General features: G+C 35.7%; 1 protein-coding gene across 1 annotated transcript; it reads left to right on the top strand.

Annotated features, from left to right (window-relative positions):
• The first annotated feature begins 56,558 nt into the window (after positions 1 to 56,558).
• On the top strand, positions 56,559 to 141,841 carry LOC131155793 (uncharacterized). The gene is made up of 32 exons (XM_058109204.1): positions 56,559 to 56,842; positions 56,942 to 57,115; positions 57,758 to 57,853; positions 57,983 to 58,052; positions 61,632 to 61,765; positions 65,889 to 66,029; positions 66,110 to 66,267; positions 69,949 to 70,117; positions 70,227 to 70,325; positions 70,595 to 70,672; positions 70,749 to 70,808; positions 70,915 to 71,072; positions 71,986 to 72,187; positions 81,601 to 81,720; positions 92,222 to 92,307; positions 92,420 to 92,530; positions 95,901 to 95,999; positions 96,994 to 97,082; positions 113,705 to 113,853; positions 115,689 to 115,832; positions 115,920 to 116,027; positions 120,766 to 120,876; positions 121,808 to 121,915; positions 122,260 to 122,370; positions 122,979 to 123,157; positions 123,301 to 123,775; positions 124,273 to 124,380; positions 124,536 to 124,594; positions 133,277 to 133,661; positions 139,441 to 140,988; positions 141,241 to 141,448; positions 141,532 to 141,841. The coding sequence occupies exons 1-32, from the start codon at positions 56,735 to 56,737 to the stop codon at positions 141,645 to 141,647; spliced, it is 5,961 nt and encodes a 1,986-aa protein (XP_057965187.1). The 5' UTR covers positions 56,559 to 56,734; the 3' UTR covers positions 141,648 to 141,841.
• The last annotated feature ends 2,338 nt before the right edge of the window (positions 141,842 to 144,179 follow it).

Below are 144,179 nucleotides of genomic sequence, written 5' to 3'. Positions count from 1 at the left end.
ATATCCCCAAAAGTCATCATACATCCTAGGGATTATACAAAACATATCTCCCAACTTAAATACTTACCATGAATTTAAGACTGTACCAATACCTCCTTCTTGAAGCTCACTCCGCTCATCTGCCTGGATCTCCTAAAATGTTTGAACTCTTGGGGTGAGACACCTATTGTTGACCCCATGGGTCATACCCTATTTTGATTATGACAAATACTCCGGTATTTAATGTTTGCCAAGTTTGTGTGTAGGACCATATTAGGAAGATCATATTGATGGCACATGGCAACTTGAGGAAAATGAAGACCCGGAATATTTTTAATTGTTATAATCTATATTTCATTTCGTTGGGTCTGTAATAATAATCATCCAAGATCTGTAATAATCTACATATCATGTATATAGGGCTATAAGCTCAAGACCTTAGAGAGACCTTAGGGATTCGGTCGACCGACGCCGAATTTTTTCAGTAGGATAGAAAGACCTTAGGTCCCTAAACAAATGCACAAACAGTGCCCATATCACCTACATAATCAGGGGAATCAATTGGTTTAAAATTGGAGTTAAAGGATCAAAATCATGAGGATTCAGGCAACCGAACCCTTGGTGTCCAAAACACCTCAGGCGCCTGAATCACTAGGAAGTCAGTGAGTTAACCTGGTTTCGGGCGACCGAACTAATAATGAACGTATCTCCCTCGGTTGACCAAACCTGCGTCAGGGTACTTTTCACCAACCTGGGCGATTGAACTTTATAATTCAAAATGACCTTGGGTGACCAAACTTGTGAGTTCGGTTAACCGAATGTTGGACAGGGCACCCGAACCACGGACAATAGCAAAATCGCCTTGGTTCAACCAACCAAACCTAGACTCAGGTACCCAAATGTTCAAAAATTGATTTTTTAACTGAGTCTATTCGGGTGACCGAACCTTGGTTCAGCTACTCGAAACCTCTTAGGTTGCTTATTTTTCACCGGGGTTAAAAGTAAACAAACAGGATTAATTTTCTTAATGGGTTTTAAAACAAATTTAATAATACCCTTGGTGTCCCCAACGGTCATATTTTGGCCTCTCTCTCTATACATAGGGGCTCATTTGCTTATATTAGTGGTGATTAGCAAATAGGATTAGCCAAAAACTCTTTCAAATTTTCTAAACCCTATTTGTTCATTCCAACCTTATACACTCATAATACTTCCATTCCTTTGAGAAATATTGCCTTGTGAGTGTTTAGTGTTTGTTATATTGTGTTAGAAACCCTCACTTGTATATTACACATTTGATTTTCATATTGAGGGTTGAGCTAGATTTTTCCCCCGATTTCATTTGATAAATCTTTGGTTGGGAAAAATCATATAGCTAGGTAAGCTTGCATTATCATTGCAATACTCATTTGGGCTTATACTTTTGTGTGCAAAAATATTTTACAAAGTTAGATTTCAAACAATTCTTGTGCTAGATACATTTTAGAAAATATTTTTGAGTTCATTTGAATATTATTGCTAGCATCTTTGAAACACTAATCTGATATTGAGATTTGATATACTTTGCTTTCAAAGATTAGCTTGTTAGAACACTTTGCGCATATATCTTACTGAGTGTTGATTGCACACATAGAGCACCGAGCTTATAGTTCATACATTCTTGAGGTGCATTGATTATATTGTGCGTAGTGGTACATATCTGCTTATGTAAGAAGCATTTGCTTGTACGCATATTTTTTTTATATCTGTTGTATTCCAGGTGCGGGCTTGAAGAGGGAGACTAGCCCTGTTAAATAGTCTCGGATTGGTTTAGACCCAGTTAGGAAAGCTAGGTGCACCATCCTAGTAAGGTGTAGGTTGAGGTCAGCCCTACTAATTAACCTAGTTGTAAAGGTTGAGATTAGCCTTGTGCTAATTGACCTGATTGTAATCGGTGCCGTTCCACCCGTTAAGTGAGCATTAGTGGAATCCTCGGGCTTGTGAGCTAGAGGCAGGGACGTAGGCAGTATTGGTTAAACCCCGATAACATATCGTGAGTGTACTTTCTATTTTTGCAGTTCATATTCCGCACTTTCATTTTCAGCACATGTATGTATTTTGTTACCTTACATGTTGTACATGTGTTAATTGGGTTTATGATTAAATAGAAAGACCCTAAGTTTGTGTAATACTGCTGCTAAATTGGTTGACCTAGGGATAAATTTTTTAAATACCCAATTCACCCGCCTCTTGGGAATACACCAAAGCTATCACCTATCAGTAAGTGGGAATAGGTTATTATCAATGTGTGGCAGCTGAGTTTTACATAATCAAAACATAGCTATTAATTCAGCTATAACTAAAAAGGCATCTCTGTATATATATCATAACTCGCACTTATATCATATAAGATACATATTTTCTATTTCAACATACTTTTAATTATGATAAATAATTCTGCTTTTGTAAATCTATGTACATATATAATTATGAAAACTTCCCTGGATGGATAATTGTAATCATCATGAATTAACCCCGCATGATCGGGTTGTGCGGCCCGTAGGCTAGACTTAACCATGGCTGGCCTACCAGGTTAAGTCAAATTGTATCTGTATCTATATCTGTAACTGTGAGTACGATTGGCCTACCGAGCCTAGTTCGGACTCCATGGGATCCTCTACTCTCCTCTGGCCCAATCGACCGATTTACCAACACTTTATCTAAAAGTGTGGCTGCACTACTATAACTATATAGCAACGGTACCATGCTCTCTATAAATCTATGGTCCATCAAGGTTCTGATACTATATAATACTATTTATAAATATTACTATGTTACCATGATTCTATATAAAACTGTAATACCATGATTCTGTATAAACTGTGATACCATGATTTTGTATAAACAATAATACCATGATTCTGTATAAATCTGTAATATAATGGTTCTATATAAATCTGCAATATCATGGTTCTGTATAAAACTACATTACTATGAATATGTATAAAATTGTAATACTATGACTCTATATAAAACTATAATACTATGACTCTGTATAAATTGTACATCATGGTTCTGAATAAACTATAATTTCATGGCTCTGTAAAATACTGTATATGAACTCTGTATTAAAAACTATCATTTCTCCTGCCACACAATTTGAGTAATATTCATAATATAATAATCTGTATGGGAAAACTGTATTTCCCTACTGCATGGGATAAACTATAACTCTCTATTTTAAAATAATAATATACTCTTCTCTAAGGTTTATCTGAATCCCAAATACCAGACTTTTCCCAAAAATACATATATAATACGTAAAACTATAAATTCCATACTCATAACTTTCATACTCTGCATCATCCAGAAAATCTGTGATCGCATGTTATATTTTAATCGGTACAATTTTCTAAAATAACTTACATAACTTATTCCCCTCACCTGTTTCCTGGAGCTATGCCTACAGGGATCCCAAAAATGCGCCTGCGACGTTCGCATAAACCCTGTTTCCATATATCCTAGCTCAATCAGCTCAACCCAGAATGTTTACCATTTTAATACTCCTAAGCCCATACTTTTACATTAGCTAATTAAACTGGAAAAACAACTTCCTTACCCTAGTTTTGGAGTGGTGCCTGGAATCCTCAACCAACTAATCTGCCTTGATTAAATTGCAGAGAACATCACCAGGTTCCCGAAACAATGTTCCTCCTTCAATTAGGGCTGAAATTGGGCCAGAAATCGAAGAGAGAGAGTAGAGAGGCCATAGCCCTAGGTGTGTGTGTGTGTGTGTGTGTGTGTGTGAGAGAGAGAGAGAGAGAGAGAGAGATTTAATTTTCTTTAAGAAAATGAGTTGCATAATCCTTATATATAAGCTACTTCCAGACGAAACCATCGACGGTTTCTTGAAATCGTCGATGGTTTGGTTTTTAACCAAACCCCTTTTCACTATTTTACCTTTACCTAACCATGGTAACTCCAAACCGTTGATGATTTTCTGAGCTCGCCTAAAACCGTCGACAGTTTGGCCTGTGCCAAACCAACTATTCTCCTTTCTTTATTATTTCAATACTTACTATTTTTCGGGTCTCGACATGAGCAAGCATTAGCTTTTGCCGAGAGCCAAGAATTAGTGAGGCATCTCACAAATGAAGATCCAAAAAATACATCATACCAAATCCAAGCAATCCCACAATGCTGACGACACCACTCCTTAATTAATAGATGCTTTCATACCATGGCGAAATTCTAACTGTCTCCTTCGAGGGTGGATCATTGGGACAGTTTCTGAGGAGACTCTCGAACTTGTCGATTGCCTTGACACAGCTCATGTAGTGTGGGAGGCTCTTAAGAATGCATATGCCCAAGATTCACAAGAACGTGAATTTTCTTTATGTCAACATGTTACCTAACTTCGAAAATAAGATCGCACAAAATCACTGACCACATTCGCACTTTGAAAGGTCTTTGTGACAATTTAGTAGCAATTAGGAAGCCCGTTCCAAACCAAGAAAAGGTATTTTGTCTCCTCACTAGTCTTGGTCCACAATATGAAGTCTTCACAACAATTATGTTGAAGCCCTCAAGACCATCCTATCCTAAGTTGGTCTCTCAACACCAACCTAATATAAGACCCAATTGGTTCTCTAGCCACACAGATGTTCAAACTTCACCCTTCACTCATCAAGTGGCATTTTATGGACAAAAATAGCGACGTCCCCAATCAAAATCTTCAAGCTATTGTGGACCAACACAAAAATTCATGTCAACTGGACATGGATTCCAAGCACAACAAAACAAGGACTCAAGGCAAACCTACACAAATAATACCTCTCTTGCAAATAAACAGTGTCGTCCTCCACCACTAGGTGAACGCCACATGATACCTATCGAGAGGCACAAGTATCGTGACTAACAATGTCAATATTGTGGTATGATAGGCTACATTGATAAGATGTATTGGTGGGTACCAAAGAAATCAGCTCCTCAAGATGACATTCCACAAGCACTTGCAACACTAATGTTGGACAACGCCATTGCAAACACATAATGGACAACAGACACTGAGGCTTCCAATCACATAACTAAGAAGCCAAGTGTGTTAACTAACCTTCAAAAATATTCTAGTTCCGACTCAGTGCTAATTGGAGATGGATCTTCCATGCAAATTCATGCAATTAGAGACTCTTATATAAAACAGAAAAAAAATTGCCTTACCTTTAAATGATGTGTTATTTGTTCTAAACGTAACAAAGAACTTACTCTATGTAAGTCAGTTAACTACTCAATTTCCTATTAATTGTGAATTTTCTAATGTTGATTTTTGTAGTAAGGAAAGGGAAACAGGACAAGCAATGATGATAGGGAAACACAAAGGTGATCTCTATGTCGTACCCACTTCACCAGAACTATATTTCTCTCATCGGTTCAAATCTGGCACTATAGAAGTTTGGCATCAACGCCTCGGCCACTCCCAAAATTCAGCTTCGTAATCGCTAAAAAATAAGGGATTAATTGATGTTGTAGGGACAAAAAAATCTCAACATCTTTGTGATAGTTGTCAACTAGGAAAACTTAGTCATTTACCTTTATCTTGTTTAGAACACTCAAGTACTAGTATCTTTGAAAAAATTCATTGTGATTTTTGGGGACTTGCTCCTGTTTTTTCTATTGAAAAATTCATATATTATGCTTGTTTGGTTTATGATTTCTCTAAGTATACAAGGTTTATTCCTTTACGTCAAAAATATGTTTTTTTCAATGCATATCTAGCCTTTGAAAAATATGTTGTTTGACAATTCAACAAGAAAATAAAAATCTTTCATTCAGATGGAGGCGGTGAGTTCATCAATTCCAAATTGTCAACTCACTTACTTTCCACAGGCTTTGTTCATCAAGTATCAACACTGTATACTCCCAAGCAAATTGGTATAGTTGAAAGATGCCATAGGACCATAAGAGAACTAGGTATGACAATGTTATTTCACTTTGGTGCTTCTTTATTTTTATGGGTAGAAGCTTTCACTACAACTATTTATCTTATGAATCAGGTACCCTCATCAGCTCTCAATTTTGAAACCCCATATTTTGCCTTACATGGAACCCATCTGGTTTACTCCTCACTTCAAGCCTTTGGGTGTGACATCCTGATTTTTCAACCATTTTATATATATATATATATAACCATACATCTCTAATACCATAATATCATCATCAAAGTCAATGCAGCGGAAAAACATAATACTTCTAATCCTTATGTACAATACCAAAGTTCTCGAGTCTCCACAGAAACACATATAACTCCCAAAAATTTAACTGATATCCCAAGGATTATACAACATATCCCCACTCCCAAAAATAAAAACACATACCCTGAACTATAGAAACTATGTCTCCTCTATCTCAGAGCTCGCTCCACCTGGCTGCCGGAATTTTTGGAAATGTTTAAGATCTTTGGGGTGAGACACCTCTCAATAAGTGGGGATAAACTATTATCGGTGTGTGGTTAATGAGATTTAGTGTATCATAACATGTTCATATAAATATTAATTTAACTGAGAAATCATGGTAACTGCATTGTGATACCCCATGAATGAAAAACTTAAAAGATTAAATGTTACTAACCATATCAATAAGGTGCACCTTTCTTTTCGGGAACTTTCCCATAAGAACTCCAAGATTAAGCATGCTTACCTTGGAGCAATATTGGGATGGGTGACCTCCTGGGAAGTTTTCTCAGGAAGTGTGTGAGTGAGGACAAAACACACTGAAAATGACACGTGTTGATCTATGGGGCCAGTTATTAGTCCGATAAGGCTCGCCCCCTTGTTGTATGGTCCAGGTGGAAGAGGAGAGACGCAGTGCTCTCTGACAGACCTAGGTTGGGGCGTTACAGATGGTATCAGAGCAATGTCCAGTCGGAAGTGTGATTAATTTCACATCGCCTGAATATGGAAATGTTAGAGTATTAGGTTAGGGATGATTTATACCAGAATATAGGAAACAATTAAGATAAGGATCCTAAATGGATAGGTCAGGTTAGGTGCTGAGAAGTAGGTATGGTGTAGGGAAGTATAGGATGTTGTCTTATAGCTTGGAGACAAAAATCTTTTGGCGGACTTATGTGATTTTCTGATTCAGTCAATGGTTTCAAAAAACCACGGTAAATCCATCAATGGTAATGTTTCTTAGCCGTGGGACTGGTCCTTATATGGAGAACTTGGATGTGTATTGGATTTAAAGTATATAATTGTATTGTTGAAATTATGGTGTGGGATATAATAAATCGTAAAATTATGGAAATGAAAGACCAGGTAACAAATTTCGAGGATGAAATTTCTTAAGGAGGGGAGAATGTAAAGACCCGAAAAATTAAAATGGTTGAAATAAAAAAAATAGATAAATAAAAAATAAATAAATAAAAGAAATGGCATGGGAAAAAGAAAAAAAATTATTAAAATTAAAGAAATTAAATTAAATTAAGATAAATTAAATAATTAAATAATTAGTTATTAAATTAAACATTTTATATTGGATTTATAAAAAAAAAACTAATTGAAATAAGAGAAATATATATATATATATATATATATATATATATAGTAAGTTATTATAATATATAAATATATATATAATAAGTATAAGTTAAAGTTATATATATATATATAAAGTAACTGAACAAGAAGAAAGAAGAAGAAGAAGAAGAAGAAGAAGAATTATAGAAGGAAGACACCCCCCCCCCTGAATTTTATTTCCTACGCTCCGTCTCCGTCTCTCTCTCTCTCTCTCTCTCTCTCTCTCTCTCTCTCTCAATTTCTTGATGAGTTTGTGGCGGATCGAAAAACAGAAGGTGCCGTTGGATTCCTGGTTTCGCTGCCGACATTTCTATTGGAACAGATTTGTTGTGGGAACGACTTAGTCACTACTCCTGGGAAAAGGTAATTTTTTCCTATATTCCTAATTTTTTTGTAAATATACAGTTAAATCAACGATCAAACACCACCACAGGATCCTAGTCGTCATCATCGTCATTTTGGCGTAGGTAATTTTTCAATTGGGGTTTTCTAGACCCTACTCCAAAGCGAGAGTGGGATTTGAAATTTTTGACAATTTGGATATATTTGCAGATATTACTATTTATTTGGGAATTATGACCCTAGAAGATATTTAAATAGTATTTTATTTAGGAATAATTTAAATGAAATTAGGATTTTTGATTCAGGATCCGAGTGAGCGCCGCAGGGATTTTTGAAAGTCCCTGTTGGCGTAGTTCAAGAAATCATGTAAAGGGAAATTATATATTAAATCAGATTTTAAGAAATTAAAGGTAATAATTTATGTTATATTATATGTATGTTTTGGTGTGAATTATTAAAATGTCAACCGTGTAAAACTATGATTTCTGAGCCTAGGACCACTTATTTAGTTATGTATTTGTGGAAATAAACTGAACAAAGTGGAAGGAATTTTCTGGATAATTATATAAGAAATGGAAATTGTATTTTCAATAATTAAATGTTAAATGTGGTTTTACCTATTTTACAAGAATATGTATGAATTTTACTGTTAAATTGTGTGGCATGAGACTCTGTGCAAATATATGCTAAATGTATAAGATGCAAGTTAAGTAAATAAAATAATGAGAATAAAATATGATATGGACAATGTTGCCTATGTATGTTAAATGCAATCATGTAAAGGTACGATAGCTGAAAGTCATGTTAGCAGATTCTAGCGCATTTCTATGTGGACTAACTGTAGCAGATTCTAGCGCATTTCTATGTGGACTAACAAATGACGGCTAAAAAGCGACTGTAATACAAAGGAATGAAATGAAAATGTTATGAAATGAAATGACAAGGAATGACAATGCAATAAAATGAAATGTGAAACATGAACGATATGAATAGGAAAGAGTCACTTAAAGTGAAATGAAATGCAAAGTTAAGTTATGAACAGGAATGAATGTGCATGAATGTATAATGACAGAAAAGAATGATGTATTACGATATTAGAAGTATCTATGTAGGTAAAATATGTTACGATTGGGTGAGGCATACTCTTCGCCTGAGGGCTTGCTGAGTAAGGCGAGTGCACTAGTAGCTTCAGATGTGGCAGTAGCTGCATAACGCACTAGGACAAAGGGAACCTACTTGTATGAGTGGGTAGAATTCCCTATCCTTAGGGCCTTTTCCGATAAACTGTTGTTGAATGCGTGAGTACGAGATCAAGTTAACACTTGAGGGCTTACTGAGTAAGGTGAGTGCTCTGGTATGCTTCAGTAGCGACCTTCGGGTTACCTAAGTATCAGAGCAGAGGAGTGCTACTTGTATGGGTGGGTAATCACCCCTATCCTTGGGTAATCTCGTGGATAAACATTTGCATGTGATTGTTAGGTTCAGAAAATGACTTTCAGTATTATGTTAATGATTTGCTAATATTATAAAATAATATGTATAATCTCATGATAGTCACACGCTGAGTTTAATATATTATTTCTTCCCTTACCGAGATGTGTCTTACCCGAATATGAATTTATTTTTTTTCAGGATTTCCTCGAGATCGAGCTTTGAGAGCTCGAGGGCTTTTAGCCTTTTGAGGATTGTATAAAGAAAAGGGTATATTTCTATATTAGTTTTGGGAATGTAAATGTTTATGTTTTACGTCCTTATGTTTTAAGTTTGTGGAGAAAAGAATGTTTGTAAACATACTGAATTGTTTTGGGAGTTATGTAGATTTATGGAAATGCAGGTGATGGATGATTTATTATAGATTATAGTTAGAATTAGTAAACTCTGGTATTATGTTATATGGAGATTATGTTTATGTTTTTCGTTGTGTATATATTGGTTTATGGATTATCAGGGATTTTATCAGGTATAACGCGATAGACCCGAGATTAAGGGTTCGGAGCGTTACATTATGACGCCCCAAACCCACCAAGTGGGACCTGGGTGCCACTTGTTCCAATCACTTGTATCTAATACCATAATTAATATGCACGCAGCGGAACATAAATAAATAACCTCAAATAAATACCAGAGTTTTATATGGCAACCCAAAAACAAACACTACAACATCTAGATATTTATATCCAAAACCAGTATTTAAAACATAATCTTATACAAATATATCTATACATATATTAGTATCTCACAATACCCTAAAAAGAAACCAGCAAAAACAGTCCCAACCTAGGCCTTTAAACTCGATCTCCAAAAGAACCTAAAAAGTTGTTAATCCACTAGGGTGAGACACTTCTCAGTAAGGGTGGAATAAATTATAATAATATGTGACAAATGAGTTTTAATATTTACATATCAAAATAAACTGCTTCTCACATAATATCAATAACAACTGAGAAAATGTACCATTAATAGCATTCCTGACATCTAATGTCATACACACATCCAATATGCACAAGTACATAATTTTTATGCAGACGAAAGTCTCCAAGGATAGGGAAGATTACTCGCCCATACAAGTAGCTTCCCTCTGCTCTGGTACTAAAAACTACCTACCAGAGCACTCACCTTACTCAGTAAGCCCTCAGGTGAAGAATTACCTCGCCGCTAGTATACACATCTTCATTATTTTAAAGGCAAAGGTTTCCGAGGATCGAGATGTCTACCCGTGTAACACCCTCAAAATTCATACCATTTTATATATATATCTGTGTATACATATCCATACCTAAGCAGCGGGAACGCATATCGTATAACCATTACATATATACTATACAATACCAGAATCCAATATATGTATATACAGACCATAGCCATACAAAAATACCCCTCCAGCATCATCTACCCAAAAATATACACAACTCTGTCTAAAACTCACCCTATAACCAGGGTAATCAACACTCTCTCTATCCGCGAGCCTAATCTGCTCGCCTAACTGGCTCACCTGAAAAATGTTAAAGATAAGGGGTGAGTCGACGCTCAATAAGTGGAAACATGCTATTACTAGTGTGTGACAACTAAGTAAAGAGTACTTTTAAATAGTAACTGAACTGTAATGAAATAAATAATCTATAAAGCATATCTGTCTTTCACAATTTAAAATATAATGTATCATCTGTATTTTCTACTTTTCATACTGATAATACCATACCATACTTATTATATACTGTAAAACCGTATATATATACATAACTGTGCTTTATCCTTGGGACTCTATACGTCATGATTTGACCCCTCATAATAGGGTTGTGCGGCCCGTAGATGGGACTTAACCTAGTCGGCCCTCCAGGTAAGTCATCATACTCTACACTACTCCAACCCGGCCAAATTGCATACTCTCCTAAGCTCGGGACTGCATGCTACCTCGTCAAACCGGCCCCCTCCACCCAGAGAACTGGGCAGCTGCATACTCTCCGAGCACGGTCGACGGTACCCACATACTATCTGAGATATGTGGTTGCACTCTATCTGTATCTAGCAATGGAACTATGCTCTGTACACTGTATCTGTCTGTAATTTTTCCACAGGAATCTGATACTATATACATATATACATATATACTCTTTTACTGTTTTCATCATGTTCCCCAAAATTACCATAATGTTATCTTTATGTACTATAAATACTGTAATCTTTGTATACTGTATTTGGAGCATCTTGATGCTACCTGTGTATATCTATCTGTATATTCTGTCTATATACTCTGTATATTATGGTAATAGGAAAACATGACATGCTATAACATTGTACATACTATTCTATATAAAATTGTAATATATATACTGATCTGAGTAAAACTGTATACATGTGTATGTATGTGTGTGTGTGTGTGTATATATATATATATATATATATATATATATATCTGTATCATGAAACTATTCGTATAAAAGCTATATGAATTCTTTATCACGTGAAAATCTACTCAGGTCACACAAGCATTTAAATTCATATTCTGTAAATACTATATATAATAAACTGGTATAAATATGTGTCCATGAAATCTCTAATAACATTATGAAAACTCCTAACATAGTATATTTCTCTTACCTTATCTCTGATAAGCCTCTATTGTACTCTAGCCTGATACCCGCAGGGCTCCCTACATAACACTCTGAAAACACAATTCCCTAAAATAAAATATCAGTATTTTCTTACCTACAACATTTCTTATAATTGTCATAAGGCCAAAAATGGGCTAAAAGGCCTTACCCTGAATTTGGGATGAAATTTAACTTTGTTTTCCCAATGATCAACTCTGGCAAACTTGTAGAGAACTTCGCTGGGAGCGTCGTGGTGGCCTCAAATCTTTGATCCGGTGAGGAACAGGCCCAGAAACAAAGAGAGAAGTGAGAGAGGAGCGTTGAAAGTGGGTAAAAATTCGGGTTTTTCATTATTTATACTGTCAAATTCGTCGACGAGACACGTCACCTCATCAACGAGTCCTTCATTAAATTCGTCGACGAAACCCTATATTTGTCGATGAAATTTAGAGTAGCCCATATCTGTCTCTCGGTATTTTCTCGTCGACGAAACCTTGTATTCGTCGACGAATTTCCTTATGCACTCGTCGACGAAACTCTGTATTCGTTGACGAATTTCCTGGCAATTCTTTGAAATTATTACTATTATTATTATCTCCAAAATGCAATGTCGTTGACGAAGGCAAACCTATTGCCTCCTTCTGTTCCTGTTCCCATTTTCCTCTCTCTTTAATATTTGAATATTAGTATTTTCCGGGTCGTTACAACTCGCCCATACAAGTAGCATCCCTTTGCACTAATACTAAGAAACTACCTAGTAGAGCACTCACCTTTCTCAGCAAGCCCCCGGAGGTATGTTTACCTCGCCGCATGCACACACATGCATTCACAATATGCTATATTATTATTATCATGCTATAATTAAATTCACATTCGCACAACACATCCACACAGGAATCACGCATCTTATACTTCATCTTCCAATAACCTCAGTACTTGACCCACACAGAGCAACTGCGTACATATCACTACGTGGCCCACACAGGCACCTACATACTTCTTATCTACACGTGGCCCACATAGGCACCACTTCCCACACAAGGTACATAACATGGCCCACACAGGCGTTATTATCCACACAGGATATAACGTGGCCCACACAGGCACACAACCCACACAGGGTACATAACATGGCCCACACAGGCGCCATTATCCACACAGGATATAACTTGGCCCATGCAAGCACCACTACCCACACAGGGTACATAACATAACCCACACAGGCGCCATTATCCACACAGGGTACATAACATAGCCCACACAGGCCCCATTATCCACACAGGATATAACATGGCCCACACAAGCACCACTTTAGCTTTCGCAACACGTGACCCACACAGGCACCACTATTCACCAGTATCCAATCCCCATGACCTACCCATCATACATCACTAGAACAAGCTCCTCGACCTACCAATGTCCTACCCTATATAAATTACAGTATGACGAGCTCCTCAACCTGCCAACGTCATATCATGATTTATATCTAGGCAATATAACAACCTCCTCATGCCAACGTTATATTGAAATGCATATAAATAACCACACCAGTTAGTTTACACATATGCATCAATGCATTTCCACACAGGAATCCAACAGATCAATTCATTTCCCACACAGTATCTCAACAGATCAATACATTTCCACACAGGAGTCAAACATAACAATTTATTCATCATATCATAATCATTCCAAACACCCCCACATGCAAACCCAAATACCACAGTAATTCATATTCAATTTATTAGGAAAAATTACTCCCATGTCACATGAATTTAATATCATATGCAATTATCCCAAATATAAATCTTAAACAAAAATCATCATTTTTCCAGTAATCGAGCTATTCTAAAAATCATATAGATAAATAATAAATTTCATATGCTCGTAAATAACTGGTTCACCTTAATAAAATACTATATAATTTTATTCCCCCTTACCTGATTTTCTGAATCACGCCTGTAGGGCTCCCAAACTTATACCCACAGCGCTCACCCGAACCTTGATTCAATCATATCAACCCGAATAAAATATTATTTTAACATTTCATAATTTACAATAATTAAATAATAATTAATTTTTAAATAACTCATTTATCCTAATTTTGGGTTATTTCTACAACGATCCCATGAGAAATTTGCTCCGCTAGATTTGTAGAGAATCATCCCTAGATTCTCGTGGCGGTGTCTGATTGCCCATTTGGCTTAAAATTTTGAAAAAATTGAGACAAGAATGAGAATTTGGCTTACCCCAGGAGATATGCCCACGTTATCCCTACGACAAATCCACTTTGGTAGATATGTCGGTGGCAGAGAATGGAGTTCGGTGGTATTTTTGAATTTTCAATTGGGCGAGAATCCACCACGAAATCGTAGAAAGAAAAGGAGTGGAGAACGTGAGCTGAGAGAATTTTTTTTTCCTTTCTTTCCCTACTATTCTACGTGAATCCCCTTTTCTTTTTCTTTCTTCTCCTCTTCCTACTTGCAGTAGGAAACTAAAGAATTAAGTTTTCCTTTTTTTTTTTTTTTTTCTTTCTTTCCTTTATCCTTTAAATTTTATTGTATATTGTGTTCTATAAATGGGGGAGAATGTGATACCCCATGGATGAAAGACTTAAAAGATTAGATGTTACTACCCATATCAACAAGGTGCACCTTTCTTTTCGGGAACTTTGCCATAAGAACTCCACAGTTAAGCGTGCTTGCCTTGGAGCAATATTGGGATGGATGACCTCCTGGGAAGTTTTCTTAAGAAGTGTGTGAGTGAGGACAAAACACACTGAAAAGGACACATGTTGATCTGTGGGGCCAGTCATTAGTCCGATAAGGCCCGCCCCCCTGTTGTCTGGTCCAGGTCGAGGAGGAGAGACGCAGTGCTCCTTGGTGGACCCAGGTTGGGGTGTTACATGTACTATATATATATATATATATATATATATATATATATATATATATTTGCAACTATATACTTTTCTCGAAAATATGATCATGCTTAGTAAATATTTTTGTGTACTAAACAACTTATGTAATGACCCGAAGAATAATGGTATTTAAATAATAAAGAGGGAGGGAAATGGAAACAAAAACAGAATGAGGCAGCAGGCTTCGTTCGTCGACGACGTTGCACTTTGGATATAATAACCCGAAAGATTTACACAGGGCCTCGTCGACGAGCACAGGGAGTTCATTGACGAGCACGTAAGGAGGCTTTGTCGATGAAGCTACGCCTCGTCAATGAGAAGATACCGAGAGGGGTTTTTAGGCAGTCTAAAATTCATCGACGAGAAAGGAGGGTTCGTCGATGAAATTCTTTAAGAACTCGTCAATGAGATAACATGTCTCGTCGACGAATCTGGCCCTATAAATAGTTGAAACCCGAATTTTTTTATGAAAATTCAGCGCAAACCCTCTCTCTCTTTCTCTCTCTCTCTCTCTCTCTCTCTCTCTTTCTAAAACGCACCTCTTACCTTCTCTATTTGATACTGGCCCCATTTCTCGCCGGATTGAAGATCTAAGGCCACCACGACGCTGCTAGCGAAGGTCTCTGCCAAACTGCTGGAGCTAATCGTTGGTGGAAGCAGTTTGAAATTCATCCTAAATTCAAGGTAAGGTGTTTTATTCAGAATATGATTTCCCTACAGTTATAAGAAATGTTGTATGCAAGAAAATACTGATGTTTTGTTCTGGGGGATGTCGTTTTTAGGGTGTTGAGTGGAGAACCCTACGAGTGTAGGGCCAGAGTTCAGTGAGGGCTTTTCAGGAACTAAGTAAGGGAAATATGCTATGCTAGGAGATTTGATTATATGAACAGAAATTTTACAGTTGCATATATACCAATTATTATATAGTTTTTATAGAATATGAGATTATAAAGTATGTGTGTCCTGAGTAGATATTATATATATATACATACACAGATGTTTATTTAGATCAGTATATATAGTATTTACAGAATGTTATGTCTTTCTAAATGCCATAACACTCAGAGTATACAAACAGATTATATAGATAGAAAATATAGACAGATTATACAGATAGAAAATATAGACAGATTATACAATTATAGTATCAAGATGTTACAGATATTATAGTGTTTACAGTACAAATTATTAGTGTTATGGTTATTTTGGAAACATAATGAAAACAGTAAAAAGAGTATACATATAGTATCATATCCCTATGGAAAGATTACATACAGATACAGTTTATAGAGCACGATACCGTTGCTAATACAGATAGAGTGCAACCACATATCTCAAATAGTGTGTGGGTACCGTCAAACTGTGTTTGAAGAGGATGCAGCTCGCCGGTACGCTGGGTTGAGGGGCCTAGTTTGATGAGGTAGCAGTCAGTCCGGAGCTTAGGAGTTGTTGCAATTTGGCCGGGCTGAGGTAGTGTAGAATATAATGACTTATCGGGAGGGCCGACCAGGTTAAGTCCCACCTACGGGTCGCACAACCCTGTCATAAGAGGTCAAATCATGACATACAGAGTCCCAGGGAAAGAGCACGGTTATTTATATGTATATGTATAAAGTTTTACAGCTTTTGTCGTATATAGTATGATATAGCAGTATGAATGATAAAAAGTTCAGATGATACAAATGTTTTAAGCTACTATTTATGTGTTCTACAGATTTTCCAGATAATGCAGTTTTAAATATTATTATTATAATTTTACGACTTGGTCGCCACACACTAGTAATAGCATATTTCCACTAACTGAGCGTAGCTCGCCCTATTACTTTACCACTTTTCAAGTGAGCCAGCTATGCGAGCAGATCAGGCTTGCGGATAGAGAGTTGTCTTGATTACCCTGGTTGTAGGGTAAGTTTGTGACAGGGTTTTGGAGTTTTGGGGTAGATGATACTAGAGGGAATTATTGTATATGGCTATGGTCTGAATGTACTGAATTCTGATATTATTAAGTACATATGGTTGTATGACTTGTATATCCGTTGTGTAGATATGGTTATATATATATAAAGGTGTGAATTTTGAGGGCATTACAACATATCTGTTAAAATACAATCATATGAGTGTATCGCATCTGTAATGAGGAACCCATTCATATCATTGTCATGTAATAACCCTATATGACCAAGTTGTGCGATCCGAAGGCAAGACTTAACCATGGCTGGCCTACCAGGTTAAGTCAAAATACCTCGTCTGTAGTACGATTGGCCCACCACAGCCTGGTCCGGACCCAGGGGCGGTCAACATCTCTCCGCAGGCTCAATCGACTTCCATTACCAACACTCACCTCTAGCTGTGTGGTTGTACTAACTCAATCTCTAGTAACAGTACCGTGCTTTTATATATATCAATAACCAATCGGGTTCTCATTTCCACCACTCAATACATATAATAATATATTTCCAAAAGCTTTCATTTCCCATAAACATGCGAGCTCATGATTACCCACGTGTATGTAACACATCTTGTATGTAACTCATAGCTGTTCTTCATATTTGCTAGCATAAAACCATCGCGTTTGTGCATATCACATATCATCATATATGATAAAAACATGTCTGTATAAATCTCATTTCATCACATCTGTTTAAAACATATATATAAAGCTCATATCATCATATTTGTGTAAAACATATCTGTGTATACATCATATCATCATTTCTGTATAAATCATATCTGTATAAAACATATATCTCAACATAAATCACATTTCATCATATAATATTTTTCACATATTTATTTTACAATAATCAAAACCCTTTCTCACGCCACATAGATTTCTAGTAATATTTTACAATATAATAATTGTCCAATAAAACATAGGATAGTCCAAAGCTACTATTTTCAAATGCCTGATAAGTAAAAAAAAATCATAGATAATATTTTCATTTCATACTTTAATTTAATCGATTAATTTCCAAAAGATCCTAACATAATTTATTCCCTTTACCTGATTCCTAGAGAAATGCCCGCAGGGATCCTAAAGCAATGCCTGCAGTGTTCGCACAAATCTCTGTATTCACACACCATAGTTTAATTAGATCAACCTCAGAATAATTACTATCCTAACATTCCTAGACTCATACGCTCCCGTTAATTGATTAAATTCTAAAGAAAACACGGGTATGATCCACTTTCTATATTTAAATTTAATTTCCAACATATTTAAAAACATCACTATGATCAAATCCCCGCAGTTTAATTTAATTCCAAAAATATTCTTAGAAATATAATTTAATCAAATCCCTACAATTTAACTTAATTCCAAAATAATCCCCAAAAATTCTATTTAATCAAATCCCTACAGTTTAACTTAATCTCAGGAATATTTCCAAAAATATAATATAATCAAAGACTACAATCTAATAATTAAATACTACAATTTAATCGGTTAAATTTTTAAAACAACAAACATAATTTACACTCCTTACCTTAACCTTGGAGTGGTGCCTAGGATCCTTAAATCAAAAATCTGTTTCGATTAACTTGCTCATAATCGAAGCTGAAACCTCGTAGGGTTGTTTATTTCTTGATTCGGCTTACAGATGAAGAAAAAATCTAGAGAAAGAGAGAGGGGGGGAGGGGACGGAGGACCGAGAGAGGGAGAGCATGAATGGGGGGGGGTGTTCTCTGTTTGCAATTTTGGAATTGGGATTGAACTTCTTCTGGAAGATTCAATCCCTTTATGTATATATATAACATATAATCATATTATTAATATTATATTTAATTATATTAAATATATATATATCTCATATTTTTTATTTAATGAATTCAATTTAATAATATTTAATTAATTAAATAATTAATATTTTTTATATTTTATTTATTTATTTATTTTTTACACTTTCATGCATATTATTTTCGGGGGCGTTACATTCTCTCCTCTTTATAAAAATTTCGTTCTTGAAATTTGCTAACTTACACTTATCACAACCTCCTCAGAAAATCCCTGAAATGTTTATCAGACTCTAGGAAGAGCAGCGGCCACCCACATAGCGGCCCCAATATTTGTCGTTCGCCAACCTCGTCCTAATATATTGGAAATCGGTATCTTCGCTCAAACAATACTTCTTTTGGTGTCATCCCGATGCTGGTCTGATAGCTATTGTTACAAGAAAACTCGACTAACAACAAATATTGAATCCAACTACAGCTAAGATCCAGCAAACATGCCTGCAACATGTGCTCCAATATCTGGATTATTCTTTCTGATTGTCCATTAGTTTGGGGGTGAAATTTCGTATTGAATGTCAGCTAAGATCCCAAGGCTCTCTGTAAGCTTTTCCAAAACTGAGACGTGAACCATGGGTCTCGATCTGACACGATGGACACTGGTACGCCATGGAGTCTAACTATCTCCTGCACATACAACTCTATCAACTTATTCATAGAATAACTTACTCTAATCGGAATGAAATGTACAGTCTTCATTAGACGATCAACAACTACCCAAATGGCATTTTGCCCATGTAGTACTGAGGGTAACCTTGTAACCAAATCCATGAAAATATGTTCCCACTTCCATTCGAGAATGTGAAGTGGTTGCAACGGTCCTGCCGATCTCTAATGCTAAGCTTTACTTATTGACATGTCAGGCACTACTCCATGTATCAGGCAATTTCTCTCTTCATATTATTCCACCAGAAGGATTCCCACAAATCCCTATACATTTTAGTGCTTTCTGAATGCACTGTATACAGATAACGATGTGCCTATTCTAGAATATTTCTTTTAATCTCAACATTATCAGGTACACATAACCTGGTACAAAACCTCGAAACTCCATTATCTGAGATATTAAAATTTGTCTTCTATCCACCCTGCACTTTATCCATAATCTTTACTAGCTCTATATCTTTCATCTGAACAATCGTCATCCTTTTAAAACTCCTAGCATAGAATTCCACTAGAAAGTCCCCAACAACACCCTTATCCCATAATAGCCAAGATGGATTCAAATTTTAAAATAAATCCCTATATTATTTGTGAAGACTATAGGGAATCATCACCGTAATCACCACCAAAAATTTGATTATATATATCAAAATAATGTACTCCCGCATGCACTCCGCATATGAATCCAATCATAAATCAAATAAAATTCAATCCACAATAAAGCATGAATGTTCCCATTTATTTCTATGCACATGCATCTTTGATCTTACTTCCCACTGACATATATCACTAAAATCTCATTACCTAGTAAGTAATAAAATACCCAGGTTTGTTCAACCTTTTCTTGACCAACAATCTCAAAATGTCAAGAAAGTAATGCAACATACCCCAGTCCTTGATTCTACTTGACTACGAAAAACCAAATAAAGGGTCACCCTACCAAATCTGTCAAGCCAAGATAAATCTTAAATAGCCCAATGTAACTTACATAGCTTACCATCCACCCTTTGAACAACATACCCATGCGATTGCTCCATATATTGCTATTCCTGCAAACATTCATTCAAGAATGCCTACAAGGCATTTTCACATCTAATTAATATAAGCCCCGAATCAAAATTAGCTACCAACAAGATTAACATGAATGGATTATCAAATCTTAGTTAAGCAACAGGGACGTTGGAAAAATAATCATCTACATGTAATAACCCCAAAAAGGGATATAGAATATTAGTGGAGTGATTCCAAAAAAAAAAAAATAATAATAATAATAATAATAATAATAATAATAATAATAATAAATTAATTGGAATTATAAAAAAGAAAAGAAAAAAACAATATTAATAATTTTATTTTATTTTTATTTTTATTAATACAATATATTATTATTAATATTAATTAAATATATTATTATTATTATTATTAAACCATCCTCCTAAAGCTTCTTAAGCTTTAGGAGGCATCTGCATAACCCCTCTCCCCTTTCTTTCTTTCTTTCTTTTTTCATTCTTTTGCGCAGGCGTTTCGCGTTCTCTCTCTCTCCTCTCATTCTCTCTCCCTCTCTCCTCAGTTTCATGACGGATTTTCGCCCGATCAAAAATTGGAAGATACCGCTAGACTCCATTCTCTGCTGCCGTCATTTCTACTAGCGCAGATCGGTGGTAGAAGTGGCGTAGACGTATCTCCTGGGGTAAGCCAATTTCCTATTTTTCTTTTAATCTCTTGCAAATTATAAGCCAGATTGACAAACGAACACCACCACGAGAATCTAGGGATAATTCTCTACAAGTCTAGAGGGACAGAATTCTCGTGGGGTCGTTGTGGGCAAAACCTCAAATTTGGGGTACGAAGGTTATTAAGGAGTTTATTTTTAATTAATTAGGATTAATTTAGAAATGTTAAAATGTTGAGCATCTAGAGTTGAAGTAGAATTTTTGCAATTTAGGGTCCGAATGAGGGCCGCGGGGGTAATTTTGGGACCCACGGGCAAAATTCAGAAAATTAAGTGGGGGTGTCAAATACTGGTTTAAATGTTAATTTGGAGTACATGGGGCTTAGGGAAGGCTAGATGGCTAGTATTTTGGGGAAATAAATTAATTAATCTAGGGAAAATGTAAATTGCAGGAGTTAAGTTTCGGGCGCCAAGGGCGTAGGATCTAGGTGTTAACAAGACTCTCAGTAAGCCAAGTAAGTAGAATAAATTATAACAGTAATTTTAGAATTAACGTTTGAATTAATATATAAAAATGAGCATATTGTATTTTTCCTGAAAAATAATATGATATAAATATCAGATAAATTGTGTGGCATTTGAGTAATATTAATTTGTGATGCTTTGGAGTCTAAAATTAATATATTATGAATATTAGATGAAAACTGTGTGGCACATGACATGTGTTGAAAAATGTGAAATACAACGATGGGTATTTTCTGAGAAAATATTGAAATGAAAATGATTGATGTGATTAGTAAAAAATAATGAAATGTGGTATTTATATGTGAGTGGAAATTATTTGCATGAGAATGAGTTTGTACAAATTACTGATATGAGTATTTCAGGAAAATGTGAAAATACGTGAAATATGATATATATTATTACGAGATGATGAAATGCGCATAAAAAATGATGAGAATATTTATATTGATCTGAATTGTGATATACTGAAAAATGATTGATGAAATGTCAATACCGCATAATGATTGCGGGTATGTGGTAATAAACCCTGATGGATGGTTATGATATTGAGCATAGTACTGTTGCTAGTGGTGTTAGTGTAATCAAACGGACTATTGGAGTGTGTGGCGTGACAGTCGACTAAGCCATTTTGTAGGGTTGTTAAGCCCCCTGAGTCTGAATCAGGGTTATAGGTCGGTCAATCGTACTACAGATGCAATATGTGATATAATATTTGATATAACCGGGATGGCCAACCGCGGTAAGATCCAGCCTTCGAGCCGCACAACCTTGACCATGGGGGGAAGCATGGTGTGGATAGAAAGATCCTCAGGATGGCCATGAGTTACAGACACGATGTTGGTATTTGATACCAAGGATACTCATGAGCCAGAAAGTAAAATGGAAACGGAAAGTGAAAGAATGATAAAATTGGCTAAAATGAAAAATGAAAGAAAGAATGGAAATTGATAAATAAAGAATGATAAAATTGAGAAATGGAACTGTATGAGTTAATAATATAAATAATTGAGGCAAAGTGAAGCTCTCTGCCTGAGGGCTTACTGAGTAAGGTGAGTGCCCTAACAGGTATCAGATGTGGCCATTCCCGGCTGCATAACATGTTAGGGCAGAGGGAAGCTACCTGTATGGGCGGGTAACCTTCCATATTCTCAAGAATTTCGCAAGTAAAAATGTGTTGGAATGATTGATTTTGAGAAATGATTTTTTAAGCTTATAAAAGCTTGTGTTGTATATCTATATGACTATAAGAATATATTTGTCAGTGTATTTTATCAGGTAAAATGTGATTTTGAAAAGTAAAGCATGTTATAACTGAACTCATATGGCCACACACTACAAATAATTTATTCTTTCTTATTAAAATGTGTCTCACCCATATTATCTAAATTTTTTAGGGGACAGAGATAGGCCAGGCGATAGAACTCCGTGATCATAGGGAGTTAGGACCCTGACACATAGGGTGACTTTTGTGGACTAGGGGAGGTGTAATTCCCCTAGAGTTGTGTTGTTTTTAGGTTGTGATGGTAGTGTATATATTTGTTTGTATGTTGATACTCTGGGTATTGTATTTTGGTAGTTAAGTATGTATTAACTTCCGCTGTTAGGTTATATAAATAAAATAACTTTTTACCCGGTATCCAATGCGGGTCGGGTCGTATGAATGATAGTAGGATTATTGACGTGACCGATTTGTGGATGTTATTGATGATGTGTAAATTATTTATTATTATTAGGGGAAAATTGTACAAAAATTGGGGCGTCACAAACACACATTTGGATAAACTTCTTGGCAATCTATCCATATGTTCTTCATTTCATAAAGAATTGTTGGAAAGATATGTGATGGTGTAGATTTAATGACTCTAACAATCTCCTTGTAAGGCAGCAAAATCAGTCACACTAGAAGGGATCTTTGGAATCAAAAATCATAATAGTGAAAAGAAAAAGGAAAACAAGGCAACATTGATGGTTGTGCTATCTGTGCCAACTTCTTGTCATTCGAACACCCTCAATTATTTCTCTCTATTCGTAACTTAGGGATTTGGAATAAAAGCAAAAGCTTCCTTCAAAGGACTAAAGGTAATTACTCAAGGATCAACACACATGGGAGGTACCAAAATTCATTAATTACTATGTCAGAGTACTAGCTTTCCATAAGAATACACAAGTACATCCCAGTATCATTATTACATATATATATATATATATACACATCTCTAAGTTACACAAATACTCATTGCAACTATACTATCTAAGTTTTGCCCCGAAGTGCTAAGCTCAATCGTCTGAAGGTTCTAGAATGTAAGAATATTTTTTGGGGTGCCTGATTGTTTACCTGGTAACGGTTTGGAGTGGTTGCATTATCCAACGGCCTATGACATTTTTGTACAAAGTGGTCGTTCTTACCACGCTGGTAGTAGATAACTCCTCCAATCCGGCATTCACCCCAATGTCTCATATTCAACTCCTTATGTGTGAAGAAGTACTTCTGGCTTTTGTGATTTGTGAATATCTCACATCTTTCACCATATAAGTAGTGCCTTCAAATTTTCAACGCAAAAACCATCACAGCCAACTCCAAATCATGCGTAGGGTATTTCTTCGCATGCTCCTTGAGTTGCTGAGAAGCATAAGCCACAACCTTCCCTTGTTGCATCAATACACACTCAAGTCCTCTCAAAGATGCGTCATTGTAGATCATAAATCCACCAACTCCTGATGGAATAGTCAAAACTGGTGCAATGACGAGTCGTTGTCTCAATTCTCGGAAGCCATGCTCATAATCATCATTCCACTCAAACTTTACATTCTTCCTCGTCAACCATGTCAGAGGATGTTGACTTTGGTGCAATCCCAAGAGGGGGGTGAATTGGAGATTAAAAATTTCTTCTTAGGTTCAACTAATCCAACAGCAGTATTACTCAAGCTAGGGGTAGTCTAAGTATGTATCAAATTGCAGATATGATATATTAAACAATTTTCAGTACATGCACCACAATTGCAGTATTTCTCAACTAGATACAATACCATGTCAACAAGATATGCAGTATATTCAGCAAGGAATCTAAACCAAGCACAAAGCAGAATATAAACCAAAGAAAATAAAGATGACACCAAACATGTTATCGGGGTTCAGCCAATACTGCTTATGTCCCCGCTTTGGCTCACAATCACAAGGATTTCACTATGGCTCACTTAACGGGTGGAGCGGCACCGTTTACAACACCTTACCAAGATGGTGCGCCTAACTTTCTTAACCGGGTCAAAGCCAATCAGGGAATTTTCACATGGCAAGTCTCTCTCTTCCGAACACACGTTGGGAATACAATTAATCAAATAAATTTTTGCGTACAAAAAAATGTGCTTCTACACAAGCAGATATGTACCACAATATAGTCCAAATAAATATACACTCACAGATGCTAGTAACTATGCTCAGTGCCAATAAAGTGTGCTAACACTCATTCTAGTGTAAATATGCAAGTCCTATAGTGTATTTTCAAAACAATCTTTGAAACAAAGTATCAATATTAATTAATCACCATAAGTTTCAAAGAGTTCCAATATAGAGTATTCAAAATATCTCAAAGATAATTTTCTCAAAATATTTGCTCTAGAGATATTTTAATGAGTCTTGCAACAATGATACGAAGACTTACTAGCTACAAAGGATTTCCCACACAAAGATTTACTATATAAAATCGGGGGGAAAACCTTAGCTAAAACTCTCAATAAAAAATAATCAACCAACTAAAGCAAAGAGAGTTTAAGCAAATGAAATCAAAATGAAATCACTCAAGGGCACTCTTTAGAAACTTGATCTATCGAGGGAATAGTAAAAGAAGAGTGTATTTGGGTTTGTATATGAAAGATGAGCTCTCAAAATTTCAGAGAAATTTTCTCTTAATGATAATGCTAATCACCCATTAATTGTGCAAATGAACCAATATATATAGAGGATTCCAAAATTATAACCGTTGGGGACACATAGGAAATTATTAAAATTGTTTAAAATGGTTTAAGAAAATTAAACCTGTTTAACCCCAATTAATCGTGGTAAAAATTTGGCCAACTTGAGAGTTTCGGTCGACCAAGCCATAGGTTCGGTCGTCTGAATAGACACAACAGAGAAAGTAAATTTTGAACTTCAGGTTCCTGAATAAGGGTTTGGTTTGCTGACCAAGGCGATTTTTCAATCTATCCGAGGTTTGGTCGCCTGGTGTCAAGTTCGATCTGCTGAACTTGAACATTCGGTCGCCTCGGGTTATTTTGAATGTGAATTTCTATAAGGACCTGCTAAATTTCCATAATTTTTTTTCATAATATAATAAAAACATAATCCACCTAAACCCGTGGGTACCAGGGATATAACAGAAATACAAAACGGAAGCATGCGCAGCAGGAAACATAAAATCACAATATCATAAACACAAAACCATCCATCACAATACTAGAGTTACTACATCCATTGTTATTATATTTACAACCCAAAAGGAGACCTAAGGTCATTCCCACAAAAATCATCTGACCCTATCACAAAATACATACCCTTCAGAAATGGCAGGTCAATCGTATCTACCTCAACGGAGCTTTATCAGCTCTCCTATCAAAGGCTCCTGAAAAGTTCATGAAATTTTGGGGTGAGACACCATCAATAAGGGAAATAAACTAACACTGGTGTGTGGCAACATGAGCACTTATGCAATATATATATAATCATAAACATAACTAGTGAAACTGTATATATATTTCTCGGAAAAAACATGCATAATCATAACATGACAGAACATACTGTATTCTCGTAGCATAACTCATCTCATATAATAGTAATACAAAAACAATCCTGATAGGTTAGTTGGCTGTTGTCATGTATTACCTCCACATGACTGGGTTGTGTGGCCCGTAGGTGAGACCTGATAATGGTTGGCCGACCACTGCCAAGTCAAAAGTACAGTTTATAAGTTCGATGGGTCTGCTAGACCTGGTCCGTACACCAGGGGCGCTCACACTTCTTAAAACCACATTGATCATCTAACCTCATGTCACTCCATACAGCAGTGATAACACAAATATCATGATAAATCATGAACACATAGCATCGGTACAGTGCAAGTACTTGCCTAAACCAAGCCAACCAGGGTCTGATAATATATATCATATAATGAAACTGTGATACATGAATATTTCATACCATTAATTACCAAATCAATATCATCATATCATTTTTCATATATACGTATATCATGAAAATCATCGGCCCGTATACCGGTATTTCATATTTTACCATAACTCGGCCCGTACGCTAGCAAATCATATCCATAGCTCGTCCCGTACGCCGACAAACATATCCATAGCTCAACCCGTACGCCGGCAAACATATCCATAGCTCGACCTGTACGCCGGCAAACATATAAAAATCTTGGCCCGTACGCCGGTTTTTCACATTATAAAAATCCATATCTTTATCATATTCCTATAAAACAATATTTCATTATAATTACTACTTGTTGGCCTAATAAGGCTTACAATTCTTATTTTGATAATAAAAAATCATAATGTGTTTAATATGATTCAAAGTGAAAGTTTTTTAGGAAAAATGCAAAGCTTAAAGGAAGTGACAAAGCTTAAGAGCATAAGGAAGCCTATGGATTAAAAAGAAATCTTGAAGAGCATAATAAAACTTATGGATTACAAAGAGATCTTAAAGAGCATGAGGATTAAAGATATACTGGTGAAAGCTCAAAGAAAAGATCAAATACTCAAAGATGATGGAAGAACAAGATTGAAGATCAAAGGATCATTTTTTTTAAGAATGTTCTAAATATTAGTACTTCAAGTCAATTTCAAATATAAATTGAATTGAAGCTCTCAAAATATTCAAAAATATATTTTTATACTCTAAAGAACAATTCTTATAATCAATAAAAAGAAAGGGCTTTTTTTAAAAAAAAAAAACTTTTGAATTAAAGAAGGGTCAGGCGACTACCATATTAAGTAAGGGGTTTTTCAAAGAGACAGTAGCAAGAAAGGCGACTACCTAAACATGTCAGGTGCCTACGTGAACATGCCAAGCAACTGCCTTGGTTCTGGTAGGTGACTACCAGTGTTCTGTGTTGTGACTTTGTTCTATGGCAGGCGACTGCCACTTGAACGTTGGCTTAAAAACTCTTAAGGGGAAGATTTTTTAAACAAAGTTTTTGGACACAATTATTTTAAAAAACTTGGAAACTATTTCAAGGAAACTTTGGGGGTAAGGAATTGCTTATAAACATCTATAAATAGCCTCAATCTTCAAAAGTTTGAGACACCAAGCAATTTTCAAGCAATCAAAGTTCTCAAAGGCTCTCAAACTCTCTTGTGTTCAACTACTGAATTGCTACTGATTCAAACTCCGAAGCAACGCTTTCAAAGTCGGAATCTTTCATATTTTTTAAGATATTTGGTGATTCATACTAAGTATTGAGCTTCAAATTCTTTTATATTTGAATTACTTTGAAGTATTATTGTGCTGATTGTTGTACTAACCTACTCTGCTGTGAGAGTGTTTTCTTGTACACAAAATCTCTTTATCTTGATTCTTATTCATAGACGATTCAAGGTTGTAGAATCGTTGGACCAAACGAAGGTATATCGTTTGGAGAGGCGAGCTCTAGCCTAACGGAAGGAGTGTTTGTAATCGGTATTGTTCCACCCGTCAACGGAACTAAACTAGTGAATCCTTTGGTGGTTTGCCAAAGGCGAGGACGTAAGCTGGGTATAAGCCGAACCTCGTAAAATCTTGTGTCTCTCTTCTTCCTTACTCTTTACTTTTTCAGCAAAAACTTATAATCTGCATGTATGCTTTTAATTGATTAATTATGAGTGTTTAGTTGTTAAATAAACTAGAGGATAATTTGTTTTTGGTTTGATCAGCATTGATTGCGGAAATCGAAAGGGACTACGTTGGTTGATCAACCTAAACTTATTAATCTAAAAGTTTGTTTAAAAACTAAACATAAAGAAGACTTGCGAGTTTGGAATAAACACAGGGCTTACACAAATTCAGCAATTTATTACAGGGCTATTGAGATAAAGATTGAGTTTTTGATTATCTTGATTGGTTGTGGTTGAATTGTTTTTTTATTTACTTGTTGTGATTGATTGATAATTAAGAATTAAAATTAAAATAATTTTAAAAATTCCAATTCACCCCCCCCCCCCTCTTGAGAAGCTATCCTAATTTCACTACTCATGCCACACGAAATAGGTTTCATACATATTTAAACATACCATCTTTTACAGCAGTATTTCCAAAACATAAAGCATATATAAATGTATTTATTTTCCTGGAATCGGATGCTGTAATAATATACATACTTTTTCATAAAATACTAGTTTAGTTTATCCCCTTACTTGATTCTTGAAAAGCCTCTAAGAGAAACACTCCTACACCCACAGGATTCCCCGCTCAATACCCTGAAAATGATATTCCCCAAAACTAAACTTCAGTATTTCTACGCATACTACGCTTTCTACAACTAACAAGAAGTCAAATATTGAGTAGAAAGCCTTACCCTAGATCTCGTATGAATTCCGAACTTGATCCACCAACGATCCATTCCAACAAATATGTAGAGAATTTCCACAAGAGTTTCGTGGGGGCTTCAGATTGTTGATCCGGTGAAGAATGGACCCAGAAAACTAGAGAGAAGGTTGGGGAACCAAAGGGAGAGAGAAGGGAGGATTCTGCGCAGAAATTCTATCAAAAAATCAGGTTTAGAACTATTTATACTGCGGCCTTCATCGACGAGTCACGTCACCTCGTCGACGAGGTTATGAAGGAAGTTCGTCGATGAACTCTGTTTCTCATCGACGAAATTCAGAAATGAGAGGATTGCTCTTCGATATTTTCTTATCGACAAAACGTACACTCGTCAATGAGGCCTGCTGCCTCTTTCTTTATCCCTTCCAATTTCTATTTCCTCCTTATCTAATATTATTTAAATATTATAATTATTCGGGTCACTACAATTTCGGGCGCCCGAGTTATTGGAAAAAGTTAGAGCTTGAGTTCGGTCGACCGTGGACACTCAGTTCATTTGAGTTTGGTCGCCCGAAATTAGGTCAACTTTTTTACCATTCCACAGTTCGGTCGAACGAGGCAATTTGACTTATTTGGTTCGATCGCCCGAAGCCCTCATGATTTAAGCCTAAGTTCCATTCTTTAATTTAAATTTTACCCCTGATAAGATATGAGTGTAGTGAGGTCCTGTGCATTAAGTGTATAGGAACCTAAGGTCAATCTAGGGCAACCTGAGCATAAAGTCCTATCATGCATGATTCAATTATTACAGACCATATTGAATTACAAACCAAAATGAAGAATGCAAAAATACAAATACAAATTAAGCACAATATTATTCAGTCTTCTTTGGAGGTCACCATACGTCATCATGATATAGAAATCTGTTCAACTTCATGCGTAGAGTGGACCTGCATGCAAGCTTGGGGCAAACATCGGTACCAAGGTATTTGTCATTATCAAAACGGGATATGACCGATTAGGTCAACAATCTACCACTTTTTTATGATGAAAAATACTTTATGCAAAAGTGGCTACAACCAAGAGAGGCTCCCCCTAACAATATACATAAAGAGATTTAAAAGTTCAATTATTACAAAAGTACCCAATTTTGCCTCTTCTCCCCCTTTTGGTAACAGAAAAAAGGGCCAAGATAAAAAAATTAGAGCGCATAGGCAAGCAATGAGTAATAATCATTTAGATACAAGATATAATTTTGGAAGATTTTTAAAAATTTTGGCAGCATGCCGTTTGAAAAAAAAAACATTTTCCCAACAAAAAAAAAATGTATCTAAGTGACCTATTTGAGTTCAACAATTAATTTGCAGTAATTTACATCAAAAAACTCAAACAGTCTAGTATGGATAAACTCAAATTGTCAAGTCAAAAAGATAATGTACTCGTGCAGCACATAATAAATGAAAGATATTCTCACAAGACATAGAGTGTAGCAATGAATGATGTGAGATAGCATTTAATTTTTCAGAGCCGTATTTTTCTAAATGAAGTGGCTCCCCCTAAGATTATGCATTCTATCTATTCTTACAACTTGAGCATAAGACACAAGTATTTTAACAATTTATAAATATTTAGCATGACAAAAGATTATCATTTGGGATCATTTCATACAATTTTGTCTTTAAAAGAATTCCCCCTTTAGAGATAATCAACAAGTGTTTTGGAGATGAAGTTTGCCACAAAATATTGAATTTAAGTCCAGCATGATGATTGAAATTAACTAGAACAAATCATATTTAGAATAATCATGATGCACAAAAAATGTTCTAGAAGCACAAACTCAAATCAAGATGTTAATATTTTATACAACATGGAATGTGTGCAATGAATTTGGGAAAAATTTGACAGCATTTTATCTAAAAATGTAACTTTCCCATGGAAACCTGCTTACAAAATTGGTTTTTATCACATGAATCTCAATAATTTTGCATCAATCATATGCCATTCAAGTCCAATGATTAGTAAAAAGGTTTAAACACATGCACAATTTTTAGATGTTTCAAGTTAATTTGAGCTAAAAGCAAGTAATTTGAATTCAAGCTAAATTATCCATGCACATCCAACAATACTTTAGCAAAATTCTGAATGTTTTGGGAAATGTCAAACAAAAATTCGACAGTATGTCGTCTATAAATAGGACATTTCCCATAAAAATTTGCATTAAAAAGATTCAAGCAGACATCATTCAGTTTGAGCATGCGAGAACCTAACATTTCTACCGGTAGGCAATTCTCATCAACTGCATCAGCCATGCAGGAGGCATCAATTAGGCAAATAAAATAATCACAGAAATTTAAAGTATGCAAGCCATCATATATAAACTAAAGTCAACCACCACAAAAAGAAACAATAAATATTTGTGTGTGTATGTGAGTGTGGTGGGTGGAAATGTATAATAGAAAAGCAAAAATAAAAGATGTATAGTCATTACAGACCCAAATGTATATATAAAAGATGAAATATATGAGCTGAACTGTATGAGCTACAGATCCTAAGGCATCCTCTAAGCCTCACCATCATCAGGCTCTTCCTTGTTGCTGCTCACGTCCATCTGCTTCTCACCATCATCCTCCTCATTCATCTCCCTTAAACGCTCACCGAGGATGTGGAAGTTCGCCTTTACGACCTACTGAAACTTTGAGAACTCAGCATGCTTGGCTTGAGATGAGGAATTCTGCTCCCTGATCTTGCTCTGGATAGACATCTTAAAGTCATCAAAGGACGCAGTGAGACCAATGATGGCATCCATAATCTCAGCATTAGATGGCACGTGAGGCTGCTCCTAAGGAACCTCCTGTGCCCCTGGTCCTCTCGCGGGTATGATTGGCAACCATATGTTACCGATCAACTCATAACCCATCAATTTCAGGGTAGTGGAGGAGAAGGTATCTATGTTCTTTATCTTCTTCAGTACTGCATACGGAGTCCTGGTAACTCTCTCTTTGACAAAAACCATAGTCAGAATGCCCCCGTATGGTAGAATGATCCTTTTGCCTACCGTTTTCATGAACATCCACTTCAATCAATCTCGGTAAGTCAAGCTTCTTCCTCGAAAAGAGGCACCACATCATGAAGTAGTTTAGGTATAAAACATGATCCCTAGACCTAAATTTCGGCAGAATATTATAGGAGATCAGGTGGTGCACAAATTTAGCCTCGAGTGTCAGAGACCTGTAGTTGGGAGTGTGACTAAGATCAACCATACGATTAGTCATAACCAGATTTACAAAAGTACTCACAGTGAAATTCTGCTCGTTAATCCAAGTCGAGACCGAGTCAAGGCAGTCAAAATCTCCTCTTTGAATATTGAGGGTCTCGGCCAGATAACCGTCATCAAAACGCGGATCGATTTTAAAGATCCGGGAGTAGCAACCCTAGTTATCCTGTCCTAGGTTGGCATAAAATAATCTAACAAGGATGGGATACATCCCTCTGGACTGAAAGCTAATGAACTCGTACCATCCTTGATATTGAAATAAGTCTAGCACATTATTAAAATGAGTCTGCATGAATTCTACATCGAGAACTTTACCTAAGTTAGGATCCTTGAGCCCGAAGGCCATCTCATATTTAATCCTCCTCTCCAACAAGATTAACCATTGCTTGAAAGCAATGTCGGATTCAGCTCGTACACGATCCCTAGACATGGCTAGAATTAGTTTTCCAAGGAAAACTAAGCTTGGAATAGGTGTAGGGAACAGCAAGAAAGGGAGAAAACTGAGGAGCTCTAAAGAAGGATGAAAAAATGAACCTATTCACACGGCCAAATATATATATATATATATATATATATATATATAAATTGCGGTTCGGTTGCCTGAACAAGTCTTCATGGCACAGAGTACCTTCTGCTCATCTGTGCATCGCAATGATTACGCGTGCAAACTGCGTAATTGGGTACTTTAACCCGGTCTTTACGGCGTATATTTTTAATTAAATGTCCAAGTTTTTCTAATATTTTAATAAAGTGCCAAAATTATCATTCTTGAGTTTTATTGTGCATTTTACGAGTTTTTGATAATTTTTTATCCTAGGAAAAGTCCCGAGAACCAAAATTGACACCTGTTCGTATTTCATGCATAACTTTTCCGTCCGAATTCCGATCGAGGCAATTCAAATTTCTGGAGAAATAGAAAAGGATTATCTACAACTTTTGTGTTTTGATTTTTATGAGAAACTAGCTTTAGAAGGGTCAAATATTGCGGTGAATAGAGAGCAAAAATGTGACCCGACCATGCAAGCCGGGTCGGGTCAAGTTGTCGGGTCGAGTTGGCTAAAGCGGGTCTAGGGCTTCCCCCTATCTCTTTTAAATTCTTCTTCTTCTCCCCCTTCTTTCCTAGGCAGCCCGAGGGCTTTCCTCCTCTTCTCCCTTCTTCCAATTCTCTTTCTCTTTATCTTTTTCTTCTTCTTGATTTTCTTCTTGTCCTTCTGTTCTCGCTCTCTTTTTCTCTTTTCTCTATTCTCTGCTCCAGCCACAACACTGCCTCATCCTCTGCAAAACACCAGCAGCTCCAACCACCTCTGCAACCTCCAAGACCTCCAGGCCACCAGAAGATTTTGTGGTCTTCTACAACTCTCCTGCACGGCCACCACCACAGCAGCAGTCCTTCCATGTTCTCCATACTAGCAGCCGTGTGACAGCCGAGCAGAGCACCTCTACTGCTACAACCACAACACCTTTGGCCAGCCTTCTACCTCTCCAGAATTTCCCAGCAACAGCAGCTTGCTGCCCCTACCAGCCTGCAATTCAGAGGCCATCTCATGGCTTTGTTTTATCCCTCTCTCTCTCTATCTCTCTCTCTCTATTTTTTCTATTTCTTTCTTTTATTTATTTATTTATTTACTTTTTTGTATTGAAAGTTGAACATGGTTAAATTAGTATTAAGGTTTATTTTAGATTTTAAATAATTGTTAAGTTGTTTTTGTCTTTGGAAAATTAAATTAGTTGTGTTTTTTTTTGTTCAAGATTTATTTTTATTTTTTTGTTGAAACTCAATTTAGATTAGGTTCGGTTTTATCAAAGTTTGTATTTTTCTTATGATTTTTCGTTTTATTGATGCATTGAGCCACCGTGGAATTAATTTGACCCAAAAAGTGTGTATTGTTAGCATGAGTGGCTAAGTTCGGTAACTCGGGTTATGGGTCGATGTTGTTTGCTTTCTATGGTTTATTAGTTCTCCTAAGAAATTATTGATAAACTTTTGTTTGGTTGAACCCGTAAATTTAAGGTATCGTTGATAAATCGTTAGCTCTTATTTCTTGTTTTGTTGTTGACATTAGGCACATCAAAACCTTGATTTAATCTATGATTTTCATCAACTAGTTTACATGACATTCGATTGATGCTTAATGAGAGTGTTTATTTTCTTCCGTTTGGATGTGGCCAATTTACTCGATCTTTAGTGATAAAATTTCATCTTATTAATGCCTTGATTGGATTAACAAGAAGAGGAGTAAGGCCTAGGAAATTAGTAAACGGTAGAAGCAAACAAATGTTGAACCCGTAACCCGAGTGTTTGGTAAAATTGTTTCAGTTAATCTATTTAGTTTTGGTTGCGTTATTAGATTTACATTTTTGGAAAATTGATAAAATTTCAGTCTCATTTTGATAGTTTACTCAAGCATCTTTCTCTTTGTTTACTGTTTTTAAAATCATAAAAGACCAAAAAGATTTTCAAACCCCATTTTTCAGCAACAGGATTTCACTAAACTTGCATAAATACTTTGATACTCAGTGGTCCCTGTGGAATACGATCTCGGACTCATCCTTGATACAACTTGACACTTCTGCACTTGGAAGCACAACTCAGAACGAGTCACGCAGCACGACCAAGATCTTTTCGATTTCTTGAACCCAATTCTTGACAAGGATTGGGTCAGTACTTCCCACGAAGGTAGGAGGTTTCAGGAGAGTGAACTACTTTATAAAACATCCCAGCTCAGTAGTGGGACAATCCTACCCTCGAGAACTCCACATGACCTCAGCCATAAACTGTTGGGCAAAACCCTGAAACGCCACTGTAGAATCACTACCACCTTGTTAGAACTGGTGTATTCCTAAGAGGGGGGGTGAATTGTAATTTTAAAATTTATCTCCTAGGTTAAATGAAATACACGCATAATATAACCTGGGGTCTTTCCATGCAATTCCAAATGCGCCAATAAATATAGTGTGCGGAAATTTAAACAAAACACACGATATGTTATCAGGGTTTGACCAACTGTGCCTACGTCCCCGCCTCTAGCTCGCAAGCCCGAGGATTCCACTAAAGGCTCACTTAACGGATGGAGCGGCACCGATTACAACCAGGTCAATTAGCACAGGGCTAACCTCAACCTTTACAACCAGGTCAATCAGTGGGGCTGACTTCAACCAACACGCCTTAATAGGATGGTGCACCTAATTTTTCTAACCGGGTCTTAACTAATCTGGGACTATTTCAAAGGGCCAGTCTCCCTCTTCAAGCTCGTGCCTGGAAATACAGTAGTATGTTCATAATTAGTGAAATGGTATAGTGATTATGTTTTCATGTAAAGCAGATGTGTACCCAGTTACGCGCAATCACATACACCACTAATAAGATATAATAAGTAATCTTAGTATGGTTTACAATATGTCAACTCTCAAATAAATATTTGCTATCTGTGTAATCAGTACGTAAGAGTGCAAACCAGTATGTTCTTTATTTCACAAGATATTCAAATAATGTGCTCAAACAAAGATATTAATCAAGTCTCAAATATACTAATCAGCAAGATGTCTCAATGAGGTCTCAGTCATGTAAATATCAAATAATGTATATGTTTTGGTTTGCAAAAGATATTTAATCTTTGTATTCAGTAAGATGATATGTAAGTCAATGAACATTGCAACAAAGATTGATCTCACATAAACAAATATCATTCCAACAATATATCAAAATAAATCACCCAAGATATTTGAGAATGTTTTTGAAAAAGTTTTTGCAATCCAAAAACAAATACAAACTTCCTAAGTTATTGCAACCAGTATGCAAAACTCGGAAGTTTTATACAAGTCTTCTTAGGAGAGACTTATTAATAAAGTCCCATAAGAACACTTTGGTTTTGCTCTCTATAAAATTGAATCAATCAATAAAGAGAGGAGAGCAAACCTACTGAAGCAAACACTCAATCAACCTATAGAGGATTTAAGCAATCGAAGAGGGTAGGTATGAGTGATTTGGAGTAAGAAAATGAGTAGTAGGAAATTTTGGCTTGAGAGAGAATTTTTAATTTTGTTTTTCTAATCTTCTACTAATTTTTCCAAATGAAGGGGTATTTATAGACACCCCATGAATTATGACCGTTGGGGACAAGCATGGTATTATTAGAAAAGATTAATGATGTTTTAATTATTTTAACCTTGTTAAAAATATTTAACCATGGTAAAAAATACAAGGCAACCCGAGAGACCTGGTTGACCAGAAGACTTTCGGTCGATCAAAGTTTATATGGCTCGGTCGACCGGGCCAATTTTGAACTTCAGGGTCGGTCGACCAGGAAGGGCGATTTTTTCAAAATGGCGGGATTCGATCGACCAAGGTGAAAATAAACTATCTGGTCGTAGACTAGACCATTGGGTTCCCACACGTGGGAACTTGGTCGACCAGGTTGGTGTAGTTCAAAAGGGTCTCGGTCGACCAAGAGGTCAAATTGTTGACTTCAAGGTGTTTCGGTCGACCAGGGTCAAATGAACCGTCATGGCTCGGTCGATTGAACTGTGGTCAACCGGTTGACCTAGACCGGATTCGATCTACCGGGGGCAAAATGACCTATGTAGGTCGGTCGACCGAAAGTGCATAACTTGTGCATTTCGGTCCTGTTTCATTCCACAATCACCCTATTCAAGTGTCTAACATATATAAGTGCAATGGTGAGTGTCTTAAGGTCATTTTAGGCCTTTTTGAGTGCACCAAAAAAATCCAGTGTTCCCTAAAGTCTTTTTATGGTCATTTTGATTTTGAGCTTACCTATCGTATCATGCAGGTGATGCATGCAATTATTACAATCAAAGCCCTATTTACTATTATAGACACTTTACATAAATGAAATACATTACAACACATATATTGGGTCTTCAACTTCAATTTCTTCTTCGTGTCATCATTATGATCTGTCAATTTAAACCTGCACATGAACTAGATAGCCATTAAATGACTGAGTATTTGTCATAATCAAAACAGGGTATGACCCATAAGGTCAACACACCCTCATGAGTAGCCCCCTCACTGTTACTCCCTTTAGCATTAGCGTTATTGTCCCTAGGATCCATCCTGAAGATATAATCAAAATGAATTTAGAATTCTAATATCCTAACATGTCCGGTGCAATTATAACACTAAAAGACCCCGTTAATATTTTTCAAACACCGGCCTAAATCGTCTCACTTAAATTATGACATACTCTTCCAATTTAATATTCTCGTTATAGTTTTCAAGTTCCTGTCCCTCTTCTCGGAAACAAAATCATCGATGGATTGCTGTGGTTTTCTAAACTCGTCGACTGATTCAGAAAGTCACAAAAGTCCGTCAAGGGATTTTTGCTTCCAGACTTGCGAAACAAAATTCAAAATTCCTACTAGTATCCTATTCTACCCATTCCTATCCTTGTCCCAATTCAAACCTATACTCTGGTAAGATCATCTGACATAGTCTGCAGAACCTAACAACATGAGCTCTGATACTACTTGTAACACCTCGAACCCGAGAGTGAGGCCTAGGGTGTTAGTTAAAATAAAAACTCTCTGATACCATAATTAATGCAACGCGCCCTAACTAGAGAATCCCGGGTGCACCTATCATTATTGATAATAAAACCATATAGCGAAAGAAAAAAACCTCCATCACATTACTAGAGTTCTAATTTTCCTCAAATACATATATAAAACTACCTGTCAATATAATACAACCCAAAAATAACAAAACACAACAATTGGTGGCTCACCAGCTCTGTCTATCACCCCCAAAAGTCTAGTTCCAGGCCCATAGTAAGCTAGGCACAGTTCCCTATAAGACTTGAAAAATAAGATGGATAATGAGGTGAGACATTTCTCAGTAAGATGGATTAACTTATTATCAGTGTGTGGCTAGCATGAGTTTCATGTGAACAGAGTATTTTCATTATTTAACTGCATCTAAAATGGCATTTTAAAACTGTACTGAACTGTATATCTGAAAATACATATGATTCATGAATAATATACTGTCGGCTCATTATAGCCCATTAATAGTAAATTTGTCCATATATGCATAAAAGAAACAACTTGTACTGCTGAAGTAGCATCGTCATACTTTCCCAACGACATGCTTCCCCCCATAACGAGTTGTGCGACTCGAAGGCTGGACTTAGCATATGGCCGGCTGACCATAGCTAAGTTAGAAAAAGGTAGTAAGTACGATTGCGCCTACCCTATACCCATAACTGCATCGTGAGGGGTCCCTCGGAACTACATCAGAAGTAGTACTGTAGCCAAGCCACAAATCGACTATCCCACATCATACTTTCATCCTAGTGTGATTGCACTCACTACCAAAACATAGCTACAGTACCGTGCCCATAACATAATATCTTATTTCTCGAAATTCTTAAATCATATATGGCAACTTACATAATAAAACTGTAATCATGTATTTACTTTCACAAATCTGTACAAAACATAAATTGTTCGTTATTATGTAAAATAGCTGTCATATTCTGTCTCGATATAAAATCGACTTTTCATAGCTCGACATTTAGCCATCATAACAAATCTTAATTCATAGCCGCCATATCACATCTCGGCTTATAGCCATCATATCACATCTCGACTTATAGTCGTCATATCATATTGTATCATAATATAAACATTCAGTTCATTTATGCCATTTTAAATTGTTCTCATGCTACACAATTTTTATCTGTTAAATCATAAATGTAAATAACCATATGGGAAACGTACAAGTTACTTAAAATAGAGGTATGAGCATCTCCAGGGTTTAATTTAACTCAATACTTTACTGAAAATAGGAGATGTTCAACCCATTCACGTTAGTTTTCCCAAAAAACGTATAAAAGTCAAAACAACCATTTTCATATGCCTAATTCGTTCAGAAAATCATATGTACTGTTTTTGTAAATACATACTTCAAATTAATCAGTACATTTTTCAAAAATATATCACATAACCTAATCCTCTTACCTGTTCCTGAAGAAACTACCTAAAACCTTCGAAACCACGAAAACCTAGCTGCTCGAATCTGCCAAAGATTGATGACCTACATGTCAGGAGGAGGGAGAGAGGATCGGGGAGCACTCGTGAGTGATCCGGGAGGCTTAGGAGAGAGAAAGGGGTGAGAGAGAGAGAAAGGGGTGAGAGAGAGATAAAGAGACTCTCCAAAAACCCTAATTAGAGAGAAATAAAATGTGAGAATTATGAAATAAAAATATGTTACCTAGCTTGAAAGTAACTCAGCCCACAGGAAAATAATCGACGGTTTTTCTAGACTTCACGAAACCGTCGATGGTTTGACACTTAAATTGCTCTCGGTAGTTGTAACCATCGATGATTTTTCTGAGACTCTTTAAAACCGTCTACGGTTTGGTCCTGTGCCAAACCAATTTCTTTCTTTCCTTTTCTTTTATTTATTTTCCTTTATTTTTTGAGTTTGGGTCTTTACATTTGTAGTATGATTTGCCTACTGCAACCTGGTCTAGACCCAGGAGCGGTTAACATCTCTTCATAGGCCAAATCGACTTCCGTTACCAACACTCTTTCTGAGTAATGTGGTTGCACTGACTATCATAATAGCTACAATACTGTGCTCTCAATCTGACCATATAATACATTTCATATAGTCAAACTGTAACATTATCACATTTTCTTAAATTTGTATAGAATCGGATATAATCACAATTCTGTATAAAATCTATCATTTTATATCTCTTTATAAAACCATTATTTCATAACTCTACACACAACCATCTATAATCGGCACACAGCCATCTGTAATCGGCACACAGTCATCTGTAATCGGCATACAACCATCTGTACTCGGCACATAGCCGTCTATAGTGATATCATAATTCCATAATTTTTACAACATTTTCTAAAATCAGTATATACTCATGCCACACAATTTGAGTGATAATTCATAATTTAATAACTGCTTGGAAATATATATATTTTGCTGATAATTGAAAGAATCATCATCTTCTAGGATTTAATCAACTCAATATACCCGTTTCCCCAAAAATATATACCTATAGTAATCATAATTTAAAATCCTCATTTTTATATACGAGAATATCCAGAAAACATATATATATATATATATATTTCCTGTAATCTCATATTACAATTTAATCGGTTAAATGTTTAAAAAAAAATACCTGACATAATCTATTCCCCTTACCTTTTCACTGGAGTGGTGCCTAAGATCCCCAAACAACAAAATGGCTCTACTTAAACTGTTAAGAATCGTCGCTAAGATCCCGGTATGATGTTTATCAGTCGATTCGGGCAAAAATTAGGTGAGAAAATAAGGAGAGAGAGTGGGAGAGCTACAAGTAGGGAGAGAAGAAGAGAGAGAGAGAGAGTTTGGTTTTTCCTAAAAAAATAACTTGGAAACCTTTTATAGGCTACTATCCCTAGTGGAAATCATCGATGGTTTTAGGCCAAACCTCTTTTTACTATTTTACCTTTAATGAGCCACGGTAACTCAAACCGTCGACGGTTTTCCCGAGCTCCATAAAACCATTGACGGTTTGGTCTGCACCAAACCAAGTTCCTTATTTTTATTGCTATTTTTATTATTATTGTTATTCTGGGTCTCTACACTTCACAAAAGGCATGGATATAATTTTTGAAAACAAAAGACCAAGTATTTGACAACTTTAAGATGTTTCAAGCCATCGTGGAAAGAGAGACAGGAAAGAAGTTGAAGTGTCTTCAATCAAACAACGGAGGCGAGTATATTCCTAGAGAGTCAAAGCATACTGTGTTGTTTACGGTATTCGACATGAGAAGTTGGTCCCATGAACCCCACAACAAAATGATGTAGCCGAGAGAATGAACTGACCATCATGGAAAGAGTCAGAAGCATACTTAGTTTCACTAAACTGCCTAATTCACTATGGGGTGAAGTAGTTCGTGCCGCCTGCTACCTCATCAACAGATCACCTTCTATTCCACTGTAGTTTGAAATTCTAGATAAAGTGTGGTCTGGCAAGGAACCTTCATACTCTCATTTGGGAGTATTTGGGTGCAAAGCATTTGCACATGTATCCAAGAAGGAAAGACAAAAACTTGACGTGAAGTCAACTCCATGCATCTTTGTTGGTTATGGAGATGAAGAGTTATAATACATGCTATGGGATCCAGTAGCAAAGAAGCTGATAAGAAGTAGAGATGTTATTTTTCAAGAAAATCGTATATATGATGTAACGACCTGAAGAATAATGGTATTTAAATAATAAAAAGGGAGGAAAATGGAAATAGTAACAGAAGGAGTCAGCCGACTTCGTCGAGGACATTGCACTTTGGATATAATAACCCAAGGAATTTTCTTATGGCCTCGTTGACGAACACAAGGGTTTCATCAACGAGGGTATAAGAGGGTCTTGTCGATGAGGACATGTTTCATTGACGAGAAGATACTGAGAGGATGTTTTGGCGGATTCTGAATTTCGTCGACGAAGGGGAGAGCTCGTCAACAAATTTCTTCTTAGACTCGTTGACGAGATGACGTGGCTCGTCGACGAAAGCTGTAGTATAAATAGTGTAAACCTCAGATTTTTACGCATAATTTTCAACAGAAACTTTCTCTCTCTCTCTCTCTCTCTCTCTCTCTCTCTCTCTCTCTCTCTCTCTCTCTCTCTCCTACGGTCTCTCCTCCATCTCTCTTCAATTTCGGCCCCGTCGTTCGTCGGATCGATGATCTAAGGCCACCACGATGCTCTTGGTGAAGTTCTCTTCAAGTCTGTTGGGGTGGATCGAGTCGAATTTCTCCCCAAAATAAGGGTAAGGCCTTTTATTTGAAATTAAGCTTTCCAGCAGTTGTAGGAAATGAAGTAGACAAAGAAATAATGATGTTTTTTTTCTAATGAATGTTGTTTTCAGGGAGTTGAGTGGGAAACCCTGCGAGTGTAGGACATATATTCAGTAGGTGCTTTCCAATAGTCAGGAAAGGGAAATATGCTATGCTAGGAAACGCTTTTACAATTTCAGTACGAACTATATGTTTTTATCAAATTATTATTTAGATTATATATATATATATACATATATATATATATATATATATATATATTTACAGTTTCCAGAACCTGATAATATTAATATTTATTTGTGTGGCTTGAGTTGATAACAGACCAGTACTATATTTATAGAATTTGTGAATACCATGTTTATAGTTATTAACAGAAATACCATGATATTTGCATATTTATAGAATGACAAATTTTTCAGTGTACAGTATACTCAAAAATATGCATTTTCAATAATTTCAAAATAACATGTTTATCAATACCATAATGCCCCAATATACAAATATTCAAACAGCAGTTCAGTTATACAAAAACTAAATTTTCAGTCAGTTTATTTAGAATTTCAGATAAATTCTATGAGGTTATGGTTATGTTAGAAACCACAGTTGTCTGGTCCAGGTGGAGGAGAAGAGATGCAGTGCTCCCTGGAAGACCTAGGTTGGGGCGTTACAAATGGTATCAGAGCCAACACCCAGCCGAAAGTGTGATGAGATCCACATCGCTTGGGTTTGGAAATGTGGGTTCACAACGAGGACGTTGCATTCTATAAGTGGGGTAGAATGTGATACCCCATGGATGAAAAAACTTAAAAAGATTAGATGTTACTACTCATATCAACAAGGTGCACCTTTCTTTTCGGGAGCTTTCCCACAAGAACTCCATAATTAAGCGTGCTTGGCTTGGAGCAATCTTGGGATGAGTGACCACCTGGGAAGTTTTCTCAAGAAGTGTGTGAGTGAGGACAAAACACACTGAAAAGGACACGTGTTAGTCTTTAGGGTCAGTCATTAGTGTGATAAAGCCCGCCCCCCTGTTGTCTGGTCCAGGTGGAGGAGGAGAGATGTAGTGCTCCCTAGCAGACCCAAGTTGGGGCGTTACATTACAGATATCAGTTACCTATATAGTATCAGACCTTGATGGATCAGATAGCAGAGTACGGTACCGTAGCTACAGATATTCAGTTCAAAGTGCAACCACTTTACTCAGACAGTAAGTGGTATGAGGTCGATCGTGCCCACGTCAGGACAGGCTCTCCATCAGATATGGATTGAGGGGGGCTAATCAGACTGTCGGAGTTCAGTTGACTTACCCTGGTTGGCCAGCCAGGATAGGTCCCGCCTTCGGGCCACACAACCCTATCATGAGGGGTTAAATCATGACATATAGCCATCCAAGGAAATATTCTTAGATATTATAAGTATAAGTAGATTTTCAGAAATAGTAGTAGTATTATAAAAAGTAAATTTATATAGTTTTAATATATGTTATTTATACCAGCATTTACAATTTCAGTTATCCATGATATTATTTTTAAATCAGATTATTAATACAGAAATATAACTCAGTAGTTACACACTAGTAATAGCATGTTTCGTCTTACTGAGCGTTGGCTCATTCGAGTGTTGAATTGTTTTTCAAGTGAACCAGCAAGGCGAGCGGAGTGGGCTCGCATGTAGAGGGGCTATTGTACTGCCCTTTTTAAGAGTGAGTATTTTTGGGTGGCATGTTTTTGTAAACCCTTGGTATTAGTAAGGGTAGTTTCGAGAGAACAGTGAGGATTGTATATCGTGGGTTGATTTGACACTCTGGTATTGTATTATGTGTGAATTTATTTTATATGATTGGCCTTCCGCTATTTAGGTTAATGATTGAATTTAAAACTAGGAAAAAATATTTTATTTTAGCAATTCATTTCAATTTGCTATCAGAACCTAGGTTGCTAGGTTTTGTAGACTTTAGAGTATAGCGGAAGCAATACCAGAGTGTAGGGCAAAATTTGAGGTTTTTTCTGTGGTCTGGTACAGGATTTTTCATGGTGATTTCTGTGTTTTTTCTGGGGTGATGATTTTAGAAAAATCATAGTAAACTATCGTCGGGTCGTGTGTCTAGGTGGCAGAACTGGATTTTGAGTTAAGATTGGGGAGGGTAGTTAATTATAAATATAGGATTTTAGTAGAATAAAATGGATTAGGTCTGTGCGGGAGATAAGGTTCTTAAGTATGTTCTTGTTTTTCAAGATGGATCTAGGAAGTAGCTGTATGAACGCTGGGAGGGATGGAGTAGGTCCTTCCAGTATGAGAGGTGTTGATACTAATGTCGTTTTGCGCAGCGTCACCCAGCAGGTGATGGATGAGATGGCCAGGAGCTCTGGGGAGTGTATCTATTCGATCGAGCTGTTTACGCGGATGAAGCCCCCATCCTTTGCTGGAGGAGATGACCCGATTGTAGCTGAAAATTAGGTCTAGGACATTGAAGAGATGTTGGCGGTGCTTCCTTGTTTGGATGAGCAGAAGGTAGTATTTGCAGCGTTTAAACTGACAGGGGAGGCAAAGTGCTGGTGGAGATCAGCCCGACTGATAGAGGAACAAAGGCTGGTTCCAGTGCCAGTGACTTGGGATCGATTCAAGGAGCTGTTCTTCGAGCGATATTTTCCTTCTGTCATTCGAAGCGCAAAGGCAGCAGAGTTTTTGCATCTGGTACAGGGGCAGATAACCGTATCCCAGTACGCAGCTCGATTTATCGAGTTGTCACATTTTGCTCCACATCTAGCACCTAATGAAGAGAAAAGTCCAGGAAGTTTGAAGAGGGGTTGAGGCAAAACTTGTTTGAGTAGGTGATTGACTTTAGAGTTAAGACATTTACAGAGGTTTTAGACAGAGCTGCAATCATTGAGAGTGGTATTCATAGGGGTTTAGCAACTCAGGGTCAGAGGAAAAGGTCGACGCCTCAGGGTTACCAGGTTGGCTCCAGTAGGGGTCCATGGAGAGGAGGCCATAAAAGAGGAGATCAGAGGCAGATGACAGGACCTCGGGAGTACCAGGGTATACATACCTTCCCAGTGTGCCAGACATGCGAGAGAAGTCATTCGGGGGAGTGCCTGGCAGGGAGAGGTGTATGTTACCATTGTGGGAGACCCGACCATATGACACGTGCATATCCAGGGCCGTAGGACCAGGTTCCAACTCCCAGGCCCTATCGGGGAGGATATCAGGCGCCTCGTAGAGACCAACAGAGGAATGTAGCCCCAGCGCGAGTTTACACTCTAACACCAGGTGATGCTGAAACGGCTGCAGATGTGGTGACAAGTACATTTACTATTTTATCATATCCAGTTATTGTTCTATTTGACTAAGGTACCACTCATTCCTTTGTCTCTGCATCTTACATTAAATTATCTGGAAGTGAGAACCAATTGTTAGATATAGCAGTGTCTGTAGCTACACCATCAGGGTCAATGATAAGATGTCAAAGGGTACTTAGAAGCCATCTAATAGAAATTTAGGGGAGAGTGCTGCCAACAGATCTGATTGTATTTAACATGTGTGGGTTTGATGTAATACTGGGTATGGACTGGTTGGCTGCTAAACATGCTAGCATTGATTGTTGTAAGAAAGAAGTAATTTTCAGACCCCCTAGTGAGCAGGATTTCAGATTCGTTGGTTCACGGGTACGTACTCCATTGCAGCTGGTGTCAGCTATACAGGCAAGCTGATTACTCCGAAACGGAAGTCAGGGATTCATGGCTTTTATAAAGGAAGCATTAGAAAATGAATCAAAGCTCGATAGTACCCCAGTCATGTGGGAATTTCCAGATGTTTTTCCTAAGGAACTACCAGGATTGCCTCCCAAACGCGAGGTGGATTTTCCTATAGATTTGCTTCTAGGGATAGCGCCGGTCTCTAAGGTTCCCTACCGTATGACTCCAACTAAATTGGGAGAATTAAAGGAGCAGTTGCAGGACTTGCTGAACAAGGGGTTTATACGACCTAGTGTATCGCCATAGGGAGCTCCAGTGCTGTTTGTAAAGAAGAAAGATGGGTCTTTGAGAATGTGTATTGATTACAGAGAAATCAACAAGGTTACTATCAAGAATAAATATCCTCTACCTCGTATAGACGATTTGTTTGATCAGCTCTAGGATACACAGGTATATTCCAAGATTGACCTCGGATCAGGGTATCATCAGGTAAGAGTAAAGGCAGAGGACGTTGCAAAGACAGCCTTCGGGACCAGATATGGGCACTACGAATTCCTCGTTATGTCGTTTGGTCTGACGAATGCCCTAGTTGTGTTCATGGATTTAATGAATAGAGTTTTTCACCAGTATCTAGATCAGTTTGTGATGGTTTTTATTGATGATATACTGGTGTACTCGAAGAAATTTGAGGATCATGAGGTGCATTTGAGACAGGTACTGCAGACACTCAAAGAGGAAAATTTTTATGCTAAGTTTAGTAAGTGCGAGTTCTAGCTCGAGCAAGTTGCATTTTTAGGTCATGTGATCTCAGGAGACGATATATCAGTGGATCCCAGTAAGATTGATGTAGTGGCGAGTTGGGCCAGGTCGAAGAACGTGCAGGAAGTCAGAAATTTTTTGGGAATCGCAGGTTATTACTATCGATTTGTGGAAGGATTCTCAGCCCTATCAGGACCTTTCACACGTTTAATCAGGAAAAATGCTAGATTTGTGTGGGATGAAGAATGCAAGCAAAGATTTACATACAAGATATTGTTCGACCCTATGGAGTGCCGGTATCCATAGTCTTGGACTGTGATCCACGTTTTACATCGCGGTTCTAGAGGAGCTTGCAGGAGGCCTTGGGGACTCAGTTAGCATTCAGCACCGCTTTTCATCCTTAGACAGATAGTCAGACAGAGAGAACAATTCAAATACTTGAGTATATGCTGCGAGTGTGTGTACTGGATTTTGGGGGTAGCTGGACTCAATTTTTACTACTAGTTGAATTTTCTTATAATAACAGTTATCGGGCTAGCATCGGCATGGCACCATACGAGGCGTTATATGGTAGAAGATGCCGATCTTCTCTTTTTTGGGATGAAGTCGGTGAGAGGTGAGTTTTGGGTCTAGAGATGGTTCAGCAGGCGTGCGATAAAGTTCGACTCATTCGAGATAGAATTAGTGCAACACAAAGTCGGCAGAAAAGCTACGCGGATACTCACTACCGGGAACTGGAATTTGAAGTGGGTGATTATGTATTTTGGAAGATAGCACCACTAAAGGGTATCATGAGATTTGGGAAGAAGGGTAAGTTGAGCCCTAGGTTTATTGGCCCCTTTGAGATACTTGAGAAAATCGGGTCAGTGGCCTATCAGCTAGCTCTACCACCATCTTTATTCAGGATTCACGATGTGTTTCATGTCTCTATGTTAAGGAAGTACGTCCCACATCCTTCACATATCATTAGCTATGCAGAATTGGAACTCAGTGGTGATCTAGCATACGAAGAAGCTCTGGTGCAGATCCTAGATAGAAAAGAACAGGTATTGTGCAACAAAAGAATACCGTTAGTGAAAGTCTTCTGGATGAATCACGTGATAGAGGAAGCTTCATGGGAACTTGAAGATGAAATCAAACAGAAATATCCCCACTTATTCGATGCATTATAGTAGTAATGTATATGTTTAAGGTAGTAATTTTATTTTGTTTATCATAATGTAATTGTAATGTTGTGTATAGGATAGGTAGTATTTTGGTTTTGGGGGAATTTTCTTTCATAATTGTAATCTCCCAGAACTACCCATGTAACCACGGTATTCCTCCACCATAAGTGAGGGCAGGTAATAAAATAAGTAGACAGTTTTGCCTTTAAAGGATAATGAGTTATATGAATAGTAAATTTGGAGAATGAAATTTTATAAGGAGGGGAGAATGTAACAATCCAAAGAATAATGGTATTTAAATAATAAAGTAGGAGGGAAAGGAAACAGTAACAGAAGGAGGTAGCCAAAGCGTTCGTCGACGACATTGCACTTTCAATATAATAACCTAAGGAATTTTCTCATGGCCTCGTCGATGAACACAGGGGATTCGTCGACGAGGGTACAAGAGGATATCGTCGACGAGGGCATGTTTCGTCGACAAGAAAATATCAAGAGGATGTTTTGGGCAATTTTGAATTTCGTCGACGAAAGGGAGAGCTTGTCGACGAATTCCTTCTTAAACTCGTCAACGAGATGACGTGGCTCATCGACGAATGTTGCAGTATAAATAGTGTAAACCTCGGATTTTTACGCAAAATTTTCAACAGAAACTTTTTTTCTCTCTCTCTCTCTCTCCTACGGTCTCTCCTCCATCTCTCTTTGATTTTAGCCCCATCGTTCGCCGGATCGATGATTTGAGGCCACCACAACGCTCCTGGTGGAGTTCTCTTCAAGTCTGCTAGGGTGGATCGTTGGTGGGATCGAGTCGAATTTCTCCCCAGAATAAGGGTAAGGTCTTTTATTCAAAATTAGGTTTTCCAGTAGTTGTAGGAAATGAAGTAGACAAAGAAATAATGATGTTTTTTTCTGATGAATGTTGTTTTCAGTGAGTTGAGTGGGAAACCTCGCAGGCGTAGGACATATATTCAGTAGGGGCTTTCCAGTAGTTAGGTAAGGAAAATATGCTATGCTAGGAAACCCTTTTACAATTTCAGTACAAACTATATGTTTTTATCAAATTATTATTCAGAATATATATATATATATATATATATATATATATCTACAGTTTTCAGAACCTGATAATATTAATATTTATTTGTGTGGCTTGAGTTGATTACAGAACAATACTATATTTATAGAATTTGTGAATACCATGTTTATAGTTATTAACAGAAATACCATGATATTTGCATGTTCATAGAATGACGAATTTTTTAGTGTACAGTATACTCTAAAATATGCATTTTTAGTAATTTCAGAATAACATGTTTATCAGTACCATAACACCCTAATATACACATATTCAAACAGCAGTTCAGTTATACAAAAACTAAATTTTCAGTCAGTTTATTTAGAATTTCAGATAAATTCTATAGGGTTATGGTTATTTTAGAAACCACAGTAAAAACAATATATTATAGATATCAGTTACCTATATAGTATCAGACCCTGATGGATCAGACAGTAGAGCACGGTATGGTAGCTACATATATTCAGTTCAGATTGCAACCACTTTACTTAGACAGTAAGTGATATGAGGTCGATCATTCCCACGTCGGGACAAGCTCTCCATCAGATATGGATTGAGGGGGGCCGATCAGACTGTCGAAGTTCAATTGACTTACCCTAGTCGGCTAGGCAGGATGGGTCCCGCCTTCGGGTCGCACAACCTGTCATGAGGGGTTAAATCATGACATACAACCATCCAGGGAAATTTTCTCAAATATTATAAGTATAAGTAGACTTCCAGAAATAGTAGTAGTATTTTGAAAAGTAAATTTATATAGTTTTAATATATGTTATTTATACCAGCATTTACAATTTTAGTTATCCATGATATTATTTTTAAATCAGATTATTAATACAGAAATATAACTCAGTAGCCACACACTAGTAATAGCATGTTTCGTCTTATTGAGCGTTGGCTCATCCCAGTGTTGAATTGCTTTTCAAGTGAACCAGCAAGGCGAGCGGAGTGGGCTCGATTGTAGAAGGGCTATTGTACTGCCCTTTTTGAGAGTGAGTATTTTTGGGTGACATGTTTTTGTAAACCCTTGGTATTAGTAAGGGTAGTTTCGAGAGAATAGTGAGGATTGTATATCGTGGGTTGATTTGACACTCTGGTATTGTATTATGTGTGGATTTATTTTATATGATTGGCCTTCTGCTGTTTTGGTTAATGATTGAATTTAAAATTAGGGAAAAAGATTTTATTTTAGCAGGTCGTTTCATATAAAGATTTTGGAAAGTCCACATAGCCTACTAATTCTAGTTCCAGTGTTCATAATTTCATTATTGTTCCAGCACCAGTACAGTTGCCCACAGACAATGAAGATTTGCAAGATGAAATTTCGAAAATAGAAGAGGAAGTAGATACTAAGGGTGTTGAGCAAGGGGAGCAACAATCCCCTCCGCCAAAAGCTACATAACCAAAAGTAGTTCTTGAGCGGGGGGGGGGGGGGAGTAACAATCCCCTTTACCAGAAGCTGCAGAACCAGAAATAGCTCCACTAGTTGAAGAGCCTCAGCCAAGACGATCTTAGAGAATTTGCATAGTGATTCCATCAAAGAAATATCCATAGTTTGAGTATATTCTCCTTACTAATGAGGGAGAGCCTGAGAGTTTTCAAGAAACTCAAAATCATCTAGAAATGGTTGTAGACTATGCATAAAGAGATGAGCTCTTTACAAAAGAACTAGACATATAAATTGGTAATACTTCCTAAAGGAAATAAAGTACTAAGAAATAAATGGGTGTACAAGTTGAAAAAAGATGGCAATGGAAAGATCATTAAAAATAAAGCTCGGTTGGTCGTCAAAGGTTTTCAGCAAAAGAAAGGTATCGACTTTGATGAGATTTTCTCACAAATGGTGAAGATGACTTCAATACAAGTGATACTCAGATTGACAGCACGTTTGAACTTAGAGCTTGAATAGTTGGATATTAAGGCAACCTTTCTCCATAAAGATGTACAGGAAGAAATCTACATAGAACAACATGAAGGTTTTGAAGTTTCAGGGAAGGAGCATATGGTTTGCAAGTTGGAAAATAGTCTATATGGCCTCAAGCAAGCCCCGAGATAGTGGTATAAAAAGTTTGACTCATTCATGGCGGGTCATGATTACAAGAGAACTGTAGCGGATCAATGCATCTACATTCAAAAATTCTTTTATGGTAATTTCATTATATTGACGCTTTATGTTGATGACATGTTGATTGTTGGACAGGATGCAGATATGATTTCCAAACTAAAGTAAGAATTGTCCAAGTTATTTGACATGAAGGACCTAGGCAATGACGCACCGATTTTTGTACCAATTTTTTTTTGTTTTTACAATAATAAATATTCACACATCATCAACAATATTCACAAATCGATCACATCAACAACCCGATTACCACCCATATGACCCGACCCGCATTGGGTATCGGGTAAATAGTCATTTCATTTATATAACCTAACAGCGAAAGACGGTATATACATAACAACCAAAATACAGTACTTAGAGTATCAACATACATATACACACACACACACACATTACCATCCCATACTAAAAAACAACTCAACTTTAGGGGAATTACACCTCCCCTAGTCTAAAACTCACCCTGTGTGTGATACCCCATGGATGAAAAGACTTAAAAAGGATTAGATGTTACTACCCATATCAACAAGGTGCACCTTTCTTTTCGGGAGCTTTCTTATAAGAACTCCATAGTTAAGTGTGCTTGGCTTGGAGAAATCTTGGGATGGGTGACCACCTGGGAAGTTTTCTCAAGAAGTGTGTGAGTGAGGACAAAACACTCTGAAAAGGACACGTGTTGGTTTGTGGGGTCAGTCATTAGTCTAATAAAACTCACCCTCTGTTGTCTGATCCAAGTGGAGGAGGAGAGACGCAGTGCTCCCTGGCAGACCCAAGTTGGGGCGTTATAAATGGTATCAGAGCCAACACCTAGCCGGAAGTGTGATGAGATTCACATCGCCTGGGTTTGGAAATGTGGGTTTGCACCGAGGACGTTGCGTTCTATAAGTGGGGAAGAATGTGATATCCCATGGATGAAAAGACTTAAAAAGGATTAGATGTTACTACCCATATCAACATGGTGCACCTTTCTTTTTGGGAGCTTTCCCGTAAGAACTCCATAGTTAAGCATGCTTGGCTTTGAGCAATCTTGGGATACCTGGGAAATTTTCTCAAGAAGTGTGTGAGTGAGGACAAAACACACTAAAAAAGACACGTGTTGGTTTGTGGGGCCAGTCATTAGTCTGATAAGGCTCGCCCACTGTTGTTTGGTTCAGGTGGAGAAGGAGAGACGCAGTGCTCCCTGGCAGACTTAGGTTGGGGCGTTACACTATGTGTCAGGGTCTTAGCTCCCTATGGTCTCGGAGCTTTATCACCTGGCCAATCCCTGTTCCCTAAAAAATTTAGATAATTTGGGTGAGACACATCTCAGTAAGAAGAAATAAATTATTTACAGTGTGTGGTCATATGAGTTCAGTTATAACACACTTTACTTTTCAAATCAACATTTCATCTGAGAAAAATATACTGATAAACATATTCTCATAATCATATAGATATACATCACAATCTTTTATAAGCTTTAAAACCACTTCTCAAATTCAATCATTTCTAACACATATTTACCTGTGAAGTTCCTGAGAATATGAAAGACTACCCGCCCATACAGGTAACTTCCCTTTACCCTAACACGTTATGCAGTCAAGTATGGTCACATCTAATACCTATCAGGGCACTCACCTTACTCAGTAAGTCCTCAGGTGGAGAGTTTCACTTCCCTTCAATTATTTATATTATTAACTCACTCAGATCCATTTCTCAATTTTATCATTCTTTATTTCTCATTTTTCATTATTTATTTCACTTCTCATTTTAGCCCATTTCTATCATTCTTTCACTTTCAGTTTCCATTTCACTATCCAACTTATGAGTATCCTTGGTATCTAGTACCAACATCGCGTTTGTAACCCTTGGCTACCATGAGGATCTTTCTTTCCACGCCATGCTTCCCCCCATGGTCAAGGTTGTGTGGCCCGAAGGTTGGATCTAACCGCGGTTGGCCGACCCGGTTAGATCAAAATTTCATATCATATATTTCGCATCTCTAGTATGATTGGCCGGCCTATAGCCCTGATCCGGACTCAGGGGGTACAACAACTCTACTAGACAACTCAATCGACTGTCACGCTGCACGCTCCAAGAGTCCATGTGGTTGCACTACACCACTAGCAACGGTACCATGTTCAATATCTCAACCCATCATTAGGGTTTCCACGACCATCCATCAGGGTTCACTACCACATACCCATAATCATTATGTGATATTGGCATTTCATCAATCATATTTCAATTATCCCTTTGCAGCAGTTGCAATTTGCAACGTTCACATTTTCCCAATATTCACTGTCAGTATACCCAATTCCATAATTACATTTCAACTCAATATTCATAATGCCATATTTACATTTCAGTATACCCATTTCAATATTCATGTTTCAACTATTCATATTTTAGCATTTACATTACAATATTCATATTTCTCATTTTCACATTTCTGTATTTATGTTGCAGAATTCTCAATACAATTTTCACATTTCCAATATTCACAATTTCAGAATCCTCATCTCAATATACACATTTCAATCTCAAATTAATATATATATATATATATATATATATATATATATATATAACCCATTTCGTAAATTTCCACACTTTTCAATAATACAAATCATATTCTCATATTTTCCCATTTATTATAGACAATATTTCTATAATCATATTTCATATTCCAAAATATCACAATTTAATATTATTCAAATGCCACACAATTTATCTGATATTTATATCATAATAATTTCCAGACAAAATACCATATGCTCATTTTCACATATCAATTGAAACAGTAGTTCTAAAAATACTACTATAATTTATTCCCTTTACCTGACTTACTGAGAGTCTCGTTAAAATCCAAATCGTACGCACTTGGCGCCCGAAACTCAAATCCTGCAATTCGCATTTTCCCCATATTAATTAACTCATTTCCCAAAAATAATACCCATATATCCTTCCCTATGCTCCACATACTCTTAAGTTAACATTTAAACTAATATTTAACACCCTCACTTGATTTTTTGAATTATGTCTGTGGGGTCTCGAAATTACACCTGCGATGCTCACCCGGGCCCTAAATTTCAAAAATCCTACTTCAATCTCAGATGCTCAATATTCTAGCATTTCTAAATCAACACTAATTAAATAAAAATTTGCCCCTTAATAACCCCCTAATCCCAAATTTGGGGTTATGCCTACGGCGACCCCACGAGAAATCTGCTCTACTAGACTTATAGAGAATTATCCTTAGATTCTCGTGGTGATGTCCGATCATTAATTGGGCTTAAAATTTACAAGAAATTGAGGTAAAAGGGGAAATTTAGCTTTTACTCTAGGAGTTACGCATATGTCACTCTCACAACCAATCCGCTCTAGTAGAAATGACAGCAGCGGAAAATAGAGTCTAGCGGCATCTTCTGATTTTTGATCGGGCGAGTAACCATCAAGAAAATGAGGAGAGAGGGAGAGAGAATGAGGATGAGCAGCAGAGGAATTAGGGGGCTCCTGCGCAGCCTCTCTGAATTTTCAAACTAATTTTAAAGCTTCTTTAGATTTATATATAATAATAATAATAATAATAATAATAATAATAATAATAATAATAATAATAATAATAAATTTAATTAATATTAATAATAATATATTTTATTAATAAAAATAAAAATAAAAATAAATTTTAATTTTTGTATAAATTTAATTAATTAATTAATTAATTTATTTATTTATTTTTAAAATTTAATTTAATTTAATTTAATTTTTTTTTGAATCACCCTATTAATCTTGTATAACAATTTTTGAGGTTATTACATAGGCCCAACTCAACAAATATCATGCATGGAAATTGTTCGTGACAGCAAAGCCAATAAATTGTGGTTATCATAGGAAAATTATGTTGAACAGGTGTTTGAAAAGTTCCACATGAAGAATGCAAAGTCAATCACTATTCTATTGGCAAATCACTTCAATTTGAGTAAAAGATCATGTCCTTCTTCGAGGAAAGAAGTGGAAAAAGTGGAATCAACTCCATAGTTGTCAGTAGTTGGTAGTCTGATGTATGCAATGGTTTGCACAAGGCCAGATATTTCTCACTCGGTAGGTGTTGTGAGCAGGTTTATTTCAAATTTAGGCAAAGACCATTGGGAAGCAGTTAATTGGATTTTTTGGGTACTTGAAGTATACATCAAAGATGTGCTTGTGTTTTAGAGGAGCTGAACCAGTCTTTGAAGGATATACTGATTTCGATATGACAGGTGATATTGATAGTAGGAAATCTATATCAGAATTTATTTTCACTTTTGTAGGGGGATCAGTCTTATGGCAATCCAAGTTGCAAAAGTGTGTTACTTTATCTACAATAGAAGTAGAGTACATTGTCGCAATAGAAGCTAGTAAAGAAATGTTGTGGCTGAAGCGGTTTATCTAAGAAGTGAGTGTCATACAAAAAGAGTACAAAGTATATTGTGATAGTTAGAGTGCTTTGGACTTGAGTAAGAATTCAATGTATCATTCCCGAATGAAGCATATCGACATTCACTATTATTGGACATGTGAAGTGATGAAACAACAACTGTTAAAACTAGTGAAGATTCACATAGAGAAGAACCCCGCAGACATGTTGGCAAAAGCAGTCACTCATGAGAAGTTTGAGTTACGCAGAGATATAGTCAAGATGGATACTAATTTAAGAATGGTTGTATGCATTCTCTTCTAATGGGTATGGAGGGGGAGAATTGATAGGTACAAACCCTAATTAAAGCAGGAATTAAGGTGAGAATTATTTAGGTGACAATTGAATTTCCATTACTCACTGTGGGTAGTTCTCCACAAAATCAGGAGAAAAATTTAAATGTGATTGTGATAGTTTTCTTGAGTGTTTAATCATCTTCTTTGTATAAATATATGTGTGTTGTAAATGAAAATATCATAAAAAAATATCAGAGTTGAGAGAAATGAGTTGGAAGTCAGAGAGAGCTATGAGTGTTAAGAGAGTTTTGAGTGAAAATTTTATCTCCTCCTCCTCCTCCCTTATATTTTTAAGAAAATACATACTTAGCTATCTCTTCCATCGACATAGGCTGAAATTAGTAGAACCATGTATATTTTAGTGTAATTGTGCGTGTGTTTTTTATCCATGTTTTTGTCCAAGTTTCAGCAAAAATAGTAGAAATATTTGTGATTGATTTTTTTTTTTGAAATTTATATATATTTAATTTTAATTATATTTAAATTCATATGTTAATTTTATTTTAATTTAAAAGTGTATAAAATAAATGGTTTAATTTAAAAGAAATATTTTTGAATATTAAAATCTTGGACAAAAAAGATCACCAAAATAATTGAAAATCATGAAATCTAGTTTTTTATTTTTTATAGTAAAAGTAAAAAATGGGCAACAAAAAAAAAAACGTTTTTATTAACAATAAAATAGAAAATTAACAACATTTACCAAAAGTTTCATAATTGATTTTTTCAGTGCTGCGAAACCAAAATAGAAAACCGGAACGACACTAAACTCACGGACGAAAACGTTTCGAAACGGCCTATGGACGTTTCTGGAAAAACCCCCTTAAAACCCCAGCGGCGCACGTTTTCTCCTTGCGCTTGGCCGTGGGTTTGAGATCGGACTAAGCTCAGCTTCAACTTCGAAGAACAACAAAAAGCGCGGGATCAAATCAAATGCGGCCTCCATTTCCATAGCTTCAACCTTCCCTGCTAGGGTTTCGATTCTACCAGATCCTCTCCTCGACCGAGCCTCTTCACAGCTCCTCCTCCAATGGTGACCGCTGCCTCCGTCGACTCCTCTCTGTGGTGGGACTCCTTCGTTCTTCTCATAACCGACCTCGAAAATGCTTCTCTCTCCTCTGACCTCCCACCGCATCTGGTATGCCCACTCTGCTTCTCTCTCGCTCTCTGGAAATTGGAATTGCACATTGTTCTTTCTTGGGAATTGAAGTATAATTAAGCACTTAATTGTGTTTAGGTTAAGAAGTTGAACGACAATCGCGTCTGGTTCGTGGACCTCGTGTCCCTCTTCAAGCCGCCGAATCAGAAATCTAGGGACGCTTTGAATTTGCAGCAAGTTAATGTTGGCTCGCATCAGTTGAAGATACGGTCTCAATTGAAGGATGCTGCTCTTCAAATTAGTTCCCGTTTGGTACTTCTTTTGAACGTTGGTTTTATGCTGCATTATCACAAAGACAATGCAGAGTTAAATGCTCAGTTGGTTACTCAATTATTTAAAATTTTTCTGATTCCACGTTTTGTTAAATCGAGAGTTTGATGCATTATCACTGGATTTCAAAGTGATTAATATAGAACATTTTGAAAATTTCAGTGACCAGCTCAGACTTTGTACATCTGGTCTTAAGTAGATTTGGTGCTTTCTTTTCCTTTTGTTATTGCGGAAATTTTTCTGTCCTATGTGAAGGAAATGCTCTGTGAATATCATTGGCATTCAGTTTGTCTGAAAAATTCAGGGCCTTATTGGGTTCAGCATTTAAGTTTGTCAAAAAAATCAGCAATGCAAGCACGGTACTTGTTTTAGGCAAATGATTTCTGTAAATCATCAGATGGATATTGTACGATCGCAATACTGATATCCCTTAAGATAATGATGGCCCCATTTAAGATAATGATGTCCATATGTACGATTCAATGCAAACAAAAATAGCTATTTTCTTTTTATGGGCTGCCCAAGCATGCTTGTGAAACACACCCCTTAGTCAACTATTCCTCTTTTGTTAAAAGAAAGAAGGAAAAAAGCAGTAATGCTCATGATTTCTCAAATTCCTTTCAGTGTTTAGATGAGGTACAATCATACATACTTGTTGACAGATTTGTGGATCAGAACAATGTTGATGCTGATTTTTCAGTACAGGAATTTCTTCATGCGGTAAGTAGTTTGTGTAAAGTTCAGTTGGATTGGACATCATTTATAAACTGAGGCATTTATCTGCTGCTAGAAACCCCCTATCTGACCCCCTTTTTCTCCTGTTTTATTTTTGTTTTTCTTCTTGTGAAGATATTGATTCAGTACTACATTGATCGGCAATGCTTGCTGAAATGCACCAGGCAGATTCTTATGCATGCTTGTGAGTCCATTTTCACTATGAGTTTTTATAATTTCTTGTTATTCTGTCTGTTTGTCTGTCTCTCTGTTTCACACACATACACACATACGCCGTGCGCCCTCCTATTTATATTCCAGACTCCAAGGCAAGTTCTCCCTATCTTCCCGGGGAAAAGGCTGGGGAGCCCCTGTTTTATTCCAGAAGAAGCAGGAGCCTTGTGTATTGATTATTAGGTACTCAACAAGGCAACTAACCATCAAGAACAAGTATCCACTTGATTGCAGACTTCTTCACCCTAATCAATAAGTGCGAGATACTTCTCAAAGTTTGATCTACAGTCGGGCTACGACCAAGTGCATGTTGCGGAAGGGAGACGAGCCAAAGTTAGAATAATGCTGCTCTCCAATCCATTTGAAGGTTGGACAGCGACTACCCCCCAAACAACCCAAACTAGTGATCCCAAAACGAAGCAAAAACATGAATCTGTCCCACAACAAAAAAGGATATGTTGTAAGTGCCATTTTTTTCATCAATGATATTTCATTGGAAGACCACCAAGGGGTGCTGCTCATGTACAAACAAGAAAAAGAGAGATGGAAAAAAAGATGGATCAACATCGTAATTGTGTATCCAAGGCATAAAAAATTAAATGTGTTTCCAGCATGCACTGCATGCTGAACCAGCTTGAAAGAGTAGTAAACCATCCATCCTTGAGGATGATGGGAGGGGTAGATGTTCCTTCAAAAGCTCTAGTATTTCTCTGGCCTTTGCCCTATCTCTATTTGTAGAAATACCCTTCCCAGCCTATATTTGCTTCCCCAAAGATTCAGCAGCGACCCACTGCTGTCCTGAAAGAGCAGCAGCCATATTCCAAAAAAATTTAGTCCATTCAGTTAAAAAAATTCTGGTCCATGGGCAGTGGAGCAATAAGTGGTCCAGAGTCTCAGCATCTTCTTTGAAAAGAAATCATCTACTGAGTACTGACCAAGGTGAAACCCTTTCAAAATTATTGTATTCCTGTCAACCCAAAGGTTCATAGAATGATAAAAACTGCACTACTCCATAAAGCTCTTCCTTTCTACACTTTTTAAAACCCCAACATCTCACTTGAAAGAACTTGCCACAACCCAAGGCACCACCCATGCTTCACCGAAACAAGAAAAAAGCGCATGCTAGACAATTAGCCACTTGGCAATGAAGAAAAAGGCGTGCAATTAGTTTCATTAAACTCAAGGCACATCATGCACATATTGAGACTTAGGGCCTTATGGGGTCTTCTAACTTGTAACAAATCATGTTATTGATCTTGTTGAGAACTATAGTCCAAAATTCTGAATCTTAAAAGGAATGGTCGTATAATATGGCTATACGGAGAATGATTGGGGGAAGGAGTTTCTGAGAGGTGAAGGAAAAAATGATTTAGAAGAAAAAGAGGTTGAAGAATACACCACCGAAACTCTCTCATCACCCCTATTGAAGTGAACAAAATGATTTAGAACATTAAGCAAGGTAATGAGCTTGTCAATCTCTTTGTCATTGAGATTTCTTAAAAAAATGGAAATTCCGAGAAGTAGAAACCCTCTCAAAAGAAGTGAAAGAGCTGATTGGTGCATCAGGAAGAGAAGGAAGCATAAAAAGATGAGGCAACAAAAACTCCAATGAAACCTCACCCACCCAAACATCCTCCCTAAACTAAACCTTGTTGTTATTCCCATTATGAAATGTGTGAGAGGAAAGAACAAACAAGCAACTTGGGAAACAATCTTTGAGGGGCTTTCGCACGAGCACCATACACCCTTCCTCTAGTATACCACCCATTTTGATGAATCTCATACTATTTTTAATCATCATGAGCCAAGGGAATTATCTCCTAAAGGGGATGTCTACAACCATTTTCCAACTAGCGAGATGTTTTTATAGACCGCATTATCAAGCTCTAGTCCCCCATTGGGAAGGGAAGCATTAATGAGTGTAATATGAACCCAAGAGATAAGTATGCTCTCTTCCACCCTCCCAACCTCCTATCTTTAGGTTCCAAAAAATCACAGAAGTAGGATTTCCCTAAGAGGGAACCTAAATAGGATTGGCCAATCTAAAGAAACGCTGCTGACCAAAGCCTTAAACTGCTCTAAATTACTATCACCCAAAATTAATGAAGCTCCCACCCCAAATTTCTTGGACACGTTGATTTTTAATTCCTAAATCTTTTTGAGAACTTTCATCAGAATAATTACCTTTAGAAATTTCACAACATATCCTTGAGAAAAAAATGTAGTGTCATTGGCAAATAGAAGATGTAACACTTGGACCCACTACACTGCTAGGATATTGTCCACTTTGGGGCTGTTAAAGCTTGATATACATTGTTGGCCCATAACCTAAGAGCTTAAGCTTTGAGGTAAAGTGGTAATCTAAGATGGCGTTTGAGCTGATTACCCGAGGTCTCGGGTTCGAGTTTTGTTGCCCGCATTTATTATGTGGTTATTGAAAAATTATTATATTCCCTGTAATGGGTTGTATCTATCGTGTGTGTATCTCTCCATGTTGTGTTGGGCCACTCGTGTGGGGGAGTGTTAAAGCTTGATATACATTGTTGGCCCACAACCTAAGAGCTTAAGCTTTTAGGTAAAGTGGTAATCCAGTAGGGGCAAACCTCTCATGGTTATTAAATTTTTTTGTGACAGGTGGAGGCCGCAAACCCATATATAGCTGTGCCCTTCTCCTCTTTGAGCAATGTGCAACCCCTCCCCAACCCAAGAACCTCAATTTTGGGCTGTCTCATGCCCCTATAAGGCAAGGATAGTGGGTACCACCCACCTTATTGGGACATGCCGTCCCTGGTTCGTGTTGTCACCGCACTTCTGGCTGGGATCCAGCTCTGACACCATACTGTAACACCTGGACCCATTGCCATGATATTGTCTACTTTGAGGTTCTTGGGCACCAAATTGAGGTGATGCCTCTACCTCCTCCCTCATAAACCCCCAGAATCTGGGCATGCAAGATCATCCAACTTAAAGCATCAACCACGAGGGTAAACAAAATTAATGTCTTTTGACAACTGGTTCTGTTGCCTGGGGCCCTGAGAACCCCTAAAACACTCACTAGGCTGATAATTAAGAATAACTGACATATTACATGATTCATAGTCCCATATATGTTTCTCTCTCACAATCATTAACTATTCTACTTGTTTCGTGGATAAAGACTTTAAAGAAAAGATAAATTTATATTATTTACAGGGAGATATATGTCCAACTTGAGTCAACATAAGAATTGAAAAGATAAATAAAAGTAGACTGTGGCATGTAATGTAATTCTGCTTAAATGTAATGCACTATGATTTTCATGGATTTCTATCAATATATGTGACAATTGGAACGTCTCTTATTTGCAGATTTTGCTCTTAAACATGAACTATGATATTATTCAAACATGTGATACATAATAAATTAACTAAATTTTATTGTTAATGAAGACAAGTCATAATAAACCTTTAAATTTTTGGATTTCAAATTAAATATTTTGTATATTCTTTTAAATTCTTAACTGATTATATTATTATTTTCTACACTGCTAATGTAAATGCTATTGATGCAGTATATCATGGAATTTGCTCCAAAGAAAACAGTGCTATTAAAGAGGAGGTACTGAGTCTGGTTTCTGATGGATTGGAAGGCAACTTGTTATCTGTTCTCCAGAACCTTCTATCTTCTAGCCATCCTGAGCATATGGTATGTTTAACTGTGGAGAATACTGCTTCCATCAAATTCATGCCCTCTACACTTTATTCCGTAGGATTATTATTGCTGGCAGTTTATGGTTCAACTGTCTGTCTGCAGGTTAGGTAGATTGAATTTTGGGTTAAGGCCAAGCCAGTTCCCAACTCTAGTGGTGGGGGAATTTGATTTTAGTGTGCTTATACAAGTTAGGCTTCTTTGGGGCCAACTTGTTAGGTGGGGTTGATTGGCTTTTTATAGGTTGTAATATAGTTCATTTATTTGTAGATCTTTACTTTGTTTGGGTTTTCAATTTATTTGTGCGTGGCTGTGTGCTCATCCAAGGGAGTGAGATAGTTTTATATTGTTTGTTCACTTGTTAAATGTGCATGGTAGGATGGTTTGCATGATAAACTATTGAAAGCAAACTTGAAACAACTTAATGCACTTATAGATGAAAAAGTAGATAAAAAATTCTTTCAAAGGAATCATCATGCATTGAGGGGGCATTTGTTTCATTTGAATAACATTTGAATAGCGGCTATGTCTGAATCTTAGACATTTGAGCTTTTGGTGGCTGTTCTTAATTTTCCTAAATTGATACGACTGAATCAAACACGGGAACATGTCTGATTTGCTCAGACTGAAAATTTAGAAGTCTCTTTTCCATTTTAATCTTTTATAAAATGAATTAACTCGATCTCTCTCTCACAATCCATACTGCCATTGATTCCGACCATAAGGCACATCCGACAAAAAGCCTTTCCTTGAAACCCTCTCCCCCCCCCCCCCCCCCCCCCCCAAAAAAAATCTGTTGATGCTATCCGCCACCAACCTCTTTCATGTCTTCTATATACTTTCATTTCGTCATTAATTCTATTCATTTATTTAAGATGATTCAATAAATACGTGACAAAAAATATGGCAAAATATTATTTTGATGAAATAAAAAACTTTGATTTATGCAATATTCTCTTAGTTCTATCAAATGATTTTGCTATTTCTGATATTAGATTCCAAATATTTAAAATGATTTAGTGTTGAGATTTAGTGGTTGGTTCAAGTTATAATGCAGAAGTGGCTCACACAATCAGATTTTAGTTCAGTGTTCAGTACTTAACACTTGGTTTTGCCAAATAAACTTAAAAAATATATTGATGCATGGAGAAAGATTCAAAGTATATATGGTTTTGGATTTTTATCTCATAGATTTATGAATTTTAGAGTGCATCAAATGTTCGTTAGTTTATTTTTATGAAAATTCCTTCCTAATTTATTTATTGATTTACTTTTTTGATAGAAATTCCTTCCTAGTTTATAACCAGTTAAAAAATGTTACATATATAACTTTAGATAGATCATGAAGAAAATATCTAGCAACTTAAGCTGAGGTTGGTTTCGGTTCTTTTGACTGAAGCATAACTCTATATATCTATGAACATTACTCCAAGCTCTCTTGTTGGCTGAGTGGGGTTTAGCTTGATTTGTAGTTTCCCACTTCTCCATGTTAAAACTTTGTAGTTGGCAATAATTTTATCTTACCTGAAGATGATATTACGATGCAAACTAAGTACAATAGAAATTTAAAATTGAGATGCTCATGGAAATTGGGAAAAAATCAGAATTAAATAATGGAATTTTATATGATAAGACATAAAAAATAAATTAGAGGACATAAACACTAGTTAAGATTTTGTGCTAAGATTCAAGAAATAAACAACAACCAAGCCTTAAAATCCCACTAGGTGGGTTTGGCTATCTGAATCCTTTTCCACCCTTACGTATGATCTAGGGCAAAATGCGAACATCATCCCAAAATTTGAGTGGTGTCAGATCCTTACTTGCTATCTTGGTCTGAGCAATTCCAAGTTTACCTCCCTCCAACTGCATCTTGCAGCAACAAACTTACCCCTCCAAATATTACGTAAAAACAGTTGTCGAATAACAAATTTGATCCGTAAAGTGGAACATTCCTGTGGCTTATTGATGACTGGTGGACTTTTTTTTAGATGATGTTGAAGCAGAGTGAACATATTTTTAACAGTTTCTGGAAGGAACAGTTCAGCTGTTTACTTTGTTAATATTTGTTTTAGTGGAGCTTACTTATGATGTCATTTTGCCATTGTATGAGTGTAAATATAATTTCTTTGGAGCTATATTTTTTACAAGGCCAAAAATTTCCAAAAAATTGAAATCATTGCTGTTAATTAGATGTCATTGACATGGGGGTCAGTGGATTTTATTTTATTTGATGAGGGACGTCCCTTTCTTTTAGAAAAAACTCTAGGGAGGTTATTGTATTTTGCACTAAAACTTTTTTGTGCACTTGTAGCTAGATTTTGGGAACTATTAAGTGACAAAAGAGTTCTTGTTTGCCACGTTGACCCATGTGGCCCGTCTAGTGGACAACAGTTTGATACAATTTTTTTTTTTTTTTGCTTTAGTCCCCATTATTAGCGATTTTTCATTTCAAGTTCTTTTAGTAGTTACCTTATTTCAAAATGGAATTTGCTGTGTGGGTTATGTATGGGGAAAGTCAACTTTAGTAGATTTTCATGGACTTCTTTCTTGCAATGGCATATTATCACTGTGGGAAAGGAAATGGTAGAAGCAGAATAGAGTTTAAGAGGGGCTATATTACTGTTGTGGAGTTCATAATTGTCATTGCAATTCCCTAGTTTGGGAATTTATATAATGATTTTGTTGCTGTTGTGCAATTTCACTGAGGTTAACTCCTGATTGATGAATGGAAAAAGCCCATTAGCAGCTTTTGTGGGGGACTCCTAGTGATATTTTTATCTAAGTCCTAGGTAGGGGTGAGCATTCGATCGGTTTGGTTAATTCGGTTAGTTTTCAGTTAAAAAATCTCATTAACCGAACCGACCAAAATTCCATATTTAACCGAATTCAAAACCGACCGAACCAAAATATAGATTTTTAATTTATATAAAATATAAATAATAGATATAAAATTTTAATATATATAATATATAAAAAATAAATAAAATTTTAGTATATAATATATAAAATATTTTAATATATAATATATAATTATTTATTATTAATTTATAATATTTGGTTAACCGAATTAACTGAATCCAAAAACTGAACCAAAAACCGAAATTCAAACAAAATGAAAACCGAACCGACTGAATTCACTCGGTTAATTTGTTTAATTTGATTTTAACCAAGTTATGCTCACCCCTAGACCTAGGTACTTTTATCATTCCAGTTAAATTTCTAATGTGCAATTTTAGGGTGTTGTGTTTTTTTCTCAATGTCTCACATCTGTTTCTCATTGCAAATTAATATTGAACAGTGACTTCATGGCATCTATTCTGTGAGAAGGAACTGTAGGGTCCAGAACAGCTTGGTTTCCATTGGTTGAAGTTCTACTTTGGGCATATTATGTCCATGGCTTTGTGATGCCATGTACTAAGATGAATTTTTTTAGCTTGTAGCATTGATGCCTCAGTTGGTCTGTGATCTTTAGTTTTACATATATTAAGTTGGATGTATCGTCGGACTTATGTAACTCTTATGTCCTGTGTGAAATCTTTGTTTGTGAAATTACTGACAATTATTGCTATAATTCTTACTTATTTCTGCCATTTGTGGAGTCTGGATACCACCCTGGCAACTGATCCTGCAGCTTTGTCTCTTTTAGCTGCCTTTCTAAATTGTTACTCTCCCTGTTTTGAAATTTTTTTTGCCTCTTAACTCTAGTCTCTGACTGGGCAACTGGACATACATGGTTATGTTTAAGATAAGGACTGTGCCTGTGTTTGGCACTTGGCATGCGATAGCTGCTATGGTTTCCAGGCGGAGTCTTTAACTGGACAATTGGACGTACATAGTTATGTTTAAGAAAAGGACTGTGCCTGTGTTTGGCACTTTGGCATGCGGTAGTTGCTATGGTTTCCTGGGATAATGGTCATATATTTTCTCATTGTTAGTTGTCCTGCTGTAGGGGACCATGCATAGTTTCCTCTTTAGTTTAAAAACATTTTAGCATGTTTGTTGAGTGAAATTATAGTAGCTGATTTTTTGTTGCATTAAATGTTGTCATTCTTTGGATTCTAATATCTTCTCATTTTATTTTTTATGTTTGTTTTGCGTAATGTGGAATGCTCTCTAGGATGTTGATTTGTTCACTTTGTGGGCGGAGGAGATATTGATAGAAGAAAATTTGGTATTGGACATCCTTTTCCTTGCTTATTATGAGTCATTTTGCAGTTGCAACAGTGAGCAATGGAAAAAATTATGCTCAATTTATAAGGTATATTGTTATGCTCTTCTAGGTATTGGTTTCCTGTTCTCTATTTATCCTAATGCTTGCTTAAGGATGCTCTGCTGCAGGGAATCATATTTGGGTCATTTAACTTTGGAAAGCTGGCAGTATCAACCGAAGCAGTACAGTCAATTTATCATGCCAAAGTTCGATTTTTACTTATCCTTATAGAAACCTTGGACTTGGACAATCTTCTTCAAATGATTCATGATGAAACACCGTTCAGGTCTTGAGCAAATTGCTCCCCCACCCCCCCCCCCCCCTCTTTTTTTGTTTTTTGTTTTTGTGTATGGTTGGAAAGTTCATTTGAGCTGCTGTGGTAATGGAAAATATATGTGAAAGCTCACACAAGCATTTGTGAGGCACACCCTACCTGGAGTTTATGTTAAACCAAGATATAGATTCTCATCACAAAATTGACTTAAATATAAATTTTGGAATGAGTTTTTAATTTATCATGTTTTATGCATTTAGAACTTAATAAGATCCATTGGCACATTATTTTTCATTTAGGATTTCCTACTAGTGCATCATGGTTTATATCTTCTCTCCTGTGCTTGAGGATGAAACATGTGAAAATAAGATGCAGAAGGCTTAATCTCTTAATAAGTCTAATTCAAATAAGACAGCAACACAAAAGTAAGCTCTTCTCTCTAATTTTCTCTCTTCGTTATCTTCCTGTGATTTAAGATTATGTCAGGAACTTCAACTGTCTTTTGACAGTTTCCTTGGTTCTGGTTCTTTCCTTTTTGAGTTTCCAAGAGTCATGGAGTTTATATCTAAAAAATAAACAAGGCGTCCAGGCCCCAGTCTGTGATGTTCCCTCTGAAATGGAATCTGGGGGCTTCCAATGTTTGCAGCTAGGCCTGGGAAAACGGGTCCAGACCTGACAGGTCACCCGTCGGGCGACCCGTTTATTTACCTATATATACACATTTAACCCAATAACCCTAATTTCTTACCCACACCAGCAGTCACCCACAGCCACAGACCCACTGCCCTCTGCGGCTCTGCTCAGCTCCGCCCACCAGCATGCCGTTGCCGCAGTCTGCATGCCGTCGCCGCATATCCTCTCTCCGCATGCCGTCACCTCAGTCCGTCTCCCTCTCACCCCCTTTCAATGCTCTCACTCTCGTCTCCCTCCCTCACTCTCATCTCCCTCAGTGGCTCAGTCCCTCTCACGATCTCACCTTACCCTCAGTCTCCCTCTCCCTCTCCCTCTCACTCTTGGACCTCAATCTGCCTCTCTCGGCTCGGCTCACTCTCAGATGTCAAATCTCCCTCTCCCTTTCTCTCCCTCTCTCTCTCTCTCTGCTCTCTTAGTAGTCAGTCTATTGCATTTTTTTTTTACATTTTATGTTTTTTTTAAAGATTTAATAAATATAATAAGGAGTATTTTTTTTTAAAAATAAATTTAAAAAAATTAAAATGTATAATTATTTTTTAAACGGGCAACCCGTGACCCAACGGGCGGGTTAGGGTTTACATTATCGGGACCCGTTCAACATCGACCCCTTCACGGCTCGATCTGTTTACGATCCGACTTGTTTACAACCCGCCAGAACCCGGCCCGTGATCCCGTTTTGCCACCCCTATTTGCAGCCTTACTCCTTCATGTGAAGAGGCTATTTCCGTGAATTGATTTGTGATGCCCAGGTCACAATTGAGCAACCTTATGGATATGCTAATGCCCATTCAAATGGAGTTCATATATGCACGGGTAGAGTTCAACATTGTAATTTATGATAAATCTAATATGCTGGTAGGCATTTTGGTCTAAATCTGAGCATCTCGGCAGGGCGATCATTGGATGATCTGTTGGGTCTCTAACAATTCCAACATTAACGCTTCCATATTTGTTGCTTGGGTTTTGACTAATGAATGTAGGATTCCAATATTTTGATATGCATGCAGCTATGTATTGAGATGATAGACTTAAAACCTATACAGGTGTAGATACTGTAGGGGCGGACGTAGCCAAGCGGATCAACGCAGTGGATTGTGAATCCATGGCGCAAGCCTTTTGGCTAAAAGCAATTTTTCAGCCAAATGCTAATCCATATTCTTTAAGGAATCACAGGAGTTTCTCCATAATTTTGCCAATATTCAAAGACTCTGCTTGATTTTTTGTTTTGGGTCCTTTACTCAATGTTTGAACATTTTTGTTGGATGCGTAATTGCTAATTTACTAAAATATGAAGATTTGTCCTTCATTTTTTAGCTTCTTCTACTTTATTTATTTATTTATTTGTGGATTCCTCATCCTCTTTGTACGTTCTTCTTAGTAAATTTCTTTGTCTATAGAAAAAAAATTTACTACTGAATGAAATGCCTTTTATCTGTGGCCATAGGTATGGCTGTTAGCGTCAGTCATGGAAAAAAATTCTAATGATGTTATTTTTATGGTGCTAGATAATTTCATTGTATTAAGTCTGTTTTTAATTGGTAAAACATGGTGAAAATATTGGTTCTAAGTGCATCCATTGATCTATTAGTATCAGTTGAGCTCCTTAAAACTTTATTTTATGTGGGGGTTCGTAATTCCTTATGGGTGTTAATGACATTAGTGGTGGTACCTAGCCAGTGTGTGGGTGAGATGCATAGTTTTCAACTCAAGATTTGAATTGTGAATCAAAATTCCACTTTTGGGAGTCTAGAATTGTGAATTGAATTGTAAGATTTGGTACAAATTTCCAAAATCAATTCTTAAAGACATGCATATATTGATATATGAACAGCAAGCAAAATAATAAATACATTTAAATTTTGACAGTTAAAACATCATAATTTTTTAATAAAAAATGAACTTTAATTTTTATGGGAAGGAATCAAGAAAAAATAATAAAAAATTGAACTTTTGGTGTTTATCAATAATTCAAAAAAATTGTTTTATTTATACCCTTTTTTCAAATTAAAAATAAAAAATAAATAGGCTAAAAAATGATATGATTGAAATAACTACTACAAAAGTCAACTTTGGAATATTGATAAAACAACGAAACAGTAGCCAATGAATGTTTGGCCCCTTTTCTCAATGGCTGAACACGATACTCCTGCAAGAGTGAAGAATGGTTTTGTGAGAGCAACATGAGACCTAAAGTTTTATTTTCTCCTTTTTTTTTTTTTTTTAGCACAACACTAACTAGACAAGGAATGAAAGGTAATTGTGCAAAAATAGAAGCAATAAAAAGAAGAAATGCTGTTTTTTTTGGTGTTTTAAACTAGTCGATCTGTTAAGATATGATAAGTCTAGGATCATGTGAATTGATGTATACAGATCGATTCCTTAGACTCACAAGGTGAATTGATAAAATTTGGGGACAATTGAGTTGTTTTTGGATTCTCTAGTGATATTCAAAATGATTTGGAGTGGAATTGACACAAATCGTATGAATCGAATTATGAATCGTAAGATTCTAACAATTATGGTGAGATGGACTCTGGTGTAGCAGTATAGGAATTTTTATTTTCTGAGAAAGCTAAAGAGTGCTGTTGATCAGGCAGCTTTTGTTCTTAGGCATGCTCACTTTCCTGTAGCAAAGCTTTTCAATTTGCTCTAAATACTATAATTTCAGAGGTTTCTTTCAGTATCTTGAGTATATGTTTGAATAAATGTAACAAAAAATGCCACTTGAAGCATTTTTCTCCATGTTCTGACAATTTTTGTGCTCTGAAGCATTGAAGGAAAACTGGTCATCTAGTTCCTTTTTATCTGAATAGTACTGGACTTATGAATGATAGTTTGTTATTTAAAGGGGTTTTGTTGATACAAATTTTTTTATTGAGTTTTATTTTATTTTTGAACTGGTTATGTTTTTATTTTGATGTTTATATATTTTTGAGAATGGATTTCCTTGCCAATAATCCTTTTCACTTGTTAGAATTTTTTTTCCCCACCTATTGGCAGGCAGGGTTCCTTTGTGTTTTCTGTGACTGATGTGCAAGAGATGGATGCTATAATTTCTGGTTTTGATGTGTTTCAAACAAAAGAAGCTGGGCCTTTAATTCTTACATGGGCAGTGTTTCTTTGTTTAATTTCATCACTTCCAGAAAAACAGGAAACTAATCTGCTAATGGTATGTGGCTCTGTAAAATTACCATTTCTTATACTAAATTCTATGCATCTAAAATTACAGGCTGCGCTTGCCACTTTCCCTCTCCTTCATTTGTTGTTTTACTTTTCAGGAGATTGACCATATAGGTTATGTTCGTCAAGCTTTTGAGGCAGCATCATTGAACAATTTTCTTGAGATCCTTCAAAGTGATGTATTGAAGGATTTTGATGTAAGCTGTTCTTAGTTGATAGTTCTGAGTGCATTTAATGCCTGTGATTGTGTGTTGTGAGTTGCAACTATTAAACATTTTGTATCTATTTCATGTGCACAGTCGTTGTTTATCCTTTAGCTCATGGTAAAGCATGTACATTGTTGTCTTAGAATAAGAAAAAAAATGAAAAATGTTGATGTGCACTACTGCATGTGAATGTAATGGTTAATGGAGGTTTTTTTTGTGAGATCTTTATGCATAATTTGGCAAATATTCTTTTTTATCAGGTACCTGTTGCTGGTTACAGAAGTGTTATGAGAACATTTGTTTCTGCATTCATAGCGTCCTATGAGATCAATCTTCAGGTAGCTGTTTATGGATCTTTTCTGATGGGTTTTGTGGAAATTCTTTCTTGTTTATCCCTTGTTCTTTATTGTGCAGGTAGAAGATAATACCCTCAAGTTGATTCTGGACATTCTTTGCAGAGTTTATCAAGGAGAGGTTTGGAACTATAATATTTTTCTTTAAATAAACTACAGGCTTGCCTTGATTTTTATTCATATTTTTTTGCTCATCAATTGAAGGTTCTTGTCCATGAATCTTGCAGGAGTCACTTTGTGTGCAGTTTTGGGACAAGGACAGTTTCATTGATGGTCCTATTCGCTGTCTTCTTTGCAACTTAGAGGGTGAATTCCCATTCAGGATTGTGGAATTTATTCGCTTTTTATCTGCTCTCTCTGAAGGAGCTTGGCCTGCAGAATGTGTGTAAGTGGAATTTATGCTTTAGTTGGTGATCCTTTGGTTATATTTTATCCTTGAGGATTTTCTTAGCCAAAAAAAAAGTGGATCCCTAGATGCTAATGTATGAACAAGTTTGGTGACAGTGACGTTAGCCTGTGCCATAGGTGTTAAAAAGCATGCCTCAGGCACCCCCTTATGTGCAAGGCACAACCCAGGTGCCAAGACTACTGCTTGGGGTAGTCCCAAACTTCTTGATATGTGGATCAGACACATACTTTTGGCCAGAAAAAGATGTCTGATGCATGTTGTCCTCTTTTTGTTGTGGTTCTGGTGTCATTCTTGTCTTCTTCTAGATCAACAACTTATTTACATGTAAAATTATTCAAGCAAATGCCATTACATGAACTCTTATATGAATAAGGTCATATTCCCCTTTTCTGAATTAATGAAAACAGTTTAAAAATAAAATTTCCCGAGATCCCTTTCAAGAGCAATAGTAAATATTTCGGGACAGATTAGTTCTCCTAATGTCAAGGATATCTTTTAAATATCAAGGTTTCAGAAAATTAATTCAGCCAAAAGATGAGTTGAAATTAAATTAGTAGGAAGAATATTTAAAAATAGCTCTTATGGATTTGATCAAACTTTGGTTTAGTATACAGTATTCTTTCAGAGAGTAGATATAGGCCTTGGCCACAATGTGGTCAAACTATGTACTGAAGGCAAATTCTGGAATTCGTCAAACAAGCACTCAAGAGCACACACATGTCACTTCATGTGCATTCTGCTCATAGGCATACACATATGAAATGGTTTGATCAGTTGGCTATATAAACATGTGCTGTCATATGTACAGACACATTTGTGGTGTTGTGTGTGAATTTATTAGTCCCAGTGCAATCTGCTTACACATATTCTGTCTTTATCCTGTCAACAGGTATAATTTTCTAGATAAATCTGTTGGTATATCATCTTTGTTTGAGATTAGCAGCAATACTTTGGAGGATAATATTTCTCAGATTGTTGAAACGCATTTGCCTTTGCACGTTCCTGGAGTTGAAGGTTTGATTATTCCCAGTGAAACACGTGGTCATGTTTTGAAAGTAATTGACCAAAATGTTGCTCTTGTACGGTGGGAGGTAAAGGGATTAACATTTTTAGAAATTCTTTAAAGTTAAATTAGCTCATGCAGTCATGGTTGTGTTCTTGAATTCTATTGGCAGACAAGATCATTTTCTTTCAAATTTTTGCATATGCATTAGTAGAACTAGTTGGTACTTTCTGATGGTGTAAATTTGCCTTTTTCTCATGTTAATAATATTATCTTTAGAGCATGTTAACTTCTGTAAACTATTTTCTGCTTTCATGGAATCACATTACCTTTTCTGTTTTTTTTTCCCTGATGCTAGATATTCATTGTTGGGCAATTCCTTTTTCAAATTTGTGTGTCATGTGTCATCTTTTGGGATTCGGCTTCTCTACTTTGAAAGTGGAAAACACAACCCCTGTTCACGCACCCCAATAAAAAATTATTTTTACATGGCTATTATGCCAATTTAATGCCTTATGGTGATCTATGTTAATTGCTGCCTCTTTTTGATTGATGGCTGTGCTCCTCCATACTAGTCGCTACCAGCCTCTATCTTACCAGAAAACCTGCAATCATCTCTATTGAAAACTGATGGGCCACTATGTTAGACCCGTCTAGTTAAGATGTCAATTATGCTTGAAACATTAACAAGTTATGATATCTATATGATATTGGGATTGGACTTGTTAATTGATTATGGTTTTCCATTGGTGCAAATCCAATCACCTCGATTTAAGATGAGAAGCATTTGTTCCATTGGTAGCAAATGGTTATTCCATTAAGCGGGGAAATCTTATTTAATTTTAAAAAAGCAGAAAGAAAGGTTATGCTGCCACTCTTTAGCCACCAAATGAAAAGAGTTGTGGGTTCTTGTATGTTCAATTAATTTTCTTAGGTTTGGAATATTTAGAATCGTAGCCTTTACTGTAGAATAGACATATCTAAATTGAGAGATCGTTATTTATTTATTTTGCTTCATTCATTCAATTTGGTTGGGGTTGACATTTGAACAACTGATTATGTTGGTGTTTTAACATTGCTTCTTTCAAGAGTGTTGGGAAATAGTAGAGGATCTGCTGAAAGTTTTAGCAAATTCTTTGATAATAGAGTCCTTAGTAAGAGTATTAATTCCTCCTTTATAGCCTGGGTACCGAAGAAATTGAATTCTATTAAAGTGGAGGATTTTCTGCCTATTAGTCTTGTCTGTAGCGCGTATAAGATTATCATGAATGTCTTAGCTAATAGGTTGAGTGTGGTGCTTGATGTTACTATCTCTTGTGCTCAAAGCACGTTTACTTTGTTGGGGGGGGGGGGGGGGGGCAGATAGTGGATGGTATTTTAGTTAGTTGGCAATGAGTTGGTGGAGGATATTCGTAGGAGTAAGAGGGGTTTCGTCTTTAAACTAGATTTTGAGAAAGCCTATGATAGAATGAGTTGGAGTTTCTTGGATAGAGTTTTTGTGAGAAAGGGTTTTGGTGTGTGTTGGCGTCGTTGGATTAGGGTTTGTTTGTCTAATGTGCAGTTTTTGGTAATTGTGAATGATGAGCTTAAATCTTGGTTTGGTGCTTCGAGATGTATTGTCCTTGTAGCAAATGTTTTGAGTAGGATGGTGGATAGGGCGGTGGAGAGGGGTTTGGTTAGAGGTCTAGACATGGGGAGAGAGGGCGTGCTGATATTGCATCTCTAGTTCGCTGATGACATCATCTTCTTTTTAGACGATCGTGTCTTTATTTTCGGAGTATTTTGGGTATTCTTAAAATTTTTGAGAGGGTGTCTAGGCTCAAAATCAATATGGGGAAGAGTGGTTTAGTGGCTATGAATGTGCCAGTCGAGCGTGTTAGGGAGCGAGCTAACGAAGTGGGGTGTGGTATATTGGATTGGCCTTTGACTTACTTAGAAGTCCCTTTGGGGGCTAACCTTAGAGCCACAGATTTTTGGAGCTTGGTAGTGGAAAGGGTGATGAGAGATTAGATGGTTGAAAAGGTGTCCTCTTCTCTCTTGGGGGTAGAATTACTTTGATTCAAGCTTGTCTTGCTAGCATCTGGTGATATTTCCTATCCATATTTAAGATTTCGGTGAGGATTGCTAGCAAGCTTGAGAGGATTATAAGAGAGTTTTTTATTGGCCTAACAAGGCTTAATCTTGTTTTGATGATAACAAATTAAGGTTACTATGTATGCTTTCAAGTTAAGTTTCAGGAATCAAGTATTTTGCAAAGTGAAGTGATTCTACCTAAAGAGATCGAATGGGGCTTAGACTTAAAGCTACAAGTCATGAGGGATATGAAGCATATTGAAGAATTGATTAAAGCTCAGACAAATTATTAAGGCTATGACATGAAGACTAAGGAATTGATTATCTGAACTGACTACTGAATTAATTGAAGTTTAAATTTGACTTGTGTTTTCAGCATTCATATAGATAACTAGGATTGTCGATTGGTATAGCACGTTCGTTGATTAGAATATCATGATTGATATTAGAGTGTGGTTGTGGTTGGTTTAAATTAAAAGGGTTATAATAAACTGAAATTCTGCTAAGTAATTTTTTAATATCCAATTCACCCCCCTCTTGGGATTACATCATTAGTTTCATTTTTGGTCTGACAGTAGGAGTCACAGGGACCATCTAGTGAGTTGGATTGAGGTTTGTAGATCTAAAAAGGAGGGGGGTTTGGGTATTGGCAACTTGGTGTCTAAAAACACCACTCTTATAGCTAAATGGCTAGGCGCTTCGCTCTAGAAGAATCGTCCCTCTGGCACAAAGTAATAAGTAAGTTTGGGATGGATGAGAATGGGTAGAGTACCAATGCTAATTTTAGACAATGTTTTAGAAGGCGAAGCCGAAAGGAGGTGTTTTAACACTTAAGAGGTGTGGCGTAAACCTTAAGGCATTGTGATGTAAGCCTTATGAGAATTTGTTTTTAAGATAAAAATATGTAAATAAATTATTTGTTTTTTAAAATAAGGAAAAATTAAGAAAATCACAAATATAATGTAAAAAAGGAAAATGTATGTACTTTGCAAACTACTTGTTGGTTGTTCAAAAATGCCTGACTTTAATACAAGACATAAATCATGAGAAGAGATAGCTATATTATTACAAAGTTCAAACTATTTACATGATCCAAGTTGTTTTGGAAGGGTTGAGGTTCAAGAGTTTTTGAAAACAACTCATATTATGACATTCCTTTTGTACAAACATGTAATTAATTATTTTTACCCAATGCTAACTTGAGAATCACAAAATGCGAAAGCCTCAACTAAAAAGGTGCAAAAGGTGTGCCTTTTGTAAAAATGCATAAGCCTTAGCATGTAATGCATTAGCTTTTTTGGAATCTGGTATTTTAGATTGAGCCTTAAGGTGTTTTAGGCATGCCTTGCCTTGAGACGAGCCTCAATTGAGCCTTTTAAAACACTAATTAAGATGCTTTTTGGGGAGTCTGTGGAGATCCATTTGTCAAATCTATTCTTCTTTCATCCCTCACACTAAACTTGGGGTGGGGAGGGGTTCTCATGTTCATTTTTGGAAAGACCCTTGGCTAGGAAATGCACCATTTTTCTAATTCTTTCCCTCACCTCTTTCATCTAAGTTTTGAAGAAAATAAAGCCATTTCTTTTTTTGTTGTTGAATTGAGTAGTCCTTTGGTTTTTAGAATCTTCATTTTAGGAGACCTCTGTACGATAGGGAGATGGTGGAATCATCATCTTTGTTATCTTGATTGAGTGGGTGTAACCTTTCTTTGGGGAGGGAAGTTCATTCTTGATCTTTGGACCAGTCAAGAGTGTTTTCCTGCAAATATTTTTTTGAATTTTTGATTCGTTCCAACTCTTCTTTCTCACTATACTTACTATTTCAAAGGCTAAGGTTCTCCCCAAAATAAAGGCTTTCACTTGGTTGGTTGTCTTAATAAGATAAATACTAATAACTTGTTGCAAATTAGGAGACCTATGAAGGCTCTCTCTCCCGATGTATGTGTGCTCTGTTACAAGAACTCTGAGACAACTTCTCACCTTCTTTTGCAATGTGAATTTGCTTGGAGCATATGGAATATGCTTTTTGGCGTCATGGGATAAAACTGGGTTTTGTCCTCTTTTAGTGGAATACTTTTTAGAAGTATCCTTTGCAGGCTTTGGTAGAAGAGAGGATAGGGCAACTTTATGGAAGAGTGGTTTTTTCTCAGTATTTTGTGGTTTATGGATGGAAAATAGTACATGGATATTTTCTTGGAAAAAATTAAACTGTATGCTAGTTTGGGAAAAAAAAGGTATTTGGCCTCTTTGTGGTGTGTTGGGTATGGATTTTTTAAAGAGGTAAGTTTTCAGGAGTTTCAAAGAGATTGGAGGAACATGTTGACTTGATGATTTTTTTCTTGGGTATTTTTTATGTTTTTGTTTAGTATTGGAGTGTCTCTTGGGAGATTTCTCATTCTCGCTCTTGTATCTCTTTCTATTAATGATATCTTCTTTTGTTATTAAAAAAAGAAAAACTTTTCAAAATTCTAACTGTTTTATTGTTACTGAGAATTTCAGGTTTCTCTCTCTTTAGTTCAGTCCCTTTAATATGGGTTTAAATTTTCATTTTCTTGGATGGCCTAGTCCATCAGTGACGAGTGGCTGTAGGGGGCTGAGGAGGGGTGATGATATAGGAGGCTTATTGTGGAGATTTTCACTTCTGTGATGGAAGTATGATTGGAGATGATGGTGATCTGCTAGAGAGGATGATGTTGGTTGTGATGTTTTCTCTGAACTGCTGACTGTTGGTGGGAAAGAAGCTGCGAATGGAGGGTGATGTGATGATGGAGGGAGAAAGAGATGGGATGGACGAAACATAGCATTTAGATGAGTTTTGTATCTTTTTTAATTACTGTCCATTCATTTAAAAAAAAATTGAAAATGTGTATTAAGATGGGAAGGGGCAGTGTAGGGTGTGCTCTTTCCCATAGTAGTCAAAGGTGCAAGGCGCACTTAGGCGCAAAGGGTACTTGGAGCCGAGGCATGTGGTGCGAGGCGAAGGCACTCGCCTCACAAAGGTGAGGTGCACAATTGTTTTAATACCAAAACATAAACACATAGAAATTATGACAACCAAGTACCAAGTTCCAAGTAAAACAAACATAGTTCAACATAAGTAATTACACATGAAAACCAAGGTGTAGTCCCAAGAGGGGGGTGAATTGGGTTATTAAAATTTTAGTTAATTTTTTTTATGAATTCTTAATCACTTTTAATTCTTTTAATGAATTCTTGACTTCTTGTTGATTTAGCAATCACACAAAAACTTAGTCCTTTATTCAATCCACAACCACACAACTTAAATAAAAATTAAACAACCAATCAATTGATTTACCAAGCACAAGTCATTTTATGCACTGCAACACTATAAAGATTAATTCAAAGGTAGAATTTAATACTTGCAAGTTTCAGCACTTAAAGTAAAGATTGAGAATGTATGCTTGCTAATATAAAGCCCTGTATTAATGATTTTGCTTTCTCAATATGATGTGCAATATAAAACCCAACACTCTTTCCAAAAGCTTAGACTTTAAATAAACTTTTAGTTAAAGAGTTTTTGGGTGTTAACCAATCAACATACTTCCTTATGGTTTCCGCAAATTATTGATCAACCAACGTACTCCCTTTCGGTTTCCACAGTCCCAAAAACAAATTAAACTTCAGTTTATTTAATTTCCAAGCTGCATAGTAATTATGATCATGAAATTTAAAACATCCACGTAGTTTATATTTGCAGGAAATTAAAAAGTGCAAGGGAAAGAGAAGGAGACCAAGGTTTTTACGAGGTTCATTTTATCCCTAGCATACGTCCTCGCCTTAGGCAAACCACCTAAGGATTCCACTATACTTGTTCCTTTCTGGGCAGAACAAAACCGTTACAAGCGATATCCCACTCTCAAACACTCCTTCACTAGGCTAGAATAACGCCTCTCCAAGCGATACCCCACGCTTGGGCACTTCTTTAATAGGCTAGAGTAATCACCTCTCCAAGCGATACCCCAAGCTTGGTCAACGATCCAACAACTTGGAATCGTCAAAAACACCACAAGAATACAAGATAATCACTGCGTATAAGAACACTCTCTCAAAGAGCAGATTAGTACAAAGTCAGCACTATATACTTCAAAATTCAAATATCAATTAGAAATAAGATGAAGCTCAAGTATAGAATTCACCAAGATTCCTTCTCAAGATAGGGATCAGCAGTAAAAACAGATTTGGATGGATCAACACTTCAGTATTCTCAGCAAAACAGATGAGCAAGAGAGAGCTTTAGAAGAGATTTCAACTTGAAGGCTTGAATGCTGATTATAATGCTTGGTTCAATGATTCATTGGGTTAAAGGAGTATTTATAGAGTTTTTTGAGTGTGTTTACTTGTTGCCCTAGTTGCTTGGCATGTCCCCCAACATTTAAATTTGAAAACCAAATTTTTCGGAATTTTCCTGTTGAAGTTCGAATTTTAAAATTTCCTTGGGTCAGTCAGCTGAGTCACTCAACTGGACCCGTTTTTGTATAGGTCAGTCGGCTGAGACCATTCTGTCTGTCCAGGAATTTTAGGAATTAATTGTCAGTCAGCTGAGTGAATACAGTTCAAATTGGTCAGTCGGCTGGACAGTCCAATTTGTCAGTCGGCTGAGTGAACATAGTTCATTCAGGTCAATCGGCTGAACAGTTTAATTAACAGTTTTAATTGTCAGTCGGTTGAGCAAGTATATTTCATTTAGGTTAGTCGGCTGAACTGTTTCAACTTCTCAAAAATTTTCTATTTTAAGACTTTGATCCTTTGTTGTTTGAAAAACTCAAATGTGACTTTTAAAAAGCATTTTCCAAGGTTTTCAAAAATTGGTCTTTAAGTCAATATTGCATCCTAAAGAGCTTCAACATATTTCAAGAGATATTCAAATATGAAGTACTTACATAAAGACTTCTTAAGACTTTGACATTCTAAACACTTAAGTCTTCATGCTTGCTTTGGCTTCAAGCTTTAATATACTTTGAGCTTTCTCTTTATTATCCATGCTCTCATAATCTTCAAGCTTTAATAGATCATCTTGGAATCCATGCCTTTAAGCTTCTTTTGATCATATTTTTTTTGATTTTAAGACTTCAATGGATCCTTGTGAACACTAGACCTTGTTTTGTCATAGTTGAGTCCTGAAATGTCATCACTTAACCAAATATGTTAAGTTTCTCTTGTTTGTTATTATCAAAACAAGATTTTAAGCCTTGTAAGGCCAACAATCTCCTCCTTTTTAGTGATGACAAATAAGGAGCAAAAATTTGAGTGAGTCTTAAAAAGACTCCCCCTTACAATAAGCATTATCTTAACAACAAACTTAACAATATCAAGATCAATTTCAAAAAATCTTTTACTATCATTTTCATCACATCATTCAAGTTCAAGATCATCATTCAAGTTCAAGATCAAATACTCTCATATTCAATATCATGCTCATGCTCAATTTTTGCCCAAAACTTCTCCCCCTTTTGACATCAATCAAAAAGAGTAAGATATCAAGAAAAACGTATAAATACAGGCTATGCGCAACCATAAGTAAAAGTATAGATCTTTGTGAAGGTTCATATTAGCTCAAAATTCATCATTCATATTAGTTTATCTTTGCTTGCAACAATCTCTCCTTCTTTGACATTAATTCATGATACCAATTGAAAATTAAAAATAAACATAATACAAGCAATAAGTCATAACACTCTCCCTGAATTTAATGCATTTAGATTTTCATTCGTGAAATGAACTATGTATTCATGAAAATACCAAGTGTGCTTTTTAAATTTATCATCCCATGCTTCAAATATTGATTTATATCATGTATGTGCTCATGGATACTAATATCAAGAAAAATACCAATATCATGTCATAACATACTCATAGATATAATTATGTTGTCATGCTCAAATACCAATTGATATATTTATGGATACCAATATAGATACCAATGCTAATGTCACATCATGCACTGCTCATGGATACCAAATTATTTAGATGCCAATTTTTCAATTCAACTCCCTCTCCTTTTTGATTTTAGTAACATAAAGAAGATTATCAATAAGCATATGTAGTCTAGTACAAGGAGCAGCGCAAGACAAAGAAGAAGCAGAACAAGAGCTGAAAAAGAAGAAGCAAAAGAAGAACTGAAGAAGAAGAAGCAGAAGAAGAAGAAGGTAATAGCAGCAGCAAAATACTAAAGAAGAAGAAGAAGACTTACTACTTTGAAGCAGCCTGACGAATCACAAAGACTGGCGATGTTGACTCAATGGCTCGAGGCCTATTGCTTGTTCGAAGCCTTTGGCTAAGGCTCTCTTGCTTGCGGAAGGCTTGAAGACTTGAAGACGAAGGTTGTGCTTGTTTGAAGGCTTGAACCTCGAAGACAAAGGGCTCTTTGAAAGGCTCTCTTTCTGGGGAAGGCTCGAAGACTTGAAAGCTTGAAGATGAAGGTGTTTTGTGCTGGTTCGAAGGCTTGAGGATGAAGCTTGTTCTGGTTCGAAGGCTTGAATGTCGAAGGCGAAGGGCTCCTGCGATGGCTCTCTTGCTGGTGAAGGCTCAAAGATGTGAAGACGAAGCCTGGACTGCTAATTACATGTTGGTTCAAAGGCCCGAAGATGAAGCCTAGACCAACTGGTTTGAGTCGAAGTCTCTGGCTAGGGCTAGGGCTAGGGTTGGTTCGAGTCTGGCTACATTTTCTTTCTTAAAAGGTTAAAAAAATGAAGCTAAAAGGTCAGATATCTCAGGCGCGACTCACTGTGCCTGGAGCCTCAGTGCACTTAAGTGTGCTTACCTGCGCCTCTTGAAGGTAAGGTCGCCTCACCTCAACCCTGATAAGGCGCTAGCCTCATTGCCCCATTGCGCCTCACGCCTGAGGCATGCTTTTGACTACTATGCTCTTTCCTCCCCCCTACAGCAGCGGATCCTCACCAGTCACCACATTATTTGATGTGTTATCTTCTACATTTAAGATTTGTCTTTGACCACACTAGGATAATGTTTTTTTGGCTCTTTGTTCTCTTGGGCAGTTTCATTCCTGTATTAATGAATAACAGGATTTCCTACCTTCTTGGTGAAATGAATCAAATGATGTAATTTATAATTTATATTTATTTTTTGTCTTGCTGGATTTTTAACTCCATCACGCCAAGGCTAACAAGTTTTTCCTTCATATATTATGGCTAGAAGTCTTAATTGCTCTTATTGACAAGTTAGTGCTCTTTTTTCATGCAGATTATTTAATTGACATCAGATTTGTTCTATAGTGCTTGATTTTAAATATTTTGTTGAAAATTTGGTGGAGCTGATTTGTGTTAATTTAGTATTTGTGATAAATAATGCATGGAAATGGAGAAATTTATTATATTTAACTTTCGGCCTTTTAATTTCAGTTTTCTGTTTGTTCTCTTTTTGTGCTAATGTGTGCATTATTTTTGTGCAGTATGCTCAATCTGGAGTGCTTGTACTGCTTCTTCGCCTGGCTCAGGAGCTTTGTATTGATAGCAATGAGGAAGTCCTTGTTACTCTTGATCTGCTTTGTCGACTTGTGTCCTTCAACACGGTAATCTGTTTAAAATTCCCTTGGAAATTGCATAACTATTGTGTATTTATCAACCTCAAGCTTCTTTCTTTCTGAGGCTGTATCATTAAATATTATTCTGTATTTTCCCAAAGATTTTATCAGCCAGATTGGATTAGGATAGATTTATTGAATATAGCAAAAGCCTGCACATTTTCTGGTTTGGAGGGACTATTACCAAACTAGTTGGTCGGATTTGTTGCACTTCAGTGAATCCAGTCTAGAACCTGTACAAATTTTGAGTAAGCACTAAAGTCAAGTTATATGCATAACCACAATGAGAGAACATAAAGTGATGAATTAAGTAATAGGATAAAGTAATGATATAGGTGCAAGAAATTATACAAAAAAAATAACATTCTTTGGAACAATTAGAAAGTGAGTTGGGCAGCTGGCTATTTAGAACCTTTCAACAAAGTTTTGCAGATGAATCGAAAGTTCCACATCAACTCCATCTCAATATTCAGAGTCACTACAGACATTAATGAAACATCTATGTACGTGAATACATTCTTTTTATCATGTGGGACCTCGTGACTACATTATTTTCATCTCAACATCCAATGCCTTCAATTGCTTACTTGAAGACAACATTTACATGAATAGTTTCTTTGAAGACTTTTGAATTAAAATGAACACATGGCAGAATCTTAGGCACTTAAGATCTTGAGCATCCATGATCATTATATTCCTTTAGTGACACATGGTAGAAATTTAGCAACTTAGATATCATTTGGCAGAAATTTAAAAAAAGTGCTTATAGCACTTATCTCTTAAAATAAGTGCTTGTGAAAGAAAATGCTTTGGCATGTTCCCAAAAATGTACTTAGTAAAAAAAAGGTGCTGGAAAAGAACCATTTTTTAAAGTGTATTTTTAAAAGAAAATAAAGATTGCTTTTGCCACTAAAAAGTTGGCACTGTTCATTTTCACGGGCAGAGTATCTTACACCTTGTGAAAGGCCATGCAACACTAGCTAAAGCACTCTTGCTTAACTAGTAAGCCAAAGATTATCATAGTTTACCAACAGAGCACATTCATGGTAGTTGAATGAAATGTAAGCAGGAATAGTAAGCAATCGATGAAAGTAAATGGCAAGCAAGCGATAAACATTGAAGCAACGTAATTCATCAAGTAACACTTTTGTAAGAAACGTGTATCTAGCGAGGGATGCAACTAGGCTAAACTCGTTTACAATGGCTAAACTCGTTTGCAATGACTAGTTAATTTTACGAGACTAATGAATACTCACCCTTCCCCTAAAGAGATTTATATGCTATTTTAGCTCTGGCACTAGGAAACATCAAACTGTTTGAGAAGTCATATTCCCATTTTCACAGTAGGATAGAAATACCCTCAAAGCAATAAACCCTATGCTAGTATTTGCATGATGGTAACCCATCCCATGCACATGAGACAAGCTGTCACAAGCAAGCATAATGCCCTGAACAAGCTTGGTTCATGATGCTCCCTTACCTATGCGACCGATGTCCTTGTAGATTTTGATCTAGGTACTCTTCAACTTTGTCTGCAAACAGTTGAATGTCTTCTGCTGAAATCTAGCTAATTTCTTTGTCTCCATGGCCTTCCCACTTCACAAAGAACTTGTGCTACTTCTTTGTCTGCAAGTATGACTTCAACTTCTCTTTTGTCAGGTTGTGCTGTCTTTGTTGGTGCTTTGGTTGATTGGCTTCTTCTTGGATCTTTAGTGTCAACATTGAATGGCTTGCGGCAGCTGATGTGAAACATAGGATTCATTTTCATCCAAGCTAGAGGATCAACCTTGTAAGGGGCCTTCCCGACTTTAGCCAAGATGGGGACTGATCCTTCATATTTGCAAAATAATCTCCTCTCTCAACCTCGTAGTGACCTAATCTGTTTAAGATTGAGCTTAACAAGTACCAAGTTAACCATGTTGAAGTGCAACTCCTATCTCAACCTCATAGTGACCTAATCAGTTTAATATTGAGCTTAACAAACACCAAGTCGCTCGTGTTGAAGTGCAGTGATCTTGTTCCTTGATTTGCTCACTTCTTCATCCATTTGGAAGCTTTCTCTAAGTAGGCTCAGGCAACATCTAGGACTCTTTCCTCTGTATGGCTAGTCCATTGTGTGAGGTAACAATGGTTGCTGGCCTGTAACAAGCTTAAAAACACTCTTGTTAGTTGTTGAGCTCTTTTGGGCATTGAAACTGAACTAAGCCACATCAAGTAATTGCACCCAATTCTTCTAGTTGGCGTTGACAAAATGGCGCAAGTACTCTTCTAATAGCTTGTTGAATCTCTCAGTTTGTCCATTTATCTGCCAATGGTAACTCAAAGAGATGTCAAGCTATGAAACAAGGATTATGAAAAGTTTTCTGAAAGTTGCAAGTGAATCTTGGGTCTTGGTCACTAATTATGTCTTGGGGAACACCCCAATATTTTGCAATATGTTTGGAAAAAATTGTGCTGTCTATAGACCTTGCACTTTGAGCAGGCTAGTGATGAAGTCTAGTGAGACTTTCCCACAATCTGGTTGGTATTGATAATGACAGGGGCTCTAGCACTGTAGCACCTTGCAATATTCTCCCACTCCATCTTGTCTTGTTGGTAGGTGAGATAAGTTGGCTATAATTAGCCACAACATCATGCATGTGCAGCCAATAATACCTCTGCTTCAACAATGCCAAAGTGCGATGTCATCCTGGATGTCTTGCTCACATGGTGTCATGACACTCTCTTAGTGGTGTCTTCGGTGTCTTCCTCAAGTCTCTAGCTTGAGGCATATAGAGCCGACTTCCATGTGTCATTAGCAATCTGTCTTATACCCAAAACTGGCATGCTTTGCCCTCTTCTGTTAGCTTTGTGAGGTTTTAGGCAATTGGATCTTTGGCAAGGTTCTCCTTGATGCGCTTCCGCATTGTCGTGGTAACGTTACTGTCAAGTGTGTTACCATTTGTAAGGCCACCAGCTTAGCCTTCTAGCTCAGTGTATCTACAACTTGGTTCATCTGCTCTGCCTTGTGCTCAAACAAGAAATCAAACTCTACCATAAATCCTACCAATGACTCTACTTGGGTGATAACTTTGGCTGTGTAAAAAAGTGACTGATGACCGAGTTATTTGTTTTCACAACAAACTTCAGCCTATGTAAGTAATATCGCCACATGTGGAGACCATGTATCATTGCTTGCATCTATTTCTCTTGAGCTGTGTACCTTCGTTTGACTTTACTAAGCTTGCGACTCCTATACCCAACAAGATGTCTCTCCTGTAACGAGACTTCTCCAAGGGCATAGTCCGATGCATTTGTTTGTACCTTAAAGGGTTTCCTTATGTTCGAAAGAACAAGTATTGGATCTTTCATCATGACATCCTTCTCAGTTCCACCCTTAACCCTTCTTCCATAGTTCTGTTAAAGGAGTAATTTTCCACGAATACTCCTTCATGAAGTTTCTGTAATAATTGGGAAGTCGAAGAATGGAATGCAACTCCTTCACTGTCATTGGGATCTTCTAGTCTTGAATAGTTCTTACTTTCTCTATATCCATCTTGAGACCTTATTCATTCACGTGGCGGAGGGATTTTATGCTCTGTTGAACGAAAGATCACTTCTCTTTCTTCACATAGATTGTACTCCTTCAGCTTGTTGAACACCTTCCATCGATGCTCTTTACGTTCCTTCAGAGTGGAACTCTTGACAACTATGTCATCCAGGTATACTGTGACAAACTTGTTGAGATACTCATGAAATACGTAGTTCATGAAGGTGCAGAATGTCCCAGACACATTAGTCAATTCGAATTGCGTCACCAAGAACTCATATGCCACATACCGTGTCTCACAAGCCGTCTTCGGTACATCCCCATCTGCTAACTTCACCTAATGGTAGCTTGACCTCAAGTCAAGTTTGGTAAAGTACTTTGCATGACGTAACTGATCAAAACAACTCAACAATCAATGGAAGCAGGGTACTTGTTGCGTACAGTCACCTTGTTTAGTGCGCGGTAGTCCACACACGTATGCATGTTCCCATCGTGTTTCCTCTAAAACAACACCAGTGCTCCAGACACTACTTTAGAAGGATGCATATAGCCCGTTTCCAACAATTCATTACGTTGTTTTCTCACCGCTACTAACTCTAGAAGCGCTACCTGATATGGTCCTTTAGTAGGCAGCTTCACTCTTGGGAACAACTCGATCTCGTGCTCCACACCCTTTCATGGAGGCACGTTTTGAGGTAACTCCTTTGGCATCACAACTTCATGCTCATCCATGACAGCTTGGATGGTCGTCGACACTTGCTCTTGGCCTAGTCCTTTATCTACCACCAGTGTGGCAAGATATGTCTATTCACCCCTCCTCAATTCTTTCTTGTGCTGCATGGAAAAAAGGAACTTATCATCCTTGCCTTTTTTTTCCTATGACTTGCACCATGCAAGGGTGGTCTCCTATCAGACAAAGAGAATCAGCAAATGACATTGATACCACCTTAGTCTCCCTCAAGTATTCCATTCCAAGAATCACTTGGAAATCATCCAATGACAGCTGTGAAATTTGCATGTCCTGTCAAATGTCTGACCTTCATAGTGACTTGCTTGCTACACTAAAGTAGGCCGAGTTGCAGAGTTAACCACTTTCATGTGTTCTGAATCCTTCTCTAAGTATAAATTGAGTCTTTTTGCTTCTGCTTGTGAAACAAAGTTATGGGGAGACCTAGTATCAAAAACCATAGCACATGTGCTCTTCCCATTGATCTCAACAAACATTAATATTTTTGCTTCTATAACTTTTGGTTCTTTCGTTTGCCTCTCCAATGCATTCACTAACCACATTGCACCCATCATTGGGGTTTTCTCCTCATCCTCATTATCCTACGGTGTCCACTCTGTGATGGAAGCTTGTTAGGCATTGAGTGATGACTTGTGAGGGCACTCAATAACTTTGTGAGGGCCTTGATATAAGAAACATGTCATCTTACCCTTATCGTTAGGTGTATTGAATGATTGGGTTGATGCTTTTTTGTTGGCTCCTCGGCTAGTCTCTTTCGACGTTGCAAAATTCTTTCCAGCATAGTCATTCAAGCGTTCTGCAGTAGCTTGTGCAGTAGACAAGTCTTGAATTCTTTGTTGATGAAGTTTTGTCCTTGGCCACAGTTTCGACCCCTCTAGAAAATAAAACTTGTCTTTATCTGACATGTCCCAGATATCCAAGATCAAAGTAGAAAATTGTTTCACATACTCCTTGATTGGCCCATTGTGCTTGAAATCTCTTAATTTGTGTCAAGCATTGTACTCAACATTCTTAGGAAACAATTGAGTCTTGAGTTCTCTTTTCAAGTTTCCCTAACAATCAATGACACATTGTCCCTTCTCAATTTCATTGTACTTGGTACGCTACCACAGTTTACTGTCACTAACCAAGTACATTATAGCATTAGTTACTTTCACCTGTTCTTAGGGTTTGTTTGGAACCACTTATGCAAAAGTGCTTTTCAGATTAAATGCTGAATTTAATTAGTGCTGAACTGGAAAAGTGTTGAAAGTTACAAGTGGTGTTTGGTTGTGTTTAAAATAAGTGGGATTTGGATACTTTTATTAAAGGGTACCATATGATTATTTTTAAACATATTGTAGGTTACAAATATTAATATTTTTAAGTTAACAATTTCTTTAATAATTATTTTAATTTTTTATGATTAAGATTTAAATATGAGATTATTATTTTTAATTAACAATAATCTTGTTATTAATGTTTATTTATAAAATATTACTATCATATTAAATTATAATAAAAAAACATTATTAATTAAATTCAAAATTTTAATTTATTTAATGTTAATTTAAATTAATAAATAGTTCTTGTTCAATCAAGAATTGAATTATAATAACTAATATACAATAATACATGGTAAAATAATTTATAGTTATTTAAATTTTTTTTTTAAAATAAAAATAATAATATTTTTATAACTAAATTTAAATCATAATAATATTAATTTTTTATTTAAAATTTAAATATTTTCTATAACTAAAATAATATAATATTCTTATTTATTAATTACAGTAATCTTATTATTAAGGCTTAAATTTAAAATTGTCAAATGAGGAAAAGACTAAAAATATAAGATTTATTCGCAAAATTAGAGTTAACAAAGTTAAGTTTGCACTAAAAAAGATGAAAAATGGGAAAGCTATGGGATCAGATAATATCCCAATTGAAGTTTGGAAATGCTTGGGTGATAACGGAATTATATGGTTAACTAATTTATTTAATACAATTGTAAAAACTTAGAAAATGTCAGATGAATGGAGGATAGACACTTTAATACCCATATACAAAAATAAAGGAGATATTCAAAATTGTAATAACTATCGCGGAATTAAACTTATGGTCATACGATGAAACTATGGGAAAGAGTAGTTGAACAAAGATTAAGGTTAGAAACGAAGATCTTAGAAAATTAATTTGGTTTTATGCCTTAGAGATCTACCACAAAAGCTATTTATCTTTTAAGAAGATTAATGGAAAAGTTTAGGGAAAAGAAGAGGGACTTGCATATGATATTTATTGACCTTGAGAAAGCATATGATAGGATACCTAAGGAAGTTCTATGGTGGGTTTTAGAAAAAAAAGGTGTATGTTGTAGGTATACCGATGTCATTAAGGATATGTACGATGGAGTAATGACTAGTGTAAAGACTATAGATGGAGAAATTAGAGAATTTTCAATTACCATAGGTGTACATCAAGGATCTGCTTTGAGTCCTTATCTTTTTGCTTTAGTGATGGACCAATTGACTAAGAGTATTCAAAAGGAGGTTCCATGGTATATGTTGTTTGCAGATGATATTGTATTAATTGACAAAACTAGGGATGGAGTAGAAGCTGAGTTAAATTATGGAGAGAAGCTTTGGAATCTAGAGGCTTTAAGATAAGTAGAAATAAAACAGAATATATGAAATGTAATTTTAGTAATGATAGGAGGAATATTGGAGACAAAGTTAAACTTGATGATGAAGAAATAAATAACACTTGTAGATTTCGATACCTTGGTTCTATTATGCAAGGTGAAGGAGAAATTGAAGATGATGTAATGCATAGAGTTAAAGCAGGTTGGGTAAAATGGAGAAGTGCTTCAAGTGTTCTATGTGATCGTAGAATACCCTTAAAATTGAAAGGGAAGTTTTATAGGACAGCTATAAGACCAGCTATGCTATATGGATCAGAATGTTGGGCGACGAAGAAAATAATATCCAAAAAGTAAAAGTTGCCGAGATGAGGATGCTTAGATGGATGAGTGGTATAACATTGAAAGATAAATTAAGGAATGAACATATTCGTGGTAAGTTAGGTGTAGCTCCTATAGAAGATAAGAGAAGGGAGGAATGACCCAGATGGTATGGACACTTGCAACGTAGGCCTTGTAGTGCACCTGTGAGGAAGAGTGACTTAGTTATTGTGGGGGGCAGTAGAAGGGGTAGGGTAGACCTAAAATAACTTGGGAGGAGATAGTGAGTAAGGATTTAATATCCTTGAATCTATCAAAAGAAATGGTCCATGATCGCATAAATTGGCGGAAAAGGATTCATATAGCCGACCCTACTTAGTGGGACTAAGGCTTGGTTTTGTTGTTGTTGTTGTTGTACAGTAATCTTATTATTAATGTATATTTATAACATATGATTGTCACATTAAGTTATGTTAAAAGTAGCGTTAATAACTAAATTAAAAATTTTAATTTATTTAATTTAAAATTTAAATTTATAGATGGTTTTTTTTATTCATTCCATAATTTAATTATATTTTATTTATAATTAATAGGCTATAATGCATAGTAAAACAATATATGGTTAATTTTTAATTAAAAATCTAATTAATAATAATGTTAACTGTTATTTTTAATTAATATTTAAATATTTTATGAATTAAAAATAAAATAGTGTTATTTTTTGATTAACAATAATCTTGTTAATCTATATTTATAACATATGATTGTCATATTCATTTATATTAAAATAATATTTATTAATTAAATTTTTAATTTTAATTTTTAGTATTATTTCAAATTAATAGATGGTTTTTCTTCTTCATTCCATAATTGAATTATGTTTCATTAATTATTAAAATATTATAAAGTGCAATAAAATAGTATTTATTATCTTCTAATGTATTTTTAAAATTATAAAATTGTCTCTAAGTTTTCCTATACTTACTAAATTGACCCCACCTATGAACAATGCCACTTATAAGTGGCCAAAAAGCAATCTTAGATTGCTTCTCAAAATTCACTTAAAAAGTTCTCAAAAAAGTGATTTTGGAAAAGCATTTTTTGCAATAAGTGTTTGTTATAGTACAAGTCAAACGCCACTTTTTGGTAAAAGTGCTCCCAAATAGGGTCGGCCCTTATTGCATGAAAGTACTGCTCCATATCAAATAAAAATTTTTCTAATTCCTTAGCATTGCGAGTGCCTCTGAATGTTTTGGGTTCTAATACCTTGGTCCTTTAAACTCCAAATTGGAGTTTCCCATGGAAAGAACCATCAAGTTCACCTTTGTAGTCAGATTCACCATGTGAGCCTGGAAGGTCTTTATCGTATAGTGGAGGTCCTCTAACATTTCCATCATGGAACTTTGTTGATATTTTTGTGATCCCTCGAAGTCATCAACACGTTCAACAAGTTATGGCCACATTGTTGGTTGTCCCAATCTGCACCTTTAGTGCTTTAATTCTTTCTGTATTCGTCGGCATGGTCTTTTACCAATGCTTAACACAATCCCACAACAAGGGCAATCAAATTCAGATAACAATTAATTGAGCTCTGACACCAATTCTCACGGGCCGAGTGATTCACTCCTTGTGAAGGGCTAAGCAGCACTAGTTAAAGCACCCTTGCTTAACTAGTCAGCCAAAGATTACAGTAGTTAACCAACATAGCACATAATAACAGTTGAAATTGAATTAAATATAAGCTGAAGCAGTAAGCAATCCATGAAAGTATATGGCAAGTAAGCAGTAAACATTGAAGCAACGCAATGCATGTGCTACACCTCCGTAAGGAAGGTGTGTCTAGCGGGGGAGGCAAGTAGGCTAAATATGTTTTCAATGACTTGTGAGTTTTACAGGACTGATGAACACTCACCCTCCTCCTAAAGAGCTTTATATGCTATTTTAGCTTTGACACTAGGAACTATCAAATTGTTTGAGGAGTCATGCTCTCATTTTTAAACTAAGCCAAAAATACCCTCAAAGCAATAGAACTTATGCTAGTATTTACATGTTGGTAACCCATCCTATGCACACGAGATAAGAGGTCACAGGCAAGTATGAATGTATAGTGCCCCGAACAAGCTTGGCTTGTGATTGCAAGATGTTAATTTTGTAAAATTATTGTTATCATAAATGCACGGTGGTAATTTTGTAATATTATTGTTAAGATAAATTAATAATCATATTATTTTATTATGTATTATAATATATTACTATTAACTTTGCCTCACTTTTGTGTGCTGCTGCTGGTTGTTTTAAAGGAGTGAAATTTTTTAAAATTCAATAGGATTGGATAGTTTTATTAGTCTGATGGCTGTTTTGTCTTTTTGGTAAATTTTTTTCTTCATTTTGTTTAGGGGGATTTCTTATTCTCCTCATTGTTCATTCTTGCTGTTCTAATGAATTCATCTTCTTTTGTTATAAAAAATATATATTATTGCTAATTAGAAAATAATAATGATGAATTATGTTCATTAAAAAAATATTAATTAACATTTTAATATATTAATTAATAGATTTTAATAAAATTATTATTAATTAATAATCATAATTTAAACATATGTTATTTTACTAGGTATTAGAATGTATATTGTTAATTAGAATATAAAAATGATGAGTTATATTAATTTAGAAAAAATATTAATTAAAAGGAAAGCTTTATAGAATCACTATACGTTAAGATGTTGGGCAACTGAGAAAACAATATATCAAAAAGTTGCCGAAAAGAGAATGCTAAGGTGGATGAGTGGTATAATGTTGAAGATATATCAAAGAATGAACAAATTCATAGTAAGTTAGACATAACACCAGTAGAAGATAAGGGAGAGACGACTCAGATTGTTTTGGCATTGAGGAGGAGTGAGCTAGTTACTGTTAGTGGCAATAGAAGGGGGTAGGGTAGAACTAAAATAACATGGAATGTGATAGCGAGTGAGGATCTAATAGCCCTCAAATTGTCGGAGGAAATTGCTCATGATCGTGTAAATTGGCAGAAAAGAATTCATGTCACTGACCTGTCCTGATGGGACTTTGGTCTTTGATTGTTTGTTTGTTTTTCCCTCATGAACATCCATTAATTTTTGGATGAAAAATTTGCTAAGGTTGACATCTCTCACAATAATTTACTCATTGAATTTAACCGACCAAAGAAAGGGGATTTTAGATTTTATTTCATTATTCCTAAAGCATATTTTTAATGTTATTTTCCTAATCAATATTTATGTATCATATGTAGGCTGTATGTGTTAATTTGATAAATGTTGGCAACTCATTGCTTGTTTCGGCAACTCATACAGATGGTCAGATGGAAACAAAATTGTGGTAATCAACTGACTTGGTTGGTTATTTTCCTAGTTTGTCCTAGTTTAAATGATACATTGGGCTTTATGTCTCTCTTTGGTCTTTGTATAGCAGTTCTTTGTCCTGAATGCAGGGTTGATGTGGTAGGGATTGTATGCACATTGATCAGAAAGTTATCACCTAGTTTGCATGGCAGTGCTGTAATGTCCATGGGTGTTAGCATTTTGGCAAAGATGTTGAAATGGTAACTCAATTTATATGTGTTTGGTTTAATGTACGTATCTCTTAATTGTTAGCTTGCCACTTTCTTTTGTTGAGGGTATGGAGGCTTTGAGGGGTTTTAATTATTAATTACTAATTTTCTGTTGTCCACAAAAGTTGTATCATGATAAACCAAATTCTGTTTGGTTTTCCTTGTTTTTCAGAAATTGCTGTTGGTTTCTTTATATGACAGGAGGGAAAAAAAGTTGAAATTGAGGGGGTGAGACCTACAGCACCCTTGCGGGTTGGGGGGGGGGGTGATGATGGATGGGAAGTTCTGTAGGGGCTTGGGTTTGGGCATGGGGGAGGTAGGAAGTAAAGAATAGAAAGAGAAACCATGGTTTTAAATTGCGATCACAGGCACTGTTGCCTAATAGTTGTGGGACGCAGGAGAAGTGAATGTTATGTGATGGGAAACCATTGTAGGCGTCGAGAATTTTTTTCCCACACATGCACAACCATGCCCAAATTTAACAATAAGCATGGAATCTAAAACATGCTTTTTAATGTATTTTGGCTGCATTCATTCAACCTGCAAACACTCTTTAATTGGCAACCTGATTTTTGTATTCATTTTAATCCGTTGTTTACAGGAAAAAGTCATATATATATGTGTGTGTGTGTGTGTGTATTTATTTTTCACTACTTTAATGACAAAAAAATTTGGGAATAGAATTGAAATTGACAACCAATTAATTAATAAATGGAGATATTAAATGAGTTAATACAATATACATGAAATTCGTTAGTATCATGGATTCAAGGATCATTTTTCAAAAATATAGTCCAAGATGATGGGGTTAAAGCTATCTTCTATTTCTTGTTGGTTTCTCCTCAATCTTTGCCTCAACTTAAGAGTTAAGACTCATGTTATAAATGTATGAAAATAAGTTTTTGTGTCTTTTGTACTTCAACTTATTCCTTGTTTTTGCGTGGATGAGTCTAAACATGTTCCAAATACGCTTTGAAGCAAATTTGGTTTTGCTCTAATTGCTATACTCTGAAGCTTGAGAGCACACATGCTATAATGAATTCACCATTCAATTGCATTGAATGATTGAAGAAAAACATGTCAGTGTAGTGTAAGCTTTGAGAAGTAAAATTTGAACAAAAAAATAAAACAGAAATAATTATTAAACATCATTAAATCAACGGGGTTCCAAATGTCTCTGCCTATCTTGAGATAGCAGTAACTATAAATGGATGATCATGTATAATTAGTTAGATATACATTATAGCGTACTATATGATAGTTTAAACTTTAAACCTTAAATCTTAAAAGTCATTCTCTCCATAGAAATTATTACTAATTATTTGCTTGATTAATTGCTCGAATTTGAGTATCCATGTTGGATACCAAATTAATTATCACTTTTTAAACTCCATCTGTGACTTCTTCTGATAGCTTGAGGAGAGGGTGGGACACAATTGAGAAATTAAGGATTTAGGAAATAGCTTGAAATTGGATTCATAAGCATATTCATTAGTAATGGTGTTTTAATACAAGCATGTTACAATATAGCATTTTGTAATTTAAAAGTTAAAATAATAAGGAAGTGCATTTATTATACATTTTATGATTTGCATCCAACTATTGATGCAATTGAAAACTCCACCAGTTACCAATTATTTTTCAATAATCTTTGTAAAACCAGCAATCTTTTTGAATGACAAGGTTCGCTTTCAATTTCCTCATATATGAAACCCATGATTGGTTTTTCATCACTATTAACCAATTTTAGAACTTTTACCATGGGTTCCTAATTCTTAAATATATCTTAGGCCTTTTACTAAAACTTTTTCACTAGTGTAATCTTCTTTGCCTCATATGATGGGCCAAATTTTGCGATCCCAAACTTTGAATTTTTCCAAACATCTAATGTAAACATTTTCTTCAAAGCTTGTTTATGCTTCACAATGGTCTCCAAGGCAATAAAGTTGGTGACAAATCGAGTAATTCACGCCTTTATTGCAACTTCATTGTCGGTTACTATTTGGACCAATATGTTCTTGTCCAATTTCCTCAATCACTTCGTCCATTAATTTGATTTCAAATTATAGATTTAGCAATTAGTATTACAATTGTCTAACTAAAAATATACAAGTCTACAATACTATTTACACAAACAATCAAAATTAGAAAATTACTTGGAATAATATTCTGTAGTTCGCTAGGCACCTAAGGCATCAACTAACTTAGGGAACACAATGCTTCTGTTGATGTAAACTAAAAAATTTATTATGTGTTTCTAGTTGGCCTTGACCAACCATCACACGTAATGGGTTAACATCTCCCCTTCCAAATGCTGTAAGAAGAGGATATGTAGCCTTCATATTGCGATACTCTTGCTTCAAATAAACGTATAAGACCCCATAGGGTGTAGGGTCTTTCACTCCCTTTCCAACCTCTGCAGCAAAATCAAAGCTGCATAAATTGAGAGTCAGCAACATTTGTTAGGATGCAATTATATATTAAGAATTTTCCCACTGCTTTTCCCAACTTGCTCCTTAAACCTTTTAGGAGTTTGGTGTTGATCTTTGGCTGCACATCACTCTTTGCTTCTTTTGAGAACAGAATCTGTTGCTTTTAGTCTAGTTTTAGGGGCTTTGGGATTGATTCATTGTTGTCCACTACCACCTACTTCCTAGAAACTGTGTGACTGAACTCTTCTAAAACCACTACACTGCCAGAGCCACCCCCTTCTTCATAAGTATGGCTTCCTCCAATTCTTGCTCTAAATCTTTGTCTCTTTTTTACTGATGTCATGATTGTATGCTTTTGTGGAAAATATCATTCTTTTTCATTTGAACCTTCTTCAGCACTCACATTCCCAAAATCTCCAACTTATTTTGTAATTGCTGCATTGCAAGTAAAGATGGTGATTTTAGTTTGTTTTCTGTTATGTTACAACATATTTGAGCATATCAATTAGGAAGAGAGGTATGTCTGAGAATCAAACATCTAGGGGGCAATGATACACCTTTCCCCTGGATATTTAATTAATTGTGTGCATTTTTACTTTGTGGAAGTTGCAAATAGTAGGCAAAGAAGTGCTGAGGGAGTTCAAGGTTTTAATTGGCATGCAGAAAACATTTGGCAATGTTTAGTCATGAATGATGTTCGGAAATACCCCCCACCCCTCTGCCCCTAGATTTGAAAGTAAAAAAATCTTATATAAAAAGAGAAAATTGAATGAGTTGTGTTCAAAACGTTCAGAACCAGTGCAAAAAGGCAATTCCAGGGCCCAGGCAGGTTGATTTGGCCTTTTTGCTTTTTCTTTCTTGAACTTATATTTTTGATGAATTATGACTTGCTTTATTTTATTTTAATTTCTTAAAATTTGATATTGCAGTTCACCATCTCATGTGACTGCAGTGGCTCTGAAGAAAAATATATTTGAGGTGAATTTAGCAACGAATACCTTTGATGTTGGCTGTAATGTTTCAAGAAGGTGAAACTCTGGTCAAATCGTCAAACTGTATATTTACTGTTATTTCCAGGCATATAACTGAAAAATGATGAAAATTTGCATCTGTACTTTGGACCAGTGCTTATTTTTCATTCTTCTACATGAGGTGTTTTTCACTTTCCCTTCTGTGCCTTGCATTTTTGTTTAAATATTTGTATTTTTCATTTTCTGTGAACATCATTCTTATCGCAGCTTTATATCTTTGTGGCAAACTGACAATTGGCTTGTATGACACCTTTATAAATGATAGAAGTGTCCACCTTATACAGATACTGTTTGGTCACAGACAAATCCATTTTAATTTTAATCACTCAAAAGGTATATAGCAGTGAGGACAAGTTCTCTTATTTTGAAGAAATGATTATATGGCTATATCTTTTTACATGCTGACAGACCGAGCTCGTACAGGTTGTGTACTGTTCTAAAAAATGTGCATATAATTAGTACCCGTATCTAAGCTCTGGGAAGCTGCTTTCTCTGTCAATAGCCCATGTCAAAATGCAACATATGCATTTGTGTTCATGGATCATAGGTTGTATGGATATTGGTATTGTTCATGCATGGATCACATGCTACTTGGTATTAGTTTGTTTTGTGTAGTTTGTTACTCTCTTTTCTAAAATAATTTATTGTATGGTAGGCATATTTCAAGTTCGACTCCATGAGTAACACAATACATATCAGCAAATATTAGTTTCTTGATTTTTTGTTGATTTTTGACTCATTCTGAAAGTTTGAAAGTGTGCACAGCTCAATTTGACAAAGTATTACTATAACTGTTTGCAATCAGTTACACAAATGTTATTTTCCTTCTTTTCCTTTGTTCTGGCAGTTGGTTGAGCAAATGTCACTGGCTGCTTTATTCAATATAATTTTCCGACTCCAGATTGGACTGTGAGGTGGATTTATTGTGTAACTTGTCTTGTATTGGCATGTTATTCTTCTGATTTTCTTTTCCTCATTTTGTTCTTACCAGTGCCTCATGGTTGCTTTCTGGAAGACTTGCAAAATTTCTCTTAATAGACTGCGAGCAGAATGACAACTATTGCCCATTAACTACTTCAGGCATGTTGATAATTATTGATGCATGCACACACATATGTACATTTGGTTTCTGAGAAATTGGATTTATTTTTCTTTCTCATATGTTTAATTTATTTCTTGTGCTGGTATTTGCATGCCTTATTGTCTTAATGGTTGCACCACCATCAGTACTCAGTAATCTGTTGCACAATTTTTTTTCCAGTATTTCATTCTCTGCTCCTTTATCATATGCATGATTTTAATGTGAATTGACCTTCCAAAAGACTTCTATTACTAAGGAATGCAGTCTTTTGAAGGTTGTTAGCTTGCCAATGTACATCTTTCCTATTCATTTGGCTTTTAATAAACAGCAACCTAAACCTTCATAACTTGGTACCATGTTTCTTTAGTGCTTCATTAACTGGCACCAAGTTTTTGTGGTGAAAAAGTTTCTGTTTCCACTTGGCTCTTTCTATATACACCCGTACTTTGTTCATTTTTAATTTAGTATGCTTTTTAAAGTTTTAATGTGATGATGAAACTAGTATAAATTTTGCTTTACTGAGAGTATCTAGGATGACTTTGTTGTTGTAATTGTTTCCATAGATATCACTGTTGTTGCCATTTTTGACTCATATAGTTGAATGAACGACATGACCATATGGTATAGTTGAATGAACACACATGCTTACATTTGAAAAATAATATGAGTTTCCATATTATTGTTTTTGAAAATAAAAACAAGGGATTCTATCATGTATTTTTTATTCTCAAAAATACATTCGGTTAACTGTTTTCAAAATTGTTCCAAGAAATGAAAATAATGGAATTGCATTTGGTTAAGGTTGATCAACAAAAACAACAAACCAAGCCTTAAATTGGACTTAGGTGGGGTCAGCTACATGAATCCTTTTCTGCCCATTTGCACGATTATGAGCTATTTTTTCTAACAATTTTAAGGGCTATTAAATGCTTACAAACCAAGTCTTAAGTCTCACTAGGTGGGGTCTACCCCTACCCCTTCTTCTGCCACTAATAGTAGCAAACTCACTCCTCACTTGTACACTATTTGACGAACATTGTAGGTTCCTAAACCATCTAAGTCTTCCCTCCCTTATCTTGTCTTCTATAGGTGCTATGCCTAACATATTGTGAATGTGCTCATTACTTAATTGTCTTACCACTCATCTTCGTTAGCATTATCATTTCGGCAACTTTTACATTTTGGATATGTTATTTTTTAGCTCAACATTCAGATCCAGATAGCATAGCTGCTCTTATAATTGTCTTATAAAACTTTCCTTTTAATTTTAAGGGCATTCTATGGTCACACAATATTCCCAAAGCACTTCTCTATTTTACCCATTCGGATTTAACTTTATTTATGACATTTTCTTCGTTTTCGCCTTTAGCTTGGATAATGGATCTAAGATATCGAAAACTAATAGTGCTATTAATTTTTTGACCATCAAGTTTAATATTTTCTACAATATTTTACTACCACTAAATTTAAATTTCTTATATTCTGTCTTATTTTTACTTATCCTAAAACCGCTAGATTCTAAAGCTTCTCTTCATAATTCTAGCTCAAATTCTGCTCCACCCCTAATTTCATCAATCAAGACAATATCATTTGCAAACAATATGCACCAATGAACATCATTTTGGATACTCTTAGTAAGTTTGTCCATCAAAGTCTAAAAAAATAAGGGCTCAAAGCAGATCCTTGATGTATACCTATTGTGATTGGAAATTCCTTATATTCTCCACCTATAGTCCTAACGCTAGTTATTGCTCCATCATACATATCTTTAGGCATTACTATACTTACTACATACTCTTCCTCCCCCCCCCCCTAAAACTCATCATAGAACTTCTCTAGGTACCATTATAGGCTTTCTATAAGTCAATAAAAACTATATGCAAGTCCCTCTTCTTTTCCCTAAACTTTTTCATCAATCTTCTTAAAAGATATATGGCTTTTGTGGTTGATCTCCCAAGCATAAAACCAGATTTATTTTTTGAGACCCTTGTTTCTACCCTTAGGTTGCATTTGGTTCAGGGAATAGCCATTCCTTGGAATAAGATAAAATAGAGTGAAAAATTTGAGAATAGAGATAATAGGTATTCCTTGTATGTTTCTTATTATTTTATTCAACAAGTAATAAGAGGGTTGTAGTGACCCGAACCCGTGTGGGTTCCTATAAATAATTTCATAGCGGAAGTAAATAAAATCTTCAAACAGTATACCAAAGTGCTAAATAACTTTATTATAACAATATATTCAATATTAAAATTAACATCCTTAAAAATTCCAAAACATTAAAAACATAACTAATTTAATATTTATCATAAATAATTCTTTCTAATCCCACCCACGCTTTCGCTGCGCCACTTTGATTTCCGGCATGCTCTTTAATTTTATCTGTAATATGAAATAATTATTGGGGTGAGACGACGCTCAGTAAGTAAAGATTAGATTATTATCAGTGTGTGACAAAAATGAGTTTTACGGTTTCATAATAAATAACATTTAATACTGTAGGTCATGTTTACATGTATAAAAATCTATCTTTTAGTAACAACATCTGGCACATATCAAAGCACTCATTGAGATTGAGCACTTATCTAGCACCCTACCTCTTTCGATAGGCCTGCTCCGTAAGTCCTCCCAATTCAACAAGCCCTCGGAATAAAGTCTCGAGGATTGGGGCATTGTGTATTGCCGTCCTCCTTTGCCTTGATATCACCAAACAAATCCCTTAGATATGTAGAAAAATACAACATCATATAATCTTACCATATCCAACATGCAGCGTAATTAAATACAAATAAGCTCATGCCACACGATTTTTGTGCTAAAAGTATGTATTTTTAATACAATATAATAATGCTGTAAATTATCCCAAGATAAATAAACTTGGAAATATTTTAATAAAAAGCAATATTGATAGAGAATTGGAGGAAGGGTATTTTTGTAATTTTAGGGATTTCTTAAGGATTGAGAAATGAAATAAATTAATAAATAAATATATTAAATTAAATAAAAAGAGAGAGAGAGAGAGAGAAATAGGGACGGAGAGAGGGAGAGACGTAAGGGGGCCTGTTCGATCTCAGAGATTAAAGATTGAGATTGAATAAATTCAATCTCATCTTCTTTATCTTATTTTATATATATATATATATATATATATATAATATTATATTTTTATATTATATTATATTATCTTTTATCTTTATCCTTATATATATAATATTATATTATATGATATTAATTAATTAATTAATAATTTAATTTAATTTCATAATTTTTATTTTTCTTTTTATTTTTATTTTTTTTGTTTTTATTACTACACTAATCATGTATGTATATTTTTGGGGTCATTACAAGGGTAAACATACTTATGTTGAAATTTGGGAATAGTAATTCCTTGTCTACTTGTTATGGACATTTTTCCATTATCATTTTCTTTATAATATCAACATAACTTTTTGTATAACTAATTGTAATTAACCTATTATAATTAATTTATTCCTAGGAATAGGCATTCTGCGAACCAAAACCGTAACCTTAGTCTTTATTTCAATTACTTTTCCCCACAGTTTGATTATATGACTCATAAGTTTAATTCTACGATAGTTATTACAATTTTGAATATCTCCATTATTTTTATATCTGGGTATTAAAGCGATTTTCCTCCATTCATTTGACATTTTCTTAGTTTTTATAATTGCTTTAAATAAATTAGCTAACCTAACTCCGTAATCACTTAGGCATTTCATACCTTCAATTGGGATGTCATTTGGTCCTATAGCTTTTCCATTTTTCATAATTTTTAATGAAAAATTAAGTTCATTAACTCTAGTTTTGCAAACAAAATTCAAAATTTTAGCTTTTAATTACCTAAGTCCTCACTCTTTCTTTCTCTAGGTTTAGCGAGTTTAAATATGTCTTTTTCCCCTTCTTTTGTATCTAATCTATCTTATAAATTATTATATGTTGTATATTTAGCTTCACTAATGATTTTTTGAATATTTTCTTGCCTTTTATACTTTCCAAAATTTTCCATGTTTCTATATTTTTGTCATGTTTTGTACCAAATTCTTTTTGTCGATACTACTTTTGGACATCTTGATCCTACCACCAACTTTCTTTATTATGTGAGAACTTTTCATTAGATTCACCTAAAATCTCTTTTTCTATTTTTTAATTAAGCTAGCTACCTGATTGTACAATCTTTACTAGCTATACAATCTACCATCCTAGTTAAGAAAAAATCTATTTGACATTTACTGCATCCTCTTATGAAGGTTATTAAGTGACCTTCTCCCTTCTTAAAGCATGTATTCATTGTAATGAGGTCATGTGACATGGCGAAGTCTAAGATCACATCTTTGGACTTATTTTTATCTCCCTATCCATGCCCTCCATGTATTCTCTCATAGCCTTCATTGTCCTTCCCAATGTGTTCCTTTGAATATTTTCGTTGTCTATGATATCCCTTGTATAACATTATCCATATCTTCTTGTAATTGTCTTTTAAGGTTTTCTACTAAGCCTATATGAGGAGCATAAGCACTAATCACATTTATTATTAATTCACCTAAGACCATCTTGATTTTTGTGATTTTATCCACTACTATTTTAACATTTACGACACTATCTTTTAGATCTTTGTCCACAATAATTCCTACCCCAATCTTATGTTTTTTATCTTCTAGTGTACCAAGTGGCATTTTTTTTAATAAAATAATAATAATAATTTGTATTATTACTATGATGCTTGATATATAATATTGATCCACAACCTAACAATTTAAGCTTTTTGGTAAAGTAGTAATTTAACTTGGTATCAATGCCATGGTTTCTAGGAAGTTGTGGATTCTAGCCTTTTGCCTGTATTTATTGTTTTTGTTTGTTAGAAATCATCTTATTCCCTATAACCGGTATTCATCGTTTGTTTATCTCTCCACGTCAATCGGGTTGCATGTGCAAGGAAAGTGAATGTTTATTACCCAAGTTATTATTATTAGTATGAAAAATGAGTTGTAAACCATATCCTGTGCTGTGTTTTCATTGTATCCAAAAAACTATATTTGAAAACACATAAAACACATTAAAATCTTTGGGGCATTTTTGGATATTTTGCAAATGGTTTTTTGAAACACTTCACCAAATGTGAATTTTTTGTATTTCTTTGTATCCAACATTCTTGAATACAAAAAATATATCCAAAACTCTATTGTTTCTTAGAATATTGCCCAATCTATCTTGTGATTCTTGTTTAATTCATATTTTTAGAATTAGACTGTATAGACTTTCTATTGATGAGTTTTTATGCTGAAATTGGAAGGGTCTGTGAATATCATTTGATACTAATAAATTATAATTATTTAATTTTTATGGCATAATTTTTTATTAATCCAAGTGTTCGCATGTATCCATATGCTCTACGGTCATTATCTTTACTACACTTAGTAATTTTATGAGGGATAAAAAGGCAAAGTGATGGAGGAATTGTATCTTTTTGAGTGGATTGGTGTCTGTGGTTGGAGATGAATGTGAGTATGAAGGATTGGGTATTGGAAGATTTAATCACAACAATAGGTCTCTCCCTCTATTTATAATATATGTCCATACATTATAATGACCAAAATACCCCTACTAACTCATGCTTACTAACATAACAATAAATGTATGAATAGTGCCAAAGTACCAAAATAACCTGTATCTCCCTCTCAAGTTGGAGTGTAGATGTCATTTGCTCCTAGCTTGTTACAAATGAATTTAACTTGACAACCCTTGAGGCTTTAGTGAATAAAGTAACAAGTTGGAATTCAAACTTCACATAAGTGGTTGTAATGTTATACAAGCTTCTCTTGAGCAAAGTAACAATCAACTTCAATGTGTTGTGGGAAATATAATAGAAGGAAAAATATTTACTAATAAAATTAATATTAAATTAAAATATAGATACTTATCAGAAGCAGGATGTGGAAGGACCATTGTCCTTAAATCTGATTTTGTGGCTATGGAGAACATTTCTCGGTGCAAATAGTCATTGTGCGCACAACCTCTAGGATTACTTGTTGGCTCAGTTTGGTGTGCACTCACAAACACCAAAGCGATAGGAGATGTAGTGTCATTTAGTTACCCAAAAAAATATAAATCTCAAACGAAGAGTAGGAGATAAATTTATTACAAAGAAGAAAAACTGTATCTTGAAATGAAGCTGGTTCACATTTTATATAGGTAAAATTAAGTATTTCTTGCATCATAAATACGAACTCGTTAACATAGTAGTTAATATTCTAAAAATGTAAAACTAATTAATATATTAAAATTTAATGTATATTTAATTAAAACTAAACCGACGAATATTAAACAAATATTTCTTTTTAATTTGAAGCATCTAACATTAATACAGTAATACCAACAATTCCCCACATGGTTCAAATTAAAAAAATCAAAGACAGATAAAAAACTAGTGTTGGGTAACTATGAGATGTAATGCATTGGGTGACAATACCTTTCAATTTGAATTGTACTTAGAGAAAATATGTTATGAGTTACAAGAACTTGGTGAATGCTAAATTCATGAACCAAATTCTTTTAGCGTGACACTATAAATACATCACTTATATAACATCTCTAGACACAAAACTCTTGCGGGTTGGTATGAATAGACCATGTACCATACATGGATATTCTTGAGTGCTTTAGAAAGTTTTAGTTTAGTAAACTTTCATAGGAAGCGGCCCCACTTTCACACTCACATAGGTAAATCCATCAAGTGTGTAACTGTAACTAAATACACCACTTAACAAAGGATATGGATGTATTAAGGGATAAACTCAACCTCACAATTGTTACAGTTGCACCATTCAAACACCATAGGTATGATCAAAACAAATAATAGTGCTCACCAAACTACTCAATGATTTGTTATTACCCATTGAACCTAATTCATGGGATCTCCAATCACATAGGTTGGGTTGTCATCATTATTAGTTTATGTTAAGGGCTTAAGACACATCCCCCTCGATGTTTATTTTCTATTAGCTTTTTAGCTAATCCTTTAGCTAAGGAATTCATTAATCAATGGTTGTTTCTCAATTCTCATATTTTGATCATATAGGTACTAGGTATCCCCACATTTCTGTGATCACACTAATAATAGCCCAATTTGACTATTCGATTAGTTCAAGTTGGTCCACAGATACACTAATCAATGCCAATACTATGACTATGTGTCTATTATCCACTTGGAAAATAACAAAACAACAACAAACGAAGCCTTTAGTCCCACTAGGTGGGGTCGACTATATGAATTTTTTTTGCCAATTTATGCGATCATGGACCATTTCTTTTAACAAATGCAGGGCTATTAAATCCTTACTATCTCATTCCAATTTATTTTAGGTCTACCCCTACCCCTTCTACTGCCGCCACAGTAACTAACTCACTCTTCCTCATTGGCGCACCATGTGGCCTACGTTGTAAGTGCTTTTGGAAAATGCGCTGCAAAATTACTCATCTATGTGTATTGTTTTCATGTTCCAATTTATGTTCGTGTACCATTTATGACACGTTCCAATTAGGTGATGCCGTCAACACACTATTGCTGCTATGCAAACACTGTGCCTTATTTGCACCTATCTTACTTTGCAAAAATATTAATAATAGTTATCTAACATATTAATTTAATTGCATAATTATGCACCACTGTCTATTTCACATATGAATAGAATATCAAAACACTTTAATCTCCACAATTAAAGGTAATAAATTTATGTACGTTACAAAAATCACGTAATCATATGCTTGGGGAAAAAAATAGATTATTATTTTTTTTCCATATACGTAGTGAAATTGAATAAAATATTAAAATGTTATCTACTAGAAAATAATAGAATATAATAGTGTTGTCTCATTTATGCACATATACATCTCCCATTTAATTAAACAGGTCAAGACCAACAATAGTAAGCCAAAAAAAAAAAACCTTCTAATTCAATTGTTTAAGCTACAATTTTTATACTTGTCTCAAATATAATAAATCTCAAACAATATTATAGCCATTATAACATTGTAACCCCTAACACTTCAATATATTTTCAAATCTGACAATGTTTAAATAAGTTCAATAAAATATTTCTATGCAACTAACATATCTCTAATACGGTTATACAAGAGACAAAAAATTTGAGAAACTAATAAATTAATATAAAATACACAATACTCAAGCATGCACTCATCATGCAAAAAGTAAGAAAAACATCAAAAACTTGTGTAGCCCAAAAAACTTAGAAAATACAGATGTTTTTTTTTTTTTGAAAATTTGCAATATGTGCAATTTACTTAATTTTTCCTTCTAAAAATAGATAATAGAATTTGGTTTTAAGATTGTAATAAATTAAGATGTAATGAAAATAATAACTAAATAAAATTAGTGAGACAATCACAAATAAAGAAGCTAAGGGCTGGATGGACCACTGTCCTTAAAGCTGATTTCGCACCTATGGAGAACATTTCTTAGTGCAAATAGTCATTGCTCGCACGACCTCCAAGATTACTCAGCTGGCTCGGTTTTGTGTGTGCACTCGCAAACACCAAAACGATAGGAGATGTAGTGTCATTTAGTTACCAAAAAAATATAAATTTTAAGCAAAAACGTAGAAGATAAAGTTATTTCAAATAAGAAAAACTGTATATTATAATGAAGCTGGATCATAGTTTATATAGGTAAAATTAAGTATAACTTCCGGCATCATAAATACGAAACTGTTAAAGTAGTAATTAATATTCTAAAAACGTTAAAACTAATTAATATAATAAAACCGAAGTCTATTAAACAAATATTATTTTTTGTAGTTTGAAACATCTAACATTAATACGGTAATACCAACATGTGTTTTTCGTGCTCATGAAAGATTGAGTTGGAGGCAATATAAATAGTAGCTCTATTACCACATATCAATTCGAAAGACTGAGAAGGTGAATAACTAAGTTCTTGCAACATGTTCTTCGACCAAACAAGTTAGCATGTAGTCCAAGCCATAACCCTATACTCCAACTCTTCCACAATTTGTTTCTTACTCCTACAAGAAACTAAGTTACCACAAGCAAAATATCGTAACTGATTGTGGATCTTTTGACCTCTCTTAGGTAAGGGATCTCTAGATGCAAATTACTTGTTTTTGAATAATTAAGAAACTGGCTCGCAACAATTGCCATGAAAGAGATATTTGGTCAAGTAACTATGAGATAATTCAACAGTAAGGCTTTGATATGACCCTGGGTTTGGCCACACATCTCCTATATTTGGCACTAACTTACTGTTAGGATCCATGGGTGTATGAACAAGTTTGGATCCTAACATCCCAGTCTCATCTAAAAGAACAAGAATATACTTCCTTTATGACAAAATGGTTCCTCGTGATCTAGATACTTGTATACTGAACTAATATTTTAATGGTCCCAAATCTTTTATCTGAAACTTAGTCTATCCTTAGATACCTTGATCATCATCGCCAGTAATCACGATATTAACCATACACAGATAAGCAGCCTAGCAAATGGAGTATTACAATAATATACACTGTGATTTACTGCCTATAGTTGGAATCAAACTCAAGTTCTAAATCACTTAATCGACCAAACCATGCTCTGGGAGACTACTTTGGAGCATATAATGATTTCTTGAGCCGACACACAAAACTTGACTTCCCTTCAATAACAAACCTAGGGTTTCTCCATATTGGCCTCTTCTAAAAGATTTCCATGTAGGAAGGCATTCTTCACATCTAACTACTCCAGAGAGTGACAAGTTGTGGCTAAGGAGATGAGAAGACATACTCAGGCAAGTTTGGTGATTGGGGAGAATCAGTGTGAATGATCCAAACCATACACTTAAGTATAACCCTTAGCAACAAGCGGGCCTTTAAACGAGCCACAAAACCATCATATTGATTGTCATGGTATATACCCTCTAACGACCAACCATAGGCTTCTTAGGAGGAAGATGTACCAATTCCAAAGTATCATTATCCCTTAATGCACACATCTTGTCAACCATTGCAACTGTCCATCTAAAACGGCTGAAGGCTTCAAAAACAGATTTAGGAAGAACAATAGAAGATAGGGTGCTAACAAAACAATAATATAAGGGTGACAAGAAATCATAGCAAACGAAGTTAGAGATGGAATGTTGTGTACATGTGTGTTTACCTTTCCAGACAGCAATGGGAGGATCAACATTCTGGGAAATGGGATCATCAGATGAGGAGACTACAGGTCAATAAAAACTGGAGGGGACTCTCCTCCCTTGAGCCGATGTCGTGTAGCACTCAAGGACTCAAAATCGTATTGTGTAGACTCAAAGAAGGTAACATTAACAAAGACAAAAAAATGATGTAGAGTTGGACCATGACAATGATATCTCTTTTGAGTACATGATAGCCCAAAGGAATAATTTTATAGCACAAAGATCCGACACAGCCCCAAATATACAAGGTGGTAGAGAAAAAGGAGTTTACCACAGAGAACAGAGCATGGACTGATGGAATTCTGTTATAAGAGAGCAGGCAGTGAGCACAACATCACTCCAGGAACATACATCCATTGAAGAAAGGTACAACCGTACAAGTGACTTTAAGGATATGTCTAATTTTTCTCTCTGCAATGGCCAAGTCATTCTTGGGTAATCATCAATAAAATTTACTAAATATTGAAACCCAAGCTGGACACAGTTTACGAGGAACCCAAATGTTGGAATGGACTAACATGAAAGGGTTTGCTCATCATTTAGTGACTTGGGAAGCAAATGGAACATGATGATGCTTTTGGACTCACTCTCAAGACTAGACATAGAACTGAAAGTAATAACTAGTTTTTAAAAATTTTCTAATGAAACAAGGCAGTTAGGGGTGTACAAAATTTATGGAAAAATAAAAAACTGGACTGAAACCTAACTGTTCAACATTTGAGTTCAGTGTTTTTGTTTTGTTTTTAATTTTTTAAAAGCTGATTTTCAGTTTCGGTTTCTTAAAAACCAAACTGAGAAACCAAAAAATCTGATTTAAATAATAAAATATTCTCGACTAAATATTATGAATATTTTATTTTAATTTTGTTAATTTGATTAATCCAAGTTTTGGTTATTACTCTTGAGCTACAGTGCTTGGGAGGGCAGGAGAGTGGTAGGGAGAACTTTTATAGAGGAGCAGAGGCGCTTCCAGATTTCTCTTTTTCAATGTGGGACAACGGAGGAAGGAAGAACCTGAACTCGGAGAACTTGCTGAGTTGCTAATACTGTGCTGCGATGATTGGGAACAAGATATTGCCCCCACATCGGTCAAAGAGGAAGAAGGAAGACCCTTTCCCCTCTTATAATTATCTTCCCACGCACCTCATAAGACATGCTCTCTCACTCACGGGCTTCAGCATTAGCAGGCCAAGCTTGCTTACTTTGCTTTGTGGGCCACGCTTTAAGCCTAAGTAGTCTAAGGGGCTCAGAGCCTTCAATTACATTTAATTAGGCGGGCTTCGTTATAATTGGATTGCTAAAACGACGAAAACCAAACCAAACTGAACAAATTCAGTACTTGGTTTTCACTGAACCCTTGGTCTTCGGACCAGTTTAAGAATTTCAAAACTTATGAATTCAATATGATTATTGGTTTTGTGCAATACTGAACTGAATAGAACCAATTACACCTGTAGTGGCAATGGATTTGGAGTGCTGTAGCAATAACAGTGCATGCAATAGGAGATAGTGACTCAAAGTGGTAATGCCCACCAGCTTCACGTCCTCTACAAATCATGTTCCTTGTCTTCAAAATTTGAATCCTGAAGGATAACCAAATCAAGAAAGAATGTGACTGAAAAATTCATGAATTTTGTAATCATGCTACTTGGAATAAGATTGAAAGAGCACTTGGGGATATACAAAATAGAAGAAAGAGAAACCAAGGAAGTGGGAGTTACTCTCCCTATTCCCATGACAGCAGTAGTGGACCCATCAAGGGTAACTTGAGCTAAGCTTTTAGAATATTGGAGAGTGGAAAAGAAATTAGCATGCCCAATGAGATCAGCAATCATTTGTTTCTACATTGCAGGGTGGCTAGGCAACTTTAGGTTTTTCTTTTCTCAGTCTTTGAGGATGCCTTGGTGTGAAATTAGGTGTAATCCCAAGAGGGGGGGCGGGGGGGTGAATTGGGTATTTTAAAATTTCTAAGTCTTTAAGTCTCAATTTTAAAATGGCACAACCACAAGTTTGGAGATACACCGATTTCACTATTACACAACCTAATAGATTCAAGCAATGTATTCCACAACCAATCAGTATTTCCCAATTAATCACCAGTGCATGAAATATTTAAGATATACACAATAGGTCAATGTTAAATAAATAATCACACACTAGAGGAAATAAAATGAGATAAGGGGATGAGAAATGCAAACTCCAGATTTTACGAGGTTCGGCCAATCCGGCTTACGTCCTCGCCTTGGGCAAACTACCCAAGGATTCCACTATACCAATTCCTTAACCTGGGATGGAGCTTCCCTTTATATTCGCTGCTTACAAGATGCACAACTTTCTCCTTACAATCTGCTGCTTACAAGAGGCGTAGCTTCCTCCTCCCTGGTTCACAACCTGAACCGTATGTAAATGGATAAATAAAAATTTTCGGATACACTCAGATGCTTCTCAACAAGCTAATGTGTATAAGTGAAATCTTAAACACTCTCTAACATATAACTTGAAGCGCAATGGAGTAAATGTGTTGATCTCAATATGATATTTGTAATAGAATAATATATGACCTTTGTATATAAGAATATGTATGATGAGTTTCTTCAAAGATTTGAACCCAATGAAATATTTCTCCAAAAAAATGATTTTCAAATAATATATGTTGGAGATCCTAGGGTTTGCTCTCAAAAGCTTTTGCAAAAATAAAATCTTTGAATAAAAAGATGAATATAAATACTTTCAAAGATTCAAGCCCCATTAACAAAGAAAAATTTTTCCGAAAAGATTTTTTCAAATAAAGGATATATGGAAAACTAGGGTTCTTGTTGCACAATAAAAATTTTAAACAAAGTGAATGGGAGTGTAGATCAACTTTGAAAATATTGAATGCTCAAAATAAACTTTACTAAACCTCAAAAACTCAAGATCAATAATGCTTTTCAAGATGATGTGAGTGAATGCCCTTTGGAAAATTGAGAGAATGCCCAAAAGATGTCTGAATGCGATAGAGTGTAGGCAAGAGGTCTCAAAGTTGTTTCTAGGATTTTTAGGATTGATATTTATAAGTACTTTTGACATCTAGACGCTTTCTAACCGTTGGATCATTAAAAGCTATTTTAATTAAAAAAAAACTGCCCGTTGAGTGCTGGAGCGTCATTTTGCCCGACAGACTTGTCGATGAGTGGACACACTAGTCAACGAGTGTCCTTCACTCAATCGTCGACAAGACTAGGGGATTTGGAGATAATTGGTCTACTTAAGAAAGTTAGTGTCTCGGTATTTTCTCGTCGACGGGAACATACGTTCATCGACGAGTGGCCTTCATGCATTTGTCGACGAGGCCAGGGGACTAGTCGACGAGTTCCTTTTTATTCAGCCCTATTAACCTTCTAAGATGTGGATCCAACCTAGAACAAGTGCATGTGAATGTTTCATGAAAAACATGCATCTTAGGGTCCGTCTATTGGTCATTTTTAGCTTCCAACTATATCTTATGAGACATGTAAATAAAAATACGACTAAATGCACATTATGATTGCAAAACTGGATTATCTTCATCATTTTGTTCTTCTACTTTCATGGAATGAGCCAAGTCGTATGCGCTTCAAGTTCCTCGCAGATTCCATAGCATTCTTACTATACGTGCGTGCTAAGTAATGATTCTGTTCAAAATCTCAGTGCACAAGTAAGATACTAAGTGATTTGTCATTATCAAAACAAGATTGGACTCATAGAGTCAACACTTGGTGATTTCTGCGATAAGGGATGTTTTCCTAATGGTGTGGTACAACTGCTTGGGAGGAGTAAGAAAGGAAAAAAATTGTGGTGATGTGCAGTGTTTGGCATTTTTTGCACATTGTGGATCTTCAAAATTGCAAGGATCTTCAATGGCAAATTAAAATCTGTGCTTTTCCTTTGGTATGGAGTTGCTTTCAGGGCTTCGTTTTGGGCTCATTCTTTGGGTTTTTTTTCATGGAATGCTTTTATCAGATATCCAAAGATATTGGAGAGGGTCTTTGGTGGCATGCTTATATTTATTGTGCTTTTTTGCTTTATTTTGGAGGATTTCTTTTCCTTCTTCCAGTGTAATTCCTTATCTTTAATATATCTTCTTTTTCTAAAAAATAAAAATAAAAAATTAGTTATATAAGTCATATGATCAGTAGCTAATAAATTTATAATCCAAGGACTATTGCGAGGAAGATTGGGCGATAGGAAAGTTGCTTGTCTGAGCAAGAGATGCAATAGGAAGAGATGCTTGCTGAGATGCTTGATACTGCTAGAACTTGGCATACTCTTCCTTTGATATAGATAGAGTACAATGGTCCCCACTCGAGCCCAAAAGTGTGGAATCTATGGTGGCTGCATTGGCAATGCTTGGCAGTTTTTCATGACGATGCCAAGACTGCTCAGCCGTATGACCTCCTCTTTCATAATGATTGCACATGCAAGGGGGGCCTTTACCGCGTCCATCCTTTCCACCACGACCACTTGAACCACCCAGAAAACTTTTGTGTTTGCTTGGTTGAAAACCAAAATCATCTTGTGTAGTAAAAGCAATTTTCCTGGAGCTAGGGGTTGAAACACTAGATGTAGGGGCTGAGGAATGCGTGCTGGAGGAAGCATAACGGGCGAGAATAAACATTAGCAAAGGATGGCAACTTTGCACTACCAAGAATTTGGGACCTGATTGCCTCAAACTCGGGTTTCAAATGTGGTAGGACTCGAAGAACTGTCAAATGCTCCCTCAGCTTTTCGTAACATCAACCATTATGGGTTGCACAGCATTAAGTCCTCATGGATGGGATTCATCCATGTTGAGTAATCTGTGCCACTGGTGTCTTTAGAGTATTGAAAATACTTGATTGTAACAGAAATACTCCAGGATAGTTCGTATGTATGCATAATGTTATTGGAATATTAGTGCTTGACAGAATTCCATTTTCCTTGCATACATCTAAGTGCATGCACATTCGTGCTATATGGGTTTCCATTGAGTTCCACAATAGGGAGACAATTAATGCACATTCTAGATTCCGTACCTCTCCTTTGTCATTACAAAGCCTGGATTGGAACAAGAGTCAAACTTACCTAAACGGTCAAATAAATCTTGAAAGCGTTGGATCACTACACATAATTTTTGCCATGCAATTTTTCAGTTGATATCCGCGGGAATGACGAAGGGAATATTATTTTGGGGTTTATGGACTCCATTCCATCACTCACAAATGAAACCAACAGTGAGCAAGGTTGACTGCTGGGACAACCACATACAAGGTGAAGAAACAACCATGTAGGAGTCACAAATGAACTACAATAACACTGCCACAGTGCCAAAAAACCAACATACGGGCACTGCCACAGCCCCAAGAAACTAACCAATGACCCTATTGTACAACACAACCATTAACAAAGTGCCACAAGTATCGAAAAATATTGGATCTTTGAACAAAATGCATGAAAAAAAAAACTTGATGGTATGGTTTAGGGAAGAATTTAAGACATGCTGGAGGAAATTGGAGGAAAACAGGCAGGAAAAGCGTCTCATGCGCATGGAGATGCTGGTTGTCGACCAGTGCGTGGGACTTCCTCTGGCAGTGAAATTTTGCAGCCCTATAAATTGGAAGGTTCTGTGGCTATTTATGGGGTCGGTTTTGCAAAATCCAAAGGGGTTCTTGGATTCTAGAAGGGCAGCAACATCCAGGATATTTTCTGGCCACAGCTGGGTTTCCTGGCAATTCCTGGACTTGTTTCTGATCTCTAGTGGTGCGGTTGATCCTCCTATAGTTGCAGGTTTGCATAGGATGATTAAGTTTGGGATTTGGTTTGATGGTGGCTATGCACTTAAGGTTTAAGACCTTGCTCTGATACCATGTTGAAGTATTGGGTAAATTTGAAGACTAGAAACCAATGATAGGTCTCTCCCTCTATTTATAATATGTGTCTAGCAAATCACGTTGACTATAATACCCCTATTAACTCATACTTACTTACATGACAATAACACAATAATAATGCTAAATGATCAAAATAACCAATAAAGAATCAGTTTTCATCTCAGCATTTTCTTCAGGAGAGGATTCTCTTTTCTTTATTATTTTGTTGATTTTCTTCTAGAGAATGCCGTATCCTCTGCCTCATATATCTTCTTCTCTTTAACATTTTTTCCTATTTCGTTTATTTGCTTTTAAAAAAATCTTTCTGAAAGCAACTGTCATTGGTATGGTTCCTCCTACAGCTTTTTTCTTTGGTCAATTTTCTTAACATTTTGACTTGTATTAATTTTTATTGTCTGCTCAGATGCTTAATTTTTGTCTCTTTGCTCTAACTGGTCCTAATTGGCATGCTTCAATAGTTTAATTTTGGTGCACCATATTCTTAACTATGTATTTCACTGACATGCAGTGCTAGAGTTCACCATGGAGCTTGTGGAGACAGGTGTTGAAAATGATTTTGTCATTGCTCTTGTCATATTCTCTCTTCAGTATGTTTTAGTTAATCATGAGTACTGGAAATACAAAGCAAAGGATGTTCGTTGGAAAGTGACGTTGAAGGTAATCCTTGGTTTTGAATTGCTGCTGCAATTTGGTTCCTAGTTTGCTTCAGTTTAACTTTGGGACACATCCATGAAATTGTAAACGTTTCTTCCAATCATTTTTTTTTCCTGCAAGGAGTTTAAATATTTAGTAAATACAGCATGAAGATACACAAAAAAAATACCATTGAAGGGAGAGGAATTGGCTTCTAAAATGGATTGCAAAACTGGGTGGGGTATAAATTGAAGAATGATAGATAGGGCTGTAGATAGAGTGGCTGTGATGGGTATTAAGGTGGGTAGGGACTAGGGTGGCAGTTGTAGTGACTCATTTGCAGTTTGATGATGATAAAATTGTTTTCTTGGATGATCATGTTGACTCTTTCGTGAACATTCTCACTATTGCAGATCTATGAGAGAGCCTCTGGTCTTAGAAATAATTTGGGCAAGAGTGATTTTGGGCCGGTTAACCTTAGTCATTGAGGAAATTTGGAGCTGATATGCATGCAAGACAATGAGTGGGATGCTAATTTGGCTGCAAGTTCTTTCGAGAGTCCTTGGAGGTTCATTTCATCGCTTTATCCTTCTTTTCTACCTATAGCAAAGTTTCAGTTGGGTAGAGGCAGTCATATTAGGTTTTGGGAAGAAGTTTTCCGGGGGGAGGGGTGCAGGGGAGGGACGCATTATCCAGTTCCTATGCTCGATTGTATCATATCTCTTTCACCACAATGATGCGAAATTTTATTTTATTTTATTTTATTTAAATTCCTGAGGATTCATTTTAGAAGGGATTTAAATGATAGAAAGGTGGAGGAGCTGTCTTTGCTTGTTGTACTGGAGAGTTGCAAAACATTCAGAAGGAGTGATGGTAGACTATTGTGTAAATCTTCATCTTCATCTTATTAAGGCTAATGTGGTTTTTCTTCTTTTTCGGGGTGTTTGAGAGGCTAAACCTCTTTCTAAGTTGAGGGCGTTTATATAGCTGGTGGTTCTAGAAATAAAGTGAACACCAACAATCTGGTGCAGAGTAATAGGCCTCCTAAAGCTTTGTCTCCCAATGTGTGTCATATATGGTAATAATTCTGAAGATGTGTCTCATTTATTCCTTCATTGTGCATTTGTTTGGACCTTGTGGAATGCTCTTTTTGAAGTTCTTGGTGAAGTTTGGGTTTGTGCAACATTGGTGCTGGTTTTGGGAGTGGTATGGATGTCAAGTGGTTGTGGAGGTGCACTTTTGTGCCTTGTTATGGGGAATTTGGCTGGATAGAAATGCTAAAATATTTCCTAAAGGAGATTATCAATGGGGCTTCTTTGGGGTAGGGTGAGGTATTTGGCTTTTCTCTTGGCTTGTAGTGCAGGATGCTTTAAGGGATGCTGTTTTCTTATTTCTGATTTTGATAGAGGACTTGTTGTTTTCCTTTATTTTTCTGTTTCTCTTTTCTGTTTTCAATAAAGCTTCTTGTTTTATATATTTCCATGCTTTGTGCCCTGAATTGCATATTGATGAATTTAATGTGCTAGAGATTTAAGCTTTCATTGCTGATATGGTAGCATCTTTCATTGCAATTGATGGTTTAAAGTCTAGGCTTATGAAAAATTATCCAATTCAAATTCCATCCTTACTGATATTTTTATCTGATTTTATTTTCTCGCCCCAAAACAATGTTCTGGGTTTTATGTTGTCTGAAATCTAATCCCAGAAATGATGAATAGGTGTAATGTCTTATTTTTCTGATGTGGATTCAATTGTTTGCACCTCTATCTAATTATCTTTCAGTGAAACTACCTGTTGATTTTTTAATGGATGTAAAGTTAATGCAAAAAATATTTTCTTATTATGCTTTTTTCGTTTAGGTGCTTGAAGCGATGAAAAAATGCATTTTGTCAATTCCATACTCACAGAAACTGGGCATGGTTATTCGAGACATTTTACTTTGTGATTCTTCCATTCACAGTACATTCTTTCGGATTATTTGTACAACTACTGAGACTTTAGAGGTCAGCAATGCTGTCATTCTTTCTTTGTAAGCCATCCATGATGCTTCTTTGATTTTTTTTTTCTAATATTGCACATTTGTTTAACAGAGACTCTATGTTAGCCGTCTTTATGAATTGATGGACATTGAAGGATTACAGCTTGCAATATGTTCTGCACTGGATATTATTTTCAGCATGCTGTCTAGGCTTTCAGTGGTATGTTGTCAATGTCATGGCTTAGATTTTGATAGCACATATGTGGGCTAAATTGTTTGTATTTTAAAAGGATATATCATCTTTTTTTGGATTAGTGCGTGGTCCTAAATATGATATTACCATTACATAATGCTGTTGCACCTCAGTGCCGTTTATGGATGTACTGATTCACATCTGTGTTTTGTTACTGTACTGTATCTGCTCTTATGATCTGTTATCAGCTATTGTGCCTTCAGACTAGTGAATTGTGTAAAACACTTATTCTATACCACTTTTGTATTCTATAAAGGAATCAAGTTTTTAAAACTTGAAAAATAAATTTTTAAACCACACTAATCATATTTGCTATCAAAAAGTCAATAAAGAAACTGAAAATTAGGTATTAATTATTTGAAGGCAAACCAACCTGTTATTGGAAGAGTAAAAATTTTATTTTGAATAATGGTGTCATATTAGCATAATTGCATTCCTTGTTGTAATATAAAACTGAACAACTTGTTTGCTTTAGCAAGTAGATTAGTTAGAAGATATGTAGCTTTTGTAGTTATCTCCTAGGCATAAAACCAAATTGACTTTCTGACACCCTCGTTTCTAACCTTACTCTTTGTTTAAATTTCCCTTTCCGACAATTTCATTATTTAACTCATAAGTTCAATTCCACGATAGTTATTCCAATTTTGAGTATCTCCTTTATTTTTGTATATAGGTATTGAAGTGTTTTTCCTTCACCCTTCTCACATTTTCTCAGTTTTATAATTGTATTAAGTAAATTAGTTAAGCATATAAACTCCATTATCACCTTGGCATTTCCAAACTTCAATTGGGATGTCATCCGACCCTATAGCTTTTCCGTTTTTTATTTTTTTCAATCCAACTGAACTTCATTAACTCTAATTTTGCAAATAAATCCCAAATTTTTATCTTTTTCCTCATTTCCCAATTCTAAGTTTAAGTCTTTTAAAGTAATTTCACCAATTTTCTTCTTTAACCAAGACACTATCATCCTCATTTTTTTTTTTTATATATTTTACATTACTTGAGTTCTTGCTCTTGCTTTCTCTAGCTCTAATAAGTTTAAATATGTTACGTTGCCCTTCTTTTGTATCAAATCTAGCATACGTACTGTTATATGCTCTATGTTTAGCTTCAATAACGACCTTTTTTGCATGTTTTCTTTCCTCTTTATGCTTTTCAAAGTATTCCAAGTTTCTATCATTTGGCCACATTTAATTCTTTGTTTCTTTTTTTTTTGGTCTTTACGGCTTTTTGGACATCTTGGCTTTCTTTATTAGCTGAGAATTTTCCTCTAGATTTGCCTAAAATCTCCTCTTTTTTTTTTTTTTTTTTTATCTTTTTTGTAAATCTATACTACTCCAGAGAGAGTTTGCTTCTATATTATTCCCTATTGTTCAATCACCCTCTTTAATATTTTATCTTTAAACTTTATTATATTTTCTCACTTTAGGTTCCACCACCTAGTTCTCTTGCATTGATTTATGTTACCCTTTCTCTTCCAATATTAAAAAGAAATACCAATGGGGAGGTATGCCCTGGTCAAAACTACGTTACTTGGGTGGACTAGGCAGCTCTTTGAAACATTAAGTTGCTTCAAAGACAATTACAATATTTCGACTTAGAAAATTTTGAATTCTATAATTATCTATATGATGAAAATATTGATAATTGTTGGTTGAATGGAGTAAATTAGAAATTTTCTATGAAATCCTTATATAATGTGAGTACAGAGCAGGATATTGTGACTGTCAGGTCAGTTTTCCTCAGAACTTTTTTTTTTGGCCAGTGGGAGGGTCTAGAAAAGTCTTTTTTTTAGTTGGGGAAACTTGGGAAAGGATCCTCACTATTGACAACCTACAAAAAGGAGGGCAGGTACTGGTAAACAGATGTTTTTTTATGCAAATTAGATGGAGAATCTGCCCATCACCTCCTCCTCAATACTCTTGGGCCAACGAGGTTTGGAAGACAGTGCTCTCTATTGTTGGTCTTTATAGGGTACAGTTCCATTGCTCAAGAACTGTGGCTTGGTTGGGAATCATATTTTGTACAGAAAAGGAAAAAACTGTGATATGATTGGTGTAATCCCAAGACGGGGTGAATTGGAAATTTAAAACTTTTCTTAGGTTAAGATCAAATACACAAGCAGTATATCTCGACCTAGGGTCCTTCTAAACAGATTCCAATACCCACAATAGTAATTTGGTATGCTCATATTTAAAACCAATAGGGCATTCATAACAAATTAAATATTAGCATATTGATACCTCATCATATCCCTATTAAATTATAACATGTGTATGTAAATTGATAAAACAATGAATCCAGACATAAACGAGTGCAGCACATCACATTTAAATTAAATGTGTGCATACGAGTAATTATAACAGTAAATAAGCAAGCATACACATATGGAAATTAAAGTATGCAAATTTAAATGAGGTAGAGAGAGACACATGATATTTGTTATCAAGGTTCGACCAAACTAGCCTACGTCCCCACCTTCGGCATACCCTCCAAGGATTCCACTATTTGCTCACTTAAACCGGGCTAAGCGACGCCACTTACAATCCTCTCTTTATAGGGCGAGGGATACCCCAACTACACTTACCGGGTGGAGCCATAACCTAGCAACACTTTACGGGCGGTGCCAAAACCTAGCAACACTTTACAGGTGGTGCCAAAACCCAGCTCAATTACCATATTGAGCCCAATTGGTCTCTCTTACGAGGCGGAGACTCCCCGGTTCAATTACGAGCTAAACCCAACCGGTCTCCCTTACGGGATAGAGACTCCCCAATTCAATTTACAGGTTGAACCCAACCGTTACATAAAACACTTTTTGTACAAATAAATGCTTCTAATACAAACAGAGATGTACAACAATAAAGCTCTTAAAAATACACTCATAATATGAAATATGCTTAGAGAGTAAGGGTGTTTTTCTGAAAATGAAAATTGCAATATTTGAAAATAATGTATATGATAAATACTCAAATATTGAAACCCTATAAAATATTTCTCCAGAAAAATATTTTCAATAAGAAGTAGGAGAACATAGGGTTTGCGTTCCGGGTATTTTTGAACAAATGAATATGTATGATCTTTGATTTGAAAAATTGTGTGCAAAAATATTCATAAGCTAAAAATGAGTTTCTCCAAAAAATATTTATGAAGTAGGAATATGTGGAGAAACACAAGCTAACTCACAAAATAATTTTTCAAAAACAAAAGAGAGAGTGAGAGTATGTGCTTATGAATGCCTAAATAAAATACTCTCTTGTAAAATAAATTTTCAATGAATGAAAGAGAGTTGGAGAGTGAAAATTTTCCCCAAAAAGAATTTTTGCAATGAAAACAATATGAGGGAACTTTGATTAAAAAATAGTTTAGAGAGTTTGAAATTAATCAAAGTTGCTAATTTAATTTAAATTTATGAAGGGGTATGTATGGATTTTTGGAAAATCTGACCGTTGAGGGACACACTAGTCATTTTCAGAAAAGATTAATTAAAATTTAAACGTGATTAGCGCTAAAAAAATAGGGCAACCCGAGAGGTTTGGTCAACTGACCAAGACGTTCGTCAACTGAGCTACATTAAGATTTGAATTTTTCCTTTGGGTTCGCTCGACTGATCGAATTGCCGGTTGGTAGACCTTGGACGATTTTCCTCCCTTCGTAGGTTCGGTCGGCTGGCCAAAAAGACCGGTTGGCCGAGCCTTGAAGGTCACTTGGTTAAGGCTATTTTGAACTAACACGCCGGTCGGCTAAGGAAGGTAGAAAGCCAAAGTCCCGAGGTCGGTCGATTGTGGAAGCTAAGTTCAAAAGTTGGTTGGTCGATTGAGCCTAGTCAAACTTTGACTTCTGGCCTACAGTGTGTTTGGTCGACTGAGGTACTTAACACTGGAACAGGTTGGTCGACCGAGGACATTGACTCCCTCAGTTTTTGCCTTGATTTTGACCCTAAAGCTATTTCAACAACCTTTGTTAGATTTAGGAAATTATGAAAAGTGTTTTTCCCAAAAGGTTAGGTTACTAAGGTCAATCTAAGATCGTCCGAGCTTAGCACTTCATATCATACAGGTGCATGCATTATTATAGACCGAATATAAAATTAAAATGCAATACAATATAAATTAAAAGTCTTCTTCTTTGCTCCTCAAACTTCATGGAATACGCCAGGTGAATATGCTTTAAGTCCTTATGGCTTTCATTTCCCTTTTGCCTTATGTGTGTGTTGAATAGTAAACCTGTTCAAGCACTTAAAAAACACATATAAGAACCTTGTGCTTTGTCAGCATCAAAACAGGGATCGGACTCAAAAAATCAACAAACTGGACAGTTAATAACCCCCACTGTTTTTTGGATTGTGTGTGTAGGGAGAGAAATGGAAGAGGCTTTGAAGGAGAGGAATCCCCTCTTGTTCAACTCAAAGATGGATTTTCTGATAGTTGTATAGTCAGTCTGCATGCTATTTTAGATTTATTTAGTTTTTTGAATTATAAATGATTTGCCCTTGAGTTGTGACCTCCTTGGTGCCCTTATAATGAATCTATGTTGTTTAAGTGATTCAAAAGGAGTCAAAAGTGGACAAGTTAGTTTTTTGTGCACAGGAAATTACTTCTGAATTTTAGGGCATTAGTATTTTTTTCCTCCCTTATTTTTTTTTTAATATGCTTTGGCTGATCTTTTGAAATGTTAATATTCCAATTTTCATAATTTTCAGGATCTTTCATCCAGCCTTCCAGTCTTTCACCAAGCGTTGCTGTCGTCTACAGCCAAACCAATTCCTGTTGTTACAGCCATGATATCCTTGATATCATATTTCCGCTATCCTGTATGGAAAATATCAACATTAAAAAATGAAGCCATTGGGCATGAATTATGATCTTTTAGTTGCTTTTGCATGAATTATTATATTTAATTTGCTTATTAATGTTTCCTTCTTGCTTTAATGGTACAATGAATTTGGAATTGTGCCCTTCATGTGTCTATGCTCATCACGTACTCCATGAAATGAATGCACTGTGCAGCAGTTTACCATTAATATTTTTACATCTTATTCTTTGTGCTACATGGAGACTCTGATTATCTTCGATAATTGATTATATGATTATTTTTATATTTTCTTGCAGATGAGTGGCTCATAACTGGCTTATTATGTAGAAGGGCTTTTGATGATTTTTAGATTTTTTTTTATTATCTACATGTAGTTCCTCCATCACTGTCTGTGGTTATGATTGTGTTTCTAGTTTAACTTGTGCAGATATTAAAAGTGAATTATGTGTATTTGTGAGTGGGTGGTAGCGAGTTTGAGTGACAAGTTGTGCAATATCCATCGTCATCTATTTGTTAATTTTAATGTCACTTTTTTATGATAAAACTTATTATTATGTAATCATCTTCTCCAAATGGTACACTATATGCTTTAGTTCAATCAGCATTGCCTAAATGTCAAATTTTAAACTCTGAACTGGAAATGGTTACCTTTGAATTGGCATCACCTGCTACAGGGATGGAGGAATTATTAATATGTTATATGTCATGCTCACAGAAGCTTAATGGAAAATTAACTTTTTTGTGATTTTGATATTTACTGAATCTCCAGTGTAAAGTTGGTTGAACATGCCTTGTTGATTGACAGACTTCGCAGTTCATTCTTTTCCAATCTTCGTTTATTTTATTTCTTACACTAGATGGCATCATGCCAGTACCTCTCTCTCTCTCTCTCTCTCTTCGTGCCTAATTATTTTGAATCATCTGTGCAGGCAATACAAATTGGTGCTGCCAGTGTGTTATCAATGTTATTCATGTTTGCAGATTATTCACAACAATATTTGAATGGAAATGCATGCTTTGGTCTGGATGATAAACAGGTTCAGGCTTTGTGTATTTGAACTTAATCTTTGTTCTCTCCATCATTAGGGCCTATTCAGTTGTAGAAAAATGTTCCTTTCATTTTTCCAAATTATTACCTGACAGCTTGTTTTCCTGTTTTCCAACGTTGAACATTGGAAAATATCTTTTTTATTGGGTTTCAACTTTCACATACAAATGTTGGAAGATTGCTCAACAAGGTAGCATTTTTGTAAATTTCTAGAAAACTGGAAATGAAAAATTAAAACTGTTTCACCACAGGTTACAGGTCCTTAGCTTTGAAGTTTGAATGAGTGAATCTGTTGTTTCTAATGTGGGTTCTTGATCTATTGCTTGCTTCTAGATTAAAGAATTAAAACATTCCGTGGGCGTTATTCTTCATGAGCAGTCACTGTGGAATGAAGATCTCTTTCTTACTATTGTCAAACTGCTCACTTCTGCTGCTCGTTATCAGGTTTGTAACATTTGTTATGGATTCCACCATGATCTGGAACCATCTGTTTTCCAAATTTCATGGGTAACTGTGAAATGCTGAATTTGAGTCACTTTGCTTTTGTTTTCTCAGTGACAAGCTGTTGAATCATTTTATCAAACGGTCAAAACTCCGTTTTTTTTTTCCCTTTGAATTTTGTGTAATTGACTCAAATTGTGTAATTTATCATTATATTGACGAAACCCGTGGACTGTTGACCCGCAAGTATATAATTATTTGTGCTCACAAGAGCCTCTATGGGTCTTACAGTCTGTAGACCCAACAATTCCAGTTAAACATCTAAGATTCCTGGGTATAATTTTCTCATCCTTTCAATCGAAAATTTTCCCTAAATTTGAGCTTCAAATTTCTGTAAGAATTGATTTTCATTTTTTAGCTTTGGCTTGTGGTGACACAATGGTATGGATTTACCAATTCTAATCTGAAAAATTATTATGGGCACACCTTGGCTAACCTAGCTTAGCTATGTTGTTGCTAGGAAACCAATTGGAATATCTTTGCTTTATCTAACATCTGTCGTCCCCTTCTCAATGATATTGTTTCCTTACTAATGTTACTTTTCAGTGCAGCCTGCTTTTCTTGCTGCTATAATTTGTGGTGAAGTGAATATGGATGTTCAATCCAGTAACGATTCAGCTGTGAGGCCACCAACAAACGATGCTTCATTTAAACCACTGGAATCCAAGAAATCAAGTCTGCTAGATTCACTTGTGCTCTATGTTGAAAGATCTAATGATCTTATCAAGAGGTATGGAATTATAAGCGATATTAAGTTTGATCTGTATTTTTATGCCTTCTACACTGTCCAGCTCAATCCCAGAAACTATGGTTTCACATGATTTAATATGAAAGGTTTGAGATATTAATGTGGTGAATACACCTGATGTCCAGTAATCCCCGCATACTGCTGATTGTACTCGAGTTCCTGAAGACCTTGTGGCAAGGAGCTGCTAATTATAAAGATATTTTGGAGTTGCTAAAAAAATATGACAAGTTCTGGGAACATTTATCCAACTCTGTTTCCCTAACTGCTGGCTTGGAAGCACCTGTACTTGGAAAACTTAATGAAAGAGAGTCTCTAAACCTGGCGTACAAATATCAGTGCCAGTCCGTTGTGTTGGAAATAATGACAAATGAAGCATTTCTTCAGAAAAAGTTACAGCGGGCTGAGTTACTTGTGAAACAGATTGATGACTCATCAAAGGGGAAGATGGAAAATGTAGCCAGTGCTGAAAAACCGAGCAATGCGAATACGGGTGATCTCAGATGTATTTTGTCAACCTGGCGTGAGCAATCAGTTTTGGGTGATTTAATCAAGTCCTATGCATCCTGTGAATATAACAACGAGAAATATCTTCGCTCAAAGGTGAATTTGGTACCAATTACTTTTATTACCTTTGTTGGGCAGTGATATTGATTTTGATACTTCTTGTTGTTCTGATATAATTGTTCTTGCTATTCTGTGATAATTCCTCACTTACAGAAAACTGTTTTAATTTTCTGGTTTGGGTTTTCCAAAGAATTAATAAAATGCCAGATTGTGTTTTCAAATTTTTGTAAAGAAAGCTAGAGAAATAATTTACAGGTTTTTTCTGAATTTCTATATGAAGACTGGGAAATTGATTAAAAAAAAAAAGTTACCTTTTTGTAATGCTCATGAAAACTCAGGGTAGAAAATGAAAACAATTTTCCACAATCGAACAACTGCTAGATTTGCCTAAAAATATTCCTTTCTAGTGTACATAATTAAATTTATTTCAATTCCATGCATACTTTCTCACTAGTTGTATCCTTTAAACAAATTTTCTGATGGTGTTCTTTATATTTAAATGGGCATTGTCACACTTATAAACTGTTTTGCAGGTTGCTGCAGCTTTGTTCACCATGCATGTGATCAGGAAATTAACTCACGGAGACACTGGGAGTCTGTCTGTATCATTAATTGAAAAGATCCGTGCCATATCCAAAAAGGTCTGATCCTGTTTCTCTTCTAGTTAAATGTTTATTATTTTCCTTAATTTAATTCAGTCGCTTTCCATGCATCTTTCAGTTGTCATAACCTTTTCTCACTGATCTATGAGGTCTTTTCCATTCATTGACTTTCTAACCACAAATATATTCTGCAGTTGGGCAATCTGCCTGCCTTCTCCGAATTGGTAGCTCAATACTCACGAAGTGGTTACAGGTCCGCACTTTTTGTTTTTTTCCCTCTCCCTTCTGTGAACCTTTTATTCCAGTGCATTCTTTACAAGACATCCACAGTTTCACCCATTTTAAATTAGTTGGAATGTGCAGTTGATAAATATTAGAAACCTCTCAAAATCTTTGGAAATATCATTAGTATCCCTTTCTAGTGTCTTAGATAATCTGATCTTTATGACAGACATCCACCCTAATCGAGTCTTATTCTGCTTTTAAATCAATGATAAATTTGACCAAAATTTTACAATGTATGAAGCCAGAAGATTTATTCCCAAAATTAGAATCCTTGAAGTTGAGTTGACATTAAAAAAATGAAAAGTGGGAAATCTATAGGACCAAATAAAATACCAATTGAAGTTTGGAAATGTTTTAGGGGTAAAGGTATTGTTTGGTTAACTAATCTATTCAACACTATTATAAAAATCAAGAAAATTTCAGAAGAATGGAGTAAAAATACATTAGTACCTGTGTACCAAAACAAAAGGTGATATTCAAAATTGTAATAACTATTGTGGAATTAAAATTATTAGTCATACGATGAAATTATCCCTAAGAGTAATTGAACATAGAATAAGATTAGAAATGAAGATTTCAGAAAATCAGTTTGGTTTTATGCCTGGGGTATCAATAACATAAGCTATTTATCTTTTAAGAAGTTTAATGGAAAAATTTAGGTAAAAGAAGAGGAACTTGAATATGGTTTTTATTGTCCTAGTGAAAGCTTATGATAGAGTACCTAGGGAAGTTCTTTGGTGGATCTTAGAAAAGAAGGGAGTTTGTAGTAGATATATGGAGGTCGTTAAGGATATGTATGATAGAGTAGTGACTAGCGTTAGGACTGTAGGAGGTGAATCTAGGGATTTTCTAATAGCAATAGGTGTACATCAAGGTTCTACTTTGAGTCCTTATCTTTTTACTAAGAATATCCAAAATGAAATCCCTTAGTTTATGTTGTTGGCGGATGATATCGTGTTGATTGATGATAGTAGGAATGGAATGGAATCTAAGCTAGAACTTTGGAAGCCACATTAGAGTCTAAAGAGTTCAGGTTAAGTAGAAATAAGATAGAATATATGAAATGTAATTTCAGTAAGTTAAGGAGTAGCAATAGAGAGAAGATTAAATTTGATAATCAAGAGATTAATAGCACTGATAGATTTAGATATCTTGAATCTATTATGCAAGCCAAAGGGGAAATTGAAGAAGATGAAGTATATAGAATTAAAACATGCGGGGTAAAATCGAGGAGTGTGTCAGGTGTATTGTGTGATCGTAGAATACCCTTAAAATTAGAAAAAAAAAAAGTTTTATAAGACAGTTATAAGGCCAGCTATGCTTTATGGTTTAGAATGTTGGGCAACTAAGAAACAACATGTACAAAAAATAAAAGTTGCTTAGATAAAATAAGAAATGAACATATACGTAATGATTTAGGCAAAGCACCAGTTGAAAACATGAGAAGGGAGGGCTGGCTTAGATGGTTTGGCCATTTGAAATGCAGGCCTAGTAGAGCACCTGTAAGGAGGAGCAAGTTAGTTATTGTGTTTGGCATGAAAAGGGGTAAGGGTAGGCCTAAAATAATTTGGAATGAGATAGTGAGGAAGGATTTATTTGCCCTTAATCTAATAGAGGAAAATGCTCTTGATCAAGTTAATTGGCGAAAAAGGATTCATGTAGTCAAAATCACCTAGTGGGACTTGAGGCTTGTTGTTGCTATTGATGATGAAGCCAGGAGAGGACTCAATCCATTCCTTCTCTCTCTCTCTCTCTCTCTCTCCCTCACACGTGCATGGGCATTCATGCACACACATGGGAGGAGTCAACCATGAGTATGTGATGATGGAGAGGAAATCCTTTCAAGGGCGAAGGGTTGTTTGTCGTAAGAGTGAACTGAATGTGGAAGGAGGAACATGGAGGATTTCTATAATTTTACATAAAACTGATTTGGTTCCTAAATTCTTGGTCGAGTTTCTCATCTGAAAATTTCCCACATCCATGGCGGAGGAGGATGAGGAAGATGACAAGACCCTTTGTTTAAGCTGAAGAAGAATGTTTTTTGAAGGTTTATATTGCTCTTGGAGATCAAGAGAGGAGGAGATTATTATTTCCCATGGAGTATATGGAACAAAGGGATGGCAGAAAATCTCAAACCCATCTGAGCTAGGAAGAAGGATTTTGCCCAATTTCAAACTGAAATCCATTTGACAGGTGCTTCCTGATTTTCCAATTGTAGCCCACCTGCTTCAATATTTTTTACAGCACTTCACAAAGAGACTGGTACTCAACCCTCCCCTCCACTGCAAAAAGGGCTAATGGTGCACCACTTGGGGGGGTGGGGGGAGTTGTGCACTGTTGCCACATCATCAATGCTTCCCTCCAGAGTCTTCTGGTATGACATTTGAAGGAGGTTACCTTGGCAAAGGGTCGAAGATTCTTACGGGAAAGATCATTGAGATCACATGTGACATGCATATGTGCTTCTGGTGAAGAGAAGCATGCAGAATAGATGGATATTGACAAATTCAAATTTAAAAAATCTGGGGTGGCCGTCCTCCAGCCTTAACTTTTTCAAAAAGCATTAAAGTGCTTGGGTTGGTTGGTCTCAACTTGGGGCCCAAGCCTAGCAGTGATCAAGGCTCTTCAGGAATAAAATTAGACCTGTTCGCCGTTTTCTCTAAAGAAAATGGTCCAGTCTTTCAAGACAAACTAGGTGCTCAAACTGAAGGTGGCTCAGCTTGCCTTTTATTACTCCTTTAAATCCTTCAAACCTAATATTCCTTCACAGCATGTGCCTACCATCTTCTTAGGGCAACAAACTTCTAAAGGATGACATCTGATAACCTACATGTGGAGAATGTTAAAGCAGCAAAGCATCCCTTGCATCTTAATCTGGATGCTGAGGACGATGATCCTTCTTTGGCTGATTGAGCATTGTTTCAGCTTCAACAGTGATACAGTGAGGGAGAATGATGTGCAGGAAAAGGCGGAGGGCCTGAATGGAAATGTAGCTCAGATTCTTTCCTCTACTGGCCATCATTCTGGTTATCAGCGGGTCCTGGACTGCTGTCATTTTGACAGTCCTTCACCTAAGCTTCATAAATTTGTAACATTGACAGTGATCTGTTGCAGGTGTTGATCTCTGAGTGTGCTCCACAGAGTTAAAATGCAAGTAATAACATTGAGATAGGATATTCTCTTTTAAATAAGATATAATTTTCAATTGCAATAGGCCATTGAGGTATCCTTCAAAGATATGAAGACGAAGCTTTCTGTCTATTTGAAGAGAGACAAAAAATGCAGGGAGAATGACAGATTATGTCATATGAAGAACATGAGCAGAAACAAGAAAAAGGAGACTAACAGGGAGCTGAAAATGCTTGAATCCTTTGTTAATTATGACAAAAAAAGGAAAGTTCTAGATCCTGACAATGACTGGCAGCTGGGTTTTTTACCGAAAAGCATGACAATAAGCCTTGTTTCTGGGAATGTCAGGGGTTTAAGTGACCAGAAAAAAATTTGTCTGCAGTGAAGTGCTTCCTAAGGGATGGAGAAGCAGCAAGCAAAATAAGGCTATTGATAGGTTAGTAGTTAACAGTGCATGGGGAATCAGGAACTGCTAATGGATTTCTCTTCCTGCTATCAGAAATGCTAGCATCATAATTGTTAATTGGAGAGAAGATGTGGAGCTGGTGTTTATTTGGGACCTTCACCATCTCTTGTTTGTTCAAATCCTTGGAGTGCAACTTCAGTTGCTTATCCTTGGTGTATATGGGCCAGGAAAAGGTCTTCTAAGGGGGACTTCATGGAACATTCAGTGCAAAAGTGGGGGTGGGGGGGAATGTTTCTTGGGTTTTAGGGGGTGACTTTAACATGATGCTTTTTCTTCATGATAGAAGTTGGTGAACAATAGAGAATCATTGCATGGGTTAATTCCTTGACTTCTTGAATCTGAATGCCCTTATTGACCTTCCTTAATGGTGGTGGACCTTTAACTTGGTCAAATTATGGAAAGAATTCTCTTGAGAACGACAGATCTTTAATCTCTCAGAAAATTGGGAGGACTTCCCAAAGCACTCAGAAGTCTCTTAGGAGTCCAACCTCAAATCACCATCATGATTTAAGACATGAGAGAAGTCCAACAGGCTCCAACACCTGCTCCATTTTGAAAAACATGCTTCTCAAACACAAGTGTTTGAAAGAACTAGTCAAATTGATGTTGAAGGCTTTGTGAGCTTTGTTGGCTTCCAAGTTAAAGGTATAAATAGTTGACAAAATGGAACATGGTTACTTTTGGAGACATTTATGCGAGGAAAATATCTTTAGGGAGAGACTTTATGATCTTGATGAAAGAGAGTAAGCCTTTGCACTCCCTAAATAATATAGAAGAGCTAGAGTGTAGAAGGAAGCTATCCAGTACCATTTTTATGGCAGAAGCTGCTTTAAGATTAAACTCTCAGGTCCTTTGCCATAGCACCAAATTCTTCTGCAGGACAGCAAGTGCTCGTAGAAGATGCAATGTTATTAGCAAGGTTGAGATTGATTGGATAGTGTTTGAAGCAGATGGAGGCATGAAGGTGGCCATGAGCAATTTCTGTGAGAACCTTTAGACTGATCTGCCTACGTGGTTACCTTTGCTCAATGGCATAAGCTTTGCTCATATTGGTAACTTCAGCTTCTTCGCTTGACAATTCCTTTACTGGAGAAAAATGCATTAATTTCAAGGAGTGTAATGGAGATAAATTCTTAGGTCCTTATGGCTTTACCTTGGCCTGCTCACAAGAAATTGGGATGCACTGAAATAGAATAGTTAAAATTTTTGAATATTTTTACGTTAATAGGAGTTTTGGGGAAAGCTTCAATTCCATATTCATCACATTGATTCCTAAAAAGTGAGGGAGCGCAAACATCAAAGATTTTGAACTTTCTAGTTTGGTTGAACTGTTTACAAGTGAGTCTCCAAGATGCTAGCCACAAGATTAAGAAATGGTTGGGTAAGTTTTTGGAGCATACCAAAATGTCATCATTGAAGGGACGCAAATAATGGACATAGTCAGAGACACGACAATTGTGGATACCCAATTCAAAGGAGGGAGAAGGCAATTAGGAGCTCATGGCATAAGCAAATTAGACAACATGTATTAATCCCTACCTTGTCCACTCTTTGTCTTTTAAGGTAATTCCATTTTTATTAGAGGATTATGAAAAGAAGATCTTTTCGTTCCAATTTGTTTTATTTTGATAATGGAAGTTAGCTTAATGCTCTAAAAAAACTACTGAAGAGGGGAGCTTATGGTGGGAAAAAATATAAGGAGGATCTCAGCCTCCCATCTTCTTTTCATGGATGATGTAATCATATTTTGTGAGGCCAAGGCTAACCATATTTACTTCATCCCCATTTTGATTTTGTAGTTGCTACACAATTCCTTATTTACTTTCCCATGGAGGCTCTAAATGTTCCAATTATATTTGCTATGATGTTCATGAATGGATTAGAATATTACAAATACTTCTTTTTTATACCATCCGAGATGGAGTTATTTCCTTCAATATTATTGATATATAGGCAAAAGGAACTAGCCTTTCTTTAGGTTTGGCAAAAAGGCACAACGTTTCCTATATGGACCTCCTTGACAATTGACACTTATGCTTCCTCCATCAATTTATCATTAAGAAGTCAAAGTAAAATTCCAACAGTTAACTATTTTGCCCTTGACACATGAAATGACATAAATATTGTTCTAATATCCGAGACAAACTGTGTACCCCATATTCCCCCCCCCCCCCCCCCCCCCCCAAAAAAAAAAAAAAAAAAAGGTGAAAGCTCAATCATTGAGGATAAATTTCTTTCAAATATATTAAAATAAAACTATGGAATCCCCCCCTCCCCCAACTTAAAAAAAAAAAAGAGCAAAATCTTCATGAATTTCTATGTCATGTTATTCCATTTCATGTGTCAAGGGCAAAATAGTCAATTTTTATAATCTTATTTGGATTTTGATGGTATGTAGGGGTTATAAGTTTCTTGGATATCAAATATCAAGGTACTTCTGTGAGATTTTTGAAACCTCAAGGGAGGTATTTGCTAAGTTTGAGTGAGAATCCACATTGATATATACTTTAGTGAGAGTGACATGGATTGCTAGTAAAATCATTTTTTTGTTTTCCCAAATTAATTAATAATCAATCTTTCAATTTGGAATATATATATATATTTTCTTTACAATTTTCTTATATCACAGACACGTGCATGAATCTTTGCTTTGAAACTGTATCCAGTTTGAAATCAACTTGGGAAAAGTGACCTTTTCCCGATTGACAAGGGAGGTGGTGGCTGATTTTGGAAGGGTTTCAGGGATGCAAATTGGAAGCTTTTTCCTCCTTTATCAGCCCACTTCAATGACAATGATGTCCAGAGAAAGCTTGCTAGAATTGTTAATATCTATCTGTAGAAGGGGTTCTTTGAAGGGTAGGAGAGCTACATTGTAAAGAAGTAATGGATATTCTAGAGATGGCCCAGAGAGGAGAACTGAGCAATCCCTAAGAATCCTAAGCATGGACATTTAAGTAGCCTAGGAAAAGTCTAAGGAGTGAGCATCCCCCCTAGGGAGCTCCTTAGTAACCTGTATTCAATCCCACCAAGAAAAGACTTTTTGAAATGTCCTTGGATTGGGATTGATAGGTAGACCTCGCCATGTCTTCATGACTTATCCAGCTGCAAGCACTATGATTTTGACCTTGTCCAAGAGTGCAAACATAAGTGTAAAAGTGGGCTAACAATGTATATCAAACCTGAACAAATTCGTTGCACGTACAGAAACAAAGAATGATGATAAAATCATTACAAAAAATAAGATAATTTTTAATGACTACAGAATCAATGTGGGCGACAATAACAGAAAACAGACATGTTGGACTTCTCTAAAACCTATTATAACTATAATGTTGATATATAAGATGAATTCCCTGAACTTATCGAACCATGGCTCTTATACCATGTTAAGCCACCATTCTACCTAAAAACTTAAGCTATATGGTATGGGCTAAAAAGTTATATCGAGCCTTAGCAATAAGACAGTTAACAATTAATTCATAATTCTGCACATGCAAGTTCAATGCTGGTCAAGTTCATAATCTAGAGCTAATTGGTAATTTCACGCATTTACACTGTCAAAGGGTGGCAGACTCAGCCTTACACCACTTCCTCAAGTCTCCTGGTGTACTTCATGTCTCTCCTTCCTACCCCATTTTCAGTTGCTTAAATGCTTGAAAACATCCAATAGAGGCTGCTTTAGGGCAACGTTAAAGAGGAATTCAAAGATCGTTTGGTTAAGCAGGCAGTTGTTAGGCAACCAATTCAATAAGGTGGTTTGATGCTCAAATCTCTTACCTTGTTCAGCCAGATCTCTATACCTTGGCCAGTAATCAAGATGATTCATTTGGTTCTAGCATTGCTCTTTCAAATATTTAATGTGGAACATTATTTTTTAAGAGGAATTCTGAGGACAGAGAGCTAGAAAGTTTTGCTGATTTTTTGATGACTTTACAGAATAATTGTGTGCCATCATAATCAAGATTGACCTGTGGAATCTAATGGTTATTAGAAGGTAAGTACTTTCTACAAAGAGCTGGACAGTCAGAATACAGCTGATACCTCAAACGACGGTAACCAAGCCTTAATCCCCACTTGGTGGGGTTCGTCGCCTGCACAACCTGGCATTGTATCCTCTGAGAGTTGGAGTTTGTCAAATCCTTGCTCCCTTACCTGTAATTCCAAGTCTACGTCACTCACTTCTCAGTTGTGTTATTTGGCCTACATTGCAAGTTTCTAAACCATCTTGACCATCTTTCCCTAATCTAATCTTCTGTAGGTGCTACACATAATTTGCAATGAATATGTTTCATCCATGCTAGCAATCTCATTTCAGCAACTTTTACTTTTTTATTCTTAGTTGCCAACATTTTGACCCGTATAGGATAATTGGTCTAATAGCTGTCCTAGAACTTTTAATTTAGTAGCATTTCATGGTAACGCAACACACTTGAAGCACTTCTCCATTTAACCCAACATACTTTAAGCCTGCATATTACATTGTTTCAATTTTCCCTTGAGCTTATATATCGATCCATGATTTTGGAATCTACTTGTGCTAAGAATTTAGTCTAAATATGGTTGATGGTAGGTTTTATTTTCTGTCGAAGGCGCCTCAGACATGCTTTGAAGGCCATTATATCACTATTTTGGCAAATAAGAAAGAACTTGACCAGACTTTAGGAAGCGATTTGCATTGAAAACTTAGGAGTTGTTTGGTGACACAAATGAGATCACTGTGGTTATGGGGTGTTCCTCATCCATGTATGATATAATCCCTAGTGACCCAAGATCACTGTGTTTCATAGTAGCTAAATATTTTCTTGAACTGAGGTTATTTTTGTCTGCGTTGAGGTGTATGCTGGGATAATTTAATACCAATTTTTTCCTTCAAGATCATAGCCTTGGGGTAATCTTGGATTACCATATGATTTCAAAATACTATTTATTGTTTTGCTAAATTTATTTTTCCTTGTGAGTGGCCGTGGCAGATTCGTATATACCGGTATATAACCCAAGTCTTTTGTACATTTCATTTTTTATGCTGCTAACAAACATTTTTCTATATTTTATCAGTAAAGGAGAGGCACTGAATGCTTTAATACTCAGTGATCTTTATTACCATATAGAAGGAGAGCTTGAGGGTCGTAAGATAGATGCTGGACCATTTAAAGAGCTCTCCCAGTACCTGCACGAATCAAAACTTTTTCAAATTTATCAACAAAAATGTGATGGGGATCTTTTTGCCCTTTCTAAAGATATGTGCTTGTTTGAACTCGAGCGCTTACAAGCTGATTTGGGATTGGATATGTGGTGTCATTCGGAGTGGAAAGCATCCAGGGCAGTTGCAGATAAATTGTTACTCTCCATGGAGGAGGTGAACTCAATGACGATGGTTTCAAATTCCAAGCTTTCTGCAATGAAAGCACTGATAAACATGATATCTGTTTTCAAGGAAGATGTGAGTTCTCATAACTTTGATTTTTTCCCCCTGATGTTTCCATTTTATCCTAATAGTACCCGGGCCTTCCCTGCCTCCTCCTCACCCCCCCCCCCACCCCCCCGGGGGTGCGGGTGCAAAATAAGGGAGGGTGGAAGGTTTATTGAAAACCAAGAGCTTAATGAAAACTATGCAGCAGATATTATGGCAATCCCACAAGATTTACGAACTATACAAATTTTTGTTGGCATTTACTTTTATGTATAAAAATTGTATTCTATTATTTTATGAAATGTTGTGATATACATGTTTGTGATGGCAAGTGGTGATTGACCATCCTAGGAACTGGGGTTTCAGTCTGGCAATCAGCCTTTCCAGAAGGTTGAGTTATGGCTGGCTGTCCACGTTTCACAAGTCCTTCTATAAGCAGGAGCTTTGTCAACTGAGCCAACTTTTGTGGTATACGTGTAAATCAATGTGTGTGCGCATCTGCGTACTTCTTTCTTTTTTATTACTAAGTAAGGCAGACAAGAAATCTTGTAACTGAATATAAAATAAAATTATGAAACAAGATATAAAATAAAAAGTTTAGAAGTATAAAAAAAATAATAATAATAAGATCATTTTTTAAGAAAACTCCTCCTTGGCACTCCATCATAATGCTTGAACTCGTCAAGTTGTTCAATTCCCTTTGCCAATTCTTGTCTAGGTTTTTACCTGGATCCTAGTTTTTGAAACCCATGGCATATTAAACTTGCTTCTTGGGTGGAAATCAGAAAAGCTTCCCTCACAGTATAACTATCGTAATTCCTTGTTCAATTGTTCCTAAGTTGTTTAACTATACATTTTAGGTAGTACCTTCACATTCTTTTCGAACTTAGAGGAACATTTTAACAAGTCACTCATAAGATTAGCTTTATGGAAGCTAAAATGTGAGTAGCATTTTATTTATGAAAATAATGAAACTGAGCAAAATTATATATTTAGCACAGGCTTAAACTCTGCTTATAATGCAACTCTCAATCATAAAGTACAAAACCACCTCATATATGCGGGGTGTTCTTCCCACACTGGATTTGGGGCATCTAATCCTAGTTTGAATTTGGGTGAAAAAATCCCAATTGTTGGGGTCCATTACTTGAATCTTTTTTCTCTATTCAATTTGATTTAAGTCTTCCTTTTGTTAAATTAAATGCTATAAAATCTTTTTTTCTTGGTAATTGCATCAGCTCACATTCTTATTGGTCGTTCATTTGTTTTAAGTGTGTTCTGCACCCCCGGTAAATCCACTGCTTCTTCACTGATCGTACAAACAATGTTAATTGATTTCAGTTTATGCTACTCCTAATCGCTCACACATGCAATAATTTATTATTCTACCTTCTCTTGTATATTTCTATGCATCCATCTCAATGTCTTTATTTTAGTTGCATTCATTGTTTTAATATGTTTTCTTTGCTCAGATCTAAATAACAGGATAATTATGATAATTTTTTTTTTCAAGGAATGATAATTATAGAACTTTTTTTCATGAGTTTTCCTTTTGAGCTAGTAAATATATAAGTGTAGCATAGTCAAGGACATGATGCTTGCTAGTATTAAGTGTGAGAATAACTAAGGGGTCGTTTGGTATCACTGTTAAAGACTACGAAAACAGAAACCAAAAATGAAAACCAAAAACTATAAATAGAAACTAAAAACTTGAAACCAATAGTTTTAAAGCTAAAACAAATTAAAAACTTAATTAAAAATGCTTATTTTCATTTTTAAATCAAGCAAAATTATAAAAGTGTGATTAAAATAATAAAATCCCAAAATAATACAAATTAAAAATACTATAATAAAAAATATTATAATTATTTTACTTAATTGTTGTATTTTCAAAATTTACTTTACAATAACAATCTTATTGTACATGAGAATTGAAAAATAGTAAAAACATTTTGTAATTGACTTTTTAGTTTTAAATTTTTTTGTATATTTTTATTTTAATTATATTTAAGTTCATATGATCATTTTATTTTAATTTTAATCAAAAAGTGTATATAAAATGAATGATGTAGTACAAAAAAAGAAACTATTTCTGGATATTAAAATTTATGACAATAGGTTACGAAAATAGCTAAAAACCAAAAAATCTGGTTTTTTATTTTTTCTTAAACAACTAAAAACCGACAACAAAATCAAAAAACAGATAAAATAAGGGATCATTTGGTATCACTGTAAAAAATTATAGAAATGAAAACAAAAACCAAAAATCAGAAACAGAAACTAAAAATCATAAACCAACAACTTGTTTGATTAGTATTCATAAATTCAAAAAAATTAAAAACTTAATTTTAAATGAAATAATATTATAAAAATATGATTATCATGCAAGGATTGTAAAATTATTCGAGGTGAAAGCCTAACCACACAACATAGAGTCTTAGTCTTAGATATATGTATCAAAAAATGGAAGAAAAATGATGAAGTAAACCAGTGTAAGAGAACTCGGTGGTGGAACCTAAAAGGAGAAAATATAATAAAATTTAAAGATGAAATGATCAAAGATGGGGATTGGACTATAGAGGATGGGATAGATACAAATACTCTTTGGAGTAGATTAGCTAGCTCCATTAAAAAGATAGCAAAAGAAATTTTAGGTGAATCAAGGGAAAGATTCTCGAATACCAAAGAAAGTTGGTGGTGGGATAAAGATGTACAAAAAGTCATAAAGACAAAAAAAATTTGGTATAAAACATGGCAAAAATGTAGAAACGAGGATAACTTTGAAAAATATAAGGAGGCAAGAAAAAATGCAAAAAAGACCGTTAGTGAAGCTAAATATGAATCATTTAACAGTTTGTATGATAGATTAGATACAAAGGAAGGGGAAACAGATATATTTAAAATTGTTAAAGCTAGAGAAAGGAAAAGTAAGGATTTAGGAAATGTAAAATGTATAAAAAGTGAGGATGATATTGTCATGGTTAAGGACGAAGACATTAAAGAAAGATGGCGAAGTTACGTTAGTAAGTTATTTAATGAAAACTAAATAGAAGGTTTAAACTTAGAATTGTCAAATGAGGAAAAGACTAAAAATATGAGATTTATTCGTAAAATTAGAGTTAACGAAGTTAAGTTTGCACTAAAAAGGATGAAAAATGAGAAAGTTATGGGACCAGATAACATCCCAATTGAAGTTTAGAAATGCTTGGGTGATAACGGAATTATATGGTTAACTAATTTATTTAATACAATTATAAAAACTAAGAAAATGTTAGATGAATGGAGGAAAAATACTTTAATACCATATACAAAAATAAAAGGTGATATTCAAAATTGTAATAACTATCGTGGAATTAAACTTATGAGTTATACGATGAAACTATGGGAAAGGGTAGTTGAACAAAGATTAAGATTAGAAACGAAAGTCTCAGAAAATCAATTTGATTTTATGCTTGAGAGATCTACCACAAAAGTTATATATCTTTTAAGAAGATTAATTGAAAAGTTTAGGAAAAAGAAGAGGTACTTGCATATGATATTTATTGACCTTGAGAAAGCATATGATAGGATACCTAGGGAAGTTCTATGGCGGGTTTTAGAAAAAAATGGTGTATGTAGCAGGTATACTGATGTCATTAAGGATATGTACAATGGAGTAATGACTAGTGTAAGGACTATAGATGGAGAAACTAGAAAATTTCCAATCACCATAGGTATACATCAAGGATCTTCTTTGAGTCCTTATCTTTTTGCTTTAGTGATGGACCAATTGACTAAGAGTATTCAAAAGGAGGTTCCATGGTGTATGTTGTTTGTAGATGATATTGTGTTAATTGATGAAATTAGGGACGAAGTAGAGGTTGAATTAGAAGTATGGAGAGAAGCTTTAGAATTTAGAGGCTTTAAGATAAGTAGAAATAAGACAAAATATATGAAATGTAATTTTAGTAATGATAGGAGGAATATTGGAGACAAAGTTAAACTTGATGATGAAGAAATAAGTAGCACTTGTAGATTTCGATACCTTGGATCTATTATGCAATTTGAAGGAGAAATTGAAGATGATGTAATGCATAGAGTTAAAGTAGGTTGGGTAAAATGGAGAAGTGTTTCAAGTGTGCTCTGTGATCATATAATACTCTTAAAATTGAAAGGGAAGTTTTATAAGACAGTTATAAGATCAGCTATGCTATATGGAATGAAATGTTGGGTGACGAAGAAACATAATATCCTAACAGTAAAAGTTGCCGAGATGAGAATGCTTAGATGAATGAGGGGTATAACATTAAAAGATAAATTAAGGAATGGACATATTTGCGGTAAGTTAGGTATAATTCCTATAGAAGATAAGATAAGGGAAGGACGATTTAGATGGTATGGACACTTGTAACATAGGCCACATAGTGCACTAGTGAGGAAAAGTGAGTTGATTACTGTGGGGGGCAGTAGAAGGGGTAGGGGTAGACCTAAAATAACTTGGGATGAGATAGTGAGTAAGGATTTAACATCCCTAAATTTGTCAAAAGAAATGATCCATGATCGCATAAATTGGCGGAAAACGATTCATATAACCGACCTCACCTAGTGGGATTTAAGGTTTGGTTTTGTTGTTGTTGTTGTTGTATTAAAATAATAAAATTGCAGAATAATATGCATTAAAAAATATTAAAATAAAAATTATTATAATTATTATACTTAATTTTTATGCTTTCAAAATTTACTTTATAATAAAAATTTTATTGGACATGACAATTGAAAAATAGTAAAAATAATTTGTAATTGAATTTATTATTATTTTTTTAAATTTATGCATATATTATTTTAATTATATTTAAACTTTTATGATCATTTTTTTTAATTTTACTCTTGAAGTACATTAAATGAATGATTTAATAAAAATTAACTATTTTTGAATATTATAATTTTTGGCAACAAGTTGTCAAAACAACTAAAAACCAATAACAAAAATAAAAAAACTGACTACATAAACTTAAAACCGACAACAAAAATCAAAAACTGACAACATAAACAAATGTGTTTATATAGTATGTTTCTTCATTGTGTAGAAATAGAAATTGGAAAATAGAAAACAACAACGATACCAAACAAACTCTAAACAAATGCGTTTTTATAATTTTTTTTTTCTCTATACAAAAACAAAAAGCAAAAAACAACGACGGTACGAAACTGACCCTAAATGAAAGGCAGTTGCATTTCTCATCCTTGCAGGTTGACATTGGTGGTCACTGTTAAATCTTTACTTCCATGCACAAGTTATGGGTGAACTTATTAGATATATGCATACTGTCTACACCCTGTGTTTCTTTCTCCTCGCCAGTTTCTATATTTCTCTATTCCCACCTTCCTTCATGGTTAACTTTTTCTATTCATTGTGTTATGCCTTAAACTTTGCCTCATAAACCAACTTCTTATATTTTTTTAAATTAGAATGTTAATATGGTAAGTTGTATAACTCTAGAAGGTTAAATATGCAATGAAAACATCATAGTAGGCTAAGTGTTGCACTTGTAGAAGGCAAAGATGGTCGGGAAACTTGCAACATGGACAATGACTCACTGGTGAAAGTGAGTTGAGACTAGAGGCTGTAAGAGGGGAAGGGTAGACCCAGAATAACTTTTGAGGTATTCAGAAAGGATTTTAGTATTAGGCAACACTATAATTTTGTTAATATACTGTCCTAGATCACCCTTATTTATACTTGATTGCTGTCCTTCTAACATTTTTGAGGACCTACTACTATACTTTATACTTGCTACGTTTTTAAACTTTTTCTTTTTGGCTTTTTCAGTTGTTTGAGAAAAATGCTGCAATTGATGGGAAAATCTCTGAGCAACTCTTTCCATCATGCATTAATCATGTATGCCATTGTTTTCGCGTCACAACTGAATCATTAGCACCAGTTCTAGATGCTTCTGAAGACATCCTTGATTTTCTTGCAGCCCAAGCGGAATTACTTCTCCATCTTATTAGATTTGAAAATGAAAACCTATCCCTACCAACCTGTGTAGCTGTCTTAAAAACAACAGGTTTTGGTCTTAAAGTTCTGAGTGACTTTAGACCCTCAATTTCTGGGGTTAAAACAACAGTGAAGCTCTTGCTTACATTGCTTCTCTCATCCCTCGAGCTCAGTGGTCTTAAGTCGCAGATTGTTGGGGCAATGGAAAAGGAATATATTAAAGCCTTTTCTGAGGTGTCTAATAGCAGTTTGGGGCTGTTGCCCATTCTCTGCAAATACATTGAGACTACGGAGCATTGCATCCTCTCCTTGACTAATATTGACTTGATAGTGAGAGGTTTCTCGACTCCCAATACTTGGTTCCCCATCATGCAGAAACATCTCCAGTTGAAGCATGTTGTTCTGAGACTGCAAGATGAAAGTTCTGACGCTTGTATTCCCATAATACTGAAGTTTCTTCTGACTCTTTCTTGTGTCAAAGGAGGTGCTGAAATGCTTCTTGCTGCTGGGTTTTTTTCATCGTTGAGAATGTTGTTTTCCGACTTATCAGATGGTGTGCCATTCTCAGTCGTTCAAAATGAAAGGAGTCTGTTGAGCACATCTGAAAAAATTGAAAAGCCTCAGCACATTTGGGGACTTAGCTTGGCCGTGGTTACAGCTGTGATTCAATCTTTAGGAGAAAGTTCGTGTACTTTTATAGAAGATAGTGTTATACCTTATTTCTTCTCAGAGAAAGCCTATCTGATATTGTATTATCTTAATGCTCCAGACTTCCCATCTGATAATCATAACAGGAAGAGAGCTCGAGCTCAAAAGACGCATATTTCTCTTACTTCCCTCAAGGAAACTGAGCATACTGTCATGCTAATCTGTGCATTAGCAAAACATCAAGATCTATGGGTTAAAACCATGAAAGGGACAGATTCACAGCTAAGGGAGAGAAGTATCCATATTTTAGCCTTCATTAGTCGGGGAATTCAACGGCTTGGGGATTCTCCTTGCAGGACCCCACCTCTCTTTTGTGCTCCTGTCCTCAAGGAGGAGTTTGATTGTTGCACGAAACCATCATTTGTCAACAGCAGAAATGGATGGTTTGCATTTTCTCCTCTTGGTTGTGTCTCAAAACCTAAGTTGTCACCTGTCTCAACCAAGACAGCTGCTCTTTTATTGAAGGATCAAGCAGCTGAAAGTTGTAATTTAGCATCTCGAACATATTTCTCAGACACCGTTGCAATACAAATATACAGAATTACATTTCTTCTTTTGAAGTTTTTGTGCTTACAAGCTGAAGGCGCTGCTAGAAGGGCGGAGGAGGTTGGGTTTGTTGATCTTGCTCATTTTCCAGAGCTTCCAATGCCTGAGATTTTACACAGTTTACAGGTAAAATTCTAAACCCCTTTTAGCAGACCTTACATCTTGATATCAATATTTGGAATTAATCTCTAAGGCCAGCTTTCATATTTTCTGAAATACCGTCACTCTTTCTTCTAATAAAAAAAAAAAAAAAGTCCTCTGCGAAGTGAAATTTAGCAATTGATTACTGAATATTTTTTCTCATTGAAATTTTGCATGCACGCACGCATGTGTATGTATTCCAGTCTTGAATTTGACATGTTATTTCGTGGCATGCAGGACCAAGCAGTTGCCATTGTAACTGAGTTGTGTGATCCCAACAAGTCGACGCAGAATCCACCCGAAATTCAAAGTTTGTGCTTCTTGTTATTGCAAATAATGGAGATGTCGTTGTACTTGGAACTCTGCGTGTCTCACATTTGTGGAATGCGACCAGTATTGGGCCGTGTCGAAGAGTTCACAAAGAGCCTCAAACTGTTGCTAAAAGGTACTGTTATTCTTCGGCTATTATTTTCAATCTTACCTGTTGTTTATTTTCTCTTACTAGGCAATTTATGTAATTTTTTGTAGCTGCGGAAGCACATGTATATTTAAAAGCACCAGTGAAATCCTTGAAACAGATGGTATCACTTGCCTATCCTGGATTATCGAGAGCTGGGGGCTTCTTGTTCGACACTCTTGTATAAGTGAAATGACAACCAAGGAAGCATGTTGTAAAAATTTTGCGAGTATTTAGTGTTGGTATGATTGTAGCATATGTTTGGGCCCCTTGTCTTTTGTCATCTTGTATTGACCACAGGGTAAAGGCAATCAGGCACATCCTTTGTATTTCGTAGCCAGCCATCGTTGGCTTTATTCATTGAAGATTTTTTCTTTAGTAGTCCGGATGATTCCAAGGGCTCCCCTTGTCCTCACTCCTGTTCTCTTTTTTCCCCTGGCACCCATTTTTCCCAGTTTGATTTTTGTCGAAACAGAGAAAGAGGACCATAAGAGTTCTTGGAAGGGTCCAAACCCTGTTTGTATGGTTGCACTTAAAAATCTAAGCTTCTTAGGGTGAAACACGAGCGTGCATGTACCAAGTAGAGGCAAACTACAAGGATGATGGAGGTTGTGGTGGCTGCGGTGGTGGCAATGGTGAGGCTGTCACTCCAATATTATTGTTTTGGTTGCATTGATTTTAAGGCATGAATTTTTCGATCTAATGGTTGGATTATGGCTCAAATTGCATAAATCTATGCTTGTACAGCAAAGCCACGAGTTCTTTGTAGCATATCAAATCATGTATTAAATACGAAAGGGAAAATTCAATCTTAGGTTTTAGATCTTTTTGATAGCACGAGGATTCAAGTCTTAAAATTGCAATTTTGTGAATTTTGAAGTTACACATAATATTGTATTGTATCTTAAATTTTTCATAATCCAAATTCTATTTTCAAACATGTAATAATCATATTGCATTTATGTTATATCTGTTGTCGCCAAAAAATGACCAAATTAATCGGATCTATTGCGACCTCCACCATTTGCTTAAAAAGAAAAAAAAAAAATTGGGGTATAATTTGAGGGATTACATTTATTTCTTTAGTTTTTGTTATTGTACTCTTGTTGCTTTAATGTTTAGCAAACTTGGAAGGTAAAAAATTGTTTATTATAAAATTTTTTTAAAAAATATAAGTATTAAAAATGAGGCCTAAGCCAAACAACTAAAAATATTTTGTTTACTTAATTCTTGGTCATCATGGACAGAACAATATAAATAAAATTGTCAAAATTTCGGCTTTGCAAAAGAATAATTGTAGTGTATTGTGGTGAGTTATGCTTGGTTGCAGGTTTTTTATTTATAGATTTTAAATAAATTTTCTTTATGGAAATCAGACAACCAACGAGCACAAATTGAAACCTGTTTATTCACCAAACTTGTTCAAGAAAAATTTCTCTTTCACCCTACAATCACAATAAAATATGCAGTAATCACACACACACACACACACATGCACACGATCCAGCAAGATTTACAGCAATATAAATATACAAGATCAACCATAAGAAATAATGCAAGAGATTTACGTGGTTCGACCTAAAAATTGGCTTACATTTACGGCAGCAACTCATCTTCGAAGATGCTTTACTAATGGTGGAAATAAATTACAAATACACAGATTTTACCTTCATTTGGACTTACCGATTTCCTCTCCAAGAACCAGCCTAAGAACAACCCTAAGAAACCTAACCCTCTTCGCCCACGCCAAGAGCTCTCGGCCTCTCTCTTGCCTTTCACTGACTCTACCGATATCCCCCAAATCTGAGATCTGCTATCTTGTTTCTAGCCTATGTCGTTCGTGAACTAGCGCTGGAAATGGCTTCTGTTCTGTGTGTCTACAAGCCCAACCCCTCCAGATCTACTCTCAATCTACTTGTTGTCTATGCGTGTCCCAGCGTGCAAAACAAGAAACCCCACCCCTGATATTTCCTAATTGTTGTGCGTGTTGTCCTCCTAAAATCAAGCATTGTTGGTCTTATATACATAAACTACAAAAGATAAAAATGATGGCAATGCCCTTACTACAGAAATAAATTTTAGCTGTTCGATTTTCCAGCACAATTGACGGTTCAGATGTCCCGCAAGCTTGACACTTCCAACAATTCTCTACCTTGGCAAGCTTGTAATCCTTGCTCCTCCCTTGCATCTCCTATGGCTGTTCCTGCAAAACAACACTAGCAACTTCCTAGGTTAAAATCAAGTTTGAACAATGTTCAAACTTGGATTTTGGTACTGTCTTAGTCATCATATCTGTTGACCCAATTGGTCATATCCCGTTTTGATAATGATAAATACATTTGGTACTCATGTTTATCCTGAGCTTTTGTTCTGAGCTTGCTTGCAGGTTCGCCTTATGCATGGATTCAAAAAGAACGTTACATCATGATGGCATATGGTGACCTCAAGGAAGTTTGAAGAATATTATGCTTTATTTGTAATTGTAATTTGTATATTCTTCATGTTGGACTGTAACGCTATATGGTCTCTAATAATTGCATCATACATGATAGGACTGTATGCTCAAGTTGCCTTAGATTGACCTTAGGTTCCCACACTCAGTGCACAAGACCCCACTATAGTTCACATGTCATCAGGGGTGAAATGAAAATTAAGCAATGGACCTTAGGCTGAACTCATAAGGACTTCGGGCAACCGAACCAGGAAAGTCAGATTGCCT

This window comes from Malania oleifera, chromosome 5 (assembly GCF_029873635.1).
Source record: "Malania oleifera isolate guangnan ecotype guangnan chromosome 5, ASM2987363v1, whole genome shotgun sequence".
NCBI classification, from domain to species: domain Eukaryota; kingdom Viridiplantae; phylum Streptophyta; class Magnoliopsida; order Santalales; family Ximeniaceae; genus Malania; species Malania oleifera.
The sequence above is the reverse complement of the archived record's forward strand: the minus strand, read 5'-3'. Positions and strand labels throughout refer to the sequence as shown.

Coding starts and splice junctions, on each gene's coding strand:
- LOC131155793 (XM_058109204.1), top strand. CDS start 56,735: ATGGTGACCGCTGCCTCCGTCGACTCCTCTCTGTGGTGGGACTCCTTC. Junction 70,326..70,594: donor ATGTATTGAAGGATTTTGAT/GTAAGCTGTTCT, acceptor CTTTTTTATCAG/GTACCTGTTGCTGGTTACAG. Junction 96,000..96,993: donor GGCTGTAATGTTTCAAGAAG/GTGAAACTCTGG, acceptor TGTTCTTACCAG/TGCCTCATGGTTGCTTTCTG.